Genomic DNA, 144179 nt, shown 5'->3' on the forward strand with positions numbered 1-144179 from the left:
GATAAATGGGCAAGGGACATGAATAGGCAGTTTTCAGTTAAAGAAATCAAAACTATCAATAAGCACATGAAAAAGTGTTCTAAATCTCTTATAATCAGAGAAATGCAAATCAAAACAACTCTGAGGTACCACTTCACACCTAGCAGATTGGCTAACATGACAGCAAAGGAAAGCAATTAATGTTGGAGAGGATGTGGCAAAATTGAGACACTAATTCCTTGCTGGTGGAGTTGTGAATTGATCCAATCATTCTGGAGGGCAATTTGGAACTATGCCAAGGGGCACTAAAATACTGTCTGTCCTTTGATCCAGCCATACCACTGGTGGGTTTATATCCCAAAGAGATAATAGGGGAAAAGATTTGCACAAAAATATTTATAGCTGCGCTCTTTGTGGTAGCAAAACATTGGAAAATGAGGGGATGCCCTTCGATTGGGGAATGGCTGAACAAATTGTGGATCTCTTGGTGATGGAATACTCTTGTGCTGAAAGGAATGATGAACTGGAGGAATTCCATATGAGCTGGAATTACCTCCAGGAGTTGATGCAGTGTGAAAGGAGCAGAACCAGGAGAACAATATCCACAGAGATGGATACACTATGGCACAATCAAATATAATAGACTTCTCTACTAGCAGCAATGCAATGATCCAGGACCATTCTGAGGGACTTATGAGCAAGAATTGTGGAAGTAGAAAAATAGAAGAAAAACAACTGCTCGATCAATTGGTTCGATGGGAATATGATTGGGGATGTAGACTCTAAGTCATCACCATAGTACAAATATTAATAATATGGAAATAAGTCTTGATCAATGATATATGTAAAACCAGTGGAATTGCTCATTGGCTATGAGAGGGGAATGGGAGGAGGGGAGAGAAAGAACATGACTGTTGTGACCATGAAAAAAATATTCTAAATTAATTAATTTAATATATTTTAATTAAATTTTTTTCTGGATATTAGAAGTTTTCATGTTCTTCCTCAATCCTCTTTTCTTCAGAATAAAAAAATATCCTTTCTTATTTCAACTGATCCTCATATGACCATGTGACAGGAACAAAAAAAGCTCTTATATCTTAACTGTCCTTCTCTGGACACTCTCATTCTTCCTAAAATATAGTGTCTATAATTAAGCACTATACTATAGAAATAGTTAGAATAGAAAACAATCCTAAAATAATATCACCCCTTTAATCCTCAGAGCTGTGCTTCTGTTAAAGTAGCCTAAAAGTTAATTTGATTTTTCAGTTATCCTGTCTCCCTGTTGATATGTATTAAGCTTTCTGTCACAAAAACCCTCAAACCTTCACAGAAACAACTATCTAGCCATTCATACCCTATGTAGTTCTGGTGAAATTGATTTTTAATAGAAATCAAGGGTAAAACTTTACAATTATTCCTATTAAATTTCATCTTATTCAACTCAACACTGTGTTCCAGCGCATCAAGATCTTTTTGAATCTTTATTCTGTCATCCACTGTGTTGGCCATACTCCTTCTCAGCTTTGTGCCATCTGCAGGCTTAATTAGGATTCTGTCTAAGCCTTTATCCAAGCCATTGATAAAAATGGTGACTAGCACAGGGCCAAACACAGATCCTGGGGCACTCCATTGGAGATCTCTTCCCAAGTTGGCACTAGATTTTAAAAAGATGAGTATAGAATGTGGAAACAAGGAAAAATAATAGAAAGTGAATACAAAATAAGGACCTGCTAATAGTGTTAAGAGTACTTAAGATCACAAAAATCTGAGGCTGGTGGGGAAAACTGTAGACACTAGATAGATAGGTGTTTTGTTTTAAAGTTATATCAGAGAAAAAATGAATGAGAAGATAGGATAGGGCTTCTGCTCAGGATGGATGGAATGATGATAACACACAGAAGACAAAGTAGAACTCTTCAAGTCTCATTTTGTTTCTGTGTTCTCTACTAAGGAGAAAGATCTTTGGACTAGAAAGGAGAGAAAACATGACTAATGGGGAGCCAACAGCCTAGATGAGAAAGATATAGTAAGAGAGCTTCTAGCTACCCTTGATGAATTTCAGTCATCTGGAGCAATGGACTTCATCATAGATTGCTGAAAGGTTGGGACAATTTTATTGCCCAGGCACTGTCAGTCATCTTTGATAGAATGTGGATTAATTGGAAAGATGTTTTAGGACTGGAGAAGGATAAGTGTCTTCATTTCCAAAAATGGGAAGAGTGTAGACTACAAACCACAGGCTAGTGAGCTTGATTTTGATTCTTATTCTAGAATGAATCATGCAGGAGACTGTTAGTGAACAAGAAATGGAATCAGCGATCACAGAAAGTCAGCATGGCTTCATCTAGCACAGATCATTCTAGATTATTTTCTTCTTTGATGATTTACTCACAGTGTAGGTAAGGAGTGTGCACTCTATCTAGATTATATGGAGATGACACATGAAGGGAAGAGAGAGAAGGAAATAATAATTTATTGTATGCCTACTTTTACCAGGTAGTGTGCAGTGCTTTATAAATACTTCCTCATTTGATCCTGAAAACAACCCTGTGAGGGAGCTATTATTCTTATCTCTATTTTACAGTTGAGGAAACTGAGGTAAACAGAGGTTAAATTATTTCCCTACATTCACACAGCTAATAAGTATCTGAAGCTGGATTTGAACTTGGGTTTTTCTGATACTATAGCAGTTAGGTAGCACAGTGGATAGAGTGCTGGGCGTATAGTTAGGAAGACTCATTTTCCTGAGTTCAAATCCTGCTTCAGACATCTACTAGCTGTGTGACTCTGGGCAAATCACAGAACCCTGTTTACCTTAGTTTCTTATGTATAAAATGAGTTTGAGAAGGAAATGGCAAACCACTTCATTTTCTTTGCCAAGAAAACTCCAAATGGGGTCACAGAGAGTCAGATATGACTTGAAAAACAACTGAAGAACCACAAACTTTCTGGCTCCAGACCCAGTTTTCTATCTACTGCCCTACCTAGCTGCTCCATATGACAAATGTCTCTCATAATTTTATTGTAACAAGGATGTAAAGAAGTAGGTTAGATAAAACAATAGTTTTATCCCACTGGATGGCCAGACTCAAAGAGTAGTTAGTGATCAATGATACTTTGATAGATGAGTGTTTTTGCAATAATTTCTTTAGGACATTCTCCTTTCTCTTCCTCAAAGGAATTGTCTCATTGTATTATCAGAATTTAATTCTCAAGCTCTTACCATCATTTCTAGACAGACTGCCCTTGTAGAATTTTAGTGTATTGACATGCATTTGATGGGTTTTTATAAATTATTATGCAGTACTTATTTTGAAAACTGTGGCCCATATTAAATTTTAAGGCGTTATTGGTGTTCAAATTTAAACCTCTAGGATAAAGCTAAATGGTAGACTAAATCATTGCTCTTGTGGTTGTTATTAATATTCTTATTTTTGCTTACTGTATACTCAAATAATAAGTGCAACCCTCTAATTTTGTGATTTCTTTCTCAGATAGAAGGAGCATTTGTATTAAGAATTGCTTCTTGTATGCCCTTTTATTTACATATCAAATATTAATAGTTTTCTTTGAAATTCTCTTTTCTTTTCTTACCATATGCGTGCTAAAAGTTTAACAGGTTTCCCCTCCTGTCTTTGAAGATTTTGAAAAAAAAGGTATGGGTAACTTATTCCAAGGGATGTTCTTAGGGTAATTCTTAATACATAACTATGTAAACTTCCCACACTGAGATAAATACAGCCTCTCAAAGTCACTAAATATGTGCTGTCCTTGGGCTAATACTGAGAAAACTTCCCATTTTCTCTAGAAAAATATGATCACTTTCCAATTTTCTACCCAGGGCTCCACCTGGAAAATGGGCATCTGTTTTTCAAGCTTAGAGAATATGAAATGGATAATGAGTATCATTTAAGACCAATCACGAGTTCAGAAAAAGAAAAAGAAGTATACATGATCAGAAATGTGTTCCCTAGACAAGTAAAGTTCCCAAATCTTCAAGACCATGAAGAGTTTTTTCCCCTAGATAAACAAGATATGCCTAAACTTATATTGCTTTGCTGTGATAGACTTGTCCCATGACTGTCTCATGGAAGCTAGTGCTTATATTGGCATATCAAAGATTGGTGGAGGTACAAGAACTCTTTCGTCCCGGTGAAGATCAGTAGAAGGAAAAAGCAAAATAATTTTGTGATTAAAGTCTATTACAAAACACCCTGATTAAAAGAGGAAATGCATGAAGTTGAGAAACCACTCAGAAGTTTGGCATTGATGCATGTTACAATAGTAAAAGAGGACTTCAGTTTTCCAGACAACTGTTAGAGCTCTCAATCTGCCTAAAGCAGAGCAGTTAATGACTTCTTGGTGTACCTAGTAATAATTTAATCCTTCAAAATGTAAAGGAATCAATAAGGTCAAATTCTATACTGGATTCTCACTAATGAGGAAGAACTGGGGCATATCTGGGACAGATATGACATATAGTCAGAAGAAATTGACTATATATATATAAATATAAATATTTATATATATATATATATGAGTGTGTAATAGAGGTGGAAAATTTGGGGAAAGTAGAGTTCAAAGGGCTGAGAGTAAGGATTGGTAATATTATACTAACAAAAATTCTGTTAGGCAAAATAGTTCAGGAGGGAAGGAAAATTTCTCAGAAAGGGAAATAATTCTAATAGGGAAGAAATAACAATGGAAATTAGGATCTCAATGATGAGTTTATATTTCTTAACAGAACATAGGAGCAAGAACATATAATAGAAAGTCAATATAAGAATGTAGCATGGTCCTATAAAAATGTCAAGAGTGTTAAAGCTCAGAACGAGTTGAGACTATTGAGGTAAGTTAAGGAGGAAAATATTATATTGAAGGAAAGAAGAATATCAAAGATATGATGGAACTTTCCCCCAGGGGATGGGATGATAACTGATAACCAAGAGAAGGGAAAGCTGCATGATTCTTATTTTGCTTCTCTTTTCTTTTCCAAGGAGAATGGCCTTTGTATTGAGATTGAATTAAAAAAAATGACTAAAACATTGAAACTCAAGATAAGTTAGGATGTTGTAAGAGAGCACCTAGTTGCCTTTGATTAATTCTAGTTACTCAATTTAGAAGAACCACATCTGTAGGTACTGAAAGAACTGGTGGGAATGATTGCTTGACCAGTGTCAGTGATATTTAAAAATTTATAGGAAATGAAAACTACCAAAAGAATGGAATAAGACAAATGTTGTCCTAATTTGTGATGTGATTTTGAACTCTTCATCTATGTCATTTTTATATAGGATGGTCTATTATACATTTCCCCGATAATATCCTTTATTTTTCTACTGCCACCAATCTTCACCCCAAATCTTTCCATTACATTTCTTTATTATGTTTCCTAGATTTCCTCATTTGAGCATATCTATTTCATATATATACATATATGTATGTATAATCTATACATATATAATCTACACATACTATATATATATATATATATATATATATACACATTTACTCTGTACCAGGGGTTGCAGGTATAGTCACAATTGCCTCCAAGTAGCTGTAGTATGTACAATAGCCATAGCAGGGTAAAAATATCTCCACAGACAGGCTAAAATAGGTTGAGGGGAGCTAAGAAGCTTTAAACCTTTTTTTTTTTAATCTAGGGGCATGTGAAACGTGAAGATTTCTGGTGCTGACAAGGGCATTTTGTTCCAATGATCATTAAGGCAGCTGAATAAAAGTGTTGTGGAGCACTGAGAGTTTGACATGGCTTTGAAAATGCCAAGGTCATCCACTACATCCTGGGCTATTACCAGTTGGCCTGACTTTTGTCTTGCCACTGGACTTCCATGACTGAAAGAGAAAATGAGACTGATAATTTTGTGCAACTCTGACTCACTTAAATCCTTTTCATGAGTAAGTCAGGATATCACCCATGATGTCAGTTAACTTCTTCAAAAATGAAGGATTAACAACAACAACAACAACAATACAAGGGATCAAACACCATCAACACTGACTTTTGAGTACAGTCCAAACCAGGTTAAAATTTAATTGGGAAATATTTAACAAAATAAATGAAAATATGATAGAACATTTTGTTAATGTGATTTTCCTAAGTCAAGATACAATCTGCAGGGATTTTTATGTAGTTTGCTACTTCCCTTTCTATTTGAATCTGATACCACTGCTATATACCTCTACCCCAATCATTTTTACCTATTAAATGCCATTTTGTTTTGCAATGTAGAAGGTATAATTTTCTAGCCATATATCAGTTACTGGTCTCACCCTTCCTTTTCTCAGTTATATCTATGAGGTCACACTTGCTTCCTTACTAATTAGTATATCTGGTTTTTCTTCCTTGTTATCTATAAGATGTTCATTTGTTTATAGATATCTGAGGCCATTAGATTTATTCCTCATCCTTTTTCTGGATTTTATCTCTTATGAACTTCTTTATCTCATGAGAACTCAACTACTAGTTTTCTTTTCATATAGAAGCTACCCTCTCTTATGGGTATAACAACTTCCTTTTCTGTGTCAAATTTTTAAATTAGATTTTCAAGATACCTGACAAAAACATTATCACCAATCTTTTTTACATGCACTCCATCCCTGGCCAGCAGTCTGCCTTTCCTCTATTTTTAGCTCAAGTCCAGAGATATAAATCCCATTCTCATCTTCTTAATCAGCTAATGGCTTCCAAAATTTGCCTTTCTCTTCTGAATCCATTATTGCCTTTTATATGCAACACAGCTGAAGATATCATTCATGTCCCTAAACTAAGAATTTTCAATCTTGAGAAATGTTTTTTGGTACCTTCTGGCTTTATCATTTGTGTCTACTTGAGATATTAGGAGTAGGTCATCATCATCTAATTAAACAAGTCTTTGGTAGTTCTGTCATACTTTGTGTTTGTACTCTGGGGATATCTCCTGTATCTCTATTGTTAGTATCTGTTCAATAAACAGATGCCTTAATATGCTTCATTTGAGCATCACTGACAATAAAGAGTAACCAAGAGAAGAGAGAGATGCCCAATTCTCATTTTGCTTCTCTTTTCTTTTCCAAGGAGAATGGCCTTCCTATTGAATTTAAAAAAAAATGACTAAAAGTTTTTTTTTTCATACAATAATTCCTTGTTCCATGATCTCATATTTGATAGCGCCATAATGGAATCATAGAATTGATCCTCAGAGATTAAGCAGTTACTTCTATAAAGCATCCTATTCCCTCATCTTTGCCTCATTAAAAATCAAACCAAACCAAACAAGCAAACAAACCCTTACCTTCTGTCTTAAAATCAATACTATGTATTGGTTCCAAGGCAGAAGAGTCCTGAGGGCTAGACAATGGGGGCTAAGTGACTTTCCCAGGGTCACACAGCTAGGACTGTTTTTGATGCCAAATTTGAACCCAGGACCTCCTGTCTCTAGATATCTCTCAATCCTCTGAGCCACCTAGTTATCCTCCTCTTTGCCTCTTGTTTGTTTCTTAGTCTTAGTTAAAGAGAAATTTTGGGAATGGCGCTGGTTCTGGAGTAAAAGCCCATCTCTAATCCTGATTACCTGTGTGATCTACATTACAAGTCATTTAACCTGCCAAAACACTGAGGTGTCTTCCTCCACCAAATGAGGACATTATATTTGGAGACTTCTAAGATCCCTAGAACTTTAGTTCTAGGTCTCAATGCACTTTTCGCCTTTCAAAACACATTTTAATAGAGCAATAAGATATTGTTTATAAATTTTGAAATGTTAAATGCTAGCTACGAAATGATGCAACAATTGCACAAGATTAGAAGGCTGGATGGGTTCCGATAGGCGCCCTGGGGTGGTGGTGGCGGTGGCAGGGAGTACCTGTGTTGATGAGATTAATATGAAACTCGGCAACGAGGAAAAATTCGCTTGTTATTTGGAAGTGTTCATTGTGTCTAGTTGATCCAAGGGCAGTGGGGAAGAATCCTTCCTATTCAAGAAGCTTTTCTAAGACGTGGTGGGTGGAAGAGAGCAAGAGGAGTGAAGGAGAGGGATGGCATTTGGAGGAGGCAGGGATTTTTGCACGTCCTGACCCTGGCTCTGAGAACGTGTACTTTGCAGGCACACGTCCCCGCACCATGCTGCAGTACTCTCGGCCCCTGCGGGGTGAGTGGGTGATTGCTGATAGACTGGTGAAATACCGCTGGCTGCTCGATGGAACTCTGCCCCGGAGTCGGGGGCTACCTGTCCCTCAGAATGACTTCATTTCCAGCGATTTTCTGAAGCTGAGCTGAGTGGCCTGCAGGGGGCCTAACAGCAAGCTGGCTTGGGAACAGCTGGGAAGCTGCCTCTGCGTGGCCCCCAGAACTGCGCCTCTTTCTCTGGCTCCGCGGCTGCTTTGCATGCAGCGAGCGGCCCGGCTCAGTCCTGCTGATACGGCTGTTGTAGAGCGGTTATTGCTTCAACACATTTAGACACAGCACCTCTGTAATTTGTCTCGACGTGATATCATCTTTTGTCTCAGCAAACTGACCCTTTTATCAGTCTTCGTTCTGCTTTCTTTCAGCTCCTCCGGATTCCTTGCCAGCATCAGTCTGGGACAATGGCACCGAGAGAGGGGGTGGGGTGGGAGGGGGATGCAGATGTTGATGGGAGCCTGGAGGTGGGGAAGGCATGGGGGAGGGGGGTGACCAATTGATTTCAAAGTTGTTTACTGTTTAAAAAAAAATGAACCTAGCAGCCTTCTTTTCCAAAGTGAGTTTCTGTTGCCCTGTAGGCTTCTTTAGATGAAGTCCGAGGGAGAATGGGGGATGGCGGTTTATCTTCTTTCCTCTGCTCTGAAACGGGCTAGGAAGGAGAGACTGGTTAGAACAGGGCCAATAGTAAAGTGTCTCTGGGACTGAGACCTCGAAGACCTTTTATTGATTATGGCCTTTATTAATTTGCCATTTCCGATTGAGCCCGTAGCTTTTTCTTGAATTCAGTCCAGTGGGGATTTTTAAAATCCCATTTACTTTTATGATTTTTGTCATTTGGCTGTCATGTCAACCTTCTATAGGTACGGTTTTTTTGTTTGTTTTGTTTTTTGTTTTTACTTTCTCAAAGGGAATGTGGGGACTTGAGTGGATGATTAATCAGGGATTTCACTCTTTAAAACAGAAGGACTTTACATATGAGCTGAAAGAGTAAAAATGAAGCTGGACCAAAGCCGAACTGTCTCTGTCTCTGTCTCTTCTCCGTCTGTCTTTCTTTTTTCCCTGTTTCTTTTGTTCATTTCTCTCTGTACCTCCTTTCATTCTATTTTCACTCTGGCCTCCCAATTCCTCACATCTCTCTTCTCTTAATCCTTTGTTTCTCCATTTTCCCCCCTCTCTCCTTGTCTCCATCCAATCTCCCTGTGTCCTGCCTGGTGCAATACTATATTTTCCAAATAGGCTCCCTTCTTTTTCTCAGTTTCTCACTCATGGTCTCCATCTCATATTTCTCCCAATCATCCCACTTTTCTGCATCTATTTCTCTGCCTCTCCCTCTTTCTTGCTGTCTCTCTGTCCCTCTCTTGCTGCACCTTTGTGCCCTTCTCTTGAGTCTGTCTCTCCATCTCTCTGCATCTTCATGTCTGGAGATTCTAGGAGACTTGTGCCTGTCTCCATCTGCTTCTCTTCCTCTGTCTCCCTTTCTCCCTCTCCCTCCTTTTGATCCTTATCCTTTCCAATTCCCCCACCTCTGTTCTTTTCCTCCATCCTACTTTACCAATCCTTATTCAGCACTCTCTTCCAATCTTCAATTTCTTGCCTCACTATCCCCACCTCTTCTTATCCCATCTCTTTCTTGCTTTCTTTATCCTTCCTCTCTCAATTCTGTCTCTCTTCCAGTTATCTCACCCAATTCACCCTCGCACTCTACAGAAGGGGTGTGTGTGTGTGTGTGTGTGTGTGTGTGTGTGTGTGTGTGTGTGTGTGTGTTACAGTGTGACATGATCACAATACTCATCAGGAATGGTGTCTCTTCAGCCTTTTCCCCCATGCCATAAATTGTAGACTGCAAATAGAATTTCCAAACAGGCACTAGGGGAATTTGTGGCGCACTCCCACTCCCTTTTTATTGAAGGTTTATGAGACATGGCAGAGCAGTTATCAGCAGGTTTACAGTAGTGTCCAGGGAATGGCTTTGAATATCTTGCCGTGGATTTTTCTCTACCCTCCCCCCTGTTTTTGGTCCCATGACCTTTCACCAAAATCAGTTACTCAGAAACCTCCAAATAAAACAACAGCCTACTCTAAACCTTTTCAAAACTAAGATTACATTTTAAATATTTAGATGTTTAGCTTTTTTTTAGTTTACTCTTAAATCTCAGGTTTAAAATAGTTAAAGGGTAGAGTCTGCTTGTTCTGCCAGAACCATTTGCATTTCTATTGTTAGGGCTGTGTTTCCTTTTGTGTGAATAATTAATGTTTATGAAGCACTCTAAGGTTCCCTGCTGTAAGGGGCAAAGTACCCTTTATTATTGAACTCATTTTGGAATCCAGAGATCCTCCTCCCCCTCCCCCCCCCCCCCCCAGCTCCTAAACTTTTATCTAAATTGAACTTTGAAATTCGGTCATGGAGAGATAATGAGATTAGGCCCTTGCATGCCCTGGGTGATGACTGCCCACCTTCCCAACTATATGTAGGAAAGGCTAGAATGTACCATGATGTGGTAAGGCTTCAAAGAAGGAGAGAGGAAAGGAGGGGTGGACTCTGAGCTGCCATAGTCCTTGTGATTTCACACATGCTGGGTGGCTCATTACTTTCCAGCTACAGTCTAGGGTGCCAGCACTCCCTGAGCTACCCAATTCCCTTCTCCTTTCATGCTATGGAATGCATTTTCCCATAGAAACAGTAAGAAATGGTGGTTAGGCTAGTCCATAAAATCCTATTTAATGCATAATGAATCTGAAATATTAGAGAGGAGAAAGAGGATGAGTTAGAGGGAGGTGGAGGGAAAAGAAGGAGAAAGTGAAGTGGAAGCAAGGAAAAGGACAGGAGATTAAGAAAAGAAAGAAGGGCATAGCCAACTCAGAAGGAAAGTGTAAATCAGGGAAATTCTATCCACACTATGGCTTGAATAAACTTCTGTGGAATAGATTGAGACCCTCTTTCCCCCCTTGAGATACTATTCCTGGAGAAAAGTGCATCTCTAATTCTTAAATGGATTCCAGAGAAACTTTTGGAATTTGTCCCATTTGTAAACAGGGATTCTCTATATCTCTGAAACCCTCAAGTGTAAATTTTTCTTGTTTTTCAGGCAAATGCAGGGTTTCAAGAGTCCCAGCCTAGTTTTTAAGTCTTAGCTCAACCCATCTTTTTCTAATGACTTCAGAATAGTCAGAGACAATTCTTTTCACCACCTCTCTGCTTTTTTCTCCTTCCCATTTCATTGCCCTTTTTTTCTTCTTTTCCCTCTATTCATTTTATCTAAACTGGTACATCTCACATCATCTGGCATAGTGCTCTGAAAACAGTAACTATTTAAATATTAGCTGTCATTTCTATAATGTTTTGTGGTTCTCAAAGCATGGGACATAACTATGTGCTTTGATCCTCACAACAACCTCCCTAAAGCAGGTGGTACAAGTACAATAACCCATTTGACAGAAGGTGAAATTGAGGTTCAGAGGGGTGAATTGATATGTCCATAGGTAACAAAATGTGGAAGTGTCAGAGGTAGGATTTGGACTCAGATTACTCTGAACTTAAAGTCTTGAATTCTTTCATTATATCTCACTGCATCTGCAGTAATAAGTAGTATTTAATAAATGTTGATTGAAAATCACCTTTCCCCCTTTCCAGTTAAGTCAGGTGGTTTATGGGCAGGAGGCATTAGAATCAGGAGAGATTGATGTACTGGTGAATGCTTTAATGTAGGAGTGAGCAATTAGGAAAATCATGACCTTAATAGGTTTTGTTTCTGTATTGCTTTGAGTTAATTATTTAACTTTTCTCATCCTCAGTTTTCCCATCTGCAAAATGAAACTGAACTAGAACTGGGGCCTCTAAACTTTAAAAAAAATGTTGGGGGCAGCTGGGTAGCTGGGTAGCTCAGTGAATTGAGAGTCAGGGCCAGAGACAGGAAGTCCTGGGTTCAAATCTGACCTCAGACACTTCCTAGCTATGTGACCCTGGGCAAGTCACTTAACCTCCATTGCCTAGCCCTTATCACTCTTCTGCCTTGGACCCAATACACAGTATAGATTCTAAGACAGAAGGTAAGGGTTTATTAAAAATGATGATTATTTTTCAGTTTAAATGGTTTTCTTTCTAATCCTATTTATCTAAAAAACATTATTCTGAGGAGTCCACAAGCTTTACCAGATTGCTTGGGGGATCTCTTCTAAAAATGAACTTGCTTAGTAGTCTCATTTTGGGCTGCCCTTATTAGGGAGTAGATAGTACAATGGAGTACAGTTTTACAGTGATCTCTAGTATACTCTTGTCTTGAATCTTAAGCCAATCGCCTTTTTGTTGCCTTAGTTCAGTCCTGAACAGGGAAGAATGTTGAGATTCTTTAGGGAAAACAATGGTGGTAGCATCATCTTCAGAAACCAGTCAAGTGGAAAAAGTGCTCAATGATTCAGAGTGAGGAATTCTGGTTTCTCAGTAATTTTCACCCATTAGCTGTTTTTCACTTGAACAAGTCTTCTAGTTGTTTGGTATCTCTGTTTTATCATCTATAAAATGGGGAGAATAACAGCTCAATCTGCCTTCAGAGATGTTGTTGTGAAGATATAATAAGATAATGGATTCATAAAAACTTGGGAAAATTTAAGGGTCTTGCACAAATATAATGTATTCATTGTAATCTTTAGCTCCTCTTCTTCCAATGTATATTAAACATGGTGCCCCAAAAGTCTTACTAAAGTTTTAAACTTTAATAGCTTATCAAATTTTTGGTACATTGTTGCTGTTCTCATGGTTCCTTATGAATATTATGTAAACACATATATAAGTATAACAATCAATATTATATGACAAATGCAGGGGGAGGGAAAATGTTTTAAACTTTCATTGCTTAAGCTTAACTAATCAATTGATCATGCTTTCAAATTTGTCCCTCAAGTTAAAAAAATAGCTTAAAGCTGCCCTAAGATATTTGGGACATCCTGTGTGAGAGTAACAACAATTCATATTTGCAGTAGTTCTTTAATGTTTATAAAATACTTTCCTCAATATAAACCTGGAGGTAGGCAGTAAAATGTCCCCCATTTTGCAGATGAAAAAAATAAGGCCCAGAGAGAAGTGTTTTGTTTCTGGTCACATGTTTTGTATGAGTCAGAGCAATGATTTGAAAATCTTATTATACTTTTTTTTTTGATCTCTGAATCCTCAAGAATAAAAGAACCAAACTGTCCCTTAATAAAGTTTTCTTATTCACACACCTCCATAGTTCAATAAAGCATGGCAGAGATTTTGATGTAAAAATGTTCAAAGGACACAGATAGATATTATGAGTCTAATAATGCTGATATTGGGAGATATAATTCATTCAATAAATGAAAACAAATTAATTAAATAATGGAAATTGAATCATTACATTAAAATATGTCAATAATTCAATAGAACAAATTCAATAAAATAATTTAATAACTGTTTATTAACTACATTATTTATAATGCACCGTGCTATGTGCTGGTAGAAGTTACAAGGTTTAGGGAAACATGAAAGATGGTATAGTTTTAAATTTTAACAGATTATCACATTTTTTGATAAAATAGAGTCCTTATTGTCATGGTTCCTTAGGATGAAGTAGAGGAATAAGATGAAAAGATTTAACTAAGACAATATTATGTGATGAATGGGCTAGAGAGGTATTGGGGGGGGTTATGTGGGTCAGAATAGGAAGCACATTATTGAGAGGGAAGAATTATAGAAAATCTAATGGAAAGGTGGCATTTAAGTTGGGTTTACAGAATGAGCAGTAATTCAGTTGGAAAGAAGGATGACAGAGGGCATTTCATGCATTAAGAACAAAACAGCAATGTTCCAATCTTGGAACGGTGCAGTATGATTTTGGGGGATGGTAGCGTGGGCCACTGGGGCCAGAAGATAGAGTTTATGAATGAAAGGAAAGGTAAGGTAATTTTAAAGAGTCCTGCTTGCCAGGAGAATGACTGAACATCAGCCACTAAAAATTTCAAGGAAAATGAGTGATATGATTATACATGAAAAAGAATATTTTAATGGTGATATCTATGTAGCATGAAGTAAAATGTTTCATAGATTACCTTGAAGACTGACACCTTATAATTAGAGGGGATATAAAAGGTTATTTAATCAATTTTTCACTTTACTTAATGAGAATCCTTCCCAAAACATCCCAGCCAAGAGGTCATCCACATTCTGCTTGAATACTTCTTAGGAAGGGAAATCCATACCTTCAGAGGATGCCCATTCTTCTTCTAGATAGGTCTAATCATTAGAAAGTTTTTCTTTGCATCACGTGTTAAATTATTTCTCAGTAATTTCTACCAATTATTTCAGATTTCATCATGTGGGATCAAACATTTCAGTTCTTAATCCTTTTCCCATGGGACAATTCTTAAAATAACTGAAGATGGAAATCATTGCTTATGTTTATATTTTCTCTTTTCCAGTCTAAACATGTCCCAGTTATTTTGATTGACCCTGATCTTCACATCATCCAGGTTACTACATTGACTAGTATGTCTAGTTTTCTGGACGCTATGCCAATCACTGCAGTCAAAGATTGCACTGACTTTTGGATCTTATTTAGCTTAAGGTCCACTAAGACAGTGGCGTCTTTTTCATACAAATTGTGTATTATCCATGCATCCTCCTAATTGTATTTATTTAGTTGATTAATTAAGCAAAATTATTGGACTTACATATCTCCCTATAAAATTTTTATTTGTTTGGATTTAGCCTAAGGTCTAGTCTATTAGCATATTTTTGAACTCTGCCTCCACCATCCAGTAGTCATTCCCTTGTTTCAATGCATGCAAATTTTAAAAGCATGCCATCCAGGCTTTCAACTATGTCATTGATAGAAAATGTAAGCACCATAAAGCTAAGACTGATCCCTTGGGCTACGAGAGATCTATCTCCAAGTTCAAGCTGGAAAAGATCTTAGAGTTGTTTACTTCAACCCTGTGGCTTTACATATAGTCAGAGAAAGTAGGTGACTTTCCCAAGATCACATAAGTATTAAGTAGCAGAGTTGGGAAGTTAAGTCAAGTTCTTTGATCCCAAAGATAAAGTTCTCTCCATTGTACTGAATTCACCATCTCCTTGCCAATTAATGATTACTTTTTCCATCTATTCATTCAACCAGATCTCAATCCATCTAACAATACTCTATATCTTATACATAGAAGTCATGAGAAACTTTGTCAAGAGCTTTGTCAAAGTCCAGGTGTGCCACGTCTATAACATTTCCGTAATTTGTCAGTCCAGTAGCCATGCCAAAACAAGCAGTATGGTTAGTCTGGCATGACATTTTCTATAAGAAAAAAATATTTGTGTATTTTATTTTTACATTGAAGTTATTCCCAGATATTCTAACCCTTCAATTCAATCCTCCATTGCAATAGAGGAAAAATGGTTAAGCAAAACCAACCAACATACAATAAGATGAGTATATGCAATATTCAACATTTCATAGCTCTCCAACTTTTTAATGAGGTGATGGAAATATTTTTTCATCTTCCATTCTTTAAAAACCAAGATTGATCATTAATGGGTCATTAATCTGAGCTCAGCTACTTTTAAGTTTGTTTCTATTTACATTATTTTTTACTCATTTGTGTATTGTTCTTATATATCATGTTGGTTTTACTTTAGTGAACCTGAGGTCTACCCTCTTGTGGGAGAAGCCCACTGTGGATAATACTCTAAGATACCAGGACATATAAGTTCCTGGAGAGAATCCGGTATCGAGTAGGCAAAGAGATTGTTTCGTGCCTCTGGTCTTCCCCTTTGTAACAAGCTTATGATGTTTAGAGATCCAGGTTCTTCTGGGAAGGTGGCAGCCCACTGGAAAGGGAAGGTTTTGATTATTTACTAGCTCAGGAGCAAGTCCCCTTCATGTATTTTACTATGTAAACAAAATCTGTTCCAAGTTTGATGCTGTGGGAGCTGAGTTCTTCAAAGGGTGAAAGTTGGCTCTCCTTTAGAGGAGTGCCACGTGCTGGTGATCCATATTGCCACCTAGGTAGGAGTATATGAGTCAGAAAGATGTGGACAGTTTCCAAAGTGTAACCAGGTTTTTCATGTCAAGTGGGAGTCTCTAAATGAAAGTTACAGATTAAGATTTCACTGTTATTAATATGATAGAGTGGAAAGAGCATTAGATTGTGAACCCAGAGCACCTGGGTTGGAAACCCAGCTCATATAAATTACCTATTATATTCAGATAAACCCAGGTCATATAAAATGTGTGACATTGAATAAGTCACTTAACCCCCCCCTCCCCCAAGGCTCATTTTCATCATCTGTAAAATGCAGAGAAGGTAAGCTAAAGTCCCTTTTGGTTCTAAGTCTGTGACCTAATAATACACAAGCACATACTATAATATTATATCTCTTCATATAAATAATTTGCATTATGGATTTGTTTTGTTTATATAAAATACTCCATTCTCTGTGAACTTTGAGAAACAAAGCATGACATGGATGCTGATCACAGAGCCCTGACTCTGGCCTCTAGTACATTCCCCAGACTTTTCTCTTCAGCCTGGAAGTTAAACCCTTTGCTCTTCAGCAGCTGTTCTGGGGATGCTGCAGGGGAGGGGGGAAGATGGCAGGCTTGAGGATGCCCAAATGAGATCTGGAGTCATTAGAAAGGCATCTCGTGGCTTCTTTTCCCATCACTGACTCTGAGGGGGAAACATTGGCTGGGCTCCTCTGCTTCCTGTTATTCACCTGCGGGTACCAAGTAAACATCGCCTCTGGCAAAGGCTCAGGCTCCTGCAGCTTTATCTTGGCTCAGCAGGCTGGTCTGTGCTGCCACCAGTCTCCTCCCATCCCAGCTGGCTGCCTTCTCCCTGCTCAGTGGCTGTGGAGAGAAGCAGCCAATTTGGCCAACGTCCAGAGGAGACCCAAGGGTCCCAAGATGGAGCCTTCACAGCAGGTCTGTGTTGTCAGAAGCCCAGTTCTGCACCTGGACAGGTGCAAGTGGAAACCTTTTGAGCTATAAAAAGACAGTGGCGGGAAAATGGAGAGAAAGCAGGACATAAGCAGGGATTACAAAGAGGGAGCACAGAGGCCTGGCTAGAGATTTTGAGAAACTAAAAATAAAATATACAAGAGGCTCAAAGCTCAATCTCTAGACCCTGGGTAGGTTTAACGAAGGAAGAGTCAGATCCTATATGCCACTTCCATCTATCTACCAAAAAAAAAAAATCCTGCTCTTCCCCTGCCTGTCACAGTGCTAGAAAATCCTACTATTAGATTCACTCAGTTTGGGGACTGATGACACATAGATAATATAGTTTATATAAGGTTTACTGTTTATAATTCTGCTGTGTAATCTTTTTGAGAGTATCCGTCTTCATATTTCTCTTTATTTCTTCAGTGTCTGTTGATTTGTGGCTTGATTGATTTATATGACCTATTTATCTGGCATACTTTAGGCATGATTGTACCATGTGCTTATATATATATATATATATATATGCATATGTATATAAAGAGAGAGAGAGAGAGACAGAGACAGAGACAGAGACAGAGACAGAGACAGAGACAGAGAGGAAGAGAGATAGAATGACTTTGTATAACCCATGTATACACTTTTCTTGTGTCACTACCATACATGACCCACAGACCCACAGATATGGAACAATATGTACTTGTATGTTTGTTATACTTGTAGAATGTGCTACAAACTTAGGCATTTGTTAAGTAGAGGAAGAAGGTAGCAAACATGACCTAATAAGAATCAAAGAAATTCCTCATTTCCCTGCATGCAGTAGAAAGGGAGCCTTGGGCACATGAACAGCAAGCACTGTACAGGAACTTCTGAGCTGAAAATGACTTGGGAATGAGAACAACTATGGGCTGGAGTCAGCTTGGGAGGCCACTGGGTAATGTGGGGTAGCTGTGGAGGAGATAGAGAGAGATGCCAAGTAGGTGAGAGACTAAGACCAGGTATGGACTACATCGTAGGAACCACTACAGACTGCTTGAGCTACTCAAAACAATGGAGATTTTGGAGAAGTATTAAGCGTGTACTCACCAACAACCACACAATCATTGTTAAAATGAGAAAGGGACTTCATATCATTGTGTCCAAACTGTTATTTTACACATGGGAAAACAGAGGCATGTGTGGTATAGATGTATACCAAGTTCTCTCCAGTGCTTTCTGTAGCTTAGCTTTTTTTTTTTCTGTATGTTTTTATCTGGGATTATGTTTCCTTCTTTTCTTTTTAGAAAGGCCCCTCAAGCTGTTGGTTCATCTTTTATCCTATTCCTGAACCTAGGGGACTCCTTTCTTTGGGGTAGTTTTTTTCCACTTGAGACTTGTGCCAGAATTTTCTCTATGTCTGTCTGCCTGTATCTGTCTGTCTGTCTCTCTCCCCCTTTGTGTATATGTGTATTTTTCTCCTGTCTCTCTCTCTTTAAAACTTCTGATGACTTTTCCCCTAAGACTTTATCTGTTTGACCCCATTCTTGTGTTTGTTCCTTATTCCTAAATATTCCTAAATTTTAGAATTTAGGATTAGAATAGAACTTGAACCTTATTTAAACATAGATTATTGTTCTAAAGCTTGAAGAAATCTTAAAGGGCATCTAATATAATATTTCATTTTACAAATGTAGTAAGGGAGGCTGAAAGAGGCTGAATGGCTTATCCAAAAGTAAGTAGGGTCAAAATTTGAACCTACGTCTTTTGCATTTCTTTCTAGTATACATTCTTCACCACCACCACTCCGCCATAATGGATTGCCTCTTTGGAACAAAAATAGAACTCAGGTTCAGAGATTAAAATGATTTGCTTGAAGTTGTAGAGGTGGAATGTGACCTAATTGGGATTTGAGTCCAAATCTTCTAAATTTCAAGAGCATTGCTGTTTGGAATATATCATGGCACCAGAAAGAGAATTTTAGGGTTAATTTAACTATTTCTATGCAGGATGGATTTATTTTTCCAAATAACATATTCTCATCCATTGTCAGAAAGGAGATTGGTGGCCTTAGGAAATAGAATATGTATAAGACCTAGAATTATGGTACCATCTAATTTGGTGCTAGAAGGGACCCTAAAAATCATCTAATCTGACCCCTTAATTGTGCAGACCAGGAAACTCATGCCTAAGGAAGTTATTTTGCTTAAGGTCATAAAACTAGTTAATTTCAGAATTGGTCTAGAACCTTGATCTCTAGATAGTAACTTAGAAGGATTTCATTCATCTGGCCTTGTCCCAGAGGGTAGATTTAGATAGGAACAATGGATAGAAATTGAGGAAGTAGATCTGGCTTTGATATAACAGGAAAAAATCTTAACAATTAGAGATATGCAGAAGTGGAATGAATTTTCCCTGAAGGTATTGGGTTTTTGGAGTTCTTTGCTTTGTTGGTGAATTTGATATCTTTCAGAGATGTGATTCCTTCTCTGATATGAGTTAGTCCAGATGATCTCAGAGTCCCAATCCAATGCCAATTCCATAATTTTAAGACTCTAAGACAACTCTTTTTTTTTTTAACCTATTCAATCCTGCATAGGTTATAGTGGACATAGCAAAGAGAAGAGTGCAAAGTTTAGGGAGAGGCAACCCAGAGAGGAATTGTGGGGGGACAATAAGCAAGTATGTAGCATCTTGAGTAAGGGTTTTGCTGGATCTCAGTTGAACTTCCTCTCCTTCCCAGTTTTGGTCAGACTCCAGCTATATCCAAAGATATAACTGTGAATTAAGGCATAAAAGGCTTCCTATCATATGTGCCTAGGCAATGGAAAAGGATGAAAAAGACCAGGCCTTTGTGTCAATAGGAAAATTTGTGAATTCGTTCAAAAAAATTTATTAAACACTCACTGTTTGCACATCTCTGGGCTTCTTCAATTTTCCTAAGCTGGGAGATTTGGGCCAGATTCACACAGTCAGTCAGTTGGTCAGTAAGATTTTATTATGTACTTACTGGAAGGAACACTGAACATGACTCAGGAAAGACCTCAGTTCAGATCCAGCCCCTGGCATTTCATGACTGTTGCCCTGCACAAGTCATTGTATCTAATGAAACCCTATTTACAAAACAGGAATATGAGCAACGCCTGGGGTTCCTACTAAGATCATCCATTAGGTTCAAAAGAGAAAATATCAGGAAAGGGTGGCTTGGCAAGCCTGAGGGCCTATGTAAATGCCCTCAGTTCTGAAGTTTGCCTATTTCTAATTACTCCCCTTGTATCCAGGACCCTTTCTACATAAAACAGCTCCCACCCCTCCATATCTGTAGTTTTTGCTTTAAGGTTTCCAAAGCACTTTCTTCTCCCCAACACTGTTGACTGTCTGCTTGCAGCTAAACCCAAACCAAGCAGATAAATAAATAATGCCACCTAGGGAAGAGCCTCTAGTATATTTTGTAGGAAAGATGAGGGGGAAGGGATGGAGGGGAATAACTAAAAGTCTTCTAAGCCAAGGACAAAGGCAGCTCCAGCAGAATAAGATGCTAGTCTCAGAGGAAAAGAGAAAGCAATGGTGAACTGATGGGGGTAAGAAAGAGGGAATATTTTTGCTTCTCTGTAAAATGATGTGTGTGCATGTGCCTCTGTGTGTGTGTGTGTGTGTGTGTGTGTGTGTGTGTGTGTGTGTGTGTGAGTGTGTGAGTGTGTATTCCCTGAGGTGAGGGAGGGAGGCTGGATGATCTCTCCAGAGTTCCTTTCATCTTATAAATTCATTCTTTATAAGATAGATGAATCTAAGAAGTCAGTTTTAGATGGTAAGAGCCAAAGGGGGAAGAAACTGGTCCTCAGACCAGGTAATGATGGCAGGTCTGAGCAGATCATATTGTGTAGCAAACATGAGAATCTCCACAACCCCCCTCTCCCCCCCCCCCACACACACACCCACCCCCAGCTCAACCTCCCTTAACTCCAGGAACACCTAACACCAGATGATATCTGGATAAAATGAATGTCAAGGGCAGATTGAATCAATGGAACCTAGAGTACAAATCATTAGAAACAGCAGTAGCTGGGTAGAAAGCAGCATGTGGAAAGAGCACTGGATTTGGAGTCAGAGAATCAATTTAAAGGGGTCTGTTACTTGCAATATGTGACCTTGAGAAAGTCACAGGACTTTGTATTTAGTAAACACTTAATGAATGCTTTTTTCATCCATGCATTCATTTATTCATTCATTAATGTCACTTAACATTTTCTGAGTCTTAGTTTTCTCCTGTGTAAAAGGAAATATGAGGTCTCTACAAAGATTAAATCCTAGGACCCTAAATTTGACTAAAGAAAGAAGTCTACAAAAGATCAGCCCAAAATTATATTATAGGGAAAGGATTTTTATATGTGGGTTTTCATTTTATATTAGCCAGTCTGAGCCACTTTCTTCCTCTTCTGAGATTTCTATGGCTCTTTCCAAGTATAGGGTCCAAGGGTGAGAAAAAAAGGGAGAAAGGGAAGAAGAATAGGAAAGAGAGGAAGAAAGCAATAGTTTGCTACCCACACACAAATAAGGCAGTAGAATCAAAGCCTCTTTAAAAAAAACATATTGCTACCTCTTATTTGTCACTTTCATTATCTGAATATCACTTATCACTTTCATTTCTGAATATATTCCTCCACCCTCCCCTTCCCTTAGAGCCATCCCTTATAATAGATAATAAAAAAGAAGGGGAAAAAAGCAATTCAGCAAAACTATCTGACACATCACCTGCATCTGACAGAGCAATAGAATCAAAGTTTCTAGAAGAACTAGTCTCTCTCTTTTTCCTCTTCACTTAGAAACTAGTTGTACCTGAGTGGGTCCTAAGACCTCCCCTCCATCTCTCAGATAACCAAATTGGGACATTCCTACCTGCTTCCTACCCTTCAGAAGAAGAAACATGTTTATGAGACCTAGAATGGACTGGGTCAGCAAATGACTCTTCAGATTCTTCAACTGCAAACTTCTATTTCTATTCTATTCTGGGCTTCAAGATTCTGGCTGATCTGATCAGGGTCACAAAGACACTCAACAATCTTGGGGACAGTTAATGAACACTATTGGCCTTTTTTCCTAGTGGTTAAAATAATTATTATTTATTATTATCAACAATTTAAGAAGTCAACAAAGTTGCATTTGGAAGTTTTTAGCCTTTAATTCCATGCCCTTTTTCTGTCACTTTCCTCCTCTTCTGCCCTTGTGTCATCTTACCTCTCTATCACAATCAACTCCCAGCCAAGGACATGCTATCAGTCATTAATACCATTGTGCATTTCTAAGTCACTGTATTTCTTCCTTCCAGGAGTGTTTGTCCTCTAGGTTGTAATCAGTGCTTGAAAAGTAAAAAGTCCTGGTAAAAGGATTGTATGTGACAGCCATTGATCAGACAGATACTTTTTAGCTCTTTCTCTATTCCTGAAGTCTCATACACAAAAAGAAGGACAACAAGTGTTTGATTTTCATTTCTGCCAAAGGGGGAGGCCAATCCTATTCTTGGGAGTTTTGTGGGTGCTTGCTTCCCTGTTCACTTCAAACCTTCAAGCATCTGTGATTTTAAGTGTGAGTACTCTCTCCACTAACAAAGGCTATTCCTCTTCTATGACTGTGGATAAGTTTCATCTCCTTTTCTCCTTTGTAAAAATGAGAGAGGGACTAAGTGACCTCTAAGCCTGGATCTTCAGCTCTAAATTATAGGATCATAAATCTATTTAGAAAAGACCTCCAAGTACATCTAGTCCAACCTTGCCCCTCATTTTACAGATGAGGAAACTGAGAGAAATTAAGAGACTTGCCCATATTTACCAAGACAGCAAACATACAATGATGCTATGATTCAACATTTTAATGAATGAACCTTTTGTATTTATATATCTGGACAGTTCATCACCCTGTTACCAACCTGGTGAAATCTCTCTGAAATTAGCTATGCTGGTGCACACAAGCCTGGCACACAATTCATCCCTGGACTTTTCCAGTTAAGTATAACCTGACAGAGCTCAAGCTTTGTTGGCATAGATTTTGAGGACTCCTGGTCATCTTGGTATCCCTCTTCCCTTTAGACCTCTCTTTCAGATTGGATGGTTCCTCCCCAAACTGACATTTAAGGAGGGTGTTCAGATTAGTTTTTTTTTTTCTGATTTCTCTGCATATCTAATCTATACATAACTCTACCTTCATCGCCATCTCCCTTTTCTCTTTCATCTTCTTGAGGGCAGGAACAATCTTTCTTTTGGTCCTAAGCACCAAGGCAGAGTAAACACTTAAAAATGTTTTTTGACTCATTGATTGATTGCTCATCATGTGACAGGCACTAAGCTGAGCTCTGGAAATCCAAAGAAAGGCAAAAAAAAGTCCCTGCTTCCAAGGATCTAACTCTTTCATCCTGGAGGACATTGATGAGCAAAACCTTATGGTGATTTCAAGTTTATGTAAACCCTAGCACTACCTCCACAGGGGGAATTCTAGATTTAATGTCAAAAGCTCAACTTTGAGTACCCACTCTGCTATTTCATACCCATGTGACTTTGGACATCAGTTTTCTATGTCCAAAATCTTTTGAGCCTACAATCTTGAAAAAAGGAAGAGCATCTGATAGACTTTTATGCACAACTTCAGGGATGCTTTTCACTGGAGAAGAAAACTTAGCAGTGACTTTGGTACTCACAAGGTCTATAAAAGGCTCAGAGATCAAGTCAATAGTCATTCTACATTCATTTTGGGGGGGGGTAACATATAAAAGTGAATAAAACATCATCCCTGATTATATTCATTTAAGAGATATAATGCATCTGTACCTGTAACAGAAGGTAAAATGGGAATACGTTCCTTGAGAGAAATACAAATGCTGTGGGCACACAGGAGAGGGGAAGATTCTTTCTGGCTTGAGGCACTGGATAAAGCTTCATGAAAAAGTTAATTTTTGAGCTGGGCTTTAAGGGGAATCTGTAGATTTTCCTCAGTCAGGGACAGAGACAGATCAGATTAGAATGTTTTAGGCAAAAAGAAACACAAATAAGAATGTAGAATTAGCAAAGCATGGGGTATGGTCATGAAACAGCAAACATCTGATTTGACTGGAACATGCTGGATACATGAAAGAGACCCATGAACAATAAGGCAGAAAAGGCAGCCCAGACTATATTAATATAGATGATGAACATGGACCAATCATTTCCAATTGTAAGGAGTCTGACTTACAGAGCCAAGGCTATCTTTTTTTTTAAATTTATTTAGGGTTAGGGTTACTTGATTCATGGTCTTTTTTCTCCCCTCTTTCCTCTCCCCTCCTGGAGCTGACAAGCAGTTTCACTGGGTTATACATGAATCATTGTTCTCAAACTATTTCCATGTTATTCATATTTTCAGTAGAGTGATCTTTTAATGCCCAAATCCCAATCATATCCCCATTGAACCATGTGATTGATCATATGTTTTTCTTCTGTGTTTCTGCTCCCACAGTTCTTTCTCTGGATGTGGGTAGTGTTCTTTCTTATAAGTTCCTCTGGGTTGTCCTGGGTCATTGCATTGCTGCTGGTAGAAAAGTCCAATACATTCCACTGTTCCACAGTGCATTAGTCTCTGTGTTCAATGTTCTCCTAGTTCTTCTTTCATTCTGCATCAATTCCTGGAGGTCATTCCAGTTTGTGAATCTTAAAAACTACTCAGACTGTACTTTAGATTTGGTTTATCTTGCGTCGGCTATGGGAGACGGAAAGATGGTGGGAGGGGTGGGGGAGGAAAACAAAATGATCTTTGTTTCCAGTGAATAATGTTTGGAAATGACCAAATAAAATAATGTTAAAAAAAAAGAAGAAGATTTGGTTTAGCTACTCCCTTATTGTAACAATGGAGATATTGGATCTAACAAGAATCAGGGATGTATTGGGAACTTTTAAAATTATTCACCCTAATTAGACATACTTTAGGGGAAGATAAAAGTTGTAAACTCCCGATTGAACAATGAAAGTCCCTAACTCATATCTTATAGTAAAGCTAGAACCTTAAGCTAGGTGTATTTTTAGATCTAATACAAAAAGGTGTTAAGTATCTGTAAAGGTTAAATTAATCACAAAAAGGTCAAGTAACTTACAAAAGGCAAGATTAACAAAGAGGTATGAAGTACTCAGAAGATATAATCTAACTAGAGAAAGTGAGAACCAAAGAAGATGAGAACTAAGAATGGGCAGTCCTGGAAAAAAGCATCTACTGTGATTGGTAGATGTGAAAATTTAGGGGAGGTGACAAAAGATGAATTGAGTTTGGAGTGGAGTTGGATTCTGAACTCAGATTCAGTGGAGGACTGGAGCTTGCTTAGAGATGGTCTTGTGGTGAGTTATAAGACTGACTCCTCTCCCTTAGGGTCAGGAAGGCCACTTTGGTCTAGGCCTATAACTACTGCTTGGCTCAGCATGAGCCAGAGCAGTTTAGATTAACTCTCTCTCTCTCTCTCTCTCTCTCCCCCCCTCTCTCCTTCCTTTAATTCCTTCATTTATATTGATTAAAAACTCCATAAATCCCCAGCTGACTTGGGTATTTTTCATATTTGGGAATTTCCCGTGATGATCATTTATTTAGATTTTAAGTAAAAACACTAAAATTATCTTACAAGTTCCCATAGAAAGTATCCAATTTATCATTCCTTTCAACACAATAATATTCTACAATTTGTTTAGCCACTCCCCAATCAATGGACACACCCTAATTTTCCAAATGTTTGCTACTGCAAAGAGTGTGGCTATACGTATTTTTACAAGTATTTTTCCTTATTATCTCTTTGGGGTACAAACCCAACAGTGCTATGGCTGGATCAAAGGGCAGATATTATTTAAAAGCACTTTGCACATAATTCCAAATTGACCTCTAGAATGGTTGGGCCAATTCACAACTCCACTAGTAGTGTATGTGTCCCAATTTTGCACATCCCCTCCAAAATTTAACACTTTCCTTTGCTGCCATATTGGCCAACTTGCCAGGTGTAAAGTAGTACCTCAATGTTGTTTTTATTTTCATTTCTCTAATCAGGAGGGATTTAAAATACTTTTTTCATATGCTTATTAATAGTTTTGATTTCTTCATATGAAAACTGTCTATTCATGTCCCTTGACCATTTGTCAATTGCAGAATGGATTGATTTTTATGTAAATTTGACTTAGTTACTTATATATTTTGGAAATTAAACCTTCATTAGAGAGTTTTCTTATAAAACTCTTTTCCCAGTTTGTTTCTTTCCTTCTACTTTTTGTTGCAATGGTTTTGTTTGTACAACATTTTTTTTTAATTTGATATAATCAAAGTTATTTATTTTACATTTTGTAATGTCCCCTGTCTCTTTCTTGGTCTTAAATTCCTTCCTTTCCAATAGAGCTGACAGTATGCTGTCCTATGTTCACCTGATTTATTTATGATTTCACTCTTTATATTTAAGTCATTTACCCATTTGGAGTTTATCTTGGTATAGGGTATGAGATGTTGATCTAAACCTAATTTTTCCCATACCATTTTCCAATTTTCCTAGCAGTTTTTGTCAAATAGAAAGTTTTTGAATGAAAAGCTGGGATCTTTGGGTTTATCCAACACTAACTTGCTAAGGACATTTACCTCTATTATATTCTACTGGTCCACCCTTCTGTGTCTTAGGCAGTACTATATTGTTTTGAGGACCACTGTTTTCTAGTACAATTTAAGATCTGGTACTGCTAGGCCCACATCCTTCACTTTTTTTCATCACTTCCCTTAGTATTTTTGATCTCTTGTTCTTCTAGATGCACTTTGCTATCATTTTTTCTGACTTAGTAAAAAAGTTTTTTTTGGTAGTTTGATAGGTATGGCATTGAATAAGTAGATTAATTTGGGTAGGATTGTTATTTTCATAATATTAGCTTATCCTACCCATGAGCAATTAATGTTTTCCCAATTATTTAGATCTAGTTGTAATTGTGTGGAAAATGTTTTATAGTTGTGTTCATATAGTTCCTATGTTTGTCTTGGCAGATAGATTCCTAAATATTTTGTATTGTCTTGAATGACTTTTTTTAAGATAAGGAAACAGGTTTAGTAAAGGATAATGGTAAAAAAGTATATTAAAATCTTCCATTCTTTTCTTTTTTTAAACATTATTTTATTTGGTCATTTTCAAACATTATTCATTGGAAACAAAGATCATTTTCTTTTGCTCAACCCACCTCCCACCACCCCTCCCAATAGCAATGCGTGATTCCTCTGGGTATCACATATGTCCTTAGTCCTAACTCTTTTCCATGTTGTTGGTATTTTCATTAAGGTGTTACTTTAGAGTCTCTCCTCAATCACATTCCCTGCACCCCTGTAGTCAAGCTGTTTCCTTTCTTCTGTGTTTTTACTCCCCCTCCCCCCCATTTGTCATCTGCTTGAGGGTAGTGTTTTTATTTTTTCTTTGATCCCAGCGGATTGTTCAGGGACATTGCATTGCCACTAATGAAGTCCATTATGTTCAATTGTACCACAGTGTATCAGTCTCTGTGTACAATGTTCTCCTGGCTCTGCTCCTTTCATTCTGCATCACTTCCTGGAGGGTGTTCCAATATCCATGAAATTCCTCCATTTTATTATTCCTTTTAGCACAATAGTATTCCATCACCAACATGTACCACAATTTGTTCAACCATTCCCCACTTGAAGGGCATCCCCTCATTTTCCAATTTTTTGCCACCACAAAGAGTGCAGCTATGAATATTCTTGTACATGTCTTTTTCCTTATAATCTCTTTGGGGTACAAACCCAGCAGTGCTATGAATGGATCAAAGGGCAGGCAGTCTTTTATCGCCCTTTGGGCATAGTTCCAAATTGCCCTCCAGAATGGTTGGATCAATTCACAACCCCACCAGAAATGAATTAATGTACCAACTTTGCCACATTCCCTCCAGCATTCATTACTTTCCTTTGCTGTCATATTAGCCAATCTGCTAGGTGTGAGGTGATACCTTAGAGTTGTTTAATTTTAGAACACTTTTTCATGTGCTTATTAATAGTTTTGATTTCTTTGGCTGAAAACTGACTGTTCATGTCCTTTGCCCATTTATCAATGGAGAATGGCTTGATTTTTTGTACATTTGATTTAGATCTTTTTAAATTTAAGTAATTAGACCTTTTTCAGAGGTTTTTGTGATGAAGATTGTTTCCCAATTTGTTGCTTCCCTTCTAATTTTGGTTACATTGGTTTTGTTTGTACAAAACCTTTTTAATTTGATGTAATCAGAATTGTTTATTTTATATTTTTTGAATCATTTTATGTCTTGCTTGGTTTTAAGGTCTTTCCCTTCCCAAAGGTCTGACATGAATACTATTCTGTGTTCACCTAATTTACTTATAGTTTCCTTCTTTATGTTCATGTCATTCACCCATTCTGAGTTTATCATTGTGTAGGGTGTGAGGTGTTGATCCAAACTTAATCTCTCCCACACTGTCTTCCAATATTCCCAGAAGTTTTTGTCAAATAGTGGACTTTTGTCCCCAAAGCTGGGGTTTTTGGGTTTGTCATAGACTGTCTTGCTGAGGTCACTTACCCCCAGTCTATTCCACTGATCCTCCTTTCTGTCTCTTAGCCAGAACAAAATTGTTTTGATGACCACTGCTTTATAATATAGTTTGAGATCTGGGACTGCAAGGCCACCTTCCTTTGTATTTTTTTCATTATTTCCCTGGATATCCTTGATCCTTTGTTCTTCCAATTGAAATTTGTTATTTTTTTTACTAATTCAGTAAAAAATTCTTTTGGAAGTTCAATGAGTATAGCACTAAATAGGTAGATAAGTTTGGGTAGGATGGTCATTTTTATTATATTGGCTCGTCCTACCCATGAGCAGTTAATGTTTTTCCAATTGCTCAAGTCTGGTTTTAGTTGTGTGGAGAGTGTTTTGTAGTTGTGTTCATATAGTTCCTGTGTTTGTCTTGGGAGATAGATTCCTAAGTATTTTATTTTGTCTAAGGTGATTTTGAATGGGATTTCTCTTTCTAATTCTTGCTGCTGAGCTGTGTTGGAAATATATAGAAATGCTGATGACTTATGCGGGTTTATTTTGTATCCTGCAACTTTGCTAAAGTTGTTGATTATTTTGACTAGCTTTTTGGTTGATTCTCTGGGATTCTTTATTAAGTAGACCATCATATCATCTGCAAAGAATGATAACTTGGTCTCCTCATTGCCTATTTAAATGCCTTCAATTTCTTTTTCTTCTCTAATTGCTACTGCTAGTGTTTCTAGTACAATGTTAAATAATAGAGGTGATAATGGGCATCCTTTTTTCACTCCTGATCTTATTGGGAATGCATCTAGTTTATCCCCATTGCAGATGATGTTAGCTGATTGTTTTAGATATATACTGTTTATTATTTTTCATAAAGACCCTTTTATTCCTATGCTTTCCAGTGTTTTTAATAGGAATGGGTGTTGTATTTTATCAAAGATTGTGTATTGAGATAATCATGTGATTTTTGTTGGTTTGCTTGTTGATATGGTCAATTATATGGATGGTTTTCCTAATATTGAATCAGCCTTGCATACCTGGTATAAATACTAATTGATCATAGTTAATGACCCTCCTGATCACTTGCTGAAGTCTTTTTGCTAGTATCCTGTTTAAGATTTTTGCATCTATGTTCATTAGGGAGATTGGTCTATATTTTTTTTCTCTGTCTTTGACCTGCCTGGCTTTGGAATCAGTACCATATTTGTGTCATAAAAGGAATTTGGTAGAACTCCCTCTTTGCTTATTATGTCAAATAGTTTGTATAGTGTTGGAATTAGCTATTCTTTGAATTTTTGATAGGATTCACTTGTGAATCCATCAGGCCTTGGGGATTTTCTCTTAGGGAGTTCTTTTATGGCCTGTTGGATTTCGTTTTGTGATATGGGATTATTTAAGAATTCTATTTCTTCTTCTGTTAGTCTAGGCAATTTGTATTTTTGTAAATATTCATCTATATTGCCTAGATTGGCATATTTATTGCCATATAATTGGCCAAAGTAGTTTTTAATGATTTCCTTAATTTCCTCTTCATTGGAGGTATGATCCCCCTTTTCATCTATGATATTGTTAATTTGCTTTTCTTCTCTTCTTTTTTTAAATTAGATTGACCTTGTCTACTTTGTTTTTTCAAAGTACCAGCTTCTTGTCTCATTTATTAGTTCAATAGTTCTATCACTTTCAATTTTATTAATTTCTCCCTTAGTTTTTAGAATTTCTAATTTGATTTTCTTTGGGGGGTTTTTAATTTGTTCACTTTCAAGTTTTTTGATTTGCATGTCCAAGTCATTGATCTCTGCCCTCCCTACTTTGTTTATATATGCACTCAAGGATATGAATTTTCCTCTGAGTACTGCTTTGGTTTCATCTCATAAGTTTGGAAAAAATGTCTTGCCATTGTCATTTTCTTCAATGAAATTATTAATTGTTTCTATGATTTGTTCTCTAACCAATTTTGGAGCATCATATTATTTAATTTCCAATTGATTTTTGATTTTGCTCTCTATGTACCCTTACTGATCATTATTTTTATTGCCTTATGATCTGAAAAGGTTGCATTAATTATTTCTGCTTTTCTGCATTTGTATGCCATGTTTTTATGACCTAGTGTATGGTCAATCTTTGTGAATGTGCCATGTGGTGCTGAGAAGAAGGTGTATTCCTTTTTGTCCCTATTTATTTTTCTCCATATACCTATTAACTCTAATTTTTCTAGGATTTCATTCACCTCTTTTACCTCTTTTTTATTTATTTTTTATTTGATTTGTCTAAATTTGATAGTGATTGTTTCAGATCTCTCACTACTATAATTTTATTATCTATTTCCTCTTTCAATTCTCCTAGTTTCTTCATTAGAAATTTGGGTACTATACCATTTGATTAGTTGTTGATTAGTGATATTTCTTCGTTGTCTATACTCCCTTTTATCAAGATGTATTTACCTTCCCTGTCCCTTTTAATTTGGCTTATTTTTGCTTTGGCTTTGTCAGATATCATGATTGCTACTCCTGACTTCTTTCTGTCAGTTGAGGCCCAATAGGTCTTACTCCAACCTTTGATTCTGCCCTTTTGAGTATCTACTTGCATCATATGTGATTCTTGAAGTCAACATATGGTGGGGCTTTGGCTTCTAATCCACTCTGCTTTTCATCTACACTTTATGGGTGAGTTCATCCCATTCACGATCAAAGTTATGATTGTCACTTGTGGATTCCCTGGCATTTTGATATTCTCCCCTAATTCTGACCTTTCTTCTTTTGCTATAACCTTTTAAACCAATTGCTTACTTTAAATCAGTCCCTCTAGTCTCCTCCCTTTTTATGCTTCCCTTTCTGGCCCCTCCATTTTAGTTCCCTTCCCCTCCTCCCTCTCCTTCCCTCCATTTTTGTACTCTTTCCCCCCTAACATCCCTTAGTTTTCCCTTCTTCCTTACCCTGTTGGTTAAGTAGAATTCATGATCCCAATGGATCTAGAAGTTCTTCCCTCTCAGAGTTGATTTTACTGAGAGTAAGGTTTAAGCAATAACAATTAGCACTCTTTTCCTCTCCTTCTTATAAGAGAATTCTTCCCCTCCCCTTCCCATGTTTATCTTTGTGTTACAAAGATTATTCTATTTAATTTAGTTCTTTCTTCAAGTATATCTTAGTACCATCATTTATCCCTCCTCCCTTTTTCTTTCTTTTTCTTCCCCCCCCTCCAAATTGTGTTAATACCCTAATCTTTCCCTGAGTGATTCTTCTAATTACTGTATTATTGCATACCATTTTGAAAGTTATATATAACATTTCCCCCATATGTTAGTATATATGTTTGATCTAATTTTAGCCCTTATAGAAGAGAGTTTGAATAAAAGAAAAAAAAAAACACTTTTCTCCTTTTCCCGTTCTTTCATATTTACCTTTCCATGTTTCTCTTGCTCTTTGTGTTTGGATGTCAAACTTTCCACTGAGTTCTGGTCTTTTCTTGCAAATACTTGGAAATCTTCTATTTTGTTGAATGTCTATGCTTTCCCCTGGAAGTATATAGTCAGTTTAGATGGTTAGCTGATTCTTGGTTGAAAACCCAGTTCTGTTGCCTTTCTGAATATCGTGTTCTAGGATTTGTAGTCTCTTAGCGTGTTCATGGCTAGGTCTTGTATCATGATCCTTATGGGGCCTCCTCTGTATCTGAAGTTCTCTTCTTAATTTCTTGTAAGATTTTCTCTTTAGCTTGGAAACTCTTGAATTTGGCGATTCCATTCCTGGGGTTTGTCTTTTTGGGGATTTAGTATAGAGGGTATTCTATGAACCCTTTCTATTTCTATTTTGCCACCTTGCTTGAGAACATCAGGGCAATTTTCTTTGATGATTTCTTGTAGTATGGCATTGAGATTTTTGTTTATCTCTGGTTTTTCAGGTAGGCCAATGATACTCAAGTTGTGTTTCCTTCCTCTGTTTTCCTGGTCTGTCACCTTGTAAGTGAGATATTTTATGTTTTCTTCTAATTCATTAATTTTTTGACTTTGCTTTATTAATTCTTGCTGATTTGCAAGATCATTGTCTTCCAGTTGCTTAATTCTGATCTGTAAGGACTGATTTTGCTTTTCAGTTTGGTCTGCCCTTCTGTTTGCGGCTTCCAGTTCTCTCTCCAATTTTGAGTTCTTGTCTATCAGTCTAATGACCTCTTTCTGAATTTTTTCCCATTTTTCTTGCCAGAAGGTTTCCATCTTTTGGATAAGCTCCATTTTGAGTTCTTCCAGGACTTGTGGATAATTTCCATTTTGGGGGACATGTTTTGATTTTTTTTTTAATTTCATCATCTTTTTCCTCTGTAGCCTGGGTTTTCTCTCCTTAAAAGTTTTCAATAGTCACTTTTTCTCCTTTCTTCTTGGAGGGTTGATCTTGGGCACCATTAGCCATCCCTTTGGTGGTTTTCCCTTTCCTTTTTGTTCAGAGGTCTGGGTGTTATGGGTGGGTTTTCTGTGGATTTAAGTGGTGATGATTTTTGCCTCAGGCTGTTTTTTTCCCGACTCTGCAGTTTGTTAGTGCCCTGGTTTGTTAGTGTGCTGGCCAGCTCCCATGCTCTGTGGTCTCTTCTCTCCTGTGCACAGGAGTCTCCTGTAATAAAGTCTGAGGGATAGTTCCCTGGCAGTCCTCGTTAGATCCCAAGGATCTTGGTGTGCGCCGCCCCCCCCCCCCCCAGGCAGAGACAGTCCTCTCTCACTCACTGTCTCTGGTGAGCATGCTGGCCCCTACTCTGGTTCCGTGGGGGATGTGGGGGAGGGCAGCTCAGTTCACATTTTTGAGCATGCTTTTTCTCCTTCTTATAGTGTGGAAATGTTCAAAACCCATGTACCTTTGTTGCTGTGGCCTTCTAGAGAGTCCCTCCATTCTTCCAAGGATGATTTTTATGCTCTTTTGAGGTAGTCTATTTTGTTCGGTGCTGGGGGAGAGGAAGTGATTCGTGTGTAGATTGCAGCCATGTTTACTCAGATGTCCTTGAGTGATTTTAAATGTAGTTTCTCTTTCTAACTCCTGCTGCAGATTTTTATTAGAAATATCCCAAAATGCTGATGATTTATGTGGGTTTATCTTGTATCCTGCAACTTTACTAAAGTTAATTATTTCCACTAGCCTTTTAGTTGATTTTCTAAGATTCTTTAAGTAAACTATCATATCATCTGCAAATAGTGATAGGTTAGATTACTCACTGCCTACTTTAATCCCTTCAATTTCTTTTTCTTCTCTAATTGCTATCCTTAGTGTTTTGGTTACAATGTTAAATAATACGGTGATAATGGACATCTTTGCTTCACTCCTGATCTTATTGGGAAGGCTTCTAACTTGTGCCCATTGCAGTTGATACTTGCTGATGGTTTCAAATATATACTGTTTATTATTTTGAGAAAGGGTCCTTCTATTCCTATAGTTTCTAATATTTTCAATAGGAATGGGTGTTGTATTTTGTCAAAGGCTTTTAATACATCTATTGAGATAATCATGTGATTTCTGTTGGTTTGCTGGCTCTTCTCTCCTCTCACCACCGTATTCCAGATGTTGTCTGCCAACCTTTTGGGTTTTCCTTTCCTTGAAAGTTGTTTCACTCTATCTCCTTGTTGATACTTTTACTCCTGTATTCATTTTGTGGTAATATTTTAATCTTGGTCAGAGAGGATTCTAGTGGTGACATGGAGCTGCCACTCTAGTTACTCCTCCATCTTGGTTCCATTGAGCCAAGGCTATTTTAAGACAAAATTGGGAAAACAGATAAACTCTTGTTTCATTACCTTCAGTGACAAGCTCCATTTTTTAGTATATTGCTCTCTCTTTTTACTTCCTTCCCAGGCATCTAAGATCTTCACATGGACTATAATTAATTATTTCTTTTTCATATATAATTTTATCTACAGCAGCATTCAGGGCAAGATCCACCCTTCTCAAGAAGTTCAATTTCTCATGCCTGACTTCTTCACTTCCTAACTCAACTGACAAATCTGATAAACTAATTTCAGGAAAGTATTAATAACTAGTAACAGTACAATGGGTTACTACTACCCTACAAAGTGCTACCACTTTAACCAGAGACTTGACTAATGGTAAGAATTTGAGGTTCTTGGCTAGGCTGTTGAGGGAGATAGTTATATTTGGGGGACCTTTGGGATTATTTAAATCGTAGGGAATAGGAATGGAGCTGTGATTTTTTTTTTTAGGAAAACTCCCTCTAACAGTGCAAGTCGTATATCTCTCTGCAATTTAGTCTTAGAGAGTAACCTAGAACAGTGAAAATGTGTATGACCTTCCTGGGGTCACATAGTCAGCACTGTCTCTCATTGGATCTTGACTTCAAACACATGAGGCTATTAGGGAGAATATTTTTATTTCTATTTTACAGATGAGGAAACTAAGGTTATAAGAGGTCAAGTTATTTGTTTAAACTCATGTCACATGCTTCTCTCTCCAATGGTACATCCTAAGTGAATTTGTATAATAGCATTGCTTTAAAATGTACTCTAGCCCATTCCTTAGGAATGAATTAGATTTGCAATTATTAGTGTCCTTGTAAGCACTGATATATGCTCTGTTGTGGTGCACTTCTGAATAGTAGCAGGGATTGGTTTGATGGTGTTTTGGGCCTGGCATGGTGTCTCATAGTAATTTTCAAATTGTTTTCTTTTGGCGAACCTGAGTCAGTTTATGCATCTTTGCCAAGCACTTTCTCCCTTAAATTTGAGTACCCTGTCTGAATCAAAGAGAATCTAATATGCAGTTTTTAAAATTCATGTAGGCTTGGCTCAAAAAATGCTGTTTATAAAGGTGCTGGCATCTGGAGGGCACTAATAACTGCCATTTATAAAGTGCTTTAAATTTGCAAAGTACATTTGAGTCTCACAACAAGCATGAGGTAGATGCTCTTATAACTCCCTATTTCCAGTCCGCTCCCATTTTAGAAGTGCAGAAGGACCCAAAGAGTTTAAGTACTTTACCCATGGGCACAGAGCAAGTAAGGGTCCAGGGCAGAAGAAGAAACTGGGTCTTCATGACTCTAGGCCCAGCACTTTACCAACTATGCCATGCTGTGTGTGTTAAAAAGAATCTTTTTAACTTTTTTCTTTCTAAATTAAGATGCTCATGAGATGAATTTTTAAGCTTAGAGTTCACAGAGTTTGAACTTGGAGCTTCCCTCACTTTAATTATTAAGAAGGCATTTTCCCAGCTTCATGTATTTGAATTCCCATCCATGAACATTCTATTTAAAAATTTTTAGCAAGAAGCCTGCTTCTTTATCTGGGGCAAGATGGTGGCCACCTGGAGTTCACCTCTTCTCCCTCCTGCATGGTGACTCACTGTGATCTCTTACAATGATTTGTTCCATGCAGTGGTATCTCCTTCCTCTGAATTCCAATTCAGAGAACATTGTTTCTGCTCTGCATTAACGTTATCTTTGATTCCTTGCCAACTAAAATTCCATCTTTTACTGAATTCCTTCCTCAAATCCCTCTTAATTCCAGTGTCTTCCCTCTATTAAATATTTCTGATTTATTTTATGTAAAACTTGCTTTATATATCTTTGTTTGCATATTGTCATCCCTCCCCCATTAGATTGTAAGGTCTGAGGATAGGGACTGTCTTTTCCCTCTTTTTTGTATCCAGAGCACTTAGCACAGTGCCTAGCACACAGAAGAAGTTTAATAAATGCTTTTTGATTGATTGGTTAATTATTGGGTTGGATAATGGAAAGACCATTAGATCTGGAATGAGGGTAGTCATGTTCCAAGTTCCAAATTCCTGGGTATAGACTTTTTGTGTAATCTTGGGCAAGTATTTTACCTTTTCTAGGCCAATTTCCTTAGCTATAAAATAGAGATGATAATCTATCAGATTATTATAAAGAAAATGTTTTGTAATTCTTAAAGTACTATAGGAATGGGAGTCATTAGTAATAATAACAGCTCACATTTATATAGTATTTTAAAGTTTGCAAAGTGCTTTGCAAATTTTTCATTTTCCATATTTTATTGATAAAGTAACTGAGGCTCAGAGACATTTTTTTAAAGGGATTTGACTAAGGCAACACAGCTTATATCTCAGGTAAAATCTGAACTGAGGATATTCTGACTCCAAGTCCAACTTTCTATCTTGTTTACTAGCTGAATATATGCCATGTCTTTCCTACTGGGTTGTAAACTTCCTGAGATCTGGGATAATTTCTTTTACTACTTTTTATCCCCACAGCACTTGAAAGAACACCTTTACCATAGTAGATATGATTTCTACTTCCTTTCTTTTTTCCTGTCCCTCTTGCTTCCTTCCCTGAGAAGTTTTCTGAACCAGGATCCAGAAATGGCACCTCTTCATAGGAGTCAAGCTCTGGCTAGAATCTAGGAGGCTAGACTCATCAGAGGATTGTTTTGTACTGTGTGACATGAACTGCTGAACATGGTCTGGACAAAGGCTGTTGTTGAGAGTTGGTTCCCCCCCCCCCCGCCCATGCTAGAATTCCTCATGATGTTCATGTCCTTAAAACCTTTCCCAGAACCAAACTAGAAATCCTAAAAATTAAGGGAGAAATTAATAAAATCGAAAGTGATAGAACTATTGATTTAATAAATAAGACAAGAAGCTGGTACTTTGAAAAAACAAACAAAATAGACAAAGTACTGGTCAATCTAATTAAAAAAAGGAAGGAAGAAAAGCAAATTAACAGCATCAAAGATGAAAAGGGGGACATCACCTCTGAGGAAGAGGAAATTAAGGCAATCATTAGAAATTACTTTGCCCAATTATATGGCAATAAATATACCAACTTAAGTGATATGGATGAATATATACAAAAATACAAACTGCCTAGACTAACAGAAGAGGAAATAGAATTCTTAAATAATCCCATATCAGAAAATGAAATCCACCAAGCCATCAAAGAACTTCCTAAGAAAAAATCCCCAGGGCCTGATGGATTCACCAGTGAATTCTATCAAACATTCAGAGAACAGTTAATCCCAATACTATACAAACTATTTGACATAATAAGCAAAGAGGGAGTTCTACCAAACTCCTTTTATGACACAAACATGGTACTGATTCCAAAACCAGGCAGGTCAAAAACAGAGAAAGAAAACTATAGACCAATCTCCCTAATGAATATAGATGCAAAAATCTTAAATAGGATACTAGCAAAAAGACTTCAGCAAGTGATCAGAAGGGTCATCCACCATGATCAAGTAGGATTTATACCAGGGATGCAGGGCTGGTTCAATATTAGGAAAACCATCCACATAATTGACCACATTAACAAGCAAACCAACAAGAACCACATGATTATCTCAATAGATGCAGAAAAAGCCTTTGATAAAATACAACACCCATTACTATTAAAAACACTAGAAAGCATAGGAATAGAAGGGTCATTCCTAAAAATAATAAACAGTATATATCTAAAACCATCAGCTAATATCATTTGCAATGGGGATAAACTAGATGCATTCCCAATAAGATCAGGAGTGAAACAAGGATGCCCATTATCACCTCTATTATTTGACATCGTACTAGAAACACTAGCAGTAGCAATTAGAGAAGAAAAAGAAATTGAAGGCATCAAAATAGGCAAAGAGGAGACCAAGTTATCACTTTTTGCAGATGACATGATGGTCTACTTAAAGAATCCTAGAGATTCAACCAAAAAGCTAATTGAAATAATCAACAACTTTAGCAAAGTTGCAGGATACAAAATAAACCCACATAAGTCATCAGCTTTTCTATATATCTCCAACACAGCTCAGCAGCAAAAACTAGAAAGAGAAATCCCATTCAAAATCACCTTAGTCAAAATAAAATACCTAGGAATCTATCTCCCGAGGCAAACACAGGAACTATATGAACACAACTACAAAACACTCGCCACACAACTAAAACTAGACTTGAGCAATTGGAAAAACATTAACTGCTCATGGGTAGGACGAACCAACATAATAAAAATGACTATCCTGCCCAAACTTATTTATCTATTTAGTGCCATACCCATGGAACTCCCAAAAAATTTCTTTACTGATTTGGAAAAAAGCATAACAAAGTTCATTTGGAATAACAAAAGATCAAGGATATCCAGGGAAATAATGAAAAAAAAACACTAATGAGGGGGGCCTAGCAGTTCCAGACCTCAAACTATATTACAAAGCAGCAGTCATCAAAACAATTTGGTACTGGCTAAGAGACAGAAAGGAGGATCAGTGGAATAGACTGGGGGAAAGCGACCTCAGCCAGATAGTATACGATAAACCCAAAGATCCCAGGTCTTGGGACAAAAATTCACTATTTGATAAGAACTGCTGGGAAAATTGGAAGACAGTGTGGGAGAGATTAGGAATTGATCAACACCTCACACCCTACACCAAGATAAATTCAAAATGGGTGAAAGACTTAAACATAAAGAAGGAAACCATAAGTAAATTGGGTAAACACAGAATAGTATACATGTCAGACCTTTGGCAAGGGAAAGACTTTAAAACCAAGCAAGACATAGAGAGAATCACAAAATGTAAAATAAATAATTTCGACTACATCAAATTAAAAGGCTTTTGTACAAACAAAAGCAATGTAACTAAAATCAGAAGGAAAACAACAAGTTGGGAAAAAATCTTCATAAAAACCTCTGACAAAGGTTTAATTACTCAAATTTATAAAGAGCTAAATCAATTGTACAAAAAATCAAGCCATTCCCCAATTGATAAATGGGCAAGGGACATGGATAGACAGTTTTCAGATAAAGAAATCAAAACTATTAATAAGCACATGAAGAAGTGCTCCACATCTCTTATAATCAGAGAGATGCAAATCAAATCAACTCTGAGGTATCACCTCACACCTAGCAGATTGGCTAACATGACAGTTATGAAAAGTAATGAATGCTGGAGGGGATGTGGCAAAGTAGGGACATTAATTCATTGCTGGTGGAGTTGTGAATTGATCCAGCCATTCTGGAGGGCAATTTGGAACTATGCACAAAGGGCGATAAAAGAATGTCTACCCTTTGATCCAGCCATAGCACTGCTGGGTTTGTACCCCAAAGAGATAATGGACAAAAAGACTTGTACAAAAATATTCATAGCTGCGCTCTTTGTGGTGGCCAAAAATTGGAAAATGAGGGGATGCCCATCAATTGGGGAATGGCTGAACAAATTGTGGTATATGTTGGTGATGGAGTACTATTGTGCTCAAAGGAATAATAAAGTGGAGGAATTCCATGGAGACTGGAACAACCTCCAGGAAGTGATGCAGAGGGAGAGGAGCAGAACCAGGAGAACATTGTACACAGAGACAAACACACTGTGGTATCATCGAACGTAATGGACTTCTCCATTAGTGGTGGTGTAATGTCCCTGCACAATCTGCAGGGATCAAGGAGAAAAAAACACTATCCAAAAGCAGAGGACAAACTGAGGGAATAGAAACACCAAGGAAAAGCAACTGCCTGACTACAATGGCTGAGGGGACATGACAGAGGAAAGACTCGGAGCGAACACTCTGATGCAAATACTAACAACATGGCAATGGGTTCAAGTCAAGAACACATATGATACCAGTGGAAACACACGTCGGCCACGGGGGGTGGGAGGGAGGAAAAGAAAATGATCTTTGTCTTTAATGAAAAATGCATGGAAATGATCAAATAAAATACTATAAAATTAAAAAAAAAACCTTTCCCAGAAATAGTTAGAAAATAAGGGTCACTGATCTTACTCTACCCCCAAACAACTCTTTTATCATTAGTATAATTCTTTTGGGGGAAGGCATCTTTGCTAAGAGGCCCCTGCTAAAATACAAAGTTTTTGCTTGGAAAAGAGAAGAGAATACATTAATTCACTAGACTATCTGCAGATGCTTTGGTAGATAGGCACAGATACATAGAAAAATGGGGTAATTGGTTCAACTTCTTACTATTTGTGTGACTTTAGGTAAACCAGAACTCATCCTCAGTTCAAAGTTTTCTCATGTATAAAGAGAAAGGATAAGACTAAATAATTTCCAAGGTACTTTCCAGATTTAGCATTCTATAATCCTGTGATCAATATTGATCTCCAGGATTTTAATCCATTTCACTGGTTGATGTTATGGTTTGAAATGTTAGTGACAATCAGATATAAACATTCTCTGCATACATGGACAAGTAGGTAGAAAAACTAGGATGGAAGAATCTCTCATCTCCTTCCAGTTTGCTCATACTCCCCCTATTTCCTCATCATGAAGTTCTGATCCCATTCTTTCCCTCATGACACTTGCTCTACCCAAAATGTCCTTGTCAGGAATATTCCACTGGGGATCTTGCTTCCTTTCAGTGACAGAAGGAAATCACTTCTTCCTCAAAAGGGTCTTGTCAATGATATATAGCTGACATGCCCCTCAACACAGACCCTTGGGTATTTGACAGATGGTAAACATAACAACTTGCACTCATCAAAAAAGAAAGAAAGAAAGAAAACATACACCCCATGCAAAAGGTGGAGAGAATTGTCCAACATATTAGATATCTGAGAAAATAGTATGAGATGGAGAAAGAGGAACCAGATAGTAATGGATTTTTAATCATCTGAGACTTCTCTTTATTAGAAAAGCAGAAACCTATGAAAATCATGGCAGGAATTCCTTGATGATGATGATGATCTCTTCTTGTCCTTTCTTTGATAGTTTGATAGCAAATTTCATACTGTATGCCACAGTTGGAATCCTTGAAAGATTGTTTGAATCAGGTCTTCAACTACACATGAGGATACTAACCCCTGCTCTCTAGCCCTTGAATAGGATATGGCACCCTTGGTAGTTGCCCATTAAGCAGCATATATAACTACATGTTATCCATGTGGTCTTACCAGAATAAGAAATCTAAAAAGGGGAAATTCATTATTCTTTGTCTACCTGTGGGCAGGGAATCAGGTAACTGGCCTGAGTAGACTATGAAAGAAGGTAACTGGCCTGAGAAACTTAGACAAAGATCATGACTAGTGATACTTCTGAAACCTAGATTGTCACACAGTTAACTCTTCCTTGAAAAAAAGGACCTTTGAGGTATTGCCTTTCTCTTTTATTCATATATAACATCAAGGAAGAAGGAAATATAATATAATATATATATATATATATATAGTAGTAGTAGTAGTCTCTCGGTAACCAAGGATGACGATTGTCTTTGTGCGTTTTCATCTATGATAGATGAGTGTGCACAAAGACACTTGTGTGTGAAGGAGATTTAAGTGGAAAAGATGATGCACAGAGACAGTCTCACTCTCTCGGTGTTGGAAGCCTGGGTCCAGTGGCACGAAAAATTGTTACGTCTGGAGACTTCCTCAGCTGCTTTGGATGGCCGTGTTGTCTTTTGTGCTCCAACATGCCCTAAGCACTCCACAGTGCTTTGCTGCGTCGCCCTCTCAGCCGTTGAACCTTCTTATTGGTTTCTTCCGTCTGTTCAGCCGAAGCAGTCTTCACATGCTGGGTGAGCAAAGCCTTGGTTCACCAGGGGTCGATGACCCGATGGCTACCCTCACAAGGTTTGGCCAGCCTGTTGAAGCCATTGCCCGGGGTGTGGCCACTGCCACATGCTAGCAGCTACTGAGAGCCACAAGTGAGAGCGGGTGTCAAGTGGGGGTCAGAGGCTGGAGAGCTGCCCTAGGAGGGCACGACAAGCCCTCCATACCAGAGATACTACCCCTCCCTGAACACCCCATACACCCCATATATATATATATATATATATGTATATATATATATATATATTCACTGACACAACAATTGTTATATTTTGTGAATATAGTTGAACCCCTTTAGCGCACTGGTGTTGGTGGGTTTGCAGAACAAATATCCATCTTATAAGTGAACTATGTCATGTTAATTTGTTGTTGCATAGCATTATCAGTTGATCAACAAACATTTATTTAGCACTAACAACCAATAAGGCATTGGAGATCCAATTCTCAAGGGGATTGCATTCTAATGGAGAAGGCAACCTTAATATATTATACATATATATTTATATACATACACATATGTATGTGTGGGCAGCATAACTACAAAATAAATGACTATTAATATATGCAAAGTAGTTAAACATGTTAGTTTGGGAAAGTGAACAGTGAAACTTAGGGCATCAGGAAAGACTTCATGAAGTTCATGCTTGAACCGAATCTTAGTGGAAGAGAGGAATTTTGAGGCTGAAAAGAAGGGAGTATAGTCCTGACATTAAGGATGATCAATGAAATGGACTGGAGCCAAAGTATCATGAATGAGGAACAGAGAGAAGACCAGTTTGATTGGATCACTAGATGCAGAAGAAAGGGTAACATCCATTGAGAATGGAAACATAGATTGGGGCAGGTTCAGAAGTATTTGAAAAGAGAAATATATGAGTTGATATTTTATTCTGAAGGTAACAGGAAGACCCTGGAGTTAATTCAATAGATGAGTCACATGGTCAGATGTGCTCTTTAAGAAATCATGTGGGCAGCAGTGTGTAGGATGGACTGGAGTGGGGAGAGATGATTCAGCTAGTCTAATTAGTAGGCTATTGCAATAATCTAAGCAAGAGGTGATGAGGGTGATGAGGGCTCAAGCTAAGGTGGTAGCTCTGTGAGTGGAGAGGTCAGATGTAAGAACTTTTGTGAAGCTAGAAACAACAAGATTTGGCACTGATTGGACATGTGATGTGAGGGAGAATGGGAAATTAAAAATAATGATAAAGTTACAAACCTGAGAGGCTGGAAGGATAGTGGTACTTCTTTTTTTTTTATTTTTTAAAAGAAATACAGAAGTTTGGAAGAGGGAAGATTTAAGGAAAAAATGAGTTCAGTCTGGACATATTGCAATTAAGATGACTCTAGGTCATGAAATTTGAAATTTCCAGTAAGGAACTGGTGATTAAAGACTGAAACTGGAGAGAAGGGGAGAATGAGGATGAATATACTCACATGAATTAATACATACATTCAGACATTCATAAATACATATCCATATAGTCATACAACCAATCTTCAACTTTACAGCATTTGACTTTTGAGGCTCCAAGCCTTTGGGTGATTTTATTCCATCATTTTCACTTTTGCATTGGCAATGGAGCATGTTAATATTATGCACAATAAAGAAAAAAGTGAGGGGCAAGATATACAGAAGTTTGTGGAGTGGCTGGTATCCTACTAAGTTCTTCACTTCTCTTGTTCACCCTACTATTGTAAAGAGCTCTCTGGGCATGCAATAACATATTTTCATTTTTTCCTTTAAAACTCAGATTTCATGCCCCCAAAGTATAGAGCAAATCCTTTGTGTTCTAAGCCCAAATGGGCAAAGTAAATGATGTGGATTAGTGAGAAAATAAAGGTATTAGATACACTTCATGCCAGAATGTCTCTAGCCATTGTTGACTACAAGTTTAGTGTTAACAGATCTGTGATTCCTTATAACTTTATGGGGTCTACAAGGTATTCAGGGAAGACTAGTAGCTCTGGTGTGGCTGTTTTTCTCCTTTGGTGTCCACCTACCCCCAGCTCTCACCAGTGACTCCAAGAAACTGTAACATGTGCAGCAGCCACAATCTGGTGAAAGTGTCTTGGCAGGCAGGTTAAACCAGGTTGAGGTTTAAACCCTGTAGGGGACTTAGGGCAGACATGTGAAAGCTTAGCTGAATGGGGCCAGATGAGAATCATTTGTTCCAATGGCCATGAAGCAGGTTCTGTGGGATGCTTTTAGAGCTTGTTCAGGCATCAAAGACACCAAAGCCTTCCAGAGCTATGCATCCAGAGGCATCACCAGTAGGCTTGACTTTTATCTTGCCACTGAACTTTGATGACTCTGAAAGAAAGAGTGAGGCTAATGACTTTCTGCAACTCTGTTCACTTACATCCAAATTATGTGTAAGTCAAAACACATCACCAGTGATATCATTTTTTTGTACTTTTTGAATAGGAAAGACACCTTTCAACCATATATTTATATTCACGAAAAGGGGAAAAGTATTCAGAAAAATGTTTCTGATTCTACTCCAGAAAGTCAAATTTACATGTTGTTATAAGTAATTGTATGCAGAAAAGTATATGTTTTTAGCAATCTCTAATTCAAGATGATAGTTTTTGGTGATCTCAGGAACCTATCCCCCTATGTGCCATAAGTTCAAAGTATCAGCATTTGCATTTTTGACTTTTGTGCCATTTTCTAGGAATGTTACCCTGTGAAAGTTGAGGATTGACTGCATCTAGATATAATCAGTTTTGTTATAATATAGCAAATAAAAAATTGTAGCACAACTTTAAACATGTTAAATGGTTACGAAATACATGAATTCTACAATAAAAAAATAGTGGCATCTCTAATCCTGGACTATACTTGACCTGTGACCCACTTCTCATAGACCAGGCCAGTTAGGCTGGCAAAGCTTTCTAAAAGTTGGGCTGTCTGCACCTCTATAGCTGGGAGGTAGGAGTGGTGGGGTCCAGAACCAGTCTTTCTTGGCTCTCCAGCTCTCAAGTTCTATAGAATAGACAGAAAAAGCCATGTGTTTTATTTTGAAAAAGACCTGAAGTTTGCTTAAGAAAGGGTGAATTGCTTTGGGATGAAGCAATAAAATTTACTTCGTTTCAGTGTTTCTTACAAAAGACATCATTCATAAGCAAGCTCAAAATATTGCCTAAAATATCAATATTATTGGGAAAAAATTCACATTTTTGAAATAAGCATGATAATAAAATTGACTCTATCTCTGTCTCTTCAAAAGGGAGGTACAGAAAAGTTTAAGTGTTTGAGATAGGATCTGAGGGCTTTCTAATTCCAAATTCAGCCTTCTATCCACTGGATCACCTAGCCGAGAATATATCTTGTCTCTCCTGCTCATTTGTCAGCTTCCTGAGTTCTTGGTTGATTTCTTATGCTTCTTTGTAACTCCATACCACGTGGTAGAACACCTTTCCCACAGCAGATGTGTATTCATCTTCCTTTCTTTTCTCACACACATATATGTGTGTATGTACAGTATATGTGATATATGTGATAAATACATTCATACACACATGAGTGTGTCTTTTAAGTGTCTCTAATCTCCATATGACACACTGGTATCATCCATTCTAGAATGAAGAAGTCAAGAGATTTTGTACTTGGAGCCTATAATCTGTTATATAGCACTTCTAGAAATGGAGTTTAGGCAGAGGTGCTATGTATTGGGCATCGGTTCTACAGTCAGGAAGACTCATCTTCCTGAGTTCATATCTGGTCTCAAACACTTAACAGTTAAGTGAACTTAATCCTATTTGCCTCAGTTTCCTCAGATGTCAAATGAGTTGGAGAAGGAAAGGGCAAACTACTCAGGCTTATTGCCAAGAAAAACCCAAATGGCATCATGAAGAGCCAGTTGAAAACAACTGAACAACAATAACAACAGAGTAATGGAATAATAATTAATAAATAATTGCTAGCATTCATATAGCACTCTAAGGTTTTCAAAGTGCTGTGTATATGTTGTCTCAGTTGACTGTAGGATTTTAGAGCTAGAGGGGAACATAAAAATGATCAGATTTACAACTTTTTATTTTTTATTTAACTGAGGAGTAGCAGTAGAAAGTTATGTTGGGTTTGGACTTAGAGGACCTGTATTCAAATCCTTTTTCTGACGCTTACTACTTATGTGATTGTGGAGGAGTTAGAAAACATCTCTAGGCTTCAGTTATCTAATCTAATATTGGACTTGATGGTTTCCAAGATTCTCTCCATCTCTGAATCCATCCACCCTACGTTCCTGTGACCCTAAGTGATTTCTCTAAAATAACCCCGCAGCTGAGTGGCAGTGCTGAGATTAAAACTCAAGCCAACTGACTTCAGATTCAATTTTCTTTTCTGTCTACCATACCAGGTCGGGGTCACACTTGTATGGCATTGCTGAATCACACTAGGACTCTTCAAATTTCTGCCCAACTCTGTGGAGGCCAGATGGGAATTGTTCCATCTTCTCCCCACTCAGTCTGGCCCCAAGGTTGCCTGGACCTGGCTGGAGCCTGGGTACTAGAGGAGTGTTGTCCCTCTTTATTCCTCCTGGCTACTATGGATGGACAGTTCCCTTTCTTCCCCCACTCCACTCCCCTCCCTCCCGAAGCCCTTCCTTCCCACCACATTCCTCAACTTAAATGGATTCAACCTTTTGTCTGCTCCTACCCTCTTCTGCACCATCTGCCTGCTCTCCTGGTTAGTGCTTTGGCGCCCTGCAGAGCTACAGCTATGAACCTTAGAAAATCAGAGTTAGGTTTAACAGAAAAAAAATGAATTTGAAATTCTTTCCTCTATGCTTCCCCCCTGGTTTCTGCTCCCTCCCCTCTTCCTTCATCCTCCTTCTTCCCCTCCAGGGCCAATTTATCTGTCAGTCCAGCCACAGAGCAGAGTTGGGGCCAAGCTGGCACCTTGCCCATGCCCAGCAGTTTCTTTGACCAGATGACAGCAAGTGCAATAGACAGCTGAGAGCAGGCCTGGGAAAGCCCCATGTGTCTGCAAAAAGCCAGCCAGCTCCTTAAAGGGGAATCACAAAGGTAGGGAGGGCTGGGAGCTTTAGAAATGGAGATGCTTTCATTTTCCCTAGACTGTAGAAAGCAGGCTCCTCCTGCAGGGGAGAAGGGGGAGGAGGGAGGGAGGGAGGGAGGGAGGCAGGGAGAGCAGGATCCATGCTGTTTCCAGAAAGCCTATGCATGTGTATATTTGGATGCATGTAGGTGGGGGAGGGAAAAGACCAATACTCTACACTGAGGATGCTTGCTGGCATTTTGATAATGTCTCTTCCACCTGTTTTACCTTTTCCCTATCTGGTAAGTGTGCTTTAGGCTCTTTGGAGCTCATCTTAGCCTTCAGAGCTGAGCCCAAGGCCCTTGCCCTCCACCCTGCTTGGGTTTATGATTCTGCTGCTGGCTGAGGGGCTGAGGCCAGCTAGGTGCCATCTTAGGGGAGCAAGGCAAAATGGGCCCCCAAACTATTGTATAGGGACTAGCCATTCTTTGATTTATTCATCTAGCATTTATTAAGCACTTAGAGTATATCCAATACTTGACGGGAGAGGGGGAAAAGGAAGGGATGATGGCAATAAAAGGTAGTGAATTCAATCTTTGCCTTCAGGGCAATTGAAGCAAGGTAAAAGCAATATAGAACAAACAATAAGAAAGGTAGAATTGCAAATATCTTAGTGCTGCAAGGGATTTCTGAGATAAACTGGCTTGATTCCCTCATTTTATGTGAGCTATACATTCATCTAGCTGAGCAAGCTAAGTCACCAAGAGAAGTGACTTGCTCACAGTCACACTGTGTGAATTTGCAGTGGCTCTTTCCTTTTCTAAAGACCATAGCATGGTCTGGAGGTGGGGTGGGGTCAAACTGAGCTCTTGAAGACTCTGCCAGTGGAGTGCCTGTTTCAAAAGCCCATACCAAGTTGGAAAGGCTAATAAGGGTAAAGGTGCAGTGATGGACCATTAATTCACCATCTGTGTCTTTTTGCCAAAAAAGATGGCCAGAGAGTGATAAATTCTTTAGTGGCTGCAACTTGCAAAGTCAGTCTATGAAGGCATAAATGGGAGCTGTTATGCCAGATGAATCATATAGGTACCCCCTGTTTGTTTGTTTTTTTTTACTGGTTAAATATCTTTATTTTCATGGAGATAATTCTTCTTTATCTTACCGTTTCTTCAGACGTCCAAAAATTTTTGTTCAAACAAATGTCAGTAGAATAAAACAAAATGTGACTTCTGACCCACATAAAACAAAAAGTACCCATGTAGCCACTGGATAGCACCTTGATGGGAACTCTTCTGTTTTTGCAGAATGACCCCTGAATATTATTTGGGATTCCAGAAGCAAATGTAAGGGGGAAAATTATTAGACTGGGTGTAAATGAATAATTTTTTATTAATCAAAATCAGTAGGAGAAAAAGATGGAAAAATTAGGGGAGAGATATATAGGTTACTTTCCTATTTGCTCCATTTAGCTTGCTATTCTGTGACCACCATTAGAGCCCCCTAGCCCTGCCCTCAGGGAAACACAGCCAGCCACAAACACAGAAGAGAAGAGTGAAATCTGCTCTTGCCTCAGTTTATCAAACTTTGCCTCTGCCCATGAACTTTCACATATCAAGTCTCAGGAGCCAATTGTGACTTTCTCTTCAGGGAGCAGTGCAGGGGACATCTGCCCTGCCCTCTGTCTCCAGATCTCTCGTCTGTATTGCTGCCCTTTTCCAGCTGCCACTCTATCCTCGGGACCCAGTCCACTCATTGATTTCCTTCACACAATCCTCACCTCTGGGTCAAGTCCAGGCTCATGCCATGTAATCCACAGGAGATGATGTCATCTGTGAAACTCCAGAAAGGGGGAAGGGCAAATCTGCTTCTCACACAACAGTGTCCTGAGGCTGCCAGTGACAATTCATTAGGGAGTCATCTTCGCTTCCCACCATAAACTCCTTGTTCAAGTTCTCAATCTCCAAGTGAATCTGGGCATCTTCAGTTTGCTCCTCATCATTATGTATAGTGCAAGCTTCTGACACGACTGGCATTTCAGCTAGCTCTTTAGAGTTCTCCTCTGCAGAGGAAATATCCTGAACATTCCCATAAAATATACAGTTACACTAATATTCAAAATGAGCTTCAAAATCTGACTGCAAAGAGCAGGTGCCCCCTCCACTGACCCAGCTAAAATCCTTCCATGACTTCACAGACCACCTTTGTCAGTTACTGTTGGGGAACAACTTGATGTCCTGTGGGCAATACGTTGGCCATGAGCCACTGCTCTGAATCTTGTCACTTGGGTTCTCAAATGGCAAGCTTAGAGATCGGGGCTCTGAGTGGAAAGAGCTTTCAAGATAATCTAGTTTAATGACCCTGGATCTTTGGTAAAGTAGAAAGAGCATTCAATTTACAGTCTTTGGCTCTGTTGCTTTGTGAGTGACTCTGGTCAAGTCTCTTTACTTCTTATGGCTTGAATTTCCTCATCTATAAAATGACAGGGTTGGACAAGGGACTCCAAGGTCTCTTTTGGTTCTAAATCTGTGATCTTATGAAATTGTTATAGGCAAATATGTATGTAGAAATGATGTGTGTATGTGCATGGGCATTGTTGTTCTGTTGTTTTATTCATGCATGACTCTTCATGACTTCATTTGAGATTTTTCTGGGCAAAGATATTGGAGCAATTTACCATTTCCTTCTCTAGTCTATTTTACAGATGAGAAAACTAAGGCAAGTGGGGTTAAGTGACTGGCCTAGGGTCATTCAGCTAATATCTGAGGTCAAATTTAAATTCAGGTCTTCTTGACTCCAGGCCTGGCACTCTATCCACTGTACCATCTATCTACACACACACACACATATTATATATATATATATATATATATATATATATATATATATATATATATATATATAGAGAGAGAGAGAGAGAGAGAGAGAGAGAGAGAGAGAGAAAGACAGAGAGAGAGAGAGAAAGACAGAGAGAGAGAGAAAGACAGAAAGACAGAGAAAGACAGAAAGACAGAGAAAGGCAGAAAGACAGAGAGAGAGTGAGAGTAGTAGGACTAGAGACAGAAAGACTTAAATTCCTAAATTTATATCTGGGCTTAGATACTAATTAGCTGTGTGATCCTGGATAAGTCACTTAATCTTGTTTGCCTCAATTTCCTCATCTGTCAAGTGAGCTGAAGAATGAAATGGTAAATCATTCTAGCATTTTTTCTAAGAAAGCCCTAAATGGGGTCACAAATAATAGGACAATACTGAAATGACTGAACAATAACAATTAAAATGGAAATGACTAGAAATCTTGACTTACCAGATCAGTGGTATTAAAGAGTAAAACTAAGGGCCAGATTTATCCAGTCATATTGAGAGTTCATGACAAAGGTGATAATGTAATGGAAAGCATACCTTTGGAAACAGAAGACCTAAAGTCTACTCTTGACTCTGTCATTATCTACCTTTATTGTCTTGAGTAAGTCATTGAACTCTGGTCCTGTTTTCTCAATAACAAAATGAGACCATTAGAAATGTGAATCTTGAAGATCTCTTGCAATTTTAAATCTATCATCCATGCTCTGTTTCCTTTCTTGTATAATTCTCCATTTTGTGAGTTCATTTTTCTTCTCCAATTTGATTGTGAACTTTGCAAGAGCTGAAACCCTGTTTTTTGGGCTTCTTTTTATCCTCTACAGTAATAAATGATCTTAGGCACATAGTAAGTCTCAGGAAATACCTGGTGGAATATACCACCTTCTAGGAATTCTAAAAATTTGGAGTACTGTTGATTATCCCCCACATTCTGTCTCTAGGACTCTGCCTTATAAATAAATGTACCTTGTGGTTCCAAGGGCCAATATATGTGTACATTTCTGTATGTCCCTCTCTCTGATAGGTGTTAAGGCCCTTGAGGGCAGAAACTGTTTTCTGCTTCTTTGTTGTTTATTTCTGTATTTCAAGGATCTAGCACCATGTCTAGAACACTATAGGGGAACTTAATAAAAGCTTATTGTTTTATGAATTGAATTATGACTTCATTTTCTAATGCCCTTTCTACAACTCTACTTCATTCTGTTTACACACATGTGTATATATGGATATATTATACATATATGTATATTATATGTGCATATTTATTTGCATTAATCTGGACTTGCGATTTCACTGACATCAGAAACTCATACCTAAGCAAACTCTTTGCCAATGTAAACCCATAACTGTTTTGCAACTTAAAAATTTAGCTACCGGCCGAGGTCACAGAAAAATTAAGTGATTTATCCAGGCCATAAATATCAGAGGTAGGATGTGAACCCAGGTATTTCTTACTTTAAGGCCAGATCTCTGTCTACTGGACACACTTGTCTAAGCCTCTACCTGTCTTTCTGTCACTCTTTAAATATATATTCTTTGTGTACCTGCAGGCATATGAACACACACATACACACCCCGTATTGGTGCTTTTGAATTGTGCTAGGGAAGACTTTTGAGAGTCCCTTGGACATCAAAGAGATCAAATCAGTCAATACTTAAAGAATTAATTCAGACTGTTCATTGGAAGGTCAAACACTGAAGCTGAAACTTAAATATGTTAGCCCCATAATAAGAAGACAGGACTCATTGGAAAAGACCTTGATGTTGGGAAAGATTGAAGACAAAAGGAGAAGGGGGACAGCTGTGGGTGAGATGGATAGATAATGTCAAAGAAGTCACAAACATGAGTTTGAACATATTTTAGGAGATAGTGAAGGATAGAAGGACCTGCTGTGCTGTGATTCACAGGGTCATGAAAAGTTGGATAAGAATGAATGACTGAACAATGAGAACAACCCACAAAATATAGACATGTGTGCACTGTAACTTCTTGATTATGAGCACCTCTTTTGTGAATTCCAGTTCACACAAAAGACCTGTTCTATTTTCTTCTTTCTTCCTCTATCAAATCCAAAGCACCTTAGAGAAAAAACAGAATGGATTTTAGCACATTCTCTCTACCACCATCAAATGTTTGCCATTTTACTACTTTTCAGTTGTTGTTTGAGGTTTTGAATTGACTCTCTCTATATAAATAAGACCCACTGGTGATCTCACAGCACTAGGAATTACAGATATTGAGTGGAAACCAATATCCTTCTTAGTAACTCATCATGCTCTTTGGAAGAGTCCATAGCAATGGAACCACACATGAACTGCTTGCCACTGACCAGAATTTCCCTCTTTGTTAATTTGTGTTCTTTTTAAAAAACTAATTGAGACTCCTGTACTGGGGATTTAGCACATCTGTCTTTCTGTTCTAATATCAAACAATTCTTCTGACAGCCCTTGCTTGCCTGCAGACTGTGTCGAGGCCAGCTGCCTCATGGCCCTCTCATGCTCTGCTCGCAGATGCTTCTGGACAGAATTATCAAGCATGGAGTGATGTATGTTGTTTTTCTTTCTTTTGTGTGTGTGTGTGTCTGTGTGTGTGTGTCTGTGTGTGTGTGTGTGTCTGTGTGTGTGTGTCCAAGGGAGGAGACACATAGATGGGCCCATTCCTTTTGTTTCTCTTAGATGATATTCACAGTATATTAGAGATTGTAGGGATCATTCTTCTGAACCTTTCTTTTTATAAGTAAAGGAACTGATGTCCAGAGAAACAAAGAAGCTTGCCAGAAGTTACCCAAGTAGCAAGTGTCAGAGGTAAGAATCTAATCCCAGGGGCCAAGTATTTGGGCTTGTGGAGTCATAGAATCTTAGAACTTTCTTCTGGATGTTGAAGTGGTTTCTGTCTTTTTATTTTTTGTCCAACTCTCTGTGACTCCATGAAGTTTTCTTGGCAGGATACTGGAGTGTTTTCTTTTTCCAGTTAGCCTTTTCCAATGAGTCCACTGAATCCTTTTGTCAGGCATGCACATAGAGGATTAGGGGACTTGCCTGAAGCGACACAGTTAGGAAATATTTGAGGTTGGATTTGAAGTCAGGACTTCCTAGCTCTAGACCCAATGCCCTCAACCACTGAGCTACTTCTAAGTCTCTTCTAATATCTTCTTAGTATTGAAGTAGTCTCTGCTGTAACCTCCCATTTAAACTTGTGCCATTTCCTATCTTTTTTAGAAATCACTAATATGAGAATGTTTGAAAGTCATGAAATAATAAAAAATGATCTAACTTAATCACCTACTGGTAACAGGGGTTGTTTCTTGTCAGTTTTTGGCTCTAGCATTCTTGAATACTGTCTTTCACCTACCTAGTTATAAATCCATGTTTTATTTGACATAGTATATAAAATTTAATTGTGGTTGGACTCTGAATATTTTTATAGGTGGTTGCCAGGGATTTAATTTCTAAATCCCAAAATGAATTACAAAAGTAAATGGAATTTATGGTAGTTTATTTACAATAGAGGGAAGATATTAAGGAAGAGAGAAAAGGGGAAAGAGAGAGAGAGATAGATCTCTGGCTTCTTTTGATATCAGTTAGAATTTCTAAGCCCCAGTCAGGGGGAAAAATGTCTCAAGAGGATGGGCCTTTTTTGGAGATTAAGCCAGCCTTTCACTCACCAACAGTGACCATCTAAAATGGAAAAGCAGTCTGAGGTCTCCTGCACGAGTTCCTCCAGGGGTCCAGTTCTTCCAGTTCAACTCTGAGTCAGAGATCCTATATCCAAATCAAATCTTGAATTGAATATTGAATCGAATCGAAATATCTTCTTCTGGCCTCTGATCCTCTTTTTAAAGATCTTTTTGTATTGTGTCACTTCTCCTAAATTTCACATCTACCAATCACAGTAGACAGTTTTCTCCAGGACCTTCTTTGGTTAGATTATACCTTTTTGGTTTACTTAACACCTTTTTTTTGGTTAGTTCACCTTTTGTAGTTACTTAACACCTTTTTGTAGTTAAAATGGGTAGATCTACTTAAAATACTGAGTTATCACCTTTTGGGGATTAAAATCTAAAAATAGACTGGATTACAATTCAATCTTCCCAATAAAGGAAGAGGTAAGTACCTTCATTATTACAATCAGGGGATTAAAATTTAATCTTCAGAATAAAGGAAGAGCTAGGTATCTTCATTGTTATAATCTGGGGAGAGCTAAATCCAGTCTTTACAAGTAGTAGTAGGTAGATTCCTGGTAGTGTATGCCTTCTCTTCATTACTTATCACTAAGCTGATACTTCACATCTCTTTTGCATTTGAGAGCCTCTAACAAGAATTATCTTTCCAACCAGGTGGTCTCTGTGAGTGAGTGATCTCTTATCAGGGAATTCTTAGCTTTGACTTGGCCCTAGGCTTCTGAACCTGAAATTGCAACTCATTCAGACTAATTCTCTGGAATATGAAAGCATGAATCCAATGGGGGCCTGGGTAAGTCCAACTTTCCAGAGTAATTAATTATAAATAATAAGTTGTTAGTATTATTATCAAGTAATGGTAATTCGATAGTAGTAATAGTAGTCTCTTGGTAACCGAGGATGACTATTGTCTTTGTGTGTTTTTGTGCACAAAGACACTTGTGCATGAAGATTTAAGTGGAAAAGTTGATGCACAGAGACAGTCCCACTCTCTCAGCGTTGGAAGCCTGGGTCCAGTGGCACGAAAGGTCGTTACACCTGGAGACTTCCTCAGCTGCATTGGATGGCCGTGTTGTCTTTTGTGCTCCAACACGCCCTAAGCACTCCACAGTGCCTTGCTGTGCTGCCATCTCAGTTGTTGAACCTTCTTGTTGGTTTCTTCCGCCTGTTCCGCTGAAGCAGTCTTCACATGCTGGGTGAGCAAAGCCCTGGTTCACCAGGGGTCCATGACGACCCGATGGCTACCCTCACAAGGTTTGGCCAGACTGTGGAAGCCGTTGCCCAGGGTGTGGCCGCTGCCGCATGCTAGCAGCTACTGGGAGCCACAAGTGAGAGCTGGGTGTCAGGTGAGGGTCAGAGGCTGGAGAGCTGCCCTAGGAGGGCATGACAAGCCCTCCGTACCAGAGATACTACCCCTCCCTGAGCACCCCATACACCCTGGTAATTAGATGAATAATAGTATTATTACATTTTGTCTAACCTATCTACCTTATAGGAAATGGAAGAGTAATTCTGATTAATTCAAAAAAAAGTTTGAACTGCAACCACTTCCCAATAAACCCTCTAGATGAAAATAACATATTACCTGTCTCACTGTTGAAGAAAAACCCTTTAAAATAGGAAGTTATAATTATTATTAGGAATCTTAGAGACCTAAAGAAGATTCATAATTACTTGAGCAAGTTATGCCTACCTATCCCACACAAGATCATTAGAATTTATTTCCAAAAAGGAGTTCAGAGGAAACCAAAGTCTAGGGAGTCTAGTTTGATTCAGGTTAACAATGATTTGTAAAATTATCTGCCCAAAGTTAGTTGCACAGATAAATGAGAGAGTGAGGATATGAATCAAGGCTCCAAATGCAGAACTTTTTACAATTTGGAGGGAGATGAAAAACAGGAAGGAGAAGGACAAATGGATGATGAAAATGCCTATTTTTCAGACTATATTACACAATCAGGTGGGCAATCTATTGAACTTGTTGATCAGTGCATCTAAGACAGGGACTTCAATGAGCCAGGCGAAAAACTGAGCTGGAGGAGGATACTGGACTGGATTGCCTTTGGGGAATTTCATTTGCTTTAATGACTCAAGCAGCTATTTGAAACAAAAGACTATCTTTTAATACCAATATTCTTACTGATATGTTTTATGACTTCAAGTCATGAAATATTATAATCTCCAAAGAACTGAAGTTGAGGATTAGTTAAAAGACAATGGTAGGGATAAACAACATTTTATAATTGAGGAATTACACAAGATAATGGATAAAGTAGGAACTCTGAAAATTTTGGGAACATGGACTCAAAAAATCTATGGACCCTTCCCAATAATGTTTTTAAATATTTTAAGGAAATGCTAAGTTTTAGGTGGAGGTTATTGAAAAAAGTTTTTCCTATCCAAATTCATGGACCTAAGAACCCTGATATAAAGGATGCCTCTAAGAATGACTGGTGAGTCACAAAACAGTAGTGAAAGCCAGCTTCAGGGTTCCACAGGTATCCAAGTACTATGAATAAAAGTTGAAAAATACAGTAATGACAATTTTATATTATATATTTTATATTATTTATAATCATCATATAAACTGTGAAAGATTTAATTGTCATCATTTAATTGTCATCAACTGTGAAAGATTTAATTGTCATCAGCAATACAAGGATCCAAGATAACTCTAAGAGACTAATGATGAAAAAGGCTATCTACCACTATAAAAGGAACTTATGGAGTCTAAATACAGATTGAAGTATGCCATTCTTAACTTTATTTCCTCCATGTATTTTTTTCTAGTATAAGCATTATGTGTCTTCTTTTACAACATGATGGAAATGGAAATATGTCCTACATGATAACACACAAACAACTCATAATATTTGCCACTTTGGGGAGGAGAAGGGGTGTAAGGAAGGGAGAGAACATGGATCACAAAATGTCAGAAAATGATTATTAAGAATTGTATTGACATGTAATTTGGAAAAAATTTTAAAATTTAAAAAAGTATAAGGGAGGGAGACTCCTAGAATATTTTTTCTAGACTCCTTATAATAAATATATGGAAGAAAAGGGGAGAGTCATATGGGATAGGTGACTACCAACCATAAATTCTGGAGGGAATGTCCTATTTTTGGAGAAAATAACTACTTGGATGAGGTCAGAGTTCCATTGAAGTATTGTTATACTATTTCTTATGTAATTCTGGTCACTTCCACATATGCTGCCTACACTACGACTGTCCTCCTCCTCCTTTCTCATCACTAATCTTGGACTTGTTCCCTAAATGTCTCAGTTTTCAGAGGTTAACATGTGACTTATCTTTCATGGAACAAGCCTCCATGTGAATTTCTGGCCATATTCAAACCAAGTTATCTAACTCCCCCCTCACTTTTGCTTCCAGTTCTTCACATACTGTCTTTCCCCTTTTAGATTGTAAGCTCCTTGAAACCAGGTAGTATTTTGCTTGTCTGTATTTGTACTTCAGTGTGAACAGTATCTAGCATATATTAAGGGTTTAATAAATTCTCTCTTAACTCTGTCTCTATTTCTGTCTCTCACACAAACACACACATGTACATACATACCTGTTTACTCTAAGCAGAGGAGCAAAGTATGTCTTCTTCTTGGGGAAGATAATACAATATAATAAAAAGGACATTGAAGTCAATGTCCCCAAATCTGAATTTTAATCCCTACTCTCCTCTGTGGCTTTGGGCAAATTATTTCCTCTCTATAGATCTCAATTTCTTCTACAGTATAATGAGAGGTTTGTACTAGATAAATTCTATAGTTCCTTTCTGCTGTAAATCCAATGATCCTCTTTAAAATGCCTTTCAGCTCTCACATTCTATGTGCTAACTCACTCATGTTGAGATGTGAATGAATGATCTAAGATTAATTATACTTCCCAGAGGCATTTGCATTTAAAAATTAAGATTTGTGGAAGCAATGTCTTGACCTAAAAGAAGGCATGCTCTCTCTTGGTTGGAATGAAAAGGCACAGTGACAGTCTGTTTGGGAGAGCTGCCTGGGGACTCTCATGAAATCATATCACAGGATATTAGTACACCTATGTATACAGCCAATTCTATCCCCAACATACATATTCTATTCAGGGGTAGGATAGAAAGCTGACGAAGAACAAAAATGACTATAATCCATTGTAATAATATTTAATATTTCTTTTGCATGGGGTGCAATGGGGTGAAAAGGAAGACAGAGACTTGTACACAAGGCCACCTCTTCAGAGTCCTGCCTGGCATTCTCTGCTAATAAACATAGCTACCTCAGTCTATTGACGTCTTGCAATCATGGGTCTCAGAATACACTGGGCATTCCCCTTGCAGAAAGGGAAAAGAGAAGAGGGATGCTGTGAATCCTCTGTTGTGCTGAGCTTTGCTCTATGTCAGTCTTCCATAGCAACAAAGACAAGGGAGACAGAAGGCAACAAATGAAAACCTTCTGGAAAAGCAAAAGCAGGGCTTTCTGGTTAATTCTGGCAGGAGGGTTGGAAGGCTGCATTAATGGTGCTGTCCAGCTTTTGCTCTTAGTAGGAGGGGGATTATTGGTGATGTTTATTTTTCCCTAGGTCTATCATCCTTTTTCCACAGGTCTGATGCCCTAAACAGAGAGCCACCTTGGAGAGCTCTTCTATTACATCTGGCAGTGGAAACAAAGGGCAGGAGTTTAGTAAATTGGAAAGAACAGTGGTCTTGAATTCAGAAGCCCTAGATTTGAATCTTGAGAGCTATGTATTGCCTGTGGGATACTGGGCAAGTTCTGTCAGCTGGTGTCTGCACCCCCTATTTCTTAATCTGTAAATCGAGGGATGTGTGCACATGGAAAGGGGAAGGGTGGTGGTGTGGGCATGACACATAAGGTCCCCTCCAACTCTAAATCTTATATAATTATTCAGGGAAGGTTTCGTAGGGGCAGTTACAATCCCACCTACTGTGCTAGGTTGACTGTAGCCTGAATCTTTGCTTCAAGCAAGCTGAGAAACAGTGATTCCTAGAATCAAATCTGCCCAGTAACAGGCATTTCTTGAGATGTAGGAGGAGGGAGGAGTAGAAGGAAAATAGAGAGTGTAGATCAGTGTGTTGCCAATGTCCTGAACTTAAATCAACCATTCTCTAAGCATGGGCTGCGACACAGACTAGCTTTTGTGACCTCCGAGAAGTCATATGACTTCTCTGGGCTTGGTTTTATTTATGGTTTCAATTACTTATTAAATTTTCACAGGGATTTTCCTCCCAAAAGCTCAAAGTGCTGCACCAGTAACTTTTAAATGGACCAAATAATTTTTCATTGAATGTTTATAAATACTCAAAGACAGTAAGTCATTAGCAAGGGAATGAACTAGGGGAATGGTGTGGAAATAGTGAGGTATGATAACTGTAGAAAGAAGGTTAGAAGGGACCTCAGAAATCCAACATCCAGTCCCCATACAATAATATTCTCTACAGTGTTCTCATAGAGCCTCTGATTGAATGTTTTCAAGGATGGGAGGCTTACTACCTATTGAAGCATCCTAGTCAATGGCTGAGCTGTTCTACTTGTTATCAAATTCTTGCTTATTTGAAGTTGAAATTTGCCTCCCTGTAATATCAGTCTTGCAGTGCTCCACAGAGAATCACTGCCATACTCACTTGTCTGGTATAGCTGATTCAGTGATATTCTCCATGTGACCACAATCAGGAGGGCAAGACAATTGATCTGTGGGGCAGGAGAACAGTAGTTAATGCCAGGAATTCTAATTAGGAAACTAGCTTTTCTTCCTCCTTAGAGACATCCTGAAGTCATATTTTTAAAGCAGAGTTAGCCCAGTCTTCTAAATTGGTATTTCTATACTGCCTCTTATATTACAGAGATGAATGTGCTGACAGCATTGACAGGAGGGACAGTTAAAAAGCCAGATGAAACCACAGGATGTGGCAAAACCATGGAGATGTAGGTAGTCTGGTTACCTGAATAACTTTTCCTCTGTGTCCATGTTTGAATTTTATTTTTGAAACCTCTACTAATACAGCACATTGCATAAAATAGGTGCATAATATATATGCTCTTAGGTAAATTGTGTGTTTTGGGGGATGTATGTACATCTGGCTATACTTCAAATTGTTAGAAGCAGCCATCATCAAAGGATACCCCAGTGGTGGGTTAATGATGATTAGGTTATAATGCTAGCAATAACTACATTATTAATAACACGTTCTTATCCCTCCTTATTTTCTTATTCCTGACTGTTCCAGAAGTCACAGAATACTTTCTCTAAATTGCCTCCTTTTGGATCAGCACTCCAGGAATGTCTGTGTTATTGCTCTTTCCTGGCAGATATTTATCCTATTTATCCTGCATATGGCTTGCTTTGTACATATGTGATTGCATGTTGTCTTCCCCATTACATTGTAAGCTCCTTGAGGCAGGGGAAGTCTTTTGCTTCTTTTTGTATCCTGAACAATTAGCACAATGCCTGGTCATAATAGATTCTTAATAAATGTTTATTGATTGTTTGATATCTTATAAGTGGGTCTTTATTCAGGCTGTTATGTGGAACATATATCAGCCTTCATGTATATTTTCTAAACTGTGAAATTTCCTAGACACCTGGTATATCCACTTGTCTAAAGGTTCTGTTTGGCAATTTCATCAAGACCGAGGAACTCTACTTCTGGTCCAAATGACGATTACTGCCTTCAGCTTGGATTCTTTGACAAAATCTTCAACCTTATTGTTAGCATTATGATCTTAGGTGATGCTACAAATAACTTAGGCTTAGGTGATGCTATAAATAACTAATTGGTTAAACACAGAGGTGACTGACAGACAAAAGAAAAAGAAATGGAAAAATCAGCATAATCAATGTGCTGAAAAAGTCCAAAAACATGTGCAACATGCAGAGTTTGTGACCTTCTACCTATATGAAGGTCTGGTTTGGAGTGACCTCTCATGTATTTTCATTCAAGTCATTCTTGATATTTATAATTTCTTTGCATTCACTTTTTGTTCTTTCAATTTATAGTGTCATAATCATTGCATGTATATGTGTCTCTACTTAATTCAATCTTCATCTGTTCATGTAAATCTTTCCATGTTTCTCTATTTTTATAACATTCAGAATTTCTTTTTCTTTTTTTTTATTTGTGTCTAATTATTTTGTGACCCTGTTTTGGGTTTTTCTTGGCAGAGATACTGGAATGGCTTCCTATTTCCTTCTCAAACTCATTTTATAGACTGGAAACTGAAGCAAAAAGGTTTAAGTGAGTTGCTGAGGTTCACACAGCTAACAGGTATCTGAGGCTGGGTTTTAACTCAAGCCTTCCTATCTCCAGTCCTGGCATACTATCAATTATGCCACCTCATCTCCTCCTCATTTCTTATAGCACAATAATACTTCAATACATTCATGTACCATAATTTGTTTCACCATACTCTAAAAGATGGACATCTACTTTGTTTCCAATGTTGGTATCACAAAAAGTGTTGTGGTAAACATTTTGGTGGATGCAGCTCCTTCCTTCTTATCAGTGTCTTCCTTGAGGTATAAGCCCAGAGTTTCTGGCTGAAAGAGTTGGGACATTTTAGGCACTTTCTCTAATTCCAAATGGTTTCCCCAAATAGTGATGGACATTTAACAGTTCTACCAATAAGGTATTAGTGTACCTATCATCTCACAACCACTACCAACTCTTACTGTCAGGCCAATAGATGTAGAGTATTTAGGAAGACTGAATTGTTAGCATCATGAGATCAAGAATTAAGATAGCTTCTGGTTGTAGGAAAAGCATTGCTGAAATTTTTCTGTTTTCCAAGAAGCTTCTTTGACATGGACTTGGCTTTGCGCTTCTTCATTGTTGTGCTGACCCACAGGGAAACATCTGTGGAACAATATGTTGCTCTGTGTCCCTGCCCCAGACTGTTGTCTTGTAGCAGTATTTGATATTGCCTCTGTATGGCAAGAGATCTCTGATCCCATGAAGGTTGAGCCAGTGATGAGAATATTTTCCAGAACATTTTTTGTCTGCATTTCTGAGGTTACAAAGGATGCATTTTGGAAGTCAAGGAGTAACATTGCTCCTTTGCAGTTTTTAAGGATATGAGAATTTACTGGTCTGAGTAGTTCCTCTACCAGTGCTAATAACTACTGCTCTAAATCTTTCATTCTATATAATTGTGTTTTTCCCATAAATCATCCATAGAATTTATATTCATTGATCTAGATCAGTGGTGTCAAACTCAAATAGAACTGGGGGTCATTAAATCATATATAAGATGCCCATAGGCTGCATGTGGACTTAGAAAACCACATATTAACATTATCTATGTTTTATTATATTTTTATTTATTTTGTTCAATATTTTCCAGTTATATTTTCATCTGTTTCAGGCTGTATTTGGGAGAATGGTTGGCTGCATGAGGCTTGCAGGTGTTGTATTTGATAAATATGATCTAGATAATTTGGAGGCATAGATTATTAAAGATGGAATTCTCCAGAGTTAATTTAGTCCATCCCCCTCACTTTAGAGTTGAGGAAACTGAAGTTTAGCCTGGAAGAGTAACTTGTTCAAGGTTATACAATTAGCAAATGACAGAACAACTGGCTTAGTGATGTATGCCTATAATACCTGCTGCCAAGGAGGCTGACAGGTCTCTTGAGATAACAAAAGAGAAGGAACAAACACTTATTAAGGACTCATTATTTATATAGTCTACTACATAAGTAATGCACTAAGAGCTTTACAAATATTTTATTTGATCCTCACAAAAACCTACTAAGATTGCTATTATTATTATCCCCATTTCACAGATGAGGTAGACAAAGGTTGCAACTTGCTCAGAGTCACCCAGCTAATAAGGGTCTGAGGCTGAGATCTGAACTCAGATCTTCCTGTCCATTGTGCCACTTAGCTGCCTCATCTAAGGAGTCTTTCATTGCAATGGGTTTTACCACTCAGGTGAAGTCACTAAGTTCTGTTTTAAGATGGTAAGCACTGAGGTTGGATTAGAGTAGGTGTTATCTGATTACCTAAGGAAGGGCAAGCCAGCCAAGGTTAAAGCTTCCACATTGACAAATAGTGGAATCTGGCCCTTGAGTAGCTCCCATATTTCCATTCTGGGTGAGATAGAGTGAGTAGCAATTTAAATAAATAAAAATTAAATTAAATTTGCATGCAAGTGACTTAATAGTCAGGTTATTGGTTTCCAATTTGATATTCTTTCTATTATACTACAACTTTTCATTGTTAAATTCCTTTAAATTCTACAATACTAAACTTTTCATGAACTCTCTACAAGTTTTTTTGTTGCTTGTTCTCCCTCCACCCCAGGGGTATCAGAGGAGTTCCTTTAATTTGTGTAAATAGGAACTGCTACTCTTAAATGTTGAATTCAACCTAAGGAAAAAATTATTAAACACTTGATAGTTGTGAAAACCTATGAAAAGTATAAGGGACATAAAAATACATATGGCATTGGCAAAGGTCTTAAGGAACCCATGAACTAATTTGTTCAAAGAATCATAGAATGATGAAGCTAAAAGGTCATCTAATTTATATACTCTGAGATTGTTTAGGTGAGGCTTTTTAAGAGGAATATGAAGTAAAATGACTAGTTCAATGTCATACAAAAATAAGATTTGGGTTCAAAGTACCAAAGCTCAAACCTTGATCCTCCAATTACTGCCTATGTGACTGAGGACAAGTTACTTTCCCCCTATAGACACCTAGACCTCAAAAATGAATGGGTTAGACTAGCTGATTTTTAATTCTCTTTTAGCTCAAAATCCTTTGATGCTAGACTCCAATGTCATTTTTCTTTGGATTGAATCACACTCTATGTTGGCTGCTTTGGAGCCCATACCACACAGAATTGGATTCACAAAGAGATAGCTTCCCGTTTTCTACAAACCATTTCTCTCAGAAGTTCTTAATTTGGTGTCCGTGAATTAATTTTTTGAAAATATCATGGTAAATCTATTTCAATCGAATTGTTTCCTTTATAATCTGTTTTTTAAAAACGTGTTTAAAAACATGGTTCATAGAAAGAATCCATAGGCTTCCCCAGATTGCCAAAGAGGTATATAATACAAAAATGGTTAAGAATTCCTGCCTTAATGGAGTTGGGTGTCTATTCTGCAGAGGAAAATCCCTCAGCTTCTTAGCAGCCAGTTTATTTTCTCAGCTAGTCTCTAATATGAGTCAATTAGGGAATGGTTGGTCAAATTAGTTGGGAATCTCTCTAAGCATTTGCGTCCATGGAGACAACCATCATCTCTGCTCTCCTCTTCCCATCTCCAGTGCTATAGCATTCGAATTTCATTGTTAGGAATGAAAACATTAACAGCCCTGCAATTACAGTTCTTTCTAATTGAGGTTACTCCAGCTAATAGGAAAGAGGCAGAACAAAATAAGTCCTTGCCACTTAAATTCACGGGAATAGTGAGGAGATAAAAATTCCTACTAAGTCCATGGTGGCAGGGCTGTTTCCATGTGTCAGTCTAACATCTGGGGCCATATCTTCCTCTCTCCCATTCCTTTCATGTTTCTGGAGTTTTAGTGTTTTTAAAAATATATAAAGTGGAACCGTGAGGAACAGCTAACAAAACAAAAACAGAAAGACCAGTAACTCACTTTGAAAACATAGTCCTGAGCCCTGCTGGGTGAGTGATCTGTTTTCTGCTATTTGGGAGGGGCAGTAACCTATTTAGGTCACCTGGGTCCCATTCACCTAGCTTATATCCAGGCAGAATTTGGCCCTGAAGTCCCACTTAAATGCTAAACAGTCAGATATTTTTGCAAGGTTGGTTACTATTTTGTAGATAAAGTCATCATAAGGTTACTTGGGTTCTCTGGAGCAATGTATGATAGTAATGTTAAAAAAAAAAAAAAGATGGGCAAGTTCAGCCATATCAAGACAGCAACACAATAGAAACCTCCTATGGAGAATGAGCTGTGTCCAATCTAGTAAAAAATGATGGCTACTAAAACCCAGGACCCATGAATATTCTTTCATTTGTGTGTATGCTTTTATCTCTCATGTTCAAATCAATGGAAATCATAGCAGAAGTTTGGAACAGATTGATTCATGTAGTTCACTAGGCTTTCTTTTCTGAACAATTTGACTTTGAATGATATACCCCTTGGAGGTTAAGCATGCACACCCTTTTGGCTTCTTGTAATAACTCATTCTATATCTATAATTCATTATTTTATTTAACTTTTCCTGAACCTACTTATATTTTTATCTTGTATTGCCTTTTGGGGCTTCAGTTTCCTTCTAGAATATGAGAGCTTCAGACTCAATGATCCATGTAGTTTTTTCAGCTCTAAAATTCTACAATTTGACCCTGGGGGTTGGGGGAGTTAGTGCCAGTAGTAAATTTCTAATTCCTGTATGAAGTAATATTTCCTCTTTTCACCCCCATGAAGATATTCCTTTCAGCATCCAGAGGATATCTCCACATTTTGGCCTCTAGAAATTTAGAGACAAAATTCATGTTGTTGATACAGCAACTGAAGAAAAGATGAGACAGTTCATTCCACCCAAGTCAAACCACCATCAACAACAACTCAACCATCACTTCCTCTACAACATGAAATATCTTCAGGAGATTCTGAACCCTGGAATCTAGAACTCTGTACTTAGTAGTCTTGGAAATAGCAACAACCTAAGGGTTACCAATATTATTTCTAGTCTGGGCCATAATTAAAGAGAGAAATCACTGAAAATAAGGTGCCCACCTTATCTGCCACTGTCAATATCTGTTGCTGATTGGCTGCCAACAATGGGCAAGAAAGCCTAACAGCTCTGGAAGTGACAGCATCCTCTACACCAATGGTCCTGTTTCCAGCTCCTTACTTGCAATCATCATCCTCGGAAGCAATCCCTGTGGAGAAAACGCCTGATGACTGCCTCAGTGAGTGCTATTGTAATAACCATGGAAGAGACACAAATGAGAATTTTTGCTTCCAAAGTCCTTGGCACTATTAAATGGTTCAGCATCAGAAACATGATTTTTTTCATTAGAAATTACATTAGAGAAGAGAAATTACCATCTTATTTGCTGATACATCCTAAGTGTAATGGGATATTTCTGTTTGACATGCAGCTAAAACCTTCAATATGTGTTGTCTCTCCTATTAGAGTATGAACATCTTGAGATCAAGGACAGTCCATTTTTCCACTTGTATTCCTAGAACTTGGCACAATAATTTTAATTCAGTAGGCACTTAATGAATGCTTTTAATTTTTTCATTCATTCTGCTGTCCTGTTGTTTCAGTAGTGTCCAATACTGAAGTTTTCTTAGTAAGAAGATTTGAATGGTTTGCCATTTCCTTCTCCAGCTCACTTTACAGATGAGGAAATTGAGACACATAGAATATAACAACTTGCTGAGGATTATATAGCTAGTAGGTATCTGAGATCAGATTTGAATTCAAATCTTCCTGATTCCAGGCCAATGATGCACCTAGATGTCCATGTTTATTCATTTATTCAATCATTCATGTTAACTTTATCTACCATGTTATGCTGATTTTACAGACTTTGTTCAAATATCCTTTCTTCCTAAAGTCATAAGAATTAGAAGAAGAACAAATTTTGGTTATGGTCTATTATCTATATATATCACCCAAATGACTTACAGAGACTTTGAGATTTTATTCTTGGTCATGTAAGAGGCAATATAGGCTTCAAACCCATATTGTATGACTTCCCATCCTTCTTTCCAGACTAAAGATCTGAATCTTTAATATCTATGTGTCTTAGATGTGTCTGGAAGAAATGCATGCAAACATGTTCTTAGTCCTACATTTTACATGAGGTGTCTTTTCAATCAATAAAATGATTCTCTGAAACATTTCTATAAGAAATCAGAAATTTCAGAATATTACTCCACTTGACAATTCTGAGATTAATGGCTCCTCCCTATCATGGTGAAAACAAAATTAAAAGCAAGTAGTATGATCGTATTGCTATCTATACACCTATAGAAAAATTCTCTTGCAATATTATGTTCCAATATTTTACCTTTTGATAAAATAGCCTTGTAAATATAAAACTTAGAGAAATTTAAGGACTTTATGTTGAATATAATGTATCATATTGTACAGATATTAACATGAAAATAAAAGTAAAAATGGTTAAATATTGCATAAGAAAGGTTTCTATGATAATCTCTTCTGTAATTTAAAAGTATCCTCAATTTTGTTACTGATTCACTTGGGTATGGGATTGATTTATGAAATAAAATATTTCAACCAGTCTAACATTTAGTCTTTCAATAAGTGGTACATATGAATTTAGGAAGGCATGATAACTGACCTACAATGGACTTTAGAATTTAGATAACTATCGAGATACCTCAAAAGTTATTTAGAGGTACATTTCTAAACAAAATCACTTTGGAAAGATGGGAAGAAGTTGAGACTTTATCACTAGAGCTTTCCTTGAGATGTTTATTTAGCTTCTTGAGGAAAGAGTAGGAGACACGATTTACTAAGGTGAAGGCCAGTCTCATTTACTTTGTTCATCTAGAAGAGGAGGAAGACTCTAGCTATGCCATAGATGTATGTGGCATCTACTACATGGATTAAGGGGATCATTTAGACCAGAGCTTCTTAATCTTTTTCTTTCTGTATCATGGACCCTTTTGGTAGTCTGGTGAAGCCTATGAATCCCATCTCAGGATAATATTTTTAAAGATATAAAACAAAATACATAGGATTTTAAAAGAAACCACTTAGATTAAAAAAATAGCTATTGAAAAAAAATTTTTTTCCAAAAAGATCATGGACTTCAAGTTAAAAACTCCTCATATACAGATTGTAAATCATATAAGAAGCAATATGGCAGTGTGAATAACATATCAGACCTGAAATCAGGAAACCTGCTTCACAAGTATACTTCTGACATTTGCCAGTTAACCTTTATGGGCAGCAGGTTTCTTATCTTTTTAAATAGGAATTATACCACCTTTAGCATCTAATAATTATAAGAATGCCTATAGTATCTAATAATAAAATTATACCTTTAGTGTCTAACAATTAGAATACCTGTAGTGTCTAATAATAAAAGTAATACTGGTAGAATCTAGTGATAATACCCCTAATAATTTCTGTTTTTTTTTGTTGTTGTTGTTGGTGGTGTTCAGTCATTTTAGTGGCTTGATTTTTTGTGATCCCTTTGGCTATTAGAGTTGTTTGCCATTTCTTTTTTCAGCTCATTTTATGGAAGAGAAAACTGAGGCAAAGAAGGTTAAGTGATTTAACCAGGGTCTCACAGCTAGTAAGTATTTGAGGCCAGATTTGAATTCCGGTCTTTGCTATCATGGATGCTGCTTAGCTGCCTTCAAATCCCTGTCTAATGTAATAAAGTATATCTAAAATATCTCATAATAAGAATACCTATAGTATCTAATAAGAAAAATAATATTTGTAGCATTTCATAATAACAATATAGTATCTTGTAATAATAATATATATAATATAATAGTAATGCCTATGCTATTTAATATTAATCGTACCTGTAATATCTACCTCAAAAGGTTTCTGGGAGGTTCAAATGAGTTGATTTAGGTAAATCAATTCATAAACTCTAAAGCAATGTATATGTTGTCTATTATTTAGACAAAGATGAAAAAGGTCTACTTTCATGTGAGAGGACCAGGGAACCATATTTCACTTTAACTGAAGGGAAGACATAAAAGGAGTGCCTGGCTGATTTGTGGAAATGGTATCTCCATTATAGATACTGCTATCCCATTTTATATATTAAGAAACTGAGACTCAGAGAGGTTAAGGGTAACCCAGGGCTCGACATCTAGTAAATCTCAGAGATGGGATTCAAATCCAGGGCTTCTGACTTGAAGCAAATATATGATTCTCTCTACTATACAGCTTTATAAAGGCAATATGCTGCCTTCTATATTTCTGACAATGAACTATAATTTTTATGCATCCTCTTTATTAAAGGAATCATTGCTATGCTTGACTATACCTATATTTCATTTTTAAAATGATGCATTTTGCCTTTTAATCATAATTATTTCAACCTACTCTGATTGTCTTCTCTCTTATGCCATGAAGAAGAAAGAGAAGAAAAACATTTCATACAGAGATGGCATCTGACTAGACAAATAGATAATAGATGCATAAATTGTTCAATAGTTACATAGACCCAGGGATAGATTTAAAGAAGACTAAAATATAGTCCCTGCTCTTATGGAACTTCTAGTCTAATAGGCTTGATATAGTTATGTATAGAGAAATAATGGTATGACAGAAATTAGACATGAATGACTAGGAGATGCAGAGATAATTCCTTTTTTTTTCAGAGTTCAGAGGAAGAAGAGATGGCTTCCAGAGGGGAGAATCAGATGAATTTAAAGCAAGTCAAAAGGTTCATATTCTTTATTATAAAAGGAATCACATAAAAGTCTTGCCATCATTGAACAGCTGAAAGCTATGATCATTCACCAGCATGAATCTATGTAACAGGTAGTTGGTTTGGAATACTTCTGTGGAACTGAGCATGTATTTCAATCACTTAAAAGGAAAAAAATCTTTTATTTTAGTTTCAGTTCTAAGATAGAAGAGTGGCAAGGGTTAGGCTATCAGCATTAAATGACTTGCCCAGGGTCACACAGCTATGGAGTATCTGAGGCCAGGTATGAACTCAGGACCCCCATCTCAAGACCTGGCTCTCTATCCAATGCTGCCCCTGATCAGTTAGTTTTGCTATCCTGTATACTAGCCCCATCCTAAAGGGAATGTACAATCAGAGAATATTGGTTTTTACTTTGTATAATCAGAAATATTGATTTTTACTTTGAATCTTATGATTGGTGTGAAAGGAGGAAAAGATGAAAAGGAAGGAAGATGTTACAATAAAAAGGATTGGCTTGGCAAAGGAGTTGAGAAGAGCTCTCTATTCAGGAAGCTTAGGTGTGGAGGCTAAAGTCTCTAAGCTTCTTCCTCCTCTTCCGTTTTGATGTTAAATTTGGCACTCCAGCAGGTCTTCCTAGGACTTTCTGTTGGGGTGGAGAGGGGATTTTTCCACCCTTCCCCTTCATGTCAAGAACCTAAGGTACCTACACATGCAATGGTGAGTACATATGCTTGCTTAGGTGAGCATGAAACTGGACTGTGATTTCTTAGTTGCATCATTTCCTTTTGTTTCTCTGAGAAAAAGGTGACTGAAAAGTGATCCTGAGGTACATGTTTCTCCTCTTGGTGTCTACTCCATGAATTTGAGAGTTCAGGAATTCTTGAATACTGAATACAGCAGTAAATGCTTTCTGCAACTAGACTCCTCTTGGAGATGATGATTCCTTCAAGAGGGATGAGCCATTATGTTTAGACTGCTAGGTCATTTGGACCAGAAGGTGAAGAAGAAAGTGAAATTTGTCCAAGAGATGCACAAGTTTTCTGATAGTCTTCTCTTACCAGGAATATAGAATAGATGATAGGCAATATATATTTGTTTTATAGTTTTCTCTTACCAGGAATATAGAATAGATGATAGGCAATATATATTTGTATTGTAATAAGGGATTATTTGAATGGTAAATGATAACCAAAGATCAGGGCTGTTAATCTTCCTTTCTCCCTTCTTCCCTCCCTTTCCTGATGATTCTTCTATTGGCTTCTTTAAATCAACTCAGGGTGAGTTTTATGATGTCTCAAATAAAATACTCTTTCTCTTCTCTAAATTAAGTAAGGGGTTAATTGGGGAAGAAAAGAAAGATAAGAAATGGAGGGAAAGAGGGTTTGGGGTTTCCCCAATACTAGAATAAGTCTTAGGTTAGAGGATGGTGGAATATAGTTCTATTTGGGAAAATGGGCTGACAGATCTGGAAGTTCAGTCACTGTATCACAGCAGAGAAATCAGAGAGAGCTGGACATTGTCCTTCTTTCTTTCTGTCTCCAAGCCAAGAGATCTTTCTTCTTTCTGTCTTCAAGGCTAAAGAGACAACAGACTTCTTTCTGTCTCCAAAGCCAAGAGTGTCCTGACTTTTCTGTCTTCAAAGCTAAAGACTTCCGACTTCAGTTGGTCTGATCCTCTTCTTCCAACCTTTTCTCCTGGTCACATTCCAAACAGAATGTTCTCATTGGAATGACAGGTCATCAGTCCCAGCTACTCCAGCTCCTGCTGCAAACCATTCCCAATTTCTCACTTCCACAGTATCACATTATGGACTTCTAGGAATCTGACACATCTGTAAATCTTTTGGAAGTCTTTTCTATGTCTTATTAGGACATCGACATTAGAAATGATGGGTTACTATTCTGTATTTTAAGTATTTGTGTGAACTTATTTCAAGCTTTTCTCTTCTGGTGTAGGAAATACAAAGCTGTCCTTTTCCTGCTATATTTTGCTTTTTACTCTGAGTAACTTTTTTTTAGAAGGGACCCTATTAATTGCTTTTGGGTAGACCCTAGCCATGAACCAAACCTAAGGTTTAAGAGTTCTTGAACAGAGTTCTACTCCAGGTCAAGGGCATATATAATCTAGAGCATAGAAGAAATAAATCCTGATCCATTTTGTATTAGGCTTCCATAAGACTGAATCCAGATTTTGTGTGAACAAACACCTGGAGTCCCTGGAGAAAGGAGAGGCCTTTCTGGGTTGTGGGTAATATTTTTAAAGAGAAAATTATGTCTCCCATGGCTTGAGTATTTTTTTTCTTTACCTCAGAATTATTTCTTATTTTTTTCCATATTGAAAGCTTTCTGATGACAAAGAAACATTAGTGAATATACTGTAAACTGACCGTACCTGACAAAATACCTACCCCCCCCTAGTCTTTTATCTAATTGTCTTGAGAAATGATCTATGTTTTACTTTCTTTTTTTCTAGAATTAAAGTTTGTTATTGTGTGTCAAGGAATTCTAACTGATGTTTTATTATCTTGTTTAGGTGATCTTACTAGTTTGACTTATTTACTATGTATTTAGTTAGATAAATCTTCTTTGCCTTCTTTAATTCCTCATTTCAGGATTTCTAATTAAACAATAATAGACCATTACATTTATATATACCAGTTAAAAAGAAATACATTCTCCCTTTTCGGTGCTTGAATTTGTTTCCTGTTCCTTACATGTTTGTTTTCCCATGTCTTTTTCAATATTTGCTATTCCCATCTTTTGTTATCTTTGCTAATTTGCATGATATGTGATGAAATCTGAGTTCTAATTTGTATTTCATTCACTATTAACAACTTACAGCTGGTTTTAATGAAGATATTGACAGTTTGCAAAAAAAAATCCTTTGACCACATATCTATTGGGAAATGACTCTTGATGTTTTTTAGTAAATGAGTATTGGGGGCATGTGGGTGGCACAGTGGATTGAGAGCCAGGCCCAGAGACAGGAGGTCCTGGGTTCAAATCTGACCTCAGATACTTCCTAGGAATGTGACCCTGGGCAAGTCACTTGGCCCCCATTGCCTAGCCCTTACCACACTTCTGCCTTAGAACCTATGTACAGTATTGATTCTATAAAGGTTTAAAAACAAACAAACAAATAAATATCAAATTATTTTGATAATTACTACTATATAATATAGTTCAACATCTGATAATTATACTTCATTGATTTTTAAAAATGACTATGAAATTATTTTGTTCATCTCTACTTTTCTATATACTTTGATATCTGACAATGGTGTGGTCCTTTTTCATTTTTACTTTTTTCTCATTATTTTCCTTGTGAATTTAGACCTTTAAAAATGACTTGAAAAGTATTTTCTTCAAGTGTTAATGCAAAATCTCTTTTTAGACTTCTGGGGATAGCGCCAAGATGGTGAAATAGAGCAGAGAAGCTCAAGGTAACCACGAGAATCCCCTCCAACAAATATTAAAACAACATAAAAAAATGAATATATGAGTGAAAGAAACAACAGGGAGATTGACAGAAACAACTTTCAGGAAAGTAGTAATGGTAGTCTCTCAGTGACCGAGAATGACTATTGTCTTTGTGCAGTTTCATCTACGGTGTACCCTCATGTGGCTTTGGAGTCCAAAGGCTGAGGCGCAGAGTTTGTGGCACATGGGGCCTGGGATGCCAGCTGTTACGGGAGGTGCGGTTGTGGCCTGGTGTTGGCGCTCACGTGCAGCGGCAAGACGTCGACGTCGCTCATCTTCAAAGGTGGTGGCGGCATGGTTAATGTGGGTTCGCCAGCTGCTTCTGTCAGAGACAGCGAGTTCTAGTTGCTTTGGTGTCATGCCAGCCCACTTCAAGTTGGACTTTAGCTGATCCTTGAATCTTTTCTTTGGTCGGCCTTGTTTCCTGAGTCCAGCTGACAGTTCACCGTAGAATACCTGTCTTGGTATTCGCTGTGGGTCCATGCGGATGACGTGTCCAGACCATCGTAGCTGGGTTCTGAGGACCATGACTTCGATGCTGGTGGAGTTGGCTCTGTCGAGGACTTCCTGATTGGTGATTCGGTCCTGCTATCGCATCCTCATGATTGACTGGAGGGAGCGTTGGTGGAATTGCTCCAGCTGTTTCATGTGCTTCCGGTACAGTGTCCATGTCTCACAACCGTACAGGAGCGAGCTGAGGACCACTGCGTTGTACACTTTGAGCTTCGTCGCAGTGCTCACACCTCTGTGTTGGAGGACTTTGCAGCGCAGCCGCCCGAGTGCCTGGCTGGCCTTTTGGATCCTGGCATTAATCTCGTGGTCTGGGGACCTGTTGTTGGCAATGGTGCTGCCCAGGTACTTTTAAGTGTTGATGTTGGAAAGCTGCGTGCCGTTGATTGTAATGCACGGCTGGTTCGTTGGCCTCCCTGGTGCAGGTTGGAACAGCTCCTCTGCTTTGCTGAGGCTGATAGTCAGGCCAAACAGTTTTGTTGCGGTGGAGAATCTGTCCACAATGGTTTGGAGATGATTTTCTTGGTGGGCCATGAGAGCACAGTCATCTGCAAAGAGAGCTTCCAGGTTGAGTCTCTCTGTTGTCTTTGTTTGTGCAGTCAGTCGGCGAAGGTCAAATAGTGAGCCATCTAGTCGGTATTTGATGTAGATGCCCAGGTCTAGATCCATCACAGCATGTTGTGATACTTGGGTGAAAAATAGGTTGAATAGTACCGGAGCAAGGACACAGCCTTTGTTTCACACCATTGGAGATGTTGAAGCGATCTGAAGTCTCTCCACCAGATAGGACTTCCCCTGTCATGACAACATGGAAGAGCTAGATCAGTTTGACGAATTTTGCTGGGTAACCGAGCTTGCTAAGGATCACCCACAATGTGTCCCTGTTCACTGTGTTGAACGCCTTTGTCAGGTCTATCTATGAAGACAATGTAGAGACTCAGGTTCTATTCAAGGCATTTTTCCTGCATTTGCCTCACTGTGAAGACCATGTCGATGGTGCTACGATCTGGTCTGAAGCCACATTGTGATTCAGGCAGGTTCTGCTCTGAAACAGATGACAGGAGTCTGTTGAGAATAAAACAGGTGAGGATCTTTCCAGCAGTGGAGAGTAGTGAGATGCCTCTGTAGTTGTCACAGGCTGCTTGTGAGCCTTTGTTCTTGTATAGGGCTACGATGGAGGCATCTCTGAGTTCTGGGGGCATGTCTTCCTCTTCCCATATGTTGGTCAGCACTATGTGGAATGCCTGGAGCGCCTTTCCATTTAAGGCCTTGTACACCTCGGTTGGGATCCCGTCTTTACCGGATGCCTTGCTTTCACTCATTTATTTAATGGCTTTTTGGACTTCCTCTATTGAAGGAGGGACGTCAAGTTGTTCAATGGTGTGGTTTTGGGGGATCTGGTCAAGGGCACTTTGGTTGACTGAAGAGGGTCTGTTGAGAAGCTGACTGAAGTGTTCTTTCCACCTGTTGCTGATGCCTTTTTTATCTTTTATGAGAGTGTCACCATCAGAGAATAGCAAGGGAGTGGTGGTGGGTTTTGATGGGCCATAGACAGTCTTGAGGGCACTGAAAAATTGTTTGTAGTTTTTTGTATCAGCAAAGCGTTGGATTTCTTCTGCCTTTTTTTCCCATCATCGGTCTTGCATCTTCCTGATCTCACACTGTGCCATGGCTTGGAGAGACTTGAATCTGTCTTTTTTAGGAGCAGAGTTTGGGTTATTTTGCCACTCCATAAAGGCTTTGTTCTTTTTGCTCAATAGGTCTTCAATAGCAGTGTTGTTCTCATAGAACCAGTCCTGGTGGTTGCGTTGTTTGGGGCCTAGGACTGCCTTTGATGTTTCCTTCACTGAGTCTCTCAACTTGTTCCATTTCTTGGCTGAGCTTCCAGTGAGTGGTCCCTTGGCAGATAGCTTGTCATCCAAGCAGGACTGGAATGTTTGCAAATAAGATGGATCTCTAAGGCGTCTCATGTTGTAAAATGCGCGAACTGTCTGGGCGTGTTTTGGATGGTGAGGCGCAATGCGCATTTGAAGAGTCGCTCTAACCAATCTGTGGTCTGTCCAGCATTCAGCTCCTCTCATGGCTCTGGTGATCTGTACATCCTGGATGTCTCGCCGGCTTACAATGATGTAGTCAATGAGATGCCACTGTTTTGATCGTGGGTGCATCCACATTGTTTTATATTTGTTCACCATTCTGAACACAGTGTTCGTGATGGAGCATTTACTAAGTAGCAGTAGGCCTTTGTTGTTCATTTTGCCCACACCGTGTTTGCCGAGCACTCCTTTCCATATTTCATGGTCCTGGCCAACGCGGGTGTTGAAGTCTCCCAGTAGTATCAGCTTGTCATTTGTGGGCACTGAATGCAGGACGGCACTCAGGTCAGAGTAAAACTGCTCGATGGTCTCCTCTGTGCTGGTCAGTGTCGGGGCATATGCGCTAATGATTGTGGCATACTGGTCTTTGCTGAGAGGCAAACAGATCTTCATGAGCCTCTAGCTGATGCCCACAGGCAAGTCTGGCAGCTGTTTGAGCAAACTGGTCTTGATAGCCAGGCCAACACCATGGATTCTGTCTTCATTTGAGGCTCTACCTTTCCAGAAGAAGGTATATCCAGTGGTGAGTTCGCTGAGCAATCCCTCTTCTGGTAAGCGTGTTTCGCTTAAGGCTGCAATGTCGATGTTATATCATGCCAGTTCTTTACCTAAAAGGTAGACAAAAAACATCTGGGGCACTGGGGTGAGAGGGAAGCACAGACAATAAGACTATAGCAAGGAGTGAAGAGCAAGCCAAGAGCAAGACACACACCCCAACCCCACATCTGCTCTCCCAGGTTCTGAGCCTGAGTTCAAGTCAACAATCAGATGCTGAGATACCTCTGGGGCAAATAGAAGTCCAGCCCAACCCAAACCCCCTGAGGTTTCAAACCTGTGGCAAAGTCTGGAATCCCAGCCTAGGGCAATCTGTAAGTGTGTTGATTTTTGTGGGCCCAGAAGGAAGCCAGGACTCCCAGTCTGGGCCTGTGGTGAAGACTCAGATCTCAGCTTGTGCTAATTGGTTGATCCAAGGGGGATCCATATCTTTTTGTCAGGGGCTCAGGGCAGAGCTCTAGGAAAGTACAATAAGCTCTTTGCTTGATTGGATCAAGTACACAGTGAGACCAAAAACTTGTGCCTAAGCTTGGGGGTAGAATTTGAGTAGCTCCTGACCAGACCAAGTTCAGAGGGAGATCAAAAGCTTATGCCCAAGGGAGCATCTGGGTAGCTCAGTGGATTGAGAGACAGGCCTAGAGATAGGAGGTCCTAGGTTCAAATCTGGCCTCAGACACTTCCCAGCTGTGTGACCTTGGGCAAGTCACTTGATCCTGTAAACCTTAAAATTTCACAGACTTATGAATGTTAAAAATTTTACTCCACATTGAGGAATCCTCCAATTCCCTACTTGAAATAATTTCCTACCAGATAGTGAGAACTCTACTTGAATGTGAAAACTCCTTGCTATGGGAGGATCTCTACCCGCTCCCTACTTGGGACTACTTTAGGGGAAAAAACTCCTTGCTATGGGAGGACCTCTATTCCACTCTTACTTAAGAATGCTTTAGGGCAGAAAACTCCTTGCTAAACAATGAAAGTACTTGAAAACCATACTTATAAAGGAAAGGAGTTCTTTGAACCATGAATTGATACAATGGGATACTAAGTGCCTATAAAGGTGGGGCAACTTGTAAACTACTTAGACCTAAAAGGTGAAAACTTAATCAGAGGTTTTCTCTTAATGATAGTCAACACAGCAGCATTTTTTTCTGATTTACTAAAGAGATTAATCTACTCAGCTGAGAATTCAAAATGGGCTGTCTTTTGGAAAACATCTACAGTGATTGGTAGATGGAAGAATTTAGGGGAGGTGACATAGGAGATTTTGCCCTTAAAATATAGAGCTCAGAGAAGAGCTAGAGATCATTCTGAAACATTCAGATTGAGGAGGAGATCATTCTGAAACATTCAGATTGAGGAGGACTCATTCTGAAACATTCAGATTGAGGAAGGAATTATTCTGAAACATTCAGATGGAGGAGGGAGCTGGTGAAAGCAGCTGAGATGATGCTGGCCTGGTGTCACTAGAATCCTTGCTTAGGCAGACCTTGTGGTGAGTGTTAAAAGACTGACTGACTGATCTCTCTCTCTTAAGACTCAGGTCTAGGCCATGTTGGCTTAAGGCCCTTCATACTTATTTCCTTTTTCTCTCTTTCTCTCTTTTCTTTAATTCCACATTTGTATTAATTAAAATCTCTATAAAACCCAGTTGACTTGGGTATTTGAATAATTGGGAATATTTCCCTGGCGACCACCTTATATTTGATTTAAAAACCAAGACACTGTAGTGAAACATATTTTCTGTGGTCAAAATTTACTCACCCTCTCTTATATCTATCACAATTTATATCTTCCACTATTTTAATCACTACAGTTTATGGGCTTCACTATTTTAAATCTCACAACCCCCATTGCCTAGCCTTTACCACTCTTCTGCCTTGGAGCCAATACACAGTATTGACTCCAAGATGGAAGGTAAGGGTTAAAAAAAAAAAAGCTTATGCCCAAGCCTGAAGCAAGATCTTAAGGTATCAGTATCTGAAGGGTTAATTGAATTAGCAGTGGGAGGAGGCCCTCAGGCCATCATGCCATCTTTGAAAAACTGAAACTGGCAGAAACCCAGAAAATAAATTAATGGCAGCATTAAGGAAAGTCTGAAGTTTAAGAGGATACCCTAATCTCTCAGAAAACAGAGTCTACCTACAAAAAGGTAGGAAAAATAAATAACAAAAAAGCACCTAACTAAAGACTTTTTATGGAGACAAAGAATCCTTTATCAATTTTATGATAGTACCAAATCTATAAATTACTTAGGTAGTATCATTTTTTATATTAGCAAAGCCCAACCATGAGCAGCAAAAATATTTCCCATTTTTAAGCCTGTCTTTATTTTGTCAGTCTTTTTAATCATAGTTAAATAAATATTGCAGGTGTCTTAGTAGGTTGAGTCCCAGATATTTAATGTATTATACAATTATTTGGAATTTAATTTTTCTTTTTATTATTTCTTTTTGATTTTAGTTTATAAAGTTTATATGTCATAAAAATATTAATGGTATCTCATTTAATTTCTTTGCTGGAAAAGTATGGATCACATTCAAAAAAATTCTCATCATCCTTGCATAAGGACTATCTATGCTAATCTTGACATCATTCCAACTTTAATGGATGTGTTACTTAAGTAAACAATACATATATACTTCAATACATTGATCTGATAGGTATGAATACTCTATCCACTGGGGCTGATCCAAACTTATCCATCTGTTCTTATCTTGGGAGATTCTTGTCTGCATCTTTCCATAATTTCTTTATAGAGAATCCATGGTAGCAGAAGACATCCCTTAAGTCCCTTAAAAATTCAAACAATGGGGGCACCTGGGTAGCTCAGTGATTTGAGAAACAGGGCTAGAGGCAGGAGGTCCTAGGTTCAAATCTGGCCTCAGACACTTCCCAGCTGTGTGACCCTGGGCAAGTCACTTGACCCCCATTGCCTAGCCCTTACCACTCTTCTGCCTTGGAGCCAATACACAGTATTGATTCCGAGAAGGAAGGTGAGGGTTAAAAAAAATTTCATACAATCCATTACAACAGTTCAGTCTGCCTATAGATTCTACATAATTTTTTGTGACATGATCAGTCCATATCATTTTCCTGTTATCTTTGATGCTGTTTCTTTCTGCTGCTTCTAATGAATGAGTCATTATTGGTAATATTTTGTATTCTACTTACTTCTCTCTTTTATAGTTGGTTATGAATCTGTAAACAGCAAACAGCAGATAGTTGATAGTCATTCCCCAGAGAAAAGGCATGTGTTGTAATAAAAAACTATTAAAATTATTAACACACACACTCACACATATATGGACCTCAGACTGAGCATAGTGAATCCAACCTTTCTAAGAATGGATTGCCATTTTAATCTCAAAAAATGTCATGGGCTCCCATGTGATAATTGTACTATTTATCTATATCCATTGATTAAGAAGATCCATAATAAAAAAGCTACTATTAATTCACTGAAGCTTTTTCTACCCATTGAATTTTATTAATCACATCAATACAATTTGAAAAACAGAAATACATATATATGTGATACATATGATTTATTGAAACTGAAAAATGATGATTCCTGATGTATATGTTGGTTTACATATCTCTTGAAATAACTGTGCAATATTCACCCTTGGAGGAGGCAAGGTTGGAGTCAGAGGGAAGCTTATTAATGAGCACTCTTGCAAAAAGGTAATCCTCAAAATGGCGACCCAGTTGGGTGATCTCCTGCAGTTGTAACTTCCATGATGTTTTCTGTTGTCTTGTACTTATAAGTATCAAAACTATTATATATAAACTAGCAGCAACATAAAGGGCTATAATAGTAATAACATAATTATATACTTTAAGCTTTACAAAAGGTTTTATATGCATGATTTTATTTGATCCTCGTAAAAATTCTGACTTGGTGTGATTATTATCCCTATTTATGGATGAAAAAAATGAAGCTCACAGAGGGTGAATGCCTTGCCCAGGGTCACAACGTGTTTGATGTGATGTGATGATCTTGAAGCCAAGTTTAGCATTCTTATTGTTCATGTTACACAGCTTCTTTCAGCATTCCTTTTGGGTAAAGGTGCAAAAATATACTGGTAGGACCAGAAGTGAAGGTGCTTACTTTAATTAAATAGGAGGATATCACTCAAAGCCATTGGTTTTAAAGTCTAGTTTATATATTTCTATAGACACATTTCATTAGAGTTTATTTATAAATGTTCTTTATGGAATTCCTAAGTCTTTTTTCTTTTTTGCTAATAAAATTACCAGAGGTTACATTTGATTTCATAATAGTTTATAAATAGTTTATTACAAAGGAATTTTCTGGATGGGAAAAACAGCCCAGACTTTTAAGAAGATTTTAAAAAGGACAAAAGTGGATTATTCCACAGATCAGTTTTGACACATTGATTCCACTGCTTTGGGAAAGAGATAGGGAATTCTTGAATAAAACCAAGAGTGACTTAAAGAACCATTGAGAAAGATGTCAGCAGACAATAAGAAGACTTGTATAGAGGGGAGAGGTGTCCTCAAAATTTGGCTAGACTAATTCTAAATAAATGGGCTCTTTTCCTATGGCTGTTTATGAAGGTTAGGCATGGTATTTGAGAAGGGGGAAAGGAACAAGATTTGTTCCTCCATATCATTTTCTATGTGCTAGGCATAGTGCCAAGTGCTTTACAAATATTTCATTTATGCAGAGTATCTTCTAAGATGGGGAGGAGCTGACCATTTGAATAAAAAAAATGACCTATATATACTATGACCATGAACATCGTATTGATTATTGTATTTTGGAAAAGATTTTTAAGGAGTTAGTTCTTTCTATGACAAGATAGTGAGCACAAACAAGACAACAAGACTATAGAATGCATTGAGAATTTTTAGCCTTGAAAGAAGAAATCATTTCTAAGTCCAATGTTCTACCATACAGCAGAAGAGAATTTGATTTTTTTTTACACTAGAACTCGGGGCTAGGAATAATGGATAGAGGTTATAGGGAGACAGATTTTGGTTCATTATAATAAAAACTAAATACATCTTTCAAAATAATGATATTGATTTCCCTATAAGCTAGACAGCTTGATACTGGAATTGTTAAATCAAAGATCAATGGCCACTTGCCAGTGATATTGCAAAGGATATTCATATTTCAGGTAAATGTTTATACTACTAGATGATCTCTGAGATCCCTTCTAATTCTGAGATTCTTCAGTTTCTCTCTAATCCATATTATTAGTCATAAATGGATTGTGAAGAGTGAATCAAACTTTCTTTGTCTATCAATCAGCAAATTTTAAATTAATCAATCAGAAACTTAAACAACCCTACTTAACATTTAGTAAGAGAGTTTGCAAATCACTTGCAAAGGTGGGTGACAACTCCAGACTCCACACTTCCCTGCCCCTGAGCAGTGCTAGACAAATTGAAAGACTGCAATTGGTTCCCATAAAGCAGAGGAAGGGACAGGAAATGACCTGGAAAAGGGACTAGAAAAAGTCCCAAACTTCCTGTCTGAAGGAACTTCAAATTTCGCCTTCACTTCAAGCTGGGACTTTGGCTCTTGGACTGCTTTTTGCAAGACTGCTCCTAGATCTTCTCTTTTGGACTTTGGTGTTGGAGGACTTTGCCTTGGGTGGGAGAGTAGCTGGCCTTCCTTTCCTGTATTCTGGAGAGACTGGTTCCAGAGAGGCCTTCCTTTCCTGGAGGAGGTTGTATTGGTAGAACCCTTGGTGAGAACTCTACAGGATTTCTGGATTAGAATTACCAGAAAATCCACATGGTGACAAGGGACATTGTGAAGCCCTGCCAGGGATGAACCCCACACTGGAACAGCACTTAGGTTGATAGGCTAGATAATTCTTTACCTTTTTCTTACATTTTCCCACTTTCACTCTTTCCACCTCTTTGCAAATAAAAATTATAACATAGGAGGCCTGAACTTTACTCTAAGCCTGGCCTTTGACTAGATACATGACCATTCATTTTATATCTCTAAGCCTTGTTTTCTTTTATAATTAAATAAAAAGATGATTTTTAATGTTACTCCTAGCCTTGAATTCTTTTATTTCTAAGACTAAGGCAAATCAAGGCAAGAAGCATTTAAATATGTACTATGTTCTGGGTACTATATTAATTCCAGCACTAGAACTATTCCCACAAACCTCCTAATTAGAGCCCCCAGTTCCTGTCTCTCCCTGAGCATTGTAATAGTGATTAATGGAAACAGGTAAAGGTAAAATTGAGAGATATTAGGAAGCAGGAATTTGTGCCATATTGATGTAAAGGAAAATTCAAAGCTACCCCCAATGGATACTTAGAAATCTGCCTGCTATGTACCTTTAGGGATCTTCCCACAAACCCTTACAAGTTCCAATCCCCTGTCTAAGGGGCAGCATTGGATAGTTGAATGAGCACCAGATTTAGAAATCAGAGGTCCTGGGTTAGATACTAACTTGGCCATTTAATTACTGAATGAAGTTGATTCAAAAAGTGGCATGACACAGTGGATAGAGACATGGCTTTGGGGTCAGGAAGATGTGGGTTCAAGTCCTGGCTCTGATACAAACTGTCTGCATGACTTTGGGTAAGTTACAAACCTTCTAGAAGTGTAGGCAACTGTCTAATGCTCTGTGTTTCAAAGAAAGTGCTGATATTCCTGGTAAAGGGAGTTGGGGTAGGGTGGAAAGTTGGCTGGGAAAGGGGGCAGGAAATTTTTTATGCCAGTGAAATTACAGATCTAGATTCAATCCTTATGACAATGGATTGGTCATTTAGCAATTGTAGACCGGTGTTAGTTTTGCACATTCCCTCCCCCTCTATTATTGGTTCTTTGTTTTGTGATGGTTTTCTGAAAGCCGAAGTCAATGGGATGCATGGGGAAATGCTGATAATGTGAAGGTAAAAAGCTATCAATACAATTTATTTCATTTTGACTTTATGTTCTCTGTCCCAAACAAGGGGCCTTACATAGAATAGGCACCAAATAATCCTTTTTAAAATGAATTAGCATCATAATGGTTCAAACATGGAATTTAGAGTCATGAGGATCTGTGCATGAATCTTATTGATAGTAAGCAATTAGTGGCACAGTGGATAAAATGCTGGACCTGGAGTTAGGAAGACTAGAATTCCAACCTTGCTTCAGACTGTTAATGAGGATTTTCAGAAGTGACAAAAATGAATCTGCAGAAAAGCAAGAGGCTTAGAACTTGGTAAAACACCAATCAACTGAGATGGAGACATAATTCCAATGGAATCTTGAAGGGAGCAGTTAGGGGAAACCCAGCTAGCTGCCTGAATTCACTTCCTTCTCTAACTGTTGGAAAGAGAAGGTGGTAGAAAATCTCTCTCTTTGGTCATTGATTATCTATATGACTGAGTGCTGAGAAGACTTTTGGGGTTAACTCAGTAGAAACCCATCAGCCTTTGCTGTCACCATCTCCCCTTAGGGAAAGATAATGTTATTTCCTGGAATTGAATACATCTTGAACTCTTCAATCAACAGGGATAACTTAGGAAATATAGGGAGAAACATTTTCCTCTCACCCCTACTCTCCCACCTCTTACCTCCTCTACCCAAAAGAATAAAAGACCTCTTAGTTAAAAGATTTGATTGTGGGAGTTAGTTATTAGAGAAAACCTTTAAACTTACCATTTTTTAGAAAAGGGAACAGGAAATAGGGTAGGGGGGAGGAGCACAAGATCCAGTCCTTCTCCTAGCTCATTTCCTGGTGTTAAGGCTCTAACACTTCCCTATTACCATAATTACCTAATAGTGGTATATATTACAAGACTCAAGTTGTGTGACTCTGTTTTGCCTCAATTTCCTAAACTTGAAAATGGAGATAATAATAGTATCTCTCTTGCCAGATTTTTAAGAGGATCATATGAAACATTTGCAAAGTCCTTAGCACAGTGCCTAGTGTGTAATAATCACTATATAAGTTTTTATTCCTTTTTCCTCCCCTCACAGTGTAACCCTGGACACTTTACTTAACCAAGTGGTGCCTCAATTTTGTCACCTGCAATGTGAGGTAGTAAAAATAGAGTATATTACCTTTCTGATCCTTTGGAACTCTACATCTATGTTCCTATGACTTCTTTAGGATTCAGTATTGTCATCTTTAAAATACAGAGGGTGCTTCAGATGATCTCTGAGATTTATTCTTATACGTCATCCACCTATAATTCTATCATCCACCAGAGTTGACAGCAGGGGATGGAAATCTAAAATTTGAATCTAGAAATGGGGCATTTTCTTCTGTTTCTACTACTGACCTATAGACAAAATTTGGCACTGTCATATTTATTTATTCTGGATCTCTGTTTGACCATCTGTAAAATATTAATATTGACTTTCTAGCCTCAGAGAGCCATTTCTGTGTCTACAGACTAACATTCCTTATATATCATAAAAATGTCATACTCTTACCTGAGAAGAGATTAGGAGGTTTATTTGTCTTCCAATATCAGCTGATTGAGAGATAATTTGAATGAGTATGAATGGATTCTTTCTTAGTCTGGCACAATCTATTATTGTCTTTTGGGTAATATCCATATGATGGCCATCATTGCATGATAGCTCTCCTGTGCCATATGCTCATATAATTCCTTCTCATTGTGCCTCTTTCCTCCATATCTGGGGATAAAATGCAATATTTTGGTTTTTTTTAACAATGTAAATTCAAGGAAGGGTGCCTTCATAGCTAGAACAAGTCTGAACTTCTGAATTTGACCAAAAAATAAATCACAGTATCTGTTTCTTCTCTTCCTTAATGCACTATGCAAATTTTAAAGTTGATTTTCTTCCCTAGTCAACCAATTTTCCCTCAGACTTCCTAATTTTGTTAAGAGGGTTACCATGTTACTGGTTATTCAGCTTTATAACCCTGGGATTATCCCTTGATTACAGGGAATATTATTTGCTTCAAGTCCATATTTAATCAATTACTAAGCCTTGTGTAATATACTTTCATAATGTTTCTCACCTCATGGTCACCTCCTAGAATAGAGATTCTGAACTATTTTTGTGTGATAGAAACCTTTGGCAGGTTAGTAAATCTTATGAACCTCTTCTCAGAACAGTATTTTTAAATACATAATGTAAAATGTATGCAATTACAAAGGCAGTTGATTATATCAAATTATAGTTATGAAAATGTTTTTAAAAATCAAGTTCATGGACTTCATTTTAAGGACCTCTTGACCCAGATATTAGGACCTTATCAATTCTTACTTTACTGAAGTAGTCCCATAATTGATTTCCCATTTTCTATTAGTTCTCTCTTCAATCGATTCTCCATACCTGACCAAATAATATTCCTAAGGCAGAGATTTGGCCAAGTCACCTACAACCTGATTTTTTGTTCTTGTTGTTCAGTTGTTTTAGACATATTTGACATTTTGAGACCTCATTTGGAGTTTTCTTGACAAAGACACTGGACTGGTTTGCCCTTTCCTTCTCCAGTTCATTTTACAGATGAGAAACTGAGGGCAATAGGGTTAAGTGGTTTGCCCAGGGTCACACAGCCAGTAAGTGTCTGAGGTCAGATTTGAACTCAGGAAAAAAAAATGACTCCAGGCCCAGCACTGTATCCTCTGCATCACCTAGCATTCCACAATCTGGCTCTTACCTAACCTTATTTCACACTGTTTTCTATGAATTTCATGTTGAGCTAACTGACATTCCTTCTTTCATTGCCATAAATTCGCATAGGTCATGTTCCATGTCTAGAACACTCTTCCTGCTCTCTCTAGTCCCACCTTTCCTAATTGTGTTACTTTATGGCTCCATTCAGGTGTCAGATTTGCCACAGAGTTTTTCTTTCACCTACTCTATTTGTTAGTATCTTTTCCCCACTCAGTTTTCCTTATAGAAACACAATACTTCCCCTTAGCTCCCAACCCCAACTCTTCATACAATATATTTGTATTTTATGAAGTTAAGTTCTTTGGCATCAGTCTTCTTTATGTCCGTATCTCCAGCAGATGATAATGCATATTAAGAAACCATAGCCTTGGGAGAAAAAGGAACTTGCCCAAGGGTACCCAACTTGTAATAGAAATATTGGATTCCAAATGAGATCCTTTGATTTTAAATCCAGGGCTTGTTCCACTATGTGATGATTAATTTGGAATCTCAAGGCATGTTTATTGATACTTCATATATATATATATGTAAATATTGTATATTCAGCATACTTTTTGCAGTGTTGTATTAGCTAATAATTAATTTTTCTTTTTAAGGATTATAAAATGCTTTCCTTACAATTGTTTTATAGGTTAAGTTAAGTACTTCCCCTACCTTATAGATTATGAAATTTGTCCTTTGAGAAGTTATGACTTTCTGGCTATACAGCTAGAAAATGGCAGAGTTGGGACATGAACTCAGGTCTTGTCACTCTAAATTCAAGAACCCACTTAGAAAAATAACAACTACCACAACATAGCATTACTTTAATAATGATTCACACTTTCTGGTGTATTAGGATTTCCAAAGAATTTTTCTCCAAGTTGGGGACAGAGGGTAGTTTGTGCTATTGCTGATGTTTTTGACAGGAGCTGAGAAGTAAGATCACAACTCTGATTCTTAGTGTTTCCACTAAAAAAACGATGATATTTTTATCTAATCACTGTGAAGGGGCATTCTCCCACTAATTGTCCAGAGCTAGAGTATGTCTTGAGAACCTTTATAGCATGTAGGCCCACCACTGATCACAATGAGGAAACAGTCCTGCCTCCACTAATAATTTGTTATACCATCTTAGAAATGTCACTTTCTATGTCTGATCTGCAGTTCCCTCACTGTTAGAGTAACATACTGACCCTCTGTGATCTGATATACTGTGATTCCATTCTATAGTTTTCCTATATTATTCTTTGTCCCTATGGTTGTAAGATTTTGTAATGTTGGGACAAATCTGCAAACAAAGGGAAAATAAAAGAAGAATAGGCCACACTAAGAGTAAGGGAAGGAACTACTCTGTGAATTACACATATGCTTTTGTTTTGGCAGCAACTACATTTAGCTTCTATATTTAAGTAGTGGACATTGTTGATGTTTGTTCACTAACCCCCATAATTCATTTTAGGAGAGACCTATCTAATAAGTATAATGTCAGGGAGAAAAGCAGTTCAGTATGATCTTGGGTCCAGCAAGACCACAGATGCCCATTTTATCTTTTTACATATGTTTTTGGTTCTATGGTTATTTCTCCCATTTAGGACAAGTAAATGGCAGAGTGTATCTTATATGTTTCCCCTTGCTTACATTTGGTATGGCCTAGGCTATGCTGGGAATGAAAAAGTGCATCAAGTTTGATTTTGCTAAATCTTTGAGCTGACATTCCTGAAGCCATCCTATTTCATAGATCACAGATTTAGAGCTGAGATTTTAGAGGTCACATAAGACAACTCTCTCATTTTACAGGTGAGGAAACTGAGACCCAGGCAGGTGAAATAATTTCCCCAATGTTGTACAGATGGTAAAAGAGCAAGGGCAGGATTCAACCCCAGATGCCTTTGCTTTAAATCCAGGACTTATTTCATTATGCCAAGCCCTCATTCTGTCCTAGCAAAAGAGGTCAGAAATCATGTCAAATACTACCAATCTGACCTCCAAATTTTAGCAAGTAACCAGCCAGCAGTGGGGTAAGAGAAGAAAAAATTATGGAATGAAGCTCCTGGAATTGTTATGGTCGATCTTGTTGCAGTTGAAACTTGAGATCTTTTTTCTTTTTTTAAAAGATGCTTTATGAAAGAGCTTTTTGCAAATGAGCAAGATAAAGTCTCTAATGTGTTTTGAGCTCCTCAAAAGAATTGCTACCTAAGTACAAGGTATTATTATGTTATATTATAATGTTCAGGTCTAGGATTATGATTATGCTAAAACCTACTCTGAATAGGGTATGTTGAAGAGAACAGGTTGGATCTTAAAGATGCTATAGAAAAAGAGTAGGCAGGAATTGGTGGCCTTGATAAGTGTCAGATGGACCTCTACAAAGCCTGGCAAGCAAAATTTCATGATGACAAGAGATAAACTTTTTAGAATTTCCCTTTAATACAAAATAGGTTTTTTTTAAATCTTTAAACCACTTTCAAAGTAAACATCCTGACTTTTGAATAGAGTAGGGGAGAAAAAACAATAAAATATAACCAAATGATACTTTGGATTTGGAGTCAAAGGTCCTGATTTTGAATTTAAAGACTTTTGTTGTTGTTCAGACATTTTTAGTTGGCCACCTCACTTGGGTTTTTCTTGGCAAGAATACTGGCATTGTTTTCCACTTCCTTTTCCAGTTCATTTACAGATGAGGAAACTGAGGCAAACAGGGTCTTTCTCATAGTCAAATACCTAGTAAGTGTGTAAGATCAGATTTCATACTCGAACTTACTATGCATGACCTTGGAGAAGTCATCTTCCTTCTCTGAACTTCAGAGTCCTCATCTGTTAAATAAGAGAGCTGGATTAGATTATCTCTAAGGTCCCATCCAGTTCTAAATCTTGTAAAAGGAAGAGGTTGGGCACCTAAGTGAGAAGAGTCTCTCTTTTTTGCATAATTGTTTGTATTCCCTTCTGGACCCTTCTGAAAACACAGGACCCCTGAAGTATCCAAGTTCTCAAGAGTTAATCAAGCTCGTGCATCTTTTCCTCATTATTTTTTTTAATTTTCATATTAGTTTTGTTTTGAAGAGATTCTCACCGTAACATGGGCAATGTGCTTGTTGTCTTACAATAAGCCCACATAAATGTCATTGCTAGATATGACATTACAGCTAATTATTGGAAAAAATAAATTACTATATGTGCAACTTTTGCAATAAAGAATTAAAGGTTCTTTCCTCCTTTCCTAAGAGTGCAAGAAGGGGGCCCATGATATGAGAAATATAGTTAAGAAGAGGTCAACCTACTACTCTAAGTATTATCTACACCAACACTATGATAATAAATATTTTCCATGAGACCTTTATGAAATCTAAATAAACTAATTGATTGTCAGCTGCATAATGCCAAGCATGTTCTTGATGTAAATGCTAGTGACATTTTGAATCCAAATTACATGATCTGATCTTGAATCCAAAGAAAAACAGAAAAGGACAAATGATCCAATAAAATCTTCCAAATAGATGAACAAAAATTAAAAAAAAAGGTAAAATCATGAGAAAATCTACAGTTATAATATAGAGCCATGAAGGAGCCAAGAGATAGGAAGAAAAACACAAGATAATATAGACAGGACCAGATTGATGAGTAATTTGCTGCAGCAGATAGAGAATAGGATCAAGAGGACATGTATATGGGATTGATTTGGCCTAGGGGAAGAATCATCTGATCATCAGAGATTTGAACAAAGGAAGAAAGAGTTGGAAATGATGTTAATGAGTTTTGATAAGAAGAGGAGAGAAGAGGGAGCTCATGACAAATAGCCTCAATTTTCTCAGTAAAGTATGAGGTGAAGCCCTTAGCTGAGAGGATGGGGAGAGGGAAAGTTCTCAGAGATTTGAGGAGAAAGGGGGAATCTTGGAATTATCATTTTAGAGGGTGAGATAGAGAACCAATTGGAAAGGAATAGATGGATTGCTTTGCTTCAGTGAGGGCCCAGATGAGTGAGACAGCATAAATTTGAGGTAGATCAGTCAATTTGTTTTGGTGACTTTCTCCAGATCAATTCATCAGCATGTAAAAAAGAAGGAGCCATCAGGACCAGGAAGATTTAACCCTTTCTGACATTCCTGTACTGGTTCCCATATCAGGACTGGTAAGTGTCTCACTATATTGGGCCATCTATAGTCTTGTTTTAATTATTCCCTCATTCATCTTCCCATCAGCCACCTTGCTGCTATTTGTGTACACTCTGACCTATCCCCTTTTGAATTTTTAAACTGTAATCACATCAGTAATACTGTTGATATTGGGATGGGCATGTCCATTCCTTTTGGCTCTCCTTGATGTCCATGTAACATCAAATCAGTGGGTGCCTCCTTTGTTCTCAGTTTCCCATATATGGGATCTTTATTAGACTGGGAATTTCTTGAGGGAAGGAATTGTCTTGGTTCTTGTATTTCTACCTCAAGCATTTAGCCCAGTGTTTAAAGTAAAGTAAATACTTAATGAATACTTTTTCATTTATTGAGGTTGCTTGCTAACTTTTGTTCATCTCAGCTTTCTTTCCCATATCTGAAGTAATCATCTCTTTAAAAAAATACACTTTGCCATAAGGATATTTAAACTTTTTTTTTATTTGCCAGAAATTGAGGTCAAGGTCACAGGCATAGAGTTTGAAAACTTCATTCACTCTTCTTTAAAAAATGTGATAAAATATACCCATCTCTTGTTCTGTATAATCTTTTAAAGACACTAATGCATGACTTAGCAATGCAAGCTGTCAATTCTTTCAATATGTTCAAATATAGTTCACCTGGAGCTCACTGGCTGTCTTCAATCAAAGGTGAGATATTCTTCATTTTCCCTGACCAGGTCAGAGTAAAGAATTCTTATTCTGAATTTTTAGTATAGTTTGAGATTGAGTGATCCTTTTAGTAAGGAATAACACAGAGTGACATTTGCTTACCAAAGATAATATCTGCTATTTTGTGTTCAGCTTAGAGTCCAAATGGAACAGCATTTTTCTTTGTGTGGCATGGATCCCCTCTGGCAGACTACTGAAGCCCATGCACCCTTTGTAGAATAATGTTTTTTTTTAAGTATAAAATAAAATAGAGATATCCCTTTTACAATGTGACTTTCCTCCATCTTTGATATATCAGGTTGGCATAAAACTTAAATGGGAATTTTGTGGAAGCTGTAGATGATATATGAAAGCCACCAGAAAACACAAAAAGGTTTAGAAATTCAGAAAAGTATAAAATATATGCATAGAATTATAGGATATTGACATATTTTTATCATTCAATACCATATATATGCACAAAAGGAAAATATACATTTTCCTTTTAAAGTTAAGATAAAAGTTAAAGTTTGTGAAAAGATTGTGAAAATCGACAGACTATAACCAAAGATTAGAAATATAGATATCTTAACATTGACCTATAATAGAGCCTATGATCAAATGCTTAACCCAAATGTTACCATAAGATAATATAAACTCCTCATAAAAGAAAGAAAAATCTGACTTCATCTATGCTATGAAGGACCAAAAATTTTTATGCACATGTTCTAGATTGCAAGAGTGCAGCAGCCCTAACCCCAGCAATGTAGAAGGGATACTTATACATAGGATTGTGTAGAAAGCCAGGCCTAGAAACCGGAAGTCCTTTGTTAAAATCTGACCCTAGATAGTTCCTAACTGTATGACCCTGGGCAAGTCTCTTAACCTCAATTGCCTAGCCCTTATTTCCCTGTTGCCTTGGAACCAATACTTAGTGTTGATTCTAATATAACATTATATATATATTTGTTAAAAGAAAAGTCCTTACCTTCTTTATATAGGCTTGCAAAGGAAACCACTTATATTATAATAAAATTATCAACGTATTTTGTTTAAGGTCACAGTGTCCATGCTAAGAATCCCTGCCCTAACTAGATGTTCCTCCTATTCATAGTTGCCATTGGGCCAACATATTCATTTCCTAATTTTATTTTTATAAGGAAGGTCTATGATCACTCAAAACAACTCAATCTAAATGGATGGAAAGAAAGTGGGAATCACTACCACTAAAACGATGAAGAATGCCCATTATCCAGATGATGACATCCAGTTCTATAGAAATCCTTTGAGAAAACTCCATCAGGATCTTTGTTTTGGATAGTGTATTAGTTAAAATTAAATCTCAATAATAAAATATTATATTTTATGAGATTTATTAATGATCATTAGAAATAAAGGAATAAAGAGGATACAAAATAAAGACCACATACCCATGACTGATTAGCTGTTTCAAAATCCCCACTCACCACTGCCATGCTTGCTGACAGGGCCAAAAAGAGGGCAGGATACTTCATGTTCTTGCCTAATATCCCTTGTCTACAGGAAATGCATAGAAACAGGAAGTCAATGGGCTCCTGGGAAATGTAGTTCTTTTTTTAGGGTAACAGAGTTTCAATTATATAATGGGTAATGAAAATAGAGAATGAATTGGTTCCTGAACTGGATACAAGAAAGAAAATAGGCCAGATTGTAGCTAGGAAAGCTATCAGTACTTTTAATGATCTCAAGTTACAAAAATTCATATTTCAAGACATTCTTTCTTTCAGGGATGCTATCTGGCTATAAGTCCTGGAATCCTGAAATCTCTAAAGAATCAAAATTGTACCCAACCCAAAGGGCAATGGAGAGTATAAATAGGCTCAATATTACCCATAGTGACCTGCACAAAAGAAACGGCATAAAATACATCATCCAGTTAATGGACAATCAGAAAAGGAGACGGGATTGTCATTTAATGAGATTGAGAGATAATAAATAGATGGTCCAAGAGCTATATTGATATCAAGAGAATATTGAATTGGTATGGAGGGAGACCTAAGCAATTGGGTAAATTCTACACAGGACTTATGGGAGATTGTGGACAAGTTTGAAACAGAGCAAAAAGACATATAAAGGTTGTAATCTGTACCACTGATGGAAATGTCTATGTTGATGAGATCACTGATCTATTAAAATATTTAGTCATTAAAGTATTGAAAATTGAATAGATTTTGATAGGCTCATCACATTAAGCTATGTAGAGTTTGTTGGGAATTAAATTACAAATTGTTTTTTCATGAAGAGGGAAAGGAATAGGCATTTATTAAGTAACTGCTATGTGACAGGCACTGAGATAAATTCTTTAAAAATATCTCATTTGATTCTCATAATCTCCCTATGAGCTAAATCTTATGATTTCTATTTTATAGTTGAAGATATTGAGCCAGTCAAAGGTTAAGTGGTTTCCCCAGGATCACTCAGCTAGTAGGTATTTGAGGTCAAATTTGAATTCAGTTCTTCCTGACTCCAGAGTATTATCCAGCTCTATCCATTAAACCAACTAGCTGTTTCTATTTGGTTGTATCTTTTCCCCCCTTTTATTAAACCCTTCCCTTCCATCTTAGAATCAATACCATGTATTGGTTCCAAGGCAGAAGAGCAGTAAGGGTGAGGCAATGGGGTTAAGTGACTTGCCCAGGATGACACAGCTAGGAAGTGTCTGAAATCAGATTTGAACTTGGGACCTTCCATCTCTAGGCCTGGCTATCAATACATGGAGTCACCTAGCTGCCCCGGTTGTATCTTCCTTATCCCATACTTATACAGTTGTAGTTGTTTTTTAGCCTAACAGCAATATTTTACATGAAACCTTATTAACTTTAAAAATCACATTTGTTCTGTTATTTCATATTTGCCAAATCTTTTTGGATCCCTTTCCTCCCATGTAGCTTGTGAGTTGTCTCTCCCAGAGAATAGAACAAATATGTCCTCCACAAATTTGATAAGAAGTCACTGGGAAAAAAATACAAAACAAAAAAACAAACAAACAAAAAATGAACAGGGTCTAGGACTCAGCTCTGTGGCTTACTACTAGATATTTGCCTCCACATTAATTACATAAATCAATAGTCTCTACATATAGTCATTCAACCAATTGTGATTTCATCTAACTGTGCTATTATTCAACCCACATTTCTCTATCTACTTCACAAGCTTACCAGAAGAGACTGCCAAATGCTTTGCTCAATAACTTAGATGCTATGTTACAGCACTTTCCAGTTCTAACACTATTAAAAAAATCTAGAATGTCTTCTTAGTGAATCCAGTTTAGTTTCTAGTAATCGTGCTTATCTGCTAAATGCTTTCAGGTGCTTTTAGAATTTTGTTGCTCCTCTATATGTTAGAAGCAAGCATAAGGGTTTCCACTCTTCTCTCTTTCTGGTGTCACTCAAGCTAGGAGAATACATGATGGATTGAAGAGAGGAAAACAAGGATTTCACAGAATACTGAGGGGCCAAAGGTATAGCAAAGAAAACACAGAGTAGGAATGCTAAATAGAGAGAGATTATTGGGAGAAAGAAGACAAATCATAGAGGTGAACTGAAAAGGAGCTTGGAAGTAATTGTGTAAGGAGCCACAATAGCTGTAGAAGGAACATTCCTTTTTAGTTCAAAACCTGAGTTCTTCTGAACAAAGACAACACAAATAGTAGTTATGGTGACATCACAGGGCTCGACTGATAAATAAAAGTCAATTGGATATAAAGTCTGAATGTGGAAGAAAGTTCAACTTGTGATTTTAGGACTTCTCTCTTGGTGTATTCTTTGTTATTAGACTGAAGTCTGAATCCCATTTATATCTTTATTCTGGTAATGCAAATGTTTATGCTCAGATGCTTATTGACTACCTCAAATTTTTAGCTAATAATTTGTTTGGCTACCACCAGACAATCTAATTTCTGAGGTTCTAAAAAACAAAAGAACCTCAGAAAGACTAAGAAAGAATAAGCCATAAGTCATATAGAAATATCATTGATAAATCCCTAGGATTGAATCTGGCTTTCTTGTTTTCACTTGCCATATGGTCTACAAATAATAAATATTATCCATATTCTCCATCTGGACAGGTAGTACATAACATACATTTGCAATTCACTAATACTGTTTCTTTCTCTCATTTTAGCCTGACCAAAGTGCTCTTCATATACTTTAATTCTTATCTTAGAGTGTGTTAATGAAAGTATATATCTTTTCTGACATTTGCTAAAATACTGCCTTCTATAAAAGAAGGTATAACAGATTTTTATAGTAGTTTAAGGAAACACAAGGATTATATGAATAACTTTTTAAAAAACTGATGAACTTTTTTCTTCTGAATACAATTGACCTTTACAATGTCATAGCCATCAGTCATTCATTCCATCCCCCCCCCCAACTTTCCTTTATATTAATGAGTCCTTTTAATTCTTATTGTTTGGTTGTGTATGGCTTTTTTGTGACCTTATTTGAAGTTTTCTAGGCAATGGTACTGGAGTGGTTAGCCTTTTCCTTCTCCAACTCATTTTACAGATGAGAAAACTGAAGCAAACAGGAATAGGTGAGTTAACCAGGGTCATACAGCTAGTAAGGGTCTGAAATCAGATTTGAACTTGAGAAGATAAGTCTTCCTGACCCCAAGACCAGTATTCTATCCACCATACCATCTTGTTGACCTTTTAAGTGTCTCGTGTTAAAAGTTTAGGATAATTTTATGTCTGTGGTAAATAGTATACACTGACACAATAAGGTCATTGGTATTATTCCTGACTCTGTTTCCAGTTATCGTCTATGAATTACTGAGCACTTCTTTCATTGTTGTTGTTTATATCATAGTTGTTTTGCTGTAAAATTTCCATTCTTAGTCTTAATTAGTCATTTTTCTTTCTCCTCAGTTTTCAGCTTAATGATAAAGTATGTTAACTGTGTCAACTGACTTGAGTTTTAAAGTAACTTAAATTATTTTATAGTTTTACCATAATTTCTGTGAAAATGTACTTTAAATACAAAACATGATGAGCACATATTATAGATTTACTATGAAATAAAAATGTTTATTCTACTATTTCTACTCTGTGTAGATACACTATGTCAATTGATACAGCTTGGTTTTTTAAGACATTCTTATATTCTAGTCCTTTTCTTAAAGCACTCTCCATCTGTTTAGCATGTCTCTGATCAAATACATTCTTCCTAGTCCTAATCTGGTACTCATCCAAGAACCATTCCAGTATCATAAACCATACTCAAATTTTTAATAGAATCTGTGATCTCAAATTTTATGTTCCCTACATAATGTACATTGCTACCTATCCACAATAGCCTGACCTGTGGGACTCTAATTCAGATTTTGCCATATATTCACCATTCACTGGTGGATACATTCAAAATGGAAGCTTTTCTTGATTTTTCCTAATGGCATAAGACAATCAGTGGAAGATTCTGGCTGCCATCTTTCCCTCTTACCATATGGCCGGTCTGTCTCTTTTCATCATAAATTTCTCTGATGGCATCTTTAATCCTGTCCATTATCCTGGTTGCCCTCCCCAGGATACATCCAGCTTGCCACTTTGCTTCCTATTAAATTCCTTCCCAGAGGTGAGCATAATCTCCAGATGTGGTCTGACTGGAGCAGAATGCAGTGAAATTGGAGTAGAATGCAGCAAAAGTTGTTCTACCCTCTTCCTGCACACAATTTCCTCCATATAGCCTTAGATTTCATTAGCTTCCTTGACTGCTATATCACATTGTTCACTCATTTTGAGTTTTGTTTCATCTAATCTTGCCTAATCTTTTTTCAAGCAAATTCCTAAGTGTAAGATTACTTTTGTGCCTACCTTTATGAATACAATTCCATCTGGAAGCTTATTATGCGATTTAAAGCATTTATTAGTAAAGAGAAAGAAAGAGAGAAAAGGGGGTTTTACCCTTTTAAACTTTGGGTAAAAATTGGATCCTCCATTTCAGCCTTCCACTCTGAGCTGCCACTTGTCAGAGATCACCAGGTGAGATCAGCGCCCAGTGATAAAGAGGTGCCAGTCCAGAGAAGAAGTTAGTTCAAGGCTAGAAGCCAAGAGACCCTCTCCACTTCCCTTTCTGGCTTTTAAAAACATCTCTCCTCCCTCCTTGCAAGCACTCATGCTGGCTGTGCTGCAGGATGCCGAGGGTGTTCCTGGACACAATGGCAGGGCATCAGACACTGACTGTGACTCATACCTACATTGAGTGTTTGGGATCAAATCTGGGATGGAAGTCCCTTAAATATTTTACTGTACACACTATTAAAGATCTATGATCTTTGTTAAAGTGCTAAATCTACTAAGTCAGATCCAAACCTACCTAGCCATGTGGAAACTGGATCAGAGAACTACATGGTACAGTAGAAAGAACATTGATTTTGGCTTGGTTCAAGTCCTAGCTTATACTTTTCACCTGCATGACTTTGGACAAGTTCATTGAGTTTTCTTGACCTTAGTTTCCTCAGCTGTATATTGAAAGTCTTGGAGTAAATAACTCCTAAGATCCCTTCTTGCTTTTTATCTGTGTTCCTATGACCTTGGCCTCTGGAAAGGTACAAAGAGATGATTTTGTTGGGTTCAGATCAATTCAACAATTAATTAAAACATTTAGAAAATGCCTACTATGTCCAAAACTGTGGTTGAAGAGATTAAAAAACAATGAGTTTGTGTTTCAATAGTGCAAATAAGACATAAACACAAATAAATATGATTTTTGTTATTATTTAGTCATTTTCAATCACAGGCAACTCCTTATGAAGCCATTTAGGGGTTTCTTGGTAAAGACACTATAGTGGTCTGCCATTATCTTCAGTAACCCATTTTATAAGTTAGGAAAGAGGTAAACAGGTGAATCATCTCATGCTTACTCAGGACTCAATCCAGTGAATTAAGTATCTGAGGCTGGATTTGAACTCATGAAGATGAGTATTCCTGATTCCAAGTCCAATGCTGTATTCATAGCACCACGTAATTGCCCTCAATAGGTAGGAGACAAGTTAGAATGGACACAGTTCCTGCTCTCAGGAATTTATAAATTTATAATCTCATAGGACAAATGTATATGATTGCCACTTTGTAATAAGTTGTCTTATATTTTCCATTATGAAGTCATCTTTACAAGAAACCTTGAAAACACAAGCTGACTATAAAATTTCAAGGAAATTCAATTCAGTTCTACTCAGTTGAACTATATACCTCTGTTTGAAGTGTTTCGAACACAAAAATGAAAATCAATCATTCAACACTATTGGGGAGCATAGAGGCTACCACATTTACAGTTGAGATAGTATAGCATAGTGGATAGAGTGTGGACTAAGATTCAGGAAAATAGAGGGTTCAATTATGGTCTCAAACAACATATTTGTGATCTTGAACTTTTCTTGGTCTCACTTTCATGTCTGTAAAATGGGAATTATAAAAGCATTTACCCTTCATGGTCTTTGTGAGGACCAAATAAGATGACATATGCAAAGCACTTTGCAAACTTTTAAACATATGTAAATATTATCCACTTACAAAGTAATTTGAAGTAAGAAGGTTAACTAATATTTAGATGGCCAGAGAAAATTAATAGAGGCTATATCCAAGCAGCTAAATTTGGAAGAAAAACAAAGCTCTGACAGGTGAAATTGGGGAGTTAATGAATTACAGGCATGGGGAATAGATTTTGTGGCTATACCGATATTGGGGATGGAATAGTGTGCTTGGAAATCAGCCAGTGACCTGGTTTGGTAGTAGAAGCAATGAGGAGTCAACCTCTAAGGATTTTTGAGCAGGAGAGAAAGGAGGTAAACCTATGCCCTAGAAAGATTATTTTGGCAGTTGGGTAAATTGATTAGAATAGAGACTGGAAGAAGGGATACCATTTAAGAGGCTCTATTACTTTAGTTACACAAGTAATAATAATGATGGCCCCAACTTGGGCAGGGGTCATGGAAGATAAATGGTCTGAGCATTATGGAGGTAGAATGGATTAAACTCAGTCACTAATCTGAACATTCAGGATTGGGGAGAGGGGAGGGTCAATGATGATGCAGAAGTCTTGAGCCTGGGGATAAAAAATTGATATTGCACAATCCAGCATGGTGAAGGAAGAGTGAGACTGTCTGCTCAAAAAACTGAGAATAGCTCTGGTCTATCTTCTTCATGAATCTTTTTCTGGTCCCACCTTCCTTCTTCCCCCTCCCAAAGTACACCCCTTCCCAATTCTAAATTATATTCATTTTGTATATATTATCTATGGCCATGTTGTGGTTCCCTTTAAAATGTATGTGCTCTGATGGCAGACACTTTCACTATTGTATTTAGATCTGTAGAATTTAGCAATTTCTGGTATATGGTAGGAGCTTAATAAATGCCTGCATGGTTGATTGACCATCTGGTCATCATAAGAAAGATGGACACTTAAGTCTTCAGGTCATGGAAAAAACAAGCCAGTGAGACCAGAAGATAAGGTCTGTCTTATTTATATTACATATGATGAGGCTTTAAGATTTAGCTGAAATATACAACCAGTTCCTTTTTCACTGGCTGTCCTATGTCTTTTGTGGTGGATCATTCAGGTTACTCCTCCTGGGTATATCACAATCTGAGAATCAGAAGTGAATTCTTGCTAGTCTTTGTTTACCCACCAACTGTGTGATTCTGAGCAAGTGACTTAACCTCTCTGAGCCTCAGGACCTTGATCTCTAAAATGGAAGAGATTGTGATTGTGATTTAAATGTTCCCTTCTAGTTCTAAATCCTTGGGTTCTATCCATGTCAAAGTCCCTTATATATCTGAAAATTCGGTGGTTGTCTGGCTATCAGTTGATGCTGTAGATATAATTCAAGTCCCATTGAAAACAGCAAGGTCTCTATCTATTTTTAAGTCTTAAGTTGTGACTTCCTGACAAGGTGACAGGACCCCTCATCAAAGGCTTTCTGTTTCTGGATCTCGCTGTGTTCTGATCTCTACTTGAAAAAGTACAAGGCTCCATGCTGAGGGCAGGTGCCTGAGAAAAGACTGGAATGCTGACAGACAACATCAGGGCTCAGAATAGAAGAACAGAAATATGGGCACCAGCCTGACTCCATTTTCTCTTTTAGATAGCAACTCTTTGCACTCTTGTCTCTCTCTTTTTTTTTCTTCATCTTTCTCCTTTCACACACACACACACACACACACACACACACACACACACACACACACACACACATATTGGCAGTGTACCTGAGATTTCATCTGTGTAGGGGGCTTTTGGTGGAGAATATCATCTATTAATCAGATAGAAGACACTTTCTTTGCAATTTAGTCTTATATCAGTGCCTTAGGCAATGAGAGGGTGACTTGACTGGGACCATAAAACCAGTAGGTGTCAGAGGTGGGTCTGTATGTGGGGTCTCCCTCATTCCAAGTCCAGCTTTTTATTCATTATGTCAAACTACCTCCCTTGCCATCTGTAAAATAAAGCCTTACAATAATACTTTATAAAGCAATATTTCTCTAATTATAGACCATTATGGTTACCTAAAGAAGTCCCTCCTCATACCTCTTATCTCTTCTCCTCCCTTCTGCCTCTGCCAGCTGAGAACTTTACCTCATATTTTACAGGAATAATTAAAGGCCATTCTCTATGAACTTTCTCTTTTCTACTTTTCTTCATCTCCTTTTACTCAAATTTCTTTTGTCACTATCTTTTCCTTCACCCTTTTCTCACATGATGAAATGGTCTTACTTTTTACCCAGGCTACCTCTGCCTGTTCAGTCTTACCATTCCATCTGGTCTTCTCTAACAGTTTGCCCTTCTCTGTGGTCCCCATGATCTCTTATTTTAAATCTCCTCCTTTTTATTGCCTCACTCCTTACTGCCTACGAACATACCCATATTTCTACTATCTGTGAAAACTTTCACTTGATCCTTTCCCACTATCTCATTTTATATCTTTTCTGCCCTTTATAATTAAACTCTTTGAAAAGAGCATGTACAATGGCTGCCTCCATATTCTCTCCTTTTACTCTATTCTAATCCTTTTCCAACCTGGTTGCTGATTTAATTCTACAAAAAAACTTCTCTTTCCAAAGTTAGCAATGACCTCTTGGTTGCCAAATCTATTGGCCTTTTCTCAGCCTTCATCCTCCTTTATCTCTATGAAGTATTTGCCATGATTACTCTCTTCTCCTTGATTTACTTTCCTCTAGGTTTTGGGCTTATCATTCTCTCTTGGGTCTCCTCCTATCTGACTACTCCTCAGTTTCCTTTGCTATATCATCAACCAGATCACACCCTTTAACCCTCATGAGTTTTGTTCTGGACCCTTTTCCTGGAGATCTCATTAGCTTCCATGGACGTAATTATCATTTCTATGCTCATAATTCACAAATTTAACTTTCCTGTCCCAATATTTCTGCTGACCTCCAATCTCATTTCTCTAACTGCCTTTTAGAAATTTCAAACTGGATGTCCAGTAGACATCTTAAACTAAGCATGTCCAAAACAGAACTCATTCTCTTTTCCTCCTAAAGCCTTCCCCCCTTTTCCCTTTAATAATGTAGAGGTCAATACTCCCAGTTCCTCAGGCTCAAAATCTAATAATCATCCTTGATTTCTCACTACCTCTCATCCTTCCCAGCCAATCTGTTGCTAAAGTCTGCCAGTGTCACTTCTAAAATAGCTCTATAGCATGCATCCTTCTCTCCTCTTAAAGCTACCCCCACATTAGTTTAGGCTCTTATCACTTCATGCCTAGACCATTACAACAGCCTTCTGGTGAGTTTGCATGTCTCAAATCTCTCCCCACACCTACGTTCAGTCCCTTGAGTGCTTTTTCTTCAGAAAAGGTCTCACTATGCCAGTTACCTACTTCACTGAGGTTCAGTGGCTCCCTACTACTTCTGGGATCAAATATAAAGTGCTCTGTTTAGCATTCAAAGTCCTTCATAACCAAGCCCCCTTCTACTCTCCTGCTTTCATTATACCTTGTTGATGTTGAGTTGTATCTGACTCTTTGTGACTCCATTTGAGATTTTCTTGGGAGTGATACTAGAGTAGTTTTCCCTTTCCTTCTCCTAGTAATTTTACAGATGAGGAAGCTGAGGTAACCAGGGTTAAGTGCTTTGCCCAGGATCACACAGCTAATGTGTGTCTGAGATCAGATTTGAACTCAGGAAGATGAACCTTTCTGACTACAGGCTTGAAACTCTATCTACTGTACCACCTAGTTGCCCCTCCTTATATCTTACTCCTTGCTATATACTCGTTTTGTTCCAGTGACACTAGCATTCTGACTATTTCATGAATAAGACATTTTGTCTCTTAGTTCTGGGCATTTTCTCTGGTTATTTCCCATGCCTGGAATACTGTCCCCCTAAAACTCTACCTAATGACTTCTCTAGCTTCCATTAAATCACAACTAAAATCCTATCTTTTCCTGGAATTCTTCCTCAAATTCTCTTTATTCTAGTGCCTCCTATCTGTTAATTATTTCCTGTTTATTTTATGTCTAGCTTGTTTTGTATATATTTATTTGCATATTATCTCTTCCATTGTATTATAAACTCATTGAGGATACAGGCTGCTTTTTGCCTCTTTTTTGTATCCTCAGCACTTAGCCCAGTACCTGGCCCAAAGTAGGTACTTCAAAAATGCTTGTTGTTTTACTATTGTTATTTTATTTCCAAAGAGTCCTTCCTATGAAGTAGTTTTATTGATTAAATTAATGCTCGTACAATTGCATGACAGTAATAAGTGTAGTGTAGTACAATGTAGGCAGTAGGATATTATAGGAAAAGTTCTAGAATTCATTTCTGCTGGACTGGGTCAAGCATTTGCTAGCATGTGACCTTAGACAAGTCACCTTATCTCTTGAGACTAAAGTTTTCTCCTGTGTGAGATGGGGATAATATTGATTTACATCTTTTTTGTGATGTTTTAAAGAATGCACAGGTTAAGCATTAAGGATTTGTGGGAATGGGTGTTTTATTTCTCATCATTATATTGACACTTTATGGTCATGGCAAACCCATTTCAATTTTCCTCCAGCCTCAACAACATGGAATCTCATTAAGAATGATAGAGACACAGAAAAATACTTCAAAGGGGGCATTTAAGATTGATGCATGGAAGTAACAGATTCCACAATGGATAGAATGCTGGGTTTAGAGTAAGGAAGAATCATTTTCCTGAGTTCAAATGTGGTCCCCGACACTTACTGGCTGTGTGACTTTGGACAAATCACTGAACCCTCTTTGCCTCAGTTACCATGTCAATAAAATGAATTGGAGAAGGAAATGGAAAACTGCTCCATTATCTCTACCATGAAAACCCCAAACTGGGTCATGGGGAGTCAGATCTGACTGAACAACTGAACAACAAGACCTGTACCCATGGAGCCTTCTCACTTTGTACCAATCCTTTACCAGGTGAGACAAGGAAATCACTTTAAAAGACTGATATATATTAATTTAAGGTCGCCAAGGAATTAAGCTATGTAATTCCTAAATGAAAACTCAAGTCAGCAGTCAACCTTTTATGGAGTTTTTAATTATAAACAGGAGGAAGAAAGGTATGAGAGAGAGAGAGAGAGAGAGAGAGAGAGAGAGAGAGAGAGAGAGAGAGAGAGAGAGAGAGAGAGAGAGAAAGGGGAGAGAAGGGAATAGGGCTTAAATACCCCCTCTGTTTAGGCTGGGCCAAAAGGCCCAAGCCCTTAGATAGCTGAGGCAAAGAAAAGAGATCAGTCCCTATCACTCACATGACCAAAATGGAGAAACAGTCTCAGGGGCCTCCACCTCCAGCCTCCTTCAGAGCAAAACTTCTCAGAGCACAATCTCTCAGAGCAAAACCTCTCCAACCCCCCTCCAGTCCTCAGACCCCGCTATCTTTAAGGAAACCATCTAAGTTCCCTCCCCTCAGTTCTCACATCTACCAATCACTGTCCATGTCTTCCCTGTGCCAATGGTGGCTCTAGCTTAACCCAGGACCGCCCAGAGGTCTGTGGCTTTGCACATGTCTGTTGAAGGTCATATTCTCAAATAATTAAATCTTGATCCTTTGCTGTAGCCCTTCCTAAATCCTTTTACTCTGAGTAGGGTGGAGATTGTATTTTCTAAGACCTGGTTCTATCATTCCAAGTATCTCTATTGTATTAATTTTAAAATCAATCATGACTCAAAGAACTTCCTGTTCTATGCTTAAGCATAGGTCAAAGCCCTTTCCATTGTTTAGCAAAAGGTTTCTGTCCTAAAGTAGTCTTAGGTAGGGAGGAGAAGGATCCTCCCATGCCAAGGGGGTTCACATTCCAAGAGTTCTTACTATCAGTAGGAAATTTTTTCCAAGTATGAAATTTTCCAATGGTGAAATTTCCAACATTCATAAGTCTAAGAAATTTTAAGGTTTACACAGGTCAGTTCCCTTCTCTAACTTATGAGTTCCATTTATGGCCTCCATTTTTAGGACAGGTCCAGGTAGCCCAAACTTCATTCCACTGTGGGCTCTGTTTCTAAATTCCTAGACAGTTTTCATTTCATTATGTGGGTACATGATGCTCTCTCCCTTAATCCTCACACAGTCTGGTCCTTCTTCTTTTTGTATGTTGTTTTCCCTTAATATAATGCAATTCCTTTGAGGGGAGGAACTATTTTTATTTTTCTTGTATTTGCCACCTCAATGTGTAGCATAATACCTGGTGCCTAGTCAGCTTTATTTTTTTAAACCCTTATCTTGTATTAGAATTGATTCTAAGTAACTATGCTAAGGCAGAAGAGTGGTAAGGGCTGGGCAATTGTGGTTGTGACTTGCCCAGGGTCACACAGGTCAGAAGTATCTGAAGTTAGATTTGAATCCAGGTCCTGTTGGACCCATGACTTGGCACTATATCCACTGAGTTCTAGTTACTCCTATATAGTGAGCTCTTGAAAATTACTTGTTGAATTTCTTCATCTTGTCTTCAAATTTTGACTAAAAATAATGAAAATCCTCCTACAGCTTTCTTGGGAAGTTGTAAGTTCTCTATTTGAGTTCTTTAGAAGTTGGATGGGCATTTATTTGTTAGAGATATTATAGAAGAGATTCCTACTTAAGCACCAGATGACTTCTGGGAATCTTTCAAGTAGCAAGATAGTGTAAATTGGAGAATCCTAAGTAGACATAATAAATTCTATTCATTCCTAAGAAAGAGAGGTTCTTTGATCCATATTCAGCTACTATTTACCCTTGTTTATACACAGTTCTGACAAATTTGGTTACCTATTTTCTGAGCCTAGAGAATAAAAAAAAATCATAAAGTCTATAGAATCAGTCATTGAAATGGAGGACTAGGTAGATGGGAGAGAGTGACTGTTGCTTAGTATAGACACATTGAGACCAATAAGAAGTGACAGTTAATGAATTCAAAGGGAAGACCTAGAAAAACTATAAAAAGAAACAACCCAAAAAACACAACTATATGAGACCATTTAGATTATGAACAATAGTCTTAGTTAGTTAAAGAGGCCCTAAGAATGTCACTGAATTTTAACAAAGGTAGATTGATTTCTGATGTATGTTTGTTTGGAATTTGAAAAGCAATTTCTTATGGATTTTCAGAATATGAAATTCTTATGGAAAGTATGATTTAAGTAGTCAGCCCATGAACATCTATTTAACCCATGCTATACTAGAAAAATTGTGGTGGGAAAGTCAATAGAAAATGGCTCTAGAATGTTAAGCTTGAAGAAGAAAAGACTGTATTTTGACACTAACTGTATGGCCCTAGACAAGTCATTTAATCACTTTGTCTTTCAAGCAACTCCATAAGACTTATCTACTAAGGCAATAAATGTTGTGGTCTCTACTAGATGACATTTTTTTATTCTACATAAAAAAAAACAAAAAAACTGAAGATCCCTCCAATATTCAGTAGCTGATATAATGGGAAAGGCAATATTAGTTAATTTGTCAAGAATTTACTAAACACTGTATCCACAGGGATTACAAACACAGATAATGCATAAAATAAGGGGGAAAATTAGCAATAGATTTAAAGTCAGAAAACCTGGGATGTACTATTTCCTTCTTTGAGCCTCAATTTCCTCATCCAGAAAGTGAAGGAAATTGGACTAGATGATATCTAAGCAATCCAGTTTTAAATTCTAGGATCCTACTCAAAGTACCTGTGAGAAACAAGCCTGGAGCCATGGAAACAAATTCTTGGAGATTTTTCTTGGAAGGGGTGAGAGTGCAAGTGAGGAGGAAGGGTTGGAGATATTAGAAAATGAGACTTGATTTCCAGGGACTCTGCCCAGTGTCATCAGCAGGCTTATGATTAGGGCAGTAGCAATAGCTCCTCAAAGTTCCAGAGGTGGCAAGCACCACATGGTAGCAGCTGTTTATATATCTGAGTCATTCATAAGTAGAGTGTTCAGAGAGCAGGGACTGATTATGCAATATTAAAGTTCATGATGACCCTGAGTCATCAGAATTATATTCATCCATGCTTATTTTTCAAAAAGCCAATGAAGTGTGGCATGAATTTTAGAAGTGGTTATGTTGACTTTTTTTACTTTAATTGGATCTTAAAGGCAATCTTTAGTTATTTGGAAAGCTAACCTAGGTAATGAACCTGTTTCCCTGACGATCATAGGTAAATGTAGCATCACCTTATGGCTATAGCTGCCATCATTTTAGCTACTGGAAATAATTATTCTAATTCTTGTCAATTAAAAAAGCAAGCTTTTCCAGATCAAGAAAGAAAAAACCTCAATATCTACTTTCCCCATATCAGACATACGTATGCAGATTTAAGAGCTTAAGTGAGCAAAAAGAGAGGAAAGATAAACTAAAAGCCTTCCTACTCCTGAGTCCTCTTCACTTTTGTACTGCTATAAATGTTTCAAAAATTGGGGGGGATGCAGAGACAAAATGGCAGAGTATAGGTAGAAACCCAGGTGAACTCTCTCAACATTCACTTCCAAACAACTTTAAAATAACTCCTCAAATATAATTTTGGAATGGCAGAGATAACAAAAGGTTTTTAATGTTTGAAATTCTTGAGACAATATTTCTTAATTTTGAATTAATTTATTAATTGAGTTGTCAAGATGTCTTAACCTGGGCAGTTGTTCTTCTCATCAATCCAAAAGGTGGAAAAAATCCTTCACTCTTCTGGTGTAGGTCTTTATATAACTCTGGTGAGTTCACTACACATTCCCTCCCCTGAATATCCCAAGACATTTCTGATTGACAAAAAAAGCACTTAGGAGATAGATTTAGAGATCTCAGCTACTTCCTTATTACTTCATCACAAGAGGGGTATATCCTTGCTGGAACCTAGGAGATGCCAGCACATTCTGCCATGTAGCTGAACCACTGTGCTTCAATATGTCTTCTCAGTTCACCCTTTGTCAGAGTTTACCATGGCTACTCAGCCCTGCATTTAATCCTTTTGCCCTAAAGAAAGACAAAAGATCCCAACCCATTTTGATAGCCTGAGGTGAGAAACTCAGTGTAGACTCAGTTTAGAAGCAGACTTTTTCCAGCATTTCTTGAGGACCTATAGAAAGGAAAACTATTTCACAAAAAATCACAATTTAATATTATTTTTCCTCAAGTTGAAGTGAGACATTTTGTTTGTTTCTTTGTTTTCTTAAATATTTTTTCATTTTTCTTTTACAGATTATGTCAGCAAATTGTTCAATGATAATTTTCTGACTTTTTTTGATACATATTCTCTTACTGTATTTGTATACTCCCCCTCCACCTTCATGGAGGAAATAAAGTGAAGAATGGCAAGCTTCAATCTATATTCAGACTCTGACAATTCTTTCTATAGTAGTGGATAGCCTTTTTCATTAGGAGTTCTTTGGAATTGTCCTGGATCCTCGTCCTTCAAATGGAATGATTCATTTTTTTCCACCCAAGACAACTAAAGAGGTTGGCAGGAGAGGTCGTAACATTAGAGTAGAGAACAGACAGGAGTGTAGCAGAAGCATTTGCAATAGTCCTCGGAGAATATCCTAAAAGTGGTGGTGACAGCAAGTGAAGCAGGTTCAGAAATCCCCAGCCCAGAGGATGGTAAAGGAATTGGACAATTGGTTAGAAAGAAATTACAGGAAATCCTTTGCTGACACTGGCTGCAGTTGACAATGATTGGCAATTCTATTGCTAATATGCAGTTCTAGTTCACAGTTCCAGATCAGTGAAGAATGCTTGTAGTCAGTTACAAGAGAACAGAGGCTTTGGCTAGAGCTTTTGGGCCAAGGGGAGAACTAGTGATTTTGGCTGAAGGATAGTAGGGAAACTAGTCACAATTCCAGGGCTATTGCTTATAGCTGAAGGGAACAGGGGCTCTTCCTAGAAAAAAACCAAAATGCAGACAAGGAAAGCAGTGATCATATCTCCCTTTGGTAGCTCTGCCTTGGAAGTACCAAAAGCTTGTAGATTTTGGAAACTAGCTCTAAAAACAATAGCATGAAATAATCTGAAGCACCAAATGGTGCCTCCTTGCACACAGGGGAGTATAGTCCAACTTTAACATAAAGTTCAAAGTCAAGAAATAAGTTGGGAAAATGAACAAACACTAAAAAGGAACTTGACCATAAAGAGCTACTATGGTGGCACCAACATATAAACTCAGAGGAACACAATAATATGAAAACCCTTATAACCAAAACCTCAAAGAACAATGCCAATTGTACACAAGCCTAGCAAGAACTCTCAGAACATCTAAAGAAAGAGATGAGTGGAAGAAGAGAAATTAGAAAAAGAAATGAGAGTAGTACAAGAAAATTATGAAAAGAGACTTAATCCAAATATTGTAGTATCATAATCAGTATTCTACAGGACTTTTAGCAGGTTCAACGATAAAGGATTGGAAACCATGGGATATGATATTCCACAAGGCAAAAGATTTAAGCCTACAACCAGAAGTCATTTATCCAGTGAAATGGAGCATAAAAATCCAGGAAGAAATGGATGTTAAATAAAGTAGAGAAATGCCAGGCATTCCTGAATAACTAAACAGAACAAAAACAAACAAACAAAAACTAGAGAACATTGAAAGAAATGGAACATTCCTCAAAACGAGAAATAGTATTTATCTAAAACTATTGACAAACCTTACATGTAATGGGAATAAACTAGAAAACTTTCCAATAAGGTTAGGAATGTAAAAAGGATTTCCATTATTAACTGTACCATTCAATATTATGGTTGACATGTTAGCTATAGCAATAAGAGAAGAAGTTGAAGGAATTAAAATAGGGAAAGGAGAAACAAGCTTTCTATTACTCTGTAGATACTATAATGGTATACCTAGAAAATCCAAGAGAATTAACAACAGCAAAGATAATAAAAAAACAAACAAACAACAAATTGAAAAGAGACTTAACTGCTTAGTAAAAAAGGCACAAAAATATTGAAGAAAATAACATTTTAAAGAATAGAATTGACCAAGTGGTAAAAGAGGTATGAAATCTCACTGGAGAAAACAATTTCTTAAAAATTGGAATCAGGAAAGTAAAAACTAATAGCTATATGAGTCATTAAGAAACAAAGAAAAAAAAGAAAAGAAAAAAGTGAAATGTCTAATTGGGAAAAACAACAACAACTGACATAGAAAATAGATTGTGGAGAGGTAACTTAAGAATTACTAGATGACTTGAAAGTTATGATCAAGGAAAGAACTTAGATATTTCAAGAAACTATCAAGGAAAACTGCCTGAATATCTTAAATCCAAAGGGTAAAATAAATATTGAAGGAATCCATCAATCACTTCTTGAAAGAGATCCCCAAATGAAAACGCCCAGAAATATTGTAGTCTTATTTTAGTGCTCCCAGGATAAGGAAAAAATATTACAAGCAGCCAGAAAGAATGAATTTGATATAATGGAGGCCCAGTAAGCATCACATAAGTTTAGTGGCTTCTGTGTTAAAGGAGCAGAGGGTGTGGGATATGATGTTCTGAAAATCAAAGGAGCTAGTATTACAACCAAGAATCATCTACCTAAAGGAAGAACAATAAAAAAAAAACTGAGTATAATCCTTCTTGAAGAAAATTGATATTTAATGAAATAGAGAAATTTAAATAATTCCTGGCAAAAAACAGAGATAAATAGGATATTTTTATTAAAACACAAGATTCAAGAGAATGATAAAAAGTATCATGAAAGAGTAAGCCTAGGACGCTTAAGATAAATTATTTACACAAAGTTAAAGTATTTACATTCCTATATGGGAAGATGATTCATGTAACTCCTAAGAATTTTATCATTATTAGGACATTAAGGAGTTGACAAAGACAGTGAACATGGGTGTCAGTCAATCATGTTGCAATAATCTCAAAAAAATTGAAGAGGTTTAAAAGAGGAATGAGCTTGGAAGAAGGGAAAGGAAGAAGTAGATTGAGGGGAATTTTCTCACATAAAAAATGTGAAAAGGAAGTGGAGAGGAAAAAAAAGAAGAGGTAATAGAATTGGTTCAAAGAGGGAAGTATATATACACACAAAGACACATATATATATATATATTTACATATATATATATATATATATATATATAGAGAGAGAGAGAGAGAGAGAGAGAGAGTATAGAAATTTATCTTAAGTATAGGGAAATAGAAAGGGATGGGATTAAGAAATATAGGAGCTGTTGATAAAAGGGAAGGTAGATCAAGAAAGGCAGTAGGCAAGAGCAAAACATACTTTTGAAAAAGAATAGGATATAAAAGAGAAGGATAAATAGAATAAAAAGAAATAGGTTGGAGAGAAATATATAATAATCACAACTATGAATGGGAATGGAATGTGTTCACCCATATAAAAATAAGATCCATTCTCCAATTGATAAATGGTTAAATGCTATTAATAGGTAGTTTTCAAATTAAAAAAAAAACAAGGATATATGTAGTCATGTAAAAAATGCTCTAAATCTCCACTTATTAGAGAAATGAAAATTCAAATGACTCTGAGGTACCACCTCACAGCTATCAGAAATGACAAATGCTAGAGGGATAAGGGAATATAGGTACACTAATAAACTCTTGGTGAAATTATGAACTGTTCCACCCATTCTGGAGAACAATTTGGAAAAGTACTCAAAGGGCTATAAAATTATGTAAACCTTTTGACCCAGAAATACCATTACTAGGTCTACATACATTTATGTCAATTGGCCTCCTTTGTATTTTATATATTCAATTTTTGTACTTTTAAAATATTATTTAAGAAGGAGTTATCAGATTGCCAAAAGATTATATGATAGAAAATAGGTCTAGCACCATTGTTGTAGACCCAGTGCTACTATTTATTAGCTTTGGGCAAGTTGCCTACACAATCTAAGCAGCCAGTGGAAATAAGTTCCTTCAAGGTAGAGTATAGTTATCATTTTTGGGTCCTTAGCCTAAGGATGCCTGGCCTTTAGCCTGACCTATATCTGAGCTGGTATCCTCTCATATGTCTGGCAAGTGGTTTTCAGACTCTGAAAGTTCTGAATGACCAAACACTCATTACCTTTCAAGGAAGTCCATTTGCATGGTTCTGAGTGCAGAGATGCACTGTCTCAAAATGAATTAGAATTTACCCAGAACTACTTGTTGTGAAAGTGAATAGTGTGGCCTAAATTTTTATTTCTCCCTTCAAGCTAGCTCATTTGTGAATCTGCTTCCTTTAAAACTAAATCTGAGCCTCTTAAAGATTCAGACACAAATGAAACTCCAACAGTGATGTGTACTGTAAGTAATGCATTATCCATGATTAATTACAATTAACTGGGTGGGTGTTTTTTTTCCCCTCAGGTACTTGATCTAAAATTTTATAAGGAATTCAGATCAGATGCTCACTGTCCAAATTAATATTATTTGATCTAAAAATGCAAGCATGTTTTCATCCCAAATCAGCTGTTGTTTTGAGTCCAATCAGCATATTATGAAGCATCACATAATAGAGTAAGATGTTAAGCAAGTGACACAAAATATGGCTTGGAGTGTCAGAGCAAAGATGGCACTTGAGCTGAAATCACTTGCATTTACTCAAGTCTCTAAGATGAGGCTAGAGAGCTGTTTTCAATATGATATTTGCTTCCCAGACATAGTTTTCAAAAGAGCTGGATATAGTCAGATACCTAGATATTTTGAGTGGGTCATTTCTTCACCCCCATCACCCCCCCCCAGAGAACTTTCTGTTTTCCCAGTACCCAAGAACCACAAACTGTTTCATGAAAGAACACTGGTCATCCCAGAATCCTAGTGAGAAAGGTTTAGAGGAGGAATGTTTTGATCCCTATTGATGACCACATATGATTTCTGAAACACTGCTATATAAATAATGATTCAAGAGCTCAATAAAATAAACATTGATGGAAAGGCAGCTTGGGATGGTGACCAGACTAGGAATACCAGGATTCAAAACTATCCTAAAATAAGCAGTTAAATGAGTAAACTCTGGCAAGTCATTCATTACCTCGCAAGCTACTCTCTAAGATTACATTTCTTGCAATTTTAGGATTGAAGGAAGCCACAGTAACACTTAAATTGTTGGTTAAAACCAAAGGGGAATCTAAGAAAACCATTGAATTAATAAGTAAAACTGAATTGAATATCTACCTATACAAGGTCATATAAAATGCTCTAAATCATTATGGATTAGAGAAATGCAAATCAAAACAGATAGTTTCACACCTCTCAATCAGATTGGCTAAAATGATAAAATTGCAAAATGACAGAGGTTGGAAAGAATGTGGAAAAATGGAGACACTAATATACTATTGGTGAAACTATGAACTGATCCAACCATTTTGAGGAACAATATGGAATTATGCCCAATTATAAAATGTATATACTCTGACCCAGCAATACTTAAGTCTTTTTTCCTAAGGTGATCAGGGTAAAAGGAAAAGAAAGTACACATTCTAGAATATTTATAGCAGCTCTAATTTTGCTAGCAAAAAACTGGAAATTGATGTTCATCAATTGGGGCGTGGTTAAACACATTGTAGGATATGATTGTATTGGAATACTACTGTGCCCTAAGAAATGACTAGCAGTTAATAATTAAAACAAACAACAACATGGAAAAATATACATGAAATTATGAAGAGCAAAATGAGAAGAACCAAGAGAACATTATATGCAGCAACAGAAATATTATTTGAAGAATGACTTGTGTATACCCACATCCAGAGAAATAATTGATAAGTAGAGACAAGGAAGACATAGTTTTATATATCTTTTTTTTTTTTTTTGTCAAATGATTCCTTTTCTAGTATAGGGAGGGGAGGGAGGGAAATGTCTGAGAACAATAATGTAATAAATAAGAAACAAATGATAATAAAAAGAAACCAATGGGAGAGAATATATAGAACACCAACTGTATACAAAGCATTTTGCTAGGTTTACAAGAAATTCAGAGAGGATCAATATCACTAGCTGTGTCTTCAAAGAGCTTCTTTGGAGGTTGAGGATATGGAGATCAATATAATGTGAACAGAGAAAAAACATAAAACTAAATAGAATGAGGTGGAGCAAGGTAGTCAAGTCAGTCAACAGGCACTTACTAGATTCCTCCAATATATCATATTAGGTAATAAAGAGGAAATAGCCACTGCCCTCAAGAAGTTCCCAATATAATGGAAGAGACAAAAAACAAATAGCAATGTACAAAACAAGATATCTACAGAATAAGTTGGAGATAATCAACAGAGCTCTGGCATTAAAGGGGAAACAAGAATGGCTTTTTCTGGAAGACAGGGTTTTTTAGCTGGGAAATGAAGGAAGCCAAGGAATTTAAAAAATGGAGATGGGGAGGGAGAGAATTCCAGGCATGGAAGACAGTTATTGAAAATTACTAGACTGTGGGAGTAGACACACTCCAAAGGAATGTCTTGTGGGAGCAACAACAACAGTAAGAAGGTTAATATCACTCTGTTATAGCGTATGTGGAAGTAAAATATATTAAATCTGGGAAGGGAAAAAGGGCCAGATACTTAAGGGCTTTAAAAGTAAAACAGGATTTTATATTTGATCTCAGAAATAATTGGGAGTCACTAGTTTATAGAATGGTGGAAGTGGCATGGTCAAACAGTACTTTTGGAACATCAATGTGACAGTTGAGTTAAGGATGGATTAGAATAGGGAAAAACGTGAGGCAGGGAGATCAACCAAAAGAATACTACAGTAAAACAGGTATGAGAGAATGAAGGCTTGCATTAAGGTCATAGTGTCAGAGGAGAGAAAAAAAATTACAAAGGTTGAATCAACAGTGCTTGGCCACATATTGGATATGAGGAGTCAAGGATGGAACATGAGAGACTTCCATAGAAAAGTAAGGAAGGAGGGAGGATTTTGTAGGAAAGATAATAAGTTGTATTTTGGGCACAAATTTAAGTTGGTTATGGGACATCCAGTTTGAGAGGTCTAGTAGGCAGCTGGGAATGCAAGACTTAAAGTCATCAGTGAGGTTAGGGCTGGACAAATAGATTTGGCAGTTATTTATATAGAGATGATAATTGAATTTATGTGAGCTGATGAGATCACTGAGCAAAATGGATAGAGAAACAAGAGATAGAATCTGTGGAGAGGCCCATCATTAATGTGGGAATAACCTGGATGAAAATCCAGCAAAAGAAACTAAGAAGTGATTCAATATGTAGGAGGACAATCAAGAGAAAATAGTGTCATGAAATAGAAAAAAGGAGAATATCAAGCAGAGGTGAGTGACAGTATTAAGGATAAGTCAGTAACATCATTAACCTTGATTTTATACAAAAGTGTATGTTAATAGTTTATGCCCCAAAGAGTACAGAGTGGCTTCACTTATATTCTGGGAAATAAAATGCACATTTTTGTTTAATATTTTCATTCCTACTTAAATATTTTTTCCTAACCTTATTCTAGATGGTTAAATTTGCCAGAGGTCTGACCATCAGATAAATGGGGAATTACTGTGCTAGTAGAGGAAAAGAGCTTGATACTTCATCATTGCTTTGGCAATGGTATATTTGGTGTTTTACTCATTCCCAATTGTCACCACTGATCAAGTGTCTTTCTTCCTCAAAAATTTTCAATGATTTCCAGATGCCTATTTGAAAAACAAAACAAAACTTCTAACATTTTTGGACTCTCATTCATAGAAACTAGGGAAGAATTTGCAGTTAAAGTAAGCAAGATCTTCCACCTTGGAAGCTGCTTGCAAAACAGAAGATAATAGATTTAGAAAAAAAAAGGAAGCAGGATAGGAAAATAACAAATTAATGAATAATATACCCAATGGCAAAAATGAATACTATGCTATTTTAATGACCAAACTTGATCCTAGATAAAAGGTGAAAAATTGGTGAAAAATTCCAGTTCTATCTCTTCTTTCTAGGTGTGTGTGTGTGTGTGTGTGTGTGTGTGTATGGTATCTGAATGTAGGAACATGCAACATTTCATTGTTTGAATAGACTTTGAGTAAGCCACTTTTTTCCCCTTTAGTGCTATTAAAAAAATCTTTAAAAATAGAGTGGACCAAAGGTCTCTAAGTTTCCTTCCCGTTCTGGGACTGTGACTCTATGAATTTCTATTTGACACCATCATGTCATCTCAGACCCTTATCATAGCATCTCTCCATTTTGCTCTACAAAGCTTCTTGCCTACAGGTCTCCTATATATATATATATATATATATATATATATATATATATATATATATATATATATATACATACATGTATATATATATAATGAAGAAGGTAATTTCCTTTACTACATATATGCACATAAGTATCATGTAATATTGGTCACTTTGAAGTTTCATGTGCACATATGCTTTTTGGCGGTGCATTCTGGGAAGGAAGACGTAGAAAAAAACTAGACAATTTGTTTCTGTTTTTGTAAATGCTTCTGCATCATTTTTTCCTGCATGTATGACCTAGTCAATCTGATGGCACTCCATTGGTCGAGATAGTGATTTTTGTGAAAATAACCAAAACAACTTTGAGCTGATCATCTAAGTCTGCTTCATCTTGTCTCAGTGGTCACAGTGGCATCAGCCACATTGCTGGTGAGAAGTAGTACATGGGCTGTAACAAGAAGAGTCTTAATATCCATTACTAAATATAATTAAAAATAGCTGTTCCCATCTCATCCTCAGAAAAGGAGGCCAGAATGAAAATTGAGTCTTGTCAATCTTCTCACATTTTGTTGACATGCTCTGAGTTCAAAATTCCCTTTATCAAATTGGTGCAAGCCCTATTTTGTGCCTTTCTTACATGTTACTTGGCAGGAAACATTTCTATTTTTTGACAAGCCTCTGTGGCATACAATTTCAACTACTGAATGTAGCGATCTCACTGCATCTGCTTTCTCTCTTTTCTCCTATTTTGTTTCATAAAGTACTTTGCATTGCAAGGTTAAGTCTTTGTCTCTCTGTCTATCTGTCTCTCACTCTTTCATCAGCATAGTTTCTAGTATAATTTCTCTTGATGGTCAGTCCACACAGACTGGGAATTTGATGCCTGACTCCTTCCTGAAATCCCATTTTGCACTACTCCTAGAGGAAAGATGTACTTATTTTAATGATCTCCATTCATGGCTCATTGATAAACTTCAATTCCATAGTTCTTAGAGGATGAATGCCCTCCACCCAATCAATGCATTTTGCTCCTGAATTTACAGCATAAGACAGCCAGGAGGAAGTATGCTTAGTATGTAACTTAGCTACGTATTTTAATAAATAACTTCACTAAGATTGCAAATTGCATTCATTCATTTACTCAACTAACATTTGCCAGCTCATACACATGACATACTCTTAGCCAGTGGAGCTTGGGTGTGACGTTGTGAAGTTGGCTTAAAGATTGTTACAACATTGCCCTTGTCCTCATAGAGTTTCTAATCTTTGAGATAAAGGAGATGACATGGACAAATAGGAGTTACACACATCAAATATATAGCAAATGCTCCAAATGAATTATCCTTTCTGACCACTGAAAATGAATCAAGAACCTATTTTAATGTCTTTTCCCCCTACCTTTGTACCATTTTGATGGTTTTCAGGTCCAGTTATTTTAGCAATGTCTTTCATATTTCATTTCTTTTTAATATTTTAATTCTCAAATCATTTTTTGTGTGTCCGTCTAAAGAAACCCACCCTGCAAACAGATTATTTAATTCAAAATACTTTCCCAATTGTCTTTAGCATTAAGGACCTTTATACAAATAAGCAAGATTAGGTGACAAATCTATAGGAATATGGTAAACTTCCTTGTTTAATTAAATTCAGAGTATTTCTCAGACTTAATTTTCTGAGCAATTTCCATTGTTTTTGGAGTCCATTTGAGTCACAGAACCTTGGGGAGTAAACGTGCATTGAGACAGAGCTACATGATGTATTTAGCCTGTGGTTTGATTATCAGCTTTAATATTCAAATATGACTTCAATGTTCCAGCTTGAAGAGGTACAGAAGTTAGGTCTTTATGATTCATCTAAATGGCAGAATGTTTGTCCCAGGGTTCGATAACTTGATGGTTGCCTAGAACAGAACATCCAGACATAGTTTGCTTCTATGGTCTTAAAAGGGAGTTTGTCAAAGTAAAACTTCACTTTCTTATGGATTCCTTCACTAGGAGAAAGCATGGTTTATTCAGTTAGGGAACTGGAGAGGGTGTGGTGGAAAAGCAATATGGGGGTATGGGCTATATACTGAATCTGGAGTCAGAGGATTTGGGTTTAAATTCAGAATCTGCCACTTCTTATGGGATCTTTGGCAAGTAACTTAACCTCTGTGGGTATCACCCCCACTGAAAAAAAAAAGAGGATTAGAATAAATGATCTCTGAGATCTTTTATAACTCCAAATTTATGCTATTTCTCTCTTTCTGTCTTTTTTCTCTCTGCCTCTCTCTGTCTTTCTGTATCTTTTCTTTCTTCTTCTCTTTGCTTTATCTCTCTGTCTTTCTCTCTATCTCTGTTTTTCTGCATCTCTCTCTCTCTCACAGTTCCCCCCCACACAAACCTCTGCCTTCCACACACAGATGTGACAAACACCTTTGAGATAAGCACTGATATTTAGGCTCTTGGTGCCTTTCTTTCACCCCAGCAGAATGTTCTTTTGAGGATAGGTCCTGTTTCCTTTTTGTCTTTACGTTAACAAACATCTTGCTCAAAGTGGGCACTTAAAAATGCTTGCTGTTAAATTGATTTAATTTCATTGTCCTTGGTTTTATATACATCACAGCCTCTATCATATAACCATGAATTCAGGCTCTGAGAGTAAGGGCAACAGTGAAGTAGCTCTGGTTTCTCCCAGAAATGAGCATTGACAAATGGAGTGATCCCAACTTTGGTTCCTACCATGGAGATATCTACTTCCCAATTTCCATAATTCCTTGAGCAATAGACTAGAATAAAAACAACAACAACATTTCAGGGGGAGGAAGCCATAGTGGCAGTAATATTGGCATACAGTGGTGCTACAGCTGTTGTGGATTTCCTATGATTTTTTAATTTAATAATTGCCACCTATTTAAAAGCTTTTAATAGGACAGTGCTCATTGCATAGTTGTTGCTGGAGAAATGTTTGTTTAAAGAATGAATGATGCAATAAATGAATAAATGAATTAGTGTTTGCTGAATGGCTTCTCAATACCTACAGGATAAAGTCTAAACTCCTTCATCTGCTATTTAAGGCTCTCCAGAATATGACTAACCTTGCCTGCCATCATATTTTGGCTAAATTAAGCAAGCTGTTTTTTTTCCCCAAACACATGTTATATTTTTATACCTCTATGGCTTTAATTGTATCATTATCTGGAATTATCTGGAATGTATACCACAGCCATCTCTACTCAATGAAATTTTATATATTCAAGATGTAGCTCAATTACCACCTCTGCTGTGATGCCTTTCCTGATTTCTTTTCCCCAGTGATTTCTTTTTTTCCTTTTGTATTTCTTTTATGATTTGTTTGCATGTTTCATGCAATTAATTATTATTATCCACTGAAGGGTAGTGAATCAGGATTCACCTGGATCTCGCTTTTATGAGTGCTGCCACCTGGGGCAACTCTTCCTACCTGCGCTTCCTCTCCTATAAAAGTAGCCGGTTTGGCTAGGTGATCTCTCCAATCCTTTTCACTTCTAAATGCTATGATTCTAAGTCACAACCTCTAAGAAACCATTTTCTCACTCATGAAATTGCTATAAAAATGTTGCCTTACCATAACCTACCTTCCAGGGTGTCATAAGGAACATATGCCTATGCAGTAGAGTCTCATATAAATGTGAGTTGTGATTATTAGTGTGGTTGGGAAGCACATCTTATCTCCCCTACTAGATTCACACTGTTTAAAGGTAGACATCTAGACCAAATTTGTCTTTAAGTTTCTCACAGAATTTCACACTGCCTCATACTTAATGGGTGTTCAAGTAAATATTTATTAAATATATGGATATTTCCTTCTTCATTTTGTTTGGCTATAAGGGGGAAAAGGGAAAAGAACTTAATTCATAGTGTAGTTGACAGAAAATATTTTATCGAGTACATTCAGATAGACCATCTTTCAGTTATTTAAGTTATAAGATCCTATCACCTAAATAAGGTCATTCCTACTGGAGAGATTACGCGAGCCATTCAGGTCACTGCTGCGAGACTAGCTCAGGGACCCTGCACGCTATCACAGGAATAGGGTGGCCTGATAAGTTACCCTCAATAGAAAACAAAATTGCTCACTGGAACTTTTGCAAATGGAACTTGGAAAACAGGTTATCATCCTGGCCCTCATTTGGGGGCAGTGTGAGGAGGCCCTTCATCGACAGCCAGCTGCGTGATTTCCACTCTCCAAAGTGGGGCGGCTCCAGCATCACAGGGGTAACTGTCTTCTGTGCTTAGCTATAGCTTTGATGTGGGTCTCAGAAGGAACTCACACAAAGCATATTGCAATCAGCTTAGGGCAATTGCCTATCTGCTAAGGTGAGAGTCTTCTGTCCTTCTTATTTAAAGATGGCATGATGTCCAGAAATCTGAAAGGAAAACTTCCCCCTGCAGACCCTAAACTGTCCTTATAACTTAGAAAGCAGGTGGATTGAAGAACAGGAGCCTCTACTTTTATGTGACCATCTGGAAACTGTGCTGACAAAATGAGAGAGCTCAGGTGTTTATCCACCTTGCTTAGATTTTTACTTATGCCACACAAGCACATATTTTGTAAGTGGGAAAATGTGTCTTGTACCATTATTATTATTATGTACATTTACTAATGAATATGTCATAATGTATCAATATATTAGGTATTTTATTAATATATTATATATTTATTATACACACTATTTCTTATCCCATTATGTTCCCTATATTGACTCTCTAATGTGTATTTAATATTAATATATCATCATTATTAATATTAATTAATATTTTAATGTATAATTATTATTGGTTATTATAGTATTGACTATACTAGTGTACTGGTATGCTATCTGCAGAGGACACATCATTTCATTGGTGTGGGCTACAAGTTAACAGATCTTGAGCAAGAAGGACCTTAGAGGTCATCTAATATAATCTCCTCCTTCCATTTAACAGATGAGAAAACTAAGGCCCAGAAAAGTACAAAGAGTCATGCAGATAGTAAATGATAAAAGCAAGAGTTGAACTCACATTCTTTGACTCCAAAGCTAGGAACTACTCTGTATACATTTCTCTACCCCTCACTGGCACCAATCACTATATATTCATAAATGTCTCCCAGGGTGCTTTTTAGCATAGTATAGAAGAAAAAATCAAATTAAATGTCTCAGTGAGTCAATAAACCTTTATTAACAACTTTCTATATTCTAACCTATATGCTAAGAACTGAGAAAAAATGAAAAGTAAAAAAAAAATAATCTCTACTTTCAAAGACTTTATTGAATCTTGTAGGGAAAAAAAAAACAAACATGCAAGCTTCTGGAGGGCAGTAATTGTAATTGTCTTTTGCTCTTTTTGTAACCCCAGTGCTTGGTGCACAAAGTAGGTGCTTAATAAGTTTTTATTGAATTTAATGCAAACAACTATGTACAAAACCCCCATATATACAGAAACATATATGCATGTATGTATGGAGGTACACAGGCATCCATTCATCCATCCATCCATCCATCCATCTATCTATCTATCTATCTATCTATCTATCTATCTATCTATCTATCTATCTATCTGTTAGTCTGTATGTCTGTCCCTCTGTCTGTGAGTCTGTCTATCTCCCAAGAGAGGCTAGGTCTGAATCCCATTTCCTGTACTTTTCGTTAGTATTGCATAGTGGATATAGTACTGGACAGGCTTGTATTTGAAACATGCCTTTAATGTTTATTAGCTGTTTGAATCATTTAAACTCCCAGCTTCTCAATTTCCTCATTTGTAAAACAGGGATCAAAATAATATGTGTGAAGTGCCTTATAAACTTAAACATGTTACCTATTTGCCAGCTACCATTTCTTTATTTTCATGTGTGAGATGGGTTCAAACTGGTCTTCTGATTCTCACTTTATGGTTGAAGAAACTGAGACTAAAAGGTTGTCACAGAGGGAATAGAGAAATCCTGGATTAGAATGAATAAATTCTGCTTTACTCTTTTCACGACATCATGCAGACATTCTAGTCTATGTTTCACATTCACGAACACTCTTCTTGGCTCATCTGATCAGTTACTATGGTTGTTCTTACTCATTCACTAAGTTGAGAAATGTGTAGTAGAATCTGAGCTTAACTAGAACGCATACCCTAGCTAAAGGGATTCCTGACTTACTCAAGGTCGTTGGTAAAACTCCTTATTACAGTCTGAGATACATTTATTCAGTATCTACTATGAGCAGAACACAATGCTAGGTACCTGGGATGACACAAAGAATGGAAATGACACAATCCATTGCACCATAGAGCTTATGGTTTGATAGAGAGATGGATAGGTATAATGAAAAAAAAATCATGCATAATATGTACATCAAAGATATTCTCACAAAATACTCTGGAGAGTATTCCTCTGAGAGAGGAAAGCTTACTATCTGGGAGTACTAATAGAAGATTTCTTGGAATTTAAGACCTTTCACAGTTTTACTGCTGTCTCCCTTTAGTGCTGTTTCATACCTTTCTCTTCATGAGTTCTACATTCTGGCCCAACTAGGGCACAAGCTATTCTCTAAATATACCACTCTACCTCCACAATCTCTGAATTTTCACAAATCATGCCCAAGTCTAGGATGCATTACTTCCACATTTCAGAATCCACATATCTTCTGAAGTTCATTTCTGAATTTATTTCTTCCATGTCATCTTCATTCATCTTCCCAGTTTTACTTAGAACTTTCCCCCACTTCAATTTTCTTCCTGCTATATTGATTGATGTCTTAGATTCTCAGTAGAAAGGAAACTCTTGGAGGGGCTGAGCTATGATTTTTGTCTTCAGGTCCCCAATATCTGATATAATGCTTTAAATAGATGGGCTTATGAATATCTTATTATATTGATTTTTTCTTTTTTGTTACTATTTATTTTAATACATAGCATAATATATAACATAAAATTACATATGATTTGTTTAAAAATGTCTAATAGATTATAATATGAGTTGAATTGAAATTGGTTATTTGAGTTATCTTTAAAGGATGGATGGAAATTCTATAAGTATATGAAAGGGAGGAAGGAGAACATATTAAAGGAAACTGCACGAGCAAAAGCATGGTGGCAGGAAATCATAGAATTATTCATATATATATGTTACAAACAATCCATTTTGCCTGGAGCATGAGTTATATATAAAGTAGGCATATAAGGTAAGTTAATAAAGTAGGAAAGCACCAGATTATACAAAACCACAAAGTTCTGGTGCAAAGGAGTTGTTGAAGGGATTTGATAAAGGGATTGACAAGGATAGATATAAACATCATTACCATTTAATAATAAAAATAACAATAGTGAAAATAATCATTGGTATAGAATTTGAAGAATTGGTAAAAATGTTTTACAAATATTGCTTCTTGTGAGTTTTATAAGTTCCCCATGAGGCACATACTATCATCTGTCAATTATAGATCAGAAAACTTAAATCCTTTGAGGCTGGATGATGACCATAGTTACATAAATATTAGGTGCCAAAGGCCAGATTTAAATCCTCTTTATGACTCAAAAATCCAACCCTACAGCTTAACTGGGAATATCTTTTAGGAATAGATTACTAGGTGGGTGCTAATGGGGGTATGTAACCACGTTGTGACTATAGGAGAAAAAACAGAAGAGTGAATTGATGATAGATATCATTACAAATTTAGAATCATCAGTACTTAGAAATTAATTAGAGATGAGGTGAGGAAGGTATCATGTACAAGACCAATACTGGTGGGGAAAAAGTGGCATAAATAAATTATATAGATTTCAGAGAAGGGAAAATTGTTGAGGGAATATGGCCTCCTCAGTAGGGGAATGATTTGGAAATATTCATGGGGAGCACAGACTGTGTTACTCCCTCAACTCCTACCTTTATCATGTGAACTGAGGAAATGTGAAGAGTGCCTTCCAATGGAAAGATGCTGGAAAAAGAAGAGAACTTCTGTGAGGCCTATTTGAATAAAAAATTCTCCTTATATAGAATTCATACTACTGAGAACATAAACTTCTTGGGAACAGGGATTTTTTTTCCCTTTATAATCCTAGAGTCTAGTCTGATCCTTGTAGATGTTGAGTTGTTTCAGTCATATCAGACTCTTCATGACCCTTGTACTAGTGGGGGATCAGGAACCAAAGCTTAACAGGTCTAAGAGAGGGAGGGAACAGATAAATAGGAGCACCATTTCCTCTCCCAGGCAGAGCTGCCCAAGAGAAGGTGAACTTGGATCAATGTCTAGAGCTGAAAGGTAAAGAGGGAAGTCTTTTCAGACTCTGGTTTCTCTCTCCTTCCCTGGATGAATATTATCTCGACCCCCTTAGTACATTTGAAGAATGAGATGTTTAGTTCTTCTGTAATTTTTAAGATCTATTTATTGTTTGGAAATTCAGGATTGATAGGTTTAGAGAAGAGAGGAAAAGTAGGAAGTCCCTATTTCTATTTCACCCTAAATTCCCTTCAGTGGTTGAGGGCTCAGGTTTGGGGACCCGAGTCCCTGAGGACCATTGTGGAGTCAGGCAGGTGTAATTTCCTAATATAGAGATACAACTTTTACAGATATCAATGGAAAATCTTCTGGGTGGATAGTCTCTTGCCTTTTCTAAAAGGGAATAAGTCTCTATCCACCACTATTGAGGAAAGGTGGCTAATCTAAGTTCTTCAGATCAATGAGGGATTACAGCAGGTTAAGATCAGTGAGATTGCTGTTCTCCCTTTTAGTTTAGAAGGGAATAAGAACTCCTCAACTGTTAATCTGCTTTTCTTGACTGGAGGTTCTAGTCCCATTCCCCCATTGTCAGCGAAAGTTCCATTTCCTTCCTGCATGAGGTTTCCTTGTAATCAAGTCCTTGCAGTGCAGTCTGTACTTTTCACATCCTCATCCTCTTTGGAGTCTTCTTGGCAAAGATGCTGGAATGGTTTTCCATTTTCTTCTCCAGCTCATTTTATGGATGAGGAAATTGAAGCAAACAGTGGTAAGTGACTTGACCAGGGTCACACAGCTAGTAAGTACCTGAGACCAAATTTGAATCAATTCCAGAAAGTTGATTGAGTGATAGAGTATTGAAGAAGGAAGTTGATGCTTTGTACTTTTTGTATAGTTGGCTTTCTTTTTTCTTTTGCTTTTTTTTTAAAACCCTTACCTTCTGTCTTAAAATTAATATTTGTTTTTGTTTCAAGGCAGAATGATGGGGGTTAGGTAGAAGGGATCATGTGATTTTCCAAGCTCGTTTTACAGATTAGGGAACTTTCCCAGGGTCATGGAGCTAATAAGCATCTGAGGTCATATTTGAACTCAGGTCTTCCTGGCACCACTTAGTTGCCCCAACTACATAGAGTACTTGATCCTATCTATCTCTCCTTATGTCTCTCATCATTATGATAGATCAAGATGCTCACACATACCCATTCTGGTCCACAGTCATGGCTCTTGTTCAAAACTCACAGTGAATATAGTGAAGGAGTGAATATTGATAAACAAGATGGCCAAATCTAGCCTTGAGCTGCCTGTCTGAATTTTCTCAGCTAAACTTTTTACTTACTTGAATTTACTTATTTCTAATGTCTTACCTTTAGAGAAGGGTTCATGGTAGTGGACATTGTGCAAATGATGTAATGTACTTGATGTGTTTACCAGTATTGAAGCAGTTAACAGAGAGAGGATTAAGACAAATCTATGTTAAATAAAACAAGTGAACTGTGTAATTGTTAGCGATTTTTTATTTATCTTTACCAGGGTACAACTAAAAATTATGCAGATCCCCAAGCTAACAAGTGCAATGAATCCTGAGAATATTAAACCATAAATGGAAGTATTTTGAATTGGAATCTGTTATAAATTTGTGAGTCTGTGAACAGACACAAGGTATCATGGTGGTGTGAATGTGGGCTACACATAGAAAAGCCACATTCTTAAAACGGAACTTCTCTAAAGTAGAGAGGAAGATAATAGATTTATTATAGATACTATGGGGGGAAAAACCATCACATTTTATACGTTAGATTTTTTTTTTAAATCTAGCCTATATCCAAATCAAGATATCTTTGGCTAACTGAAGTGGGATTTTTGTGTTATAGACTCTAATATATTCCAGACATTGAAAATGACTTTATGTTGCAGTTATGCTTTCTACTGCCTGTTTGATTATGAGAGAATAATGGTAGATTTAATGATTGAGTTGAGCAGAGGAGTAAGGTTACTGATATTTACATAGTGTCAATTTTTAATATTTGGTGGTAGCAGTGACATATTTACTCACTGTTTTAATGTCATAGTGAAATATTATATGACCCTGGGAAAGTAATTTTTCCTCCCCTGGCCCTAGAATACTTCATGTAGAAATTACCTGACTTCTTGGTGAGGTGGGAGAGATGAGAGGGAGAGAGAAAATATGGATTACAAAATGTCAGAAAATGAATATTAAAAATCATAGTGTAATTAATTGGCAAGTAATCTGGAAATATTTTTAAATGAAGAGATGGTACTAGATGACTTCTAAGGTTTCTTATTGATCTGGCATTGTGTTGTTGTATGATCTGAGATCATTACCAAACAATTCTTAATGTCTTTGGATAGTTGTTATTGTTAGTTTTCTCAGGAAATCAAATTCAAGAATAAATGTTATTAGTTTGAATTGATATGCCAATTGGGAAATTTAAGAAAGAAGTTTATTTGTCATTAGGGTCTTATTTTTACTTCATGGCCATTCCAGAATGAACTGACACCTTTCCAAACCAAATGAGTCATCCCTTGTATCAAAGAAAATAACAGTTTGGAAAAACCAAATGACTTAGAAGTAAGTCTGATAGTGTACTTTTTTAAAACCCTCACTTTTCATTTCAGAATCAGTATTATATATTGTTTCTAAGGCAGGAGTAGTAAAGGATAGGCAATGGGAGTTAAGTGATTTGCCCTATCTGAGACCACATTTGAACCCAGGACCTTCCATATTTAGGCCTGGCTCTCAATTCACCGAGCCACCTAGCTGCCCCAAGTCTGATAGTGTATTCCACAGTCCACACCAGCTGTGACATGCCTCTACTGAAGGGAAGGGATACTTGATATTTTCCTAGTCCCAGGATAATTATAAATTTCCTAAAGTATTAAGATTAACAGTGTTCAAAACAAAATAAAGTGAAACAAAAATAGTGTCCAAATCCCTGACTATGTGAAAGAGAACTGAGACTTCTTAAAGTGTCAGCACTCAAGAATGAACAATTGTGAAAGGGCAGGCTGTCAGGTTCCATGTTTGATAGTAGAACAGGATGAATTCTTATGGGGCCAGTAATCATTTCTGTGTTGGGAGAAATGGGAAAGGAGTAGAACTGCTACTGTGACCATAACAATAGGAAGCAGAGTCTTAGGATCATAGATTTAAAAGCTAGAAGGGGCCATCCTGGCTACCAGAGCTAATCCCTCACTTTACAGAAGAGCCTGAGGCACAAAAGGTGACTTGCCAAGAGTGACACAGATTATAAATGTCTGAGGTACGATTCCTCACTCCATGTTCAGAAATATGCTCACTACTTTATTGGAAGAAGTTCTGAGGATCACAGAGGGGAAGATTTGTTTGTATAGCAGACAAAGGAATGCTTTGGACCAAAGGTGACCTGTTTGCCTCAGTTTATCCCTTTGTAAAATGAACTGGGAAGATGAATGGCAAACCATTCCAGGATCTTTGCCAAGAAAACCCCAAGTGGGATCATGAAGAATTAGACATGACTGAATCACCACAATAACAATAATAGTGTAGGGGATGACTGAATTGAGATGATAAAATGGCAAAAGTTCAGCAGGACCCATTGATTGGGTGGTGGTAAAGAATAATAATTTATATGGTGCTTACCATGTGCCAGTTTCTGTGCTAAAAGATTTTACAATTTTTTTTCTGCTCAAACAACCCTTCAAGGCTGTTGATCTTTCAGTATTATGTCCAATTTAAAATTGAATAAATTTGGGGCCAGTAGAGGTTAAACAATTTACCCAGGATCATACAGCTAGGAAATGCCTGAAGATGGACTTGAATATTCAGATATTCCTGACTCCAGACCCAGAATTGTACCTACTGTGCCACCACCTGTCTTGGGGGGATGGGTGATGCTTTCTAATCACTTACCCAGTTTTAGTAATTGAAGACAGATCTATATAAACTTGTGCTTGATCTTCATCTAGTGATAGTGACCTTGACACAGACTACCTTGATTTTTTGAGAAGCCAGAGGAAATTACTAGTACTATTAAAGGGAAGCATTGATGCTTCATTGATGCTCAGAGAAATGAGAATTCTTGCATTGATGATGTCCTTGGATTTCCCTCCCCATTTGTCCTTGTGTGTGAATATGTGCACCTCCATGGGGTTTCCTTTCAAGCAATTCAAATTATAAAGATTTAGTCCTCTGAGAAAGCAAGGATCCCTAGTCTGGTCCATATTTATTATATATGTCTAAGCAGTAGAAACTAGACTGGCAAATATGCTAAACTCAAGTCACAATGGGAACCAGCCTATGATGAGATCTGGCCTTGAATCCTGCTGACTCAGGCTGTGCTTAAGAAATATCTGTCTGAGGCTTTTCTTCTAACTGCAAAACATATTGGTAAACTAGAGAGGTAGTCCTTTATGCAATGCAGAAGTGACCAGCAGAATCTACATTAAAACATTAACTCAGCAACATATTTTGGTTTTATTCTCAGTAATATTTTTCTCTTCCCCCCAAATAATCTGTTTATAAAAATTCATTTAATACCTAGGCTAAAGAGGAGATGCATTTTACCACAGAGAGGCACTGACTTAAGATAAAATAACATTTTTTTTCTGGCAGTATTGGGAAATAACTAGGGCATAGTGAAGATCCCTCTCCTCTACCTGTCTCCATTTTCTCCTTTCCTAGTACAGGACAGTGCATAGTAGAAAGTGCATAGTATTTATCATCCTATGATTGAGATTTTAATCTGGTCACCAGTTGTTTGTCTTATGAAGATGATTGAACTTTTGGGTCCATTCATTTCTTCATCTATAAAACAAGGATAATAATAATTTAATCTACATCTAAATAACTATTATTACAGTTGCAGCATCTGTGTTGTTTGTATTTTCCCTCTTACTAAAGTAGGAGTTCCATGAGAGCAGGACTGAGTCATAACAAAACATTTTTCTCTGACAAAGAAATTGCCAAGGGATGCCCAAAAATTGGAGAATGACTAATGAAATTGTAGTATATGTTTGTGATGGAATACTCATATTGATCCATAAGAAACAATGAGCAGTTTTTTGTGGTGTCAAAAAATTAGAAATTGAGACAATGCCTATCAATTGGGGAATGACTGAACAAATTTTGGTACATGTTGGTGATAGAATACTATTGTAGTATATAAGAAATGATAAACAAGATGATTTCAGAAAAAGCTGGAAATATCTGTGGGACCTGATGCAAAGCAAAATAAGCAGAACCAGGAAAACATTTTACACGCTAACAGCAATATTGTATGATGATTATCTAAGAAAACTTGGCTATTCTCACCAATGCAATCATCTGGCACAATTCTGAAAGACTTATAATGAGGAATGCTATCCACCTCCAGAGGAAGAACTCTTGGAGTTGTCTTTCACATAAGTGTATTTTTGGTTTTATTTTGGGGTTTTGGTTATATATGGGTATGCTCTTACAACAATGACCAATATGGAAGTGTGTTTTGCATGACAATACAAATGAAAAAACATAAAAGAAACAATGAACAGGCTAATTTAAAAAATTGAAAAATCTACATCAGATAATGAATAGTGAAAGGAGTATAGAAGAGAAAACATCACACACAACTACAGACTTAATATTTGAAGAATGAAATGTGAATGTTACCTCCAGAGAATGAACTGAAAGGTAGAGACATGAAAGATATAATTTGTATGAAAGTCTGTCTTCCAGATTACGTCTTCTTTAATATGGTAAGGGGGTGGGGGAAGTAAGGGCTAGGACATATGGATAATTTTATTAATAAAAAAATTAAAATAAAAAAATCCATTTCCCAACACTAGCCAAGTGCTCTGCTTAATACATATTGGTTGGATGATTGAGTAAAGCATGGAAAGCTAATTCCACTTATGCCAGGCTTGAGGAGTAGGTTATGCCAGCATTTCTTAGCTACAGGGATAAGATAATGAGCTATGAATCTAGGCTATTAAGCAATCCTATTAGGAATTGCACAATGTTTCACACTTAGTAGGTTCTTGATATATTTTTGTTGAATACTTGCTATGTGGAGCATGGGAGCTGAGAAGACCCAAGTTCAAATTTTCCTATTGTATAATTGAAAATCTGTTATCCTAAAAGAGAACTACATTTTTCTGGGAGCCCACTGACTTCCTATTGTTATGGACTTCCTGTAGACAAGGGATATTAGGCGGGGATATGGAGGGTCACATCCTCTTTGGCATCTTGGCTCAATGGTGGTGATTTTCAACAGGTTCATCAGCCATGGGCACATGGTCTTTATTTTGTATCCCTCTTATTCCTTTATTTTTAATGACCATGAATAAATCTCCTAAAATATAATATTTTCATTATTAAGATCTAATTTTAATTTTTACATTATTAGACATTTACTAGCTTTGTGACATTGGTCAAGTCAACTCTCTGACCTTCAATTTCTTCATCTCTAAAATGGGCATAAAAATAATATGTCTCTTCCAGAGCTATTGTGAGAATCAAATGAGATAACTCATGTAAAGGCACTTTGAAGACCTTGAAATGGGCAGCTAGGTGACACAGTGGCTAGGATTCCTAGCCTGGAATTAGGAAGACATCTCCCTCTGTTCAAATGTGACCTCAGACACTAGCTCTGTGACCCTGGGCAAGTCACTTAATCCTTCTTGCCTCAGTTTTCTCATCTGTAAAATGAGCTGGAGAAGAAAGCAGCAAACCATGTAGGTATCACAGTCAAGAAGTCCCTAAATGGGGTCACAAAGAGTAGGACATGGGTGAAACCTCTGAACAATAATATCAAAACCTTAAAGTGCTTAATAAAGCTTACCTATTATAAGAATGAATGAATGAATGAATGGTGGGGTTTGGTGAGCTTGACTACAATTAGGTCAGGGAACTTTTCTAGACTAATGGGGACACTGTCTATGTAAGAATTAAAGACAAAAATAAGAGTATCAGGTGGCAGCCAACTCTGAGACTTAAGTGGTTTCAAATGGTGTTCATCAATTCTGATTCAAATCCCTCTAATGCTTTGTTAAGCTTTTCTGTTTACTCTTACCTCTTTTGTGAACGCTGTGCCAGAAGGCATCATGGAAAAGCTCAAATATCTACCAGAAAATAACTCCTGTAGATGAATTAGTTTCCATTCATAGCCCGACTTTAGAAATCTTTTACATCTGTTTTCCTTTGATCTTATAATCCTGGTCACTGAAAATGGTTTCTCTTTTTCTCTTTATGTCTGTAATATCTTCTAGCACAATGCCTGAGTACCTAGACAAGGGCACTGTCTGGGAGCTTTTTGCACCTGGCAGACACAAAGTTCCAGATGAATTCTCAAAAATGTCCATTGCTATTCAAACCAATATTCATTTCTCCTGGACAGCCTTGGGCGTAAAGATCCCTTTGATGTTGTGTGGGCCTACCCAGAAATAAAAGAGTCAGAGTTTTGAGGACAGGATGCAAAAAAGAGCTTTTGTAGCTGATAGAAATTAGGACTACCTGAGAACAACAGGACATTTGCAATTAATGGCTTCCTCTAGTCAGGAATGTGAGTCCCTATCCCTGTAACAGAGCTTATTCCCAATATATGAAGTTCAAAAATGAATTTACCTAGACAAATAAATCTAATGAAAAGATATTTTCAAGGATCCAAAAAAGGAAATACTTTGAAACCCAATAGTTTTCAATTTCCCAAAGGGAGAAGTCCATAAATCATCTTTCTAACTCCCATGGGGCCAAACGTGGTGCTAGGAAAATGGCTCATACTTTGTAAATACTTTCTCAATCAAACTGAAAATAGTCACTTAATTTTTACACATGGCTTTTAAAAAAATCCTTACTTTCTGCCAGTATCAATTCTAAGAGAAGAATTGCAAGAGCTAGGAAATTGGGATTAAGTGACATGCCCTGGATCACAAAGCTAGAAAGTGTCTGAGGTCACATTTGAACCCAGGTCCTCCTGATACTAGTCTTAGCATTCAATAGTCTGTTCTATCTAGCTGCCCCTATGTATTGCTTTGATGTATACCCAGAACATTAGGAGTGAGGGATCTTACTTGGGAGATGCCAGAGATCTGCTTTTGGAGAGAAGACATTCTGCATTCCCTATCATGTTGGTAGGAATAGCTTTCATCTGACTTTTTAACAAGAACAGGCTGAATCTTGAAACCTATTAGATTGTGACAGTCTCATTCTTCCCTCAGCATACAAAGAGGTGAAGTCCTGTTAGCTCACAACACCATAAATTAACCTGGGTAAGAAGAAGCACTAGAAAATCTCTTCTCCACCTCCCTATCCCTTCCCTTAAGCATCCAGCCTGGAGAAACGAGGGTTTTGGGTCTATTTCTTTAGTTTGTGTCAATTCTAGATGTAGGAATTGAAGACCCTGGACTAGGAGCTCAAATCTGGCTGACTTTAGGGGCAGGATTCCAGACTGGATGTTGCTGCTAGACTACAGAGGTTCAAAATTATCTTAGATGAGGTGTATTTGAGCCTGAAACTTTGTTATATAGGAATGTACTTAAACTATGTAACTAATAGAGTAACTGTGTAATCCCATTTCCATCCTCAGAGACTAATGTAGAATATGGGGGAATTATGCCTTCCAGGTGTTTGAGGAATGTTTGTATTTGTTCTTGCCACATGCTTTGTAAGTAAATTTTATTTTTGTAAAATATAATCTGAAAAATGGCTGAAAACGTTGTAGTATATGGTGGTGGTGGTTGTTTTTAACCATGAACTTCTCTCTTAGAATAAATCAATTTTCAAATGGTAAGAGCAAGGTAATAGGGGTTAAGTGACTTGCCCAGGTCCACACAGCCAAGAAAGTGTCTGAGGTCAGATTTGAACCCAAGACCTCCTGTCTCCAGGCCTGGCACTCTATTCACTGTGCTTTCTGCCAGCCCACATGATATATGGTTGTAATGGAAAACTTGTGCTATAAGAAATGACGAATAGGATAAATTAAAAAAAAAGTTGGAAAGACTTACAAGAACTGATTCAAAGTGATATGAGCAGAACCAGGAGAATACTGTATATAGTAACAACAATATTATATGATGTTCAGCTGTGAAAGATTTAACTATTATTAGCAAAACATGGTTCCAAGATTACTTCAAGGGACTGATGCTGAAAAATGTTATAGACAGCTAGAGAAGGTACTGGTAGATTCTGATTGCAGATCAAAGCATGCCATGCCCCTTTTCACTTTATTTCCTTCATGAAGTTTTTATTGTATGTGTGATATATGTTTTCTTTCCTAGCATGAAGAATGTAGAAGTATGTATTGAATAAAACTACTGGCATAACTTATGTCACACTATTAACTATATCAAAGAGGGTTTAAGGGAGATAATCTGAATCATAAAATATCAGATAGCAATTGTTAAAATTGTTTCTACATGTAACTCAAAAAAGAGTTTAAAAAGTTAAAAGAATCTAAACTAACAGTTTTAAGTGCTTAAATGGAGCCCCAGTTCCTCCATTTAGAAGACCCCATAATGTTGGGGGAATGCAATCAGTATTTTCTAGGCAATGGAAGAGATTAGGCATTCCCCTGCTCCCTCAAGATTACCAGAAACGGGGGAAAACTCAATAACAGACATAGCTTTCAGGAATCAAGGGTTAAGGTGATAACTGAGAAGTGGAACTTCTCATTAGAGCATTTTTTCATGTGTTTGTTGATAGCTTAGATAGTTGCTTTAGAAAAATGCCTATTCATGTCCTTAAAAATTTGGTTCAGTTTCTTGGAAATCTTGGAAATGAGACATTTATCAGAGAAACTTTTTGCAAAAAATCCCCCCATAGCAACTTGTTTCCCTTCTAATTTTTTTACATTACATTTGTTTATGTAAAAACTTAAAATTAAAAAGTTGTCCATTTTTGTTATTCTCTCCAACATTTGATTAGTTGTGCACTTTCCCTTATCCATAAAAGCAAAAAGTGATTTCTTACTTGCTCTTCTAATTTTAATCTGTCAAGTATCCATATGGAGTTTATCAAGAACTTTATTTTTATATAATTGACTTCCTTTATAATTTTATATATTACGTGTCATAAACATTTAAGAAACATTCTGTTGACCAGTTCAGAGACTTCACAAGGCTTTGGAATCACTGTCCTGGAATATTATAAAAAGGGACCTTAGAGATCATCAATCCAACCCTTATATTTTTTGTTTCTTTTTTATATTAATAACACATTTCTTCTTTTAAATAACAATCATTTATCAGTTTAACTTAGATTCCACATCAAGTCCTTCTCTGAATCAAAGGATAACAGTTTGGAAAACAGACCAACAACAACAAAAAATCTGTGTCTGATAATCATGTAGCAATTTGGCTTTATCAATCAAAAAAAGTGATATTTGTTTTATTTTTTTCTTCTCTGGAGGCAAAATTGTTCCCTGAAATTAATCTGTATCAGAGTACTTTTCTTTATTATTTTATTCAGCATTATATTTATTTTATTATGTATATTTTTCTGGTTTCTACTTTCTTCATTTTTATCACTTCATGCAGGTACCCCATGTTTCTCTGAATTTTTTTGGCAGAGAATTGTTCTATTATATTCACATTCCACAATATGTTAAATAACTCTTCAACTGATGAACACTGACTTTATTTCCAGGTTTTTCAGCTATCAAATAGTGATTCTATGGACATTTTCCATATATTTGACTTCTCTCTCCCTTTAATCTCCTTGGGATACAATCATACCAGTGAGACTGCTGGGTCAAAGGTTATGAAAAATTTTTAAATCTAAATTTTTTCCAGTTGCATGTAAAAACAATTTAAACACCTATTTTCTAAATTTTGAATTCCAAATAAGTTATACATGTATAATGATGCAAAATATTTCCATATTAGTCATGTTGTAAAAGAAAATACATACCCCCAAAATGAAAAAAAAAAGCCCAGTATGTTTTGAACTTCATTTAGACTCCATCAGTTCTTTTCCTGGAGTTGGATAGCACTTTTCATTATAAGTCCTCCAGAATTTAATAGCTATCATTCACAGTGGATCATTTTATAATATTGCTATTACTATGTCCAATATTTTCCTAGTTCTGCTCACATCACTTTGCATTAGTTCATATGAGTCTTTCCAGGGTTTTCTGAAAGCATCTTGTAGTACAGTAGCATTCCATCAAAATCATATATCATGACTTGTTCAGTCATTCCCCAATTGATGGTCATTCCTTCAAATCCCAAATCTTTGCCACCATAAAAATAGCTGCTATAAATATTTTCTACAAATCATACCCCTTTATTATTTATCTCTTTGGGACACAGATCTAGTAATGATATTGCTGAATGAAAGGGTATGCAGTTTAATAGCCCTTTAGGCATAATTCCAAATTGCTTTCCAGATTGGTTGGATCAGTTTACAACTCTACTAGCAGTACATTTGAGTCCCAATTTTTCCATATCCCCTCCAATATCTGTCATTTTTCTGTCATACTAACCAATCTGATATAGGGTGGTACTTCAGATTCTTTTAATTTGCCTTTCTCTAATCAATAGGTATTTTGAGCATCCCATGCCTATAGATGACATCTATTTCTTCATCTGAAAACTGCATGTTCATATCCTTTGACCATTTATCAGTTGGGGAATGGTTTTGTCATTTTTTAAAACATAATTTAAAATTTCTGGAATTGTTGGTCCAATTCATCACTCCATTAACAGTATATGAATGTGTTTGCTTTCCCACAGTTTCTCCAACATTCACTGTTTCTGGCATTTCACCATCTTTGTCACTTTGATGGATGTGAGACAAAATCATAACTTTTTAACATTTTAATTTCTTTTATGAATAGTGATTTTAAGCTTTCCCCCAAATGGTTGTTGATCCTTCACATTTCTTCTTTTGAAAACTGTTCTTATCCTTTGGCCAATTAAAAATTGGGCAATGGATCTTGATCTTATAGCTTTATGTCAGTTTCCTATCTCTTAGATAGCAGGCTCTTTTTTTAGCAATATTTGATGAAATTATTATTGTTCAATCTGATTTTATTCTAATTACATTAACTTTGCTCATATAAAAGCTTTTATAATTCAATGAAATTGAAGCTATTTTTTAATTATATTTTTGCTAATTCTGTCCTTTGTTTGGTTAAGAAATCTACCCTAAAAAAATATTGATTTAAAAAAATAAAATAGAAAAAAAAGAAATCTACCCTTTAGTGCACATCAGAAAGGTTAATCTCTCTCTCTCTCTCTCTCTCTCTCTCTTTCTCTTTTGAGCTGGCTAGATAGATATAATATATTTTATGAAAAGATATGAAACACTTCAACACTTCATGAGTTTGCATGCAGTGGGACCATGCTAATCTTCTTTGTGTCATTATAGTTTTAGTATATGTGCCACTGGAGTGATCACTAAACTCATTTTACTGAAGAGGAAACTGAGTTCCAGAGAAGGAAAGTAAGTTGCCCAAGGGTATGTGGGTGTTTAGTAACAGAGCTTGAACTTCAATTTCAATTTCCAGCGTTCTAGTCCTCTGGTCTTTCTGTGCTGTGCTTTCTCACTGTGCTGACAGTGAGAAATTCCATCAACCTATATACAGGATATATAAGAAAAAAATCAGAAGGTAGTGGAATGTAAGAGGGTTTGGAAGGAAGTTTCCTAAAGAAGATGAGCTTTTAGTTGGGATTTAAAGGAAACCAGAAGGATCATTAGTCAGAAAAAGAAGGAAGAGTATTCTAGGCATGAGGAAGAATGTCCAGAGCAAAGAGATGGAGGAGCTTGTTCTTGGAACAGCCAGGAGGCCAATATCATTGAATCAAAGCATAGAAGTCAAGGAAGAAGGCATTGGAAAGGTAGGAGGGACTTGATTATTAAAGGTTTTGAATGACAGAGAATTTCATATTTGATCTTGGAGATAATAGAAAGACAATGGAGTTGACTGAGCAAGGAGCTGACATGGGCAGACCTGTGCTTTAGAAAAATCACTTTAGTGTTTGAGAAAAATCACTTTGGTGGCTTAATGGTGAAATGATTGGATTGGGGAGAGACTAGAGGCAAGCTGACCCACTAGCTGGTTATTGCAGTAACTGAGCTATGAGGTAACGAGGGTTTGCTTTGAAGTAAGAGCAGTGCCAGGTGAGAGACAGAAGCCTTGTTGAGACATGGTGCTGAGGTGAAATTGTCACGTCTTGGCAATAGATTGGATATGTGATGGTGAGAGATAGTGAGGAATCTAGGATGACTCAGGTTGCTAAGACTGGAAAGATAGTGTTTCCTACAGTAATAGGGAGGGTAGCAGACTTAGAGAGAAAGATAACATTTTCTAAATTACTATGATCAAACTCAAATACAATTGGAGGGCACTAAATAGTTCATGAGATCCCTGTGACATGTATATTGACTTATAAAATCACTTATTAACATTATCTGTTCTATTGTATTTTATTTATTAAACATTTCTCAATTAGATTTTAATCCTGATCACAGTGAGAGTTTTGTGTCCTCAATATAGACTGCAGCTCTTATTTATCGCCTCTGATTTTAGCTGTCTAGAATTTGGATTACAAGCAAATCAAGAAATTTCCTACTCTTTCCATATCTCCTCCTATTATCCAGGATAATGGTGCCTTGAAGCTCAACAAACTTCTCAATAGTCAAAACTTAAATTTGCTCAATGGAATTTTGCCTGATAATTCAGGGAACCAAGATTCTATTTAGCAAGATCCTTGGGGAAGCTAGGTAGTGAAATGGAAAGAACACTAGGCCCAGAGATAGGAGGAAAGACCTGGGTTCATATCTGAACTTAGATATGTTTTAAATGTATGACCCTGGGCAAGTCACTTTAACCCAATTGCCTAGCCCTTAGTGCTCTTTGCTTTGGAATCAATACTTGTATAAATTGTAAGACATAAATCAAAGGCATATATATATATATGTATATATATATGTACATATATATATTTAATAAGAACCTCAACAAAATTGCTTGAAGCACATTGGTTGAAACTCCTTAACTATTTTCCAGGAGAGTACCTTAACCAGAATGTGTAATTAACTTGGATAATCCAGATTTCATTATATAAATTTAATTAAACATTAACTGTCTACTGTATATAGAGTACTATGCTAGGAACTTTGGGGATAAAAAGATTAATAAGACAAGGGCCCCTCCTCTCATGGAACTTACAATCTTCTATCTGAGTGTATGAATGCAAAGTTTTACAGATTCAAATAATTACATGAGTAAATATGAAAAGTCCAGAAGAGGAGCAAAATGTTGAGGTCTAAGAAAGGGGAATATCAATGGTATTACTATAGATATATGTATTTACAGCTCTGTACACATATTTACTTAATATATCTTCTTTGGGCCTCACACCAATCATGTAGAGTTTGTAATATGAAAATTATTCTCCATATTTCATAGATTAGGAAATAGAGTAAGAGAAGATAAAATAAATTTTCCAAAGTTTCATAACTAGTAAGTATAGGACCTTTTATTTCAACCCAGATCTTATTCCTCTAAGTCTAGGAGTATTTCCATTATAATGTGCTATGAAGAATTTTCTTAGCTTTCCTCGCTTGCCATGGTTCTATGTCTGTGATTCTGAAGCTTTATTTCTTTAAAGATGTGGATGGCACATAATAAATGCACCAAAATGTACTGGTTTTTGGGCAGGGGGAGGGGGCAGGGTTGAGTTGCCCCAATTACTCATCCTACCAGTGTAGACTTTCTGAGATTTGTTTTCTTGGTATATCATAGATGTGTCTCCTTTTTCCTTTAGATTCCTCTACATTTCCTAAGTAAAATTGGTTGAAATGCAAAAAAAAAAAAAAGCCTTTTCTTTTTAATAATATGTTATCCAGAAAAAGTACCTCAACCAGAATGCCTCATTACCTAAACATCCTGGCTAATCAATGTCTGATGATGCAAATTTAATTCAACATTTTAAATGCCTACTGTGTGCAAAGTGCTATGCTAGGAATGGAAGAGCTATAAAGACAAATAGTACACAATAGGGGTCCAGTAAATATGGATTGACTGGCTTAGTCAAAAAAGAAAATAAAATTCTAAAAATCAGTACTGGATCTGAGATTGTGAGGTTCCGCTCAATTTGAGCTCTGATTAATGAGCAGCTTAAATTAAAATCCAGGCATAGTGTATGTGGATGAGAGCCAAGCTGGAGGAAATACATGCTTATTGTCAGAATTCATTGTGGCTGTGTGGAAGGTGAAGAAAATGAGGTGGTGTTAGAAAAGATCTTGTCATATTAGAAGGTTGTATTTTAAATCAGGAGATCTGGGTATCAATCAATCAACATTCATTTAACAGTTATTAAACGCTTACTATATGCTAGGCATTGTGCTAAGCATTAAAGTTTCAAGGATTTTTTTCTCCTATTTCCTATTTTTGTGACCTTAGGCAAGCAGATTTACTCACTGAGACTTAGTTTCCACATCTATAAAATGGAGATAATAATAGTTGACCCTCCTCTCTCTCAGAGGCATTGTGAATACTAAATGAGATACTGAATTTGAAGGGCCCTGGAAACTCTAAGGAGGTATGTACATGTAAGGGGTTAAATTTGCTTCTGTTCTGCTGGTATCAACATGGAGAACCAGGGTTGCTTTGATGCCGGCCATTGGAGATGGATTTCAATGAAGGAAGATGATATCTAAAGCCCCCTCTCCTCCCCAAAGTTTGACAGTTTTGCTTTGTAACCCATCTTGAATATGAAAGTGCTCCTTCTCTGCCTCTCATCCTCTATTCTGCTCAATGTATAATGGGTGACATGGGGGCTATGCTACTTGGCTTTTTAACCATACAGTGGATACAATGAAGGACAAAAAGCCTGAGAGAAAGGAAATCTTGTTCCTGCGGAAAGGACTCTTTTCCCCCCTACAGAAAAATGTCGATGGCCATAAAAGCTCTTGAAATGAGAAGTCCTAGAGAAATACTGAGATGTGAGATGTGTTGTCCCACCGAGGGGGGGAAAGAGCATGGACTTTCTGCACTGCCCAGATGGATATTAATATAGTGCTATTTAAGCCATTTTTCAGGGTTTAAAATGATTATGGCCATTTCCCATCAAAACTGCCAGGCCATTGTCACCTCTGTGGGAGCTTTTGCAAAAAAGATAAACTCTGGAAGCTACTGAAGTGTAAAATGGCAGTGCCTGGTGACAATGGGCCAAGCTTTGGGAGATAAATTCTGGCATCCAATGGACTGTAAAATATTAGTGCCCCATTACAACCATCAGATCTCAGAAATCTTTCCTTTAATACAGCACACTGAAATGTTAAAGCCATTTTTGGTAAGCCAGGGAGAACTGACCTTTGGCTTTTGATCTGTCAGTGATTGCTAAATATTCTAGTTCAAAATCATATAATTATAATATATTAAAACTAAAAGTAACCTTAGAAGTCATCTAGTTCCTAGAATCTTGCTTTGTATATCAGTAAACTGAGGCAGAGATTGAGGAGAATTATTCTAAAATTTAATGTGCTCTCCTTTCTAAAATATTCCTTAGCAGATATTTTCTGAATGGTCCTTTGCCGAATTACTCTCTACTTATCATTGCACTTATTTATATAATTATTATATCTCTCACTAATTTCTTATCCTTTAGGGAAGGAGCTCTTTTTTATTCTTTTTTATTCCCAACACTTACCACTGTGTCTTCTGCTCATACTTAAATGTTTATTGGAATGGATTGCCCAAAGTTACATAGTTAATTAGTGGGATATCTGAAAGTAGAACTCAGTTCTCCTTACTCTAAGCTTTTTTCCAGTAGACTATGGGTCAAACCTTTTGTTCTGGTACTACTTAATGGTGCTTATAGCACCAAGGCCCTCTCTGCCCCTTTCAGTCTTTGAAGGCAATATGTTACAGTAGAAAATATATAGTCTTAAGAATCAGAAGACCTGGGTTCAAATCCTAACATGTTCTGTGATATTGTGCAAATTACTTATTATGTTTCTCTATTTGTAAAATGAGGGGGTTGGACTAGATGGTTTCTTAAGTCACTTCTAACTCTAAATCTATCATCCCATGTCATGAACTTATGCAAAGCTTCCTCCCTTTGTTCATAGTGGGGTTCAAAGGGATCAATGTGTCTTAATAAAGTAAGAAATAGATAATAGGAAGCTAAATGGATGAGTGCTGTATACTTAAACATAAATTTGAGTTTCAGACTAAGGTTCTAGAAAATACTGCCTTTTCTCCTTCCAACAGTGTACATAGGAGCAGTATAGCTTTCTAAAGAAGTCTGCAACAACCCTTGTTTGTTTATTTTTTAAAGTAGTGAATAAAAAAAGGAAACTTACTTGGCTGTATCATGAGAAGAATATGCAATAAGAATGGGCATTGAGAACTCTGAGTCAATTCATTTGGGCAAAGCTCCTTTGCCTGAGATTTCTATCATTCTCCTATTAACCAAGCATCCTACCTTTGCCTTTCAACAATAGCACAATAGCAGAAATGAGGATCAGTCAGTCAACAAGAATTTATTGTTTGTACCAATAAAAATACCCAGAATTTATATAGAACTTTGAGGCTTGCAAAGCACTTCACAACTATCTCATTTTATACTCACAACTTTCAGACATAGGTGCTATTAAAGTCTCCATTTTGCAGATGAAGAAACTAAGATAGAGAAAGGTTAAACAACTTGCCCAGACTCACATAGCTGTCAAATACCTTAGGTAGGATTTGAATCCAAGTCTTCTAGACAGGATTCAGCAATCTATCCAATGTGCTATTTATGTGCTAGTCATTATGCTAAGAACTAGACATACAAAGATATTCCACAATAGTCCATGCTATTGTGGAGCTCATGTGCTAATGGGTGAGAAAGCATGAGTAATCAGATATAGATCAGTTATATATATATATATGTATATATATATATGTACAATAGATCAAAGATGTGTAGTTGGAAATCTGTTACCCTAAAAACTATATTTCCCAGGAGCCCACTGAATTCCTGTCATTACATGCTTCCTGTACACAGGGGGATATATGGGGTGGGGTTCCTTGTCTCACTCTCTTTGCTTCCTGGGTTGCAACTGCGGTGGTAAGAGGGGTTCTTAAACAGGTAGATTAGTCATGGGCATGTGGTTTTTTATTTTGTTACCTTTTTATTCCTAATGATCATTAATAACTCTCTTAAAATATAAAATATTTAAATTATTTGAGATTAATTTTAATTTTTACAAAGGCAATCTCAGAGGGGAAGGAGCTAGCAGATCCTTGAATCCAAACATGGACAAAATACCATTTAGTCTACACAGTATTCATGAATCAGAAATGGAAGAAGTTATAGAAGTTCCTTATTTAGTGGATAAGGACACTGAGTCTCAGAGAGATTAATGGAATTTCCTCAGATGATATACCTGGTTAATAACAGAGGCTTGATGAGAACTCTGGAATCTTGATTTCCAATTCAGGACTGTTGTTTTTCAGAAGTAAATGGCATTGTACTCAGCTGCACTATGCTTAGTATGGTTCTCAGAGGGATGCAAAAATGTTGAGAGTGAATCTTACAGAGGAGAATATGGAATTAGGCTGCCAGTAGATGGCCATGGCAGAAGGAAACAACTGACCATTGAATAATAGCAGCCACTATTTATTTATGTTACAGACACACCAGGTTTCCAGCTTGGCATGGCATACTGGTTCATGGATGCTTGACAACTTCTGTAAAGTTCTGAAGTGTCTTTGTGAATGAGAATCAGTCAGACATCTCATTAGCTTCAGGATATTTGGAATATTGGGTATTCAGGAAATGGAAGTAATATTTATACAAGACAACATCCAAGGAGAGGCAAATGGATAAGGAAAGAATAAAGGACTTCAAATTAGGAGACCTAAGCTGGCATCAAAACTCCAGCACTTTATACCTGTGCAACTCCAAGTAAATTGAGCTATTTAATTACATGATGGTTTAACTGTTTATTATGTGAAAATCAGAGGCAGCCTGCTGTGGGGTAGTGAGATAGACTTGGTGTTGGGAAAGCTGGAATTCAATCTCTGCTTCTAATACATACTGTTTGTCTTATTCCAGCAAGCCACACAAACTCCATTGATTCACTGTTACCCCCAGGATCAAAATGCAAAATCCTCTGTTTACTTTTAAAGTCCTTCACTGGAGTGAAGCCAGGTGGCTCAGTGTTTAGAAAGCCACTTCTGGAGATGGGAAGTCTTAGATTCAAATGTAGCTTCAGACACTTCCTAGCTGTGTTACCCTGGGCAAATCACTTAACTCCCATTGCCTAGCTCTTACCACTCTTCTGCCTTAGAACCAATATGTAGTATTGATTCTAAGACAGAAGGTAAGATTTTAAAAGGTAAGGATTTAAAAAAAAATCCTTCACACTGGAACCCCTTCCTACTTTTCCAGGCTTCTTAACACCTTATTCTTCTCCACATGTCCTATGATCCAGTAATATTGACCTCATTGGTATTCTTCAAGTGGAACAATCTCTCTCCCAACTTATTTTATTTTCAATGGTTATCTCCCATATTGGAATTTTTTTTCTCATATCTGCCTACTTAGCTCAAATTCCACCTTCTTCAAGACCTTCCTAGATCACTAACTTCTCTCTCCATTTCTCCTTCCCTGAAACACTGCTATTATCTTTCCTCTGAGATTGCCCTACAGTTTGCCATGTAGGATTCATGGAGTGTTGTGAAAGAACTAGCACCTCTGGGGTGAGGGCTTGCTTGTCCCTTTTCAGCACTATTCATCCAACTTTCACCCAACTCTCACTTATGCTTCTAAGAAGCTATTGTATGTCCATTGACCAGATCTTGGTAAAATTATCTTAGCAGATTGGCCTCACACCTCTCAGTGAGTTGTGTGTGTGAGGGTCTACTTTAGTTATGTGAAATATGAGAACAATTTATTCCATTGACTATGAAAGTGACTGAAGCTTGTGCTATAGAATGCTTACAGGTCCATCAGACAACAAAGATTCCAAGCTCACCCACTGCAACTTTGGCCATCACTAGTTATCAACTGTCTTGCTACTGGACTTTGATGACTCTGGAAAAAAAAGTGAGGTTGATGACTTTGTGCAACTCTGTCTCATAAATCCAGTTCACACAAGTCAACACATCACCCTGTGATATCACTGGTCATCTTCAAAAACACAGGATGAACAATAATTTATCTTGGGTATGTAGTGACTTGCATATTGTCTCTCCCCTATTAGACTGTAAGCTCCTTGAGATCTGAGACTGTGGTTTTGTTTCTGTTTGATCCCATGTTTATCCCTTAGTGCCTGGTACCTAATGGTTGGCAAATCATTATTGACTCAACCTAAATTTTAGTGCCCCAGGGAATTCTCTAAGACTCGAAACAGCAAGGTAATGCTGATTTTCATCATTAGAAAAAACTCCTCAGTCTGGGTTGTTACCCTGAACTAATCAAAGTCCAGGTTTAAAAAAAATTAAATTAAAAAGACATGTAAAAAAAAAGAAAGAAAAGGACACCTAGACATACCTGGTTAGAAGCTTCACAGAAACAAAAAGAAAACAGACCTACTCCATAGGAATCTCTGTATCTCTAAATTTCATTGTCTTAATCTCAAAAATGGGTATAAAAATGTCTACAACGTCTACATGCCTACATAGAATTGTCTTGAGGAAACCATTCTGTGAACTTTGGAGGTAAAGAGACATAAGAGACTCTTGGCCTAATGGAAACCAGTTTTTGTTTGTTGATTAAAATTGTGCTTTAAGGTTTCAAAGTACTTTACACATAACTTTTTTGAGCCTCACAACAACACTGTAAATAGATACTCTAGATATTATTCTCATTTACAAATGAGGGAAATGAGCCTCAGATATTTTATGTTCCCATGGTTAGGAAGTTCCCAGAATATTAGAGGTTAGATTCAGAATTGTATCTTTCTGACTCCATTTTTTATTCTCTCTCTGTCTCTCTGTCTCTCTTTATATATATATATATATATATATATATATATAATTTCTATCAACCATTTCTTTTCTCTCTATTTAAAAAAAACAACTTGTTTTCTAGTATTAGTATCACTTCTAAGATGGAAGAGTGCCCAGGGCTACACAACCAGTTAAATGACTTGTCCAGGGTCCAACTAGGAAGTGTCTGAGGTCATGTTTGAACTCAGATCCTTTCAGTTCCAGTTCTGGTGCTACCTAACTGCTTTTCTACCAATCATTTCTACATCTATACAAATTCCTTTAGTCTAAGAATTTCAGAATGTAGGGGGAAGTTCAAATATTGATCACTTTTATAAACAAGCACTTTTCTCCTCAAATGAGACAAAAAATCATAT

The 144179-nt window shown here is 37.1% G+C and overlaps 1 long non-coding RNA gene across 4 annotated transcripts; it reads left to right on the top strand.

The window, feature by feature from the left end:
• Window positions 1–49370: 49370 nt before the first annotated feature.
• LOC103103804 (uncharacterized) lies at window positions 49371–93090 on the top strand. 4 transcript variants are annotated; one of them, XR_008915513.1, is made up of 9 exons: window positions 49371–49470; window positions 52406–52506; window positions 52699–52765; window positions 54298–54433; window positions 65061–65548; window positions 68967–69031; window positions 89319–89413; window positions 90069–90103; window positions 91870–93090. It is a non-coding gene; the product is annotated as an uncharacterized LOC103103804 (long non-coding RNA). The 4 variants fall into 4 exon arrangements; XR_001626748.2 differs by lacking the exon at window positions 90069–90103; XR_008915514.1 differs by lacking the exons at window positions 65061–65548; window positions 68967–69031.
• Window positions 93091–144179: the final 51089 nt, after the last annotated feature.

This window comes from Monodelphis domestica, chromosome 1 (genome assembly GCF_027887165.1).
Source record: "Monodelphis domestica isolate mMonDom1 chromosome 1, mMonDom1.pri, whole genome shotgun sequence".
Classification (NCBI taxonomy): domain Eukaryota; kingdom Metazoa; phylum Chordata; class Mammalia; order Didelphimorphia; family Didelphidae; genus Monodelphis; species Monodelphis domestica.